Below are 144179 nucleotides of genomic sequence, written 5' to 3'. Positions count from 1 at the left end.
ACCGCGGCGGGTTTAGATGTTTTCGCATCCCAGAGTCTTCTCGGCATAGATTGAACAGTTCAAGTTAGTCCTCTGGCTCTTAGTCGTCAAAACACAGCCAACCTTCTTAAGCTAGCCACTCGCCAGTCACTCTACCTCGACGAGAGGGCCGTACTCGTACGACTAGGGCTTCACAGTCTATGTGATGAGTGCTAGCTCAACGACCGAACTAGGGTTATGTATGCCGGTGTAGAGCACTGGGTTTCGTGCGAATTACGAGGATAGAGTTGTAGGCAACTTTTACCTCTTCTTACTAGCAAATGCAAGCGAAAGTGCGTAGAGTCTCTTGTCCAAGGCGTAGGACATAAGAGATGGTTAGTTATTCCCTTTCAAACCTTCGATTTCGGACCCACTGGATGCCCTTGGAAAAGAGGCATTGAGTGTTGCGAGACGCTGATTAGTGGGGGAGACGGTGACCCTCGCCATGTAATTCAACATGGAGCGATAAGCCTTGCCCATATCGACTGTGAAGGCTGAGAGGGAAAAATGAATATAAATATTTTTAAGTGAGGATAAAAGGAGGAAGAGGTGACCTAGAAATTTCGTGGAACCGCTTAAAATCAAAGCAGTCATACGCCGTTGGAAAAAAAAATACCTGGGATTGTGCTATTGCAACTTGTGGAAATCTTGCAGTGAGTTCAAGCGCGCCTCGTGCTTGTTAACAGATTGAAGCAGTTCAGCCTTGCTGCTATTGGTCAAGGAGCTTCCGGTGATTACGGCTTCCATTAAACAATATTTATTTCCGGTTCACAATCGCTCAGACCGTGCGATGGTAGACTGGGGATGCGGATGATCACCTAAGACCAGAAGGTCCTTGCAGAAGGGTCGTAGATGGGTCGTCGATGAATATACCTGGGGGAAACCTAAGAACCACAACGAAAGTTGCCCCTGCACCGCATCACCACAGCCGGCTGTTACTCCGCGCGGCACCAAAAGTGCCTTACTGCAAGTATTTTGAACGAGACACGAGTCGTTTTCGCAATTTCTCGCACTTGATCAGCTTGTAAATTCCCGCTGCTACGACAAAAAGCTAGTAGTAGTAGAAAAATTTATTATAAAGTCAGATTATTTAGCTCTCAGAGGGTGGTCCCCTTAGTCCAGGTCCCCCTTTGCTGCTGCATCCGTCTTGCCCGGTCGATCAGTCCGCGCTGGTCGTCCAAGGCTGAGCTGGAAAGAGCGGCTTCCCATCCTTATTGGGAGGGCTGGGTATAGGCAATTGGGTCGGGGGTTTGGGGCATTCCCATGTGGAGTGGTACAGGTTCGGGTGTCCTCCGCAGGATGGGCTTCTGTCTGGGTACATGGTAGGGTAGAATGTGTGCCGGAGCGAGAGGCTAGGAAACGTGTTAGTTTGTAGCTGGCGCCATGCAGCGGCTTCCTCACGGGTGAGTTGCGCGTGTGGTGGAGGAAGTGTCCTACGGGAGAGTCTGTAGTGTTGGAGTATATGTGTGTATGTGAGTGGAATGCTTTCTGTCTTGTCTGGTTTGGGTTGGTCTTCCGTTGGCGCCCGGAGGGTGAGGCCTAGGGCTATCGCATGAATGCGCTCATTGCCAGGGAGACACGCATGCCCAGGTGTCCAGATTAGACGGACTGGTGGAATGTGTCGGTTTCGCTGCAGGATGTGATGGGCGGTCGGGGAGATACGTCCTTGAGCATAATTTCGGCATGCCTCTTGCGAGTCGGATATAATATTTATTGGGTTCCCTGAAGGGCGAGTGCTGACAGCGAGTGCTATTGCACACTCTTCCGCTTCCGTGCTGTTCCCGGAGCTTATGGTGGCTGATGTTATCGCTTCACCCCTCCAGCCGGCTACCGCTGCCACCTTGGCATTTATGGCTGGATAGTCGGCTGCATCCGTATAGAGGGTGTCGGGGTTACTGCCGTATATCCAGTGCAAGGCTTTAGCCCACGCCGCGCGCCTGCCGGCATGATGTTCTGGATCCATATTTCTGGGTATGGGTGATACGGTTATTCTCGCTCTAACTTCCGGAGGTATTGTTTTGAGCTCACGATGGGCGTGTTCTGACGTCGAGTACCGTAGTTGTCGGAGGACGTGTCTCGCTGTAGGGGTGCGTTTCAATCTTTCTAATTGACTGACTTTTTGTGCTTCGATTAATTACATTGTGGTATTATGTAGGCCAAATCGTAATAACATGTTCTTTGAGGCGTAGACAGGGATGCCTGTCGCCGCCTTTACGGCGGTGGGGATTAGGATGTCCAGCAGCTTCGTCTCTGCCTGGGTAAGTCGCTGGTAAGGTACATGATAGGTTATGCGGCTTATTATTAGAGCCTGCACGATGCGTAATACGTCCGCTTCTTTTAGGCCGTGGCGGCGGTTGGTTATCCTTTGAATAATGTGGATTATTTAATTAATTTATTTTTTTCAGTAGTCCCAAGGTGTACGTGGCCTTCGCGTTCGTTTGCACACGCAGCCCTAGCAACCGTAGCCTGCCTACTCTGTTAACTGGCTCGCCCTCGACAGTGACCGTAATGTCGGGCGGTGGGTCGGTTTTCCAGCGGCCTTTTTTGACTATGATCAGTTCTGATTTCTGTGGGGTGCAGGTTAGCCCCCTGTCCTTGCATACTGTTGGGTAGCGTTCGCTGCTTCCTGTAACGCGTCTTGTATTTCTCCATCAGAGCTGCTGGTGGCCCAGATGGTAATATCCGCGTACAGCGCGTGTCTGATTGGCCTGTAAGAAGAGCAGGTTTTTTTAGTCAAATGAACGTTTCAAGGTGAAAGTAAACATTTTCTCTGTCCGTCGAGTCTGACTGGAGCCGCTGTTTCAGCCACGGCGTCTCCGGATCGTGCGGCCTGCGTTCCTGCTGGAGGACCCTGGCACCACTTGCGTCTGTGGGGAGGGTCCTACGTGCCCGCTACCGACGTTCGGTGCGTCTCCGGAAGCCCGGCGACCCTCGGCCGCGCCCGTCCGATCTCGTGCACGTGCGGCCGTCGCCGGACTTCTGCCGTCCCGAGCCCGGCGTGCCCGGCAGCCAGGGGAGGCCCTGCGCCGAGCCCGCCGCATGCCGACGCCTCTGCTGCGGACGAGGATTCGAGACTCGCACGTTGAGACGCCTGCAGCGATGTCGCTGCCGATTTCACTGGTGCTGCTATGTCACGTGTGACACGTGCGAGACACGTGTGCAGTTGCACTCCTGCCGATGAATGGCGCGTGGCCACCGTCCTCTTACTCGTGCAGAAGAACTCGAGCCTTACCATTTTGCGTTCACCTTCGTTCCTTGTAGTGGCGTGGTTTTGAATGCGTGCACGAGGCGAAATTATGGGTTGTGTCCGTTTCAAAAATGTCCATTTCGCATCAGCTTAAATAGTGACGTAGTTGCACTCGCGAGAGCTCTGACCAATGACGTGCACAGAAAAGGACGCCCCGCCTTGCTCGTGCTGCGTCACATCCGGGTCATCTGCGTTCAGCCAATCCGGGCTCGCTCGAAGTGGACCCTTTGAAGCGGGCATTAAATTGACAAAATTGACCATTCCACCCCTGCACTGAGGATGCAAAAAACATTGACAGGAATGGCGTAAGGAGCTGGTAGTAGTTGACTCCGTCGACCTCTGTGGTTTTGTATGTGTTTAAAGGGGCCCTGCAGACAAAGCACAACTTTGGTTTATTTGAAAGACTGCCTCGTTAGAATCATACTGACACTACTTTTAACGTAAACTTCACTCAAATAAGCTATGTAATTAGGAAAAAAGGGAATTGACATGTGACTCACTGGCTCATTTCCACACTAGAACATATAATGGCATATGCACAGCCGTGCGATTGGCTGAGGCCGGGAAAAGCTAACGCAAATCAGGCAGCGCTTATAAGCTTGCAGAACGAGCTATTTTCACTTAAGTGTAATGCATATTCATTCTATAGCAGTAAGAATGGTGGGGCAAACAACAGAAGTTACGAAAATACCTGTAAACATGAAAGTACCTGTGCGTACTGCAGTTGGTACTGAGAGCACTATGCTTGTGATAGTTGCAAAGCAGTGCGGCGCTTCGGAGATTTCTCAGATGACACTGGCCGATTGGCGTAAGTGACATTGTCTTACGTGATCCTGTCGAAGATACCATAATGTTTCACAAAAGGATTACTACCTACCGTAACAACAGCAAGCCAGGTGCAAATGCGGTCAAAAACAAAGCAACGGCGGACAACGGTCCATGATGATGATGATGATTAGTGGCTTTCCCTTTGAATCGAGGCGTCGGTTGTCAGCAACCGACTTGCCTGTTTTATTACGTTTACTTGCCCTACTCCCAGCTAACCTATAGATTTGCTTCCTCCCTCCCATCTCTCCCTCTTTTCTGTTTTAAACTCATCGCCCCCACCCCCCTTTTTTCTCCCCTCGCTGTTCTAAATTCTCGTCCGCATGATTACTCCGCCTGCGTACCCATCCCTTCCCTACTTTTCCTCCACCACCACTCCAGTCGCCTCTTCGTCACCTCTACGGCCTTGAAGTTGAGGTTCCCCCTCGCCCCAAATCCCAAAGCCTCCGCCAGCGTCGTTTCCCCCTCACCCCGCGGTGGCCGTATCTCTGTGCAGCTCCTCACAATATGGTCTATAGTTTCCCGATCAATGCCGCAACATGCACACGTTTCATCCTGCTGCCTGTAGCTACCCGTATATGCCCGGGTTCTCAGGCACCCCGCCCGTGCTTCGAAGAGCAACGCACTGCCTCTCGTATTGCCATAGAATCCCTCCTTCTTAATTTCCCGTTTCTCTGCCCTATAAGTCTCCAGGGTTTTTTTCGCTTCCATTCTCTGTGCCCACGTCGTCGTCTCTGCTGCCTTTACCTGCTTTTGAACTGTTGTGTAAACCCCGCTTTCCCCTACCGACTTTCCGTACCGCTTGGTCAGCTGTCTGGTCCTCCGTCTCCACCGCGTGTCCACGCTCCTCAAATATAGGTACTTAAACATGGTATTTAAAATGGTCTAGTGTGGCAGCGCCATCTGGGAGGAGTGACGGTAAGCAACGCTGCAGAGCCACGGCCGGACTGGAGGAGCGGCAAAGTGCGCGCCCGCCGCTCCTCCAGCCCGGCCGTGGCAGAGCCTGACACACTGGAAGTTAGTTTCAATACCCGCCCGTGTGGCTTCATTGCAGACATCACGAAAACACGCGATTTGGTGGGATAATCAAAATTTTAACTTAAATTGCTTAATTTCTCAGTGAATGAAGCATCACTTGCCGCCGGAAAAGCACTGGGGGCGCTATAAAACACCAAATATTTCGAATAAAGCAAACTTCTATTTTGTCTGCATGGCCCCTTTTTAAGGATTAAGAATTGAATTCTGACAGTGTAGTGCGCAAACCAATGCAGCTCTGAAAACCCATGATTGACGTGGCGGTATTGTGCATTAAACGTGAATGCGAAAGCGCTACTAGTACAGGTGGCAAAGCGAGCACACAGCTGGCGTACGCAAAAGACGGCCACAAAACACCTGCCACAACAACCTCCGGTGCGCCCTCAATTCCCATTGGCTGCGTCTCGTTCTATCGGGCGTGCATCGGAGAAGGAGCAGCGCGCCCATCGCATGCGACGCATGTCATGGTGCGAGCATCGGAAATAAAACGCAGAGAACAATGTGGGTAGTGATTCTGCAACAGGTAGCTGTAGTCAATCAGATGTCCAGGCCGAAGGTATCGCCTCTACATCGTCAAAAGAGTCATCGACGAAACCTATAGCCAAAGGAAACGCTTACGCATTCTCATCTCATCAAAGTATTGTTAAGGATCCTTCGCAACACCTTTAAAGTGATGAAGTAAGCCATGCCACAGCTGCACAAGATACGCTAACTCGCCCCCCTCTAAAATATACAAAATAAAAAAAATGCCGGAAATGTGAAAAAAAAAAAGATCAACCCGCAGGGCTCGTTCTGTCGCTGCAAAAAGGCGTCAAATGAAATTTTGTTCATTCCTATCTTCCGACAAGCAACCGTAACGTGAAGACATGGCTTTCTCGTTCTAACTTCACGGCTTCGCTTCTGTCTTGAGTCGTAGAAGAGCCACGTGCACTTCGACTGTTAAGTACTAAAACGGTGTTCGGTGTTAGGACTGAAAGTTCGAACTGAAACGGTGCCATTGTGGTCAGCAGCTAACAGTGTCAGGACTTTCAATATTTTTCACAACGAACTCATCTCCATACCCCCCCCCCGCCCCCCGCCCCCCCCCCCCCTCTCTCTCTCTCTCTCTCTCTCTCTCTCTCTCTCTCTCTCTCTCTCTCTCTCTCTCTCTCTCTCTCTCTCTCTCTCTCTCTCTCTCTCTCTCTCTCTCTCTCTCTCTCTCTCTCTCTCTCTCTCTCGAGTGAATTCTTTATGCCACATTCCTGCTCCCATATGCACTAAATTGGCAAAATGCTTTTAAAGCATCTGGAGGCCAGTTCCGTCTGGGCGTTAGCCGGATCATAGGCCCAGTAGCACGAAAACTATATGCAGATCTATGTTCAAGCCCGTATACGTTGTTGTTTATTTCTTTATTGTCATAAATAATGCGAATGAGCGAAAGAAATTAACTAAGTAGACGAGCAAGCAGCCTGATGAGGCCGTTATGTCAGTCTTCGAAAGAGAGAAAATGGACTGTGATTGAGTATACAATATACATGTAAATGACCTATAGTTGGATGCATAATAGAAAAAAAAAAAAAAACAATGAACAGCGCAATTTCAACAGATGCAGCGAGACGCGGAGAAACGTGATGGGGAGTAATGGGGAAAAGCTCACTTGCATGGGCGTTTGGAGCTCTCCCGACGTTAAAAGAGCGTATTGCCCGTGATATCCCCGTTTCAAATATTAGTGCGCGAAACGGAAGACGGGAGAGGCAGATTTCTGAATGGCGCCGTAAGCTTGCTTGGAATGAGCTTGGAAGTGCGCTGTACTGGTGTATTGGCAGCGACGGGTTTTAGAAATACTCGAAAGCTTATAAAGCAATGAACCTAATTGAAAACATGCGTTTGGAAACTGGTTAATTTCCTCACAAGAATGTGAGCTTTCAGCGCAGTTTAATTTTCGCCAAATAAAATTTTTTTGTGAGGGAGCAAAGTTGTTCGCTGGACATGGCATGTGTTTGAAGACTATATTTTATTCACAAACCTCACACTCTGTTACCTTTAAACGCCTGTGAGAAATCGAGAAATCAGGAAGGGTGTCTTCCCTGAAGTGACGTTTGTTTGGCTTATCGTCGCAGAGCTGACAACTCGCATGCATAATAGATACGGCCAGCTTTTATTCTAAAGAGCACATGCATTAGTGATAAGATGTTTCGTTTATGCAGAGTGGTTGAGTCTTCGATGTTTATCACTACTCCTCTCGGGCGGAGATATTTAGATGCAAATCAGAACCCGTCCCATCGCTGCTGGAGCTTTGAGCTTTTGTCGTATAACGGTCTTCTTTTCTCATCAATGGGCTCGTGGCGTTCATTTAGGTTTGCTTTTTATGGAGGAAATGGAGGAGGGCTGAAGTGAGAGCCATTGCGAGGCTACAAAACTATAAGAAGCGAATGCATTACGGTGTTCCTTAGTCAGGGTATACCTTATATAATACCATCATTCATGCCGTAGTCGCTGTTACATGTGCTCAGTTCACTGCTTTAAAAGGTTTTATTCCGTCAAAGTAATAAAAAATAACTTTCACACTCTTCCGAGGTGCACGTATTTCCCCCGCAGTAGACCATTTATGTTGTCAATTGTACAAGGACATCATCTCGCCTCCCTGTGCCAGTGTAACGCTGTTGTGTTCCAGTGAGGTCACGTCATTGCACTGGAACAGCAGCCGTTTCATTCACTCTAAATGAGCGTAAATGCGCTATCTCAGAAAACAAGAGAGAAAAAAACGGGAAATATAGGAACTTCTGACATCTGCTTCGGGAAAGAGCAAACTAATTACGACGGGGACAACAGCAAAAGAACGACCGGACAAGGCGCTACTGTCCCCATCGTCCGAGGCGGCCACCTAAGACTCCGACATAAATTTTGAAAATAATGTTCTCTTTTTTTTTTCTCGTTCCCAACCGTAATTAACTTTGCGCTTTCCAGAAGCAGCATCCTACACTAGGTCGCTCAAACAACCATAATGCAGTTATCGCTGCCTTAAGGTGTTGATAAGCTGTGTTAGTTTTTAATTAGGTAACAAACAAAAAGGGCGCAGGACATTTCGCGCCAGAGATACAAAACGGGACACAAAAAATGACGCTATGGTTCCTTCGTTTTGTTGCATAACGCCCTGGGTATCTGGTGTAGCGCGACGCACTTTGCACTTTCACTGCAGTGACTCGGTCCAGCATAAAGTGCAACCAAGAACACCACCCATGTGTATAGATTTTATAATGAGGAGACAACCCATCTTTTTCATTTCCTTAAAAAACCTGCTGCCTGTTTTTGTTTTGTTTTTGGAACCATTCAGTGCGCGGTATGCTCATGAACGCGAAGTACACCCTCTGCCAAGCAGTTCGACACGTGTGTGTGCGTGTGGGTCTGTGTGTTTTCATATACGCAATTAAAATCAATAACAGACGAAAAACATTTAGCGGCTTGGTGGTGCGCCTTGCAGTGTCTGCAATACGTCTCATCGCACCTCGTTAAAATCATTATCACGTATTGTCCTGTGCTCGTTTATGCTCGCGAGATAGCCGAGCATGGCTTTTAATGACAAAAAAAAATTGCGCTGTTTATACGCGCCACGTTACGGTGCAAGAAAAGGTGAAGTTGTTCACAAATAAAATAAAATCTGGGCGCTATTCAAGACAGACCTACTCGGCATTGCACGCGCTGATCGTTTTCTTCCATCATTCATTTGTTTACCTCTGATTAACAGCGCACACTGAGCTTCAATATACCATCACATTCTCTACATTTTCATGCAGCGTGCAGCGGTGAAGGTTACAAACTAGTCTTTTTATCGCTACGTAGATTTGTTGTTGCTTGAAGGAAGGTTGCCATACGAGACAAGAAAACAGCGACAAATCGCAATCGCAGCGACAGGTATTAACGTATCGCCCCGTCACGCGGGCAATCGCCCGTCTAGAGTGACGCGATAACATCGCACTCACCCAAAGCCTACAACCTGCGCGAAGCAATAACACTCATCCTCTCAAGCAACGCCAAAGCGGCCGCGTCCTTACACTCCCCGCCAACAGTTATAGAGCGCAGAACATGAACAGTTTTAAAACACGAACACCTCACTTGTCTCCTGCCTCGCGTCGTCTTCAATCCTGCAAAAAGGCCCGCCCCCCCTGACAAGTTTTCCGCGTTGTTTTATTCCCTCGCGTACACGCTCCGGCAGCTTTGTTTCAAGCGTTCCCGGCGGCGACGCCACGCGCAGAACCACCTAAAAAAACAATAGAGGGAGGAACTGCGAGCAACACCTGAGAAACTAATTTTCAGGAGGTCCGTGTTTCGCCGCGTAGCCGCTGGGCGTAACAAAAAAGGCGCGAAGAGGGAGCGGTTATTATCCGCCGGGCCCATCCGTCTCAGTCGCCGAGAGCAGACGACGCCGCCTGCCGCCGCAAGCTGTCGTCTGCTGCTCCGCCGGCGACGCCCCGAAGCGCGTCCGTCCGCGCGATGTCGCAGCTGCCCGGCTTCTTCGGGCGTGCACGCAGCCATCCGAACACGCTCGGATGATCGTGGCCCCGGGCAGCGCTGAGCGCGCCGAACTAACTCCACGCTCGGGCACCCGCTTCAAGTCGGCCAAGTGTCAGGCCCAAACGCCGCCGAGTGAGAAATGCGCGCCCCCCCTCTCCCTCCTCCCTCCCCGAGTAGGAGACGAGGCGCTCCCGTTGGCGTAGGAATCTTGATTCCGTATGCGCTGTGTCATCCTGACACCGGCTGCTGTTGGCTTGTGGGGGAGTTTTGAGTTGCCGCGGAAGAGTTGGCGGATCTTGACGGATCGCGCTATCGGGAAGTCGATGAAGAGGAAGACGAGAGTTCCTAAACTTTGTCGTTTGGAACTTTGATGCAGTTCGGCCGTGGGACAAATATATGGACACACAACCAGTAGGGAGGAGAAACCTGACATAAAAGAGTGAAGGTTTCCTTTGCACCTACGGCTTGTCGATTTTACATGTAAAACAGAGATGTTTAAATGCAATAAAAGGGCCTCTGTTGGCAGTTTAAATTGACTCACCTGTTACCGTTACCTTCTCCTCGCGAATATGGGTGGACTTAATTACGTCGTCATCTTTCACGATGGGTAAAAAGAGCCCGATGTTCGAGTAAGCGTCGGAAAAACAAGCGTATTTGAAAAGCTTGAGGGTATTAGTGGTAATCCACGAGCTTCACAACGTGAAAACGGACCAGAGACAACAAGAAGATGAACTACAAATTTGTTCGTGTGCAACGCATTTTGTCATTTTGCTATTTAAAGTTATTTTTCGTGTTTGTGTTTATTGTTCGTATTTGATTGCTCGTATGCAACGTGCGATGTAAATAAAAATTCGAGATAAAAAAAAATTTCGCAGTCGAGCCAAGTTTAGTAGGCAACAATTTTTCCTTGGGGAACTCATGACAGCGTAAGCGGAAATTTATTATGTTCCTTCAATACCCCTTGTACCTAATGTCACTATATAAGTATTTAGTGACACTACTTGTACCCACTAAGTGTCTGAACTTTCATGCCCCTGTAAAGCTTGTACCCCTGCATAAAGCCTGTTTCAGAGGAGAAGCGCACTTCACAACCGACCCGCACCCGGAATAAAAATCGGAGGGGCTCGTCTGAATACGATTGGCACCGTCATTCGGGACTGGACAATTCTCTCTGAAGCTTTTTTGCTTTTTTTGCGTGGTTTTATTTTCAGGAGGATGTCGCTTCACATGTATGGTGTAACCACACGGGCAGTGCCGGTACCGTTGCCTTCACTAGGGACAGCGGTGTCCAGGCTTGTAAATTACGACCTGACGATGTTTAGTTGCGTAACGCCGCGCAACTAAACAAATGTTTTCGTCGCTGTTGACATGGATAAGATGAACCAAACCAAGGCTAACTTTCACCATAAATCCAACAAACACTCCCGCTTCAGTCACTAAACAGCAAGGATGAAACATATTGTCACATAGCCAAGGACGATGCGGTGTTCTTGAAGGAATAAAGTTGGTTGCTGCGAACTTGCGCTCCGCAGTCAACTTAAGTAATACCCAAACGTCGAAAAAGCAGTCGACAAGGTTACGTGCACAGACGATCGTCGGCGAATCGATTGCCGTGGCGTTTGCTTTCCGCGCATTCATCTTTTGTGCTATCTCTTCTAGAAATATATCGATTAGATCGAAAACACTGTCGGTTAGGCCAGAACAGTCTACGAAAGTGGCCGCGAAGCTTCACCCTTTTCGTACGAGGAAAGCTTGAGGCAAGGGAAAAAATCCCGGGCCATCTCCACTAACGTGAAACCTGGGGAGGGGCGAAGCATGCAGTCTATAGGTGTATTCTTGGCGCCTTCGCGTTTTTGCCCATGTAGATGAAACCATTGAGAAATAAAGGTATACAGCTTTTCCGTAAAAGTCTCATAACGAAGCTGTCTAGCGTGAGACGTAAACGAGTGTCCCGGTGAGTTTTTAGTACGTGTTGCGAAGCGCTCCAGCGCGAGGCGTAAACGAGGGTCCGGGTGTTTTTTTTTTTTTTTTTTTTTAGTACGCGTTACCTTATAGCCCGAGGCGTAAACGAGTGTGCCGGTATTTTCGTACTGTGACTACTTGAGACGACACTTACGACGATAACAGGAGACGCCAACAGCCCGAGCCCCTAAAAAAGAAGGAAATCTCGCTTCGCATGAAACACATGTAGATAAGATAGCCGACTGCGGTCACGTGCTAGTAGAACAAAAAGCAAAATAGAAGGCATGGTTCGCGACAACATTATCGCACACACACACACACACACACACACACACACACACACACACACACACACACACACACACACACGCACACACGCACGCACGCACGCACGCACACACACACACGCGCACGCACGCACACGCACACACACACACACACAAGGCAACACAATCCTCATAACTGTGGCTGGACTCACAACACTTTTTTTTCAGACTACTTGTGACTAGCTGCACCTTATCTTGCATCAATTTTGCGAGGCACGGAGGTGTGGTTTGATTCAAGACAGCGTGTCTACCAGTGGTAATAGGCGTGGGCGAATAAATAAGAAAGAAGCTATTGGATACGAATGTGCAAATGTAACGAACAAATGAAATGCGAACGCGGAAATATGAAAGGGGACACACAAATAGCGCAATTTCTTCCCATGCAAGCCCAAATGTCGCATCACTTCATAACAGCAGCAAAGTTTGTAAACGCTACTTTCGTAATATACCCCAACCGCGTCATTATCTGATATAGGAGAACCAAATTTTTCGATTTTAGGGGCCAAGCCTCTTCGGGGCTCGGGCTGTCGGCGTCTCGTGTAGTCAGGGTGCTAAAACACGGGGGCATTTGTTTACGCCTCGCGCTAGAACGGATCGCGTACTAAAGAACAGCGGGACACTCGTTTACGCCTCGCGATAGAATGCTTCGTAACGCGTGGTAAAAAAACACCGGAACGTTCGTTTAGGCCTCGCGGTAGAACACTTGGCGCTTCAATGACACGAGGCTTTTACAGCAACGCTATATACCTCTTACCTCTTTTACAGCAACGCTATTCGCCGCGAGCTCGACATGTAGGTGGCGACACCGTCGCGCTGCTAGTGTGGATGCTCCGCAGAGCGGCCCGTAGGAATGCACACTGTGGGCGCGCTTCGTGCTTTTTTCTCGCAGTATGAGCGCACGAAAGGTGCAAACAAGAGTGGTATGCTGTAGTTCGGTTCCTCAACGTTCAATGTATAGCATGGAAGCGGCAGTCAGTTTTTATTACTACGCCAAAAAAAGCGACGGCTCATCGGGAATCTCAGAATGGCCGTAATTGTGACAATGAACTTGTACGCTGTGGCTCGTAGCAAGCTCGATCTTTCCCGACTATGGCTTTGAGCCTTCAATAACAGCATAAATAGAAACAAATCAGGAAGCCTCGATCTTTGAAATTCAGTTTACAACGGCAATCTCAATCGCTTTCACTGGTAGCATGACGCATTCTTGCATTTGTGGGATGCCCTGAAATGGTAACACTACTTAACTGCCCCGAAATTCTTTCTAAGAGCTTACGATATTTTTTGTGTGTTCAAAAGGCAACATAAAATTACTGAATTTTGATCAGCGCAGATATATAAATGTAACCGCTCTAACGGGTCTTTTAAATGAAATTTTAGCGACTCTGAAGGAATGTTTGATGAATAACGGTTTCGGATCACTTATTTACGGCTTTCGTCGCAAGTGAACTTGCGAATTGAATTGTCAACGCACGCAGTACAATCAACATCTCATGTTTAGCTAGGTTTTCGCAAAGTGACAAGCACGTTTACAGTGTGCAAACCAAGCTTCTGGGGCCTCGCAGTGAGCACAAATTTTCTGTTACGGCGGCTCTGTTGACCATTTGCGTTCCTTTTAAAACCTAACAGGGGCCTGCAACCGCGAGATATGTTTGCATTCTTGCGTATAAGGTCGCTTACGAACCCTAAAGATGGCAATAAATGAAGTTGCGCTGTTGCAGATGTAGTAAAACATTTCCTTTTTATTTCTCGTTGCGAATCAGCGCAACGGGTTCCCGGTAACTACTTTGTTTTGTAAACTGAATATCGCCTTTGTCTTTTATTTCTTGAGGATTGGTTAAAAAATAAAATTCTGTGCATTTCCTTTTTTTTTTCTCTCGTGAAGAGGGGGGAGGTCCTGCCAACGGTGCAAGAGCAGAGAGAACAGAACGCACGTAACGCGAAAAGCCAAACTATGGTTATCAGTATTACTTACAATCGAAACTACACTAGGCGTTGTGTTCTGTAGCGGTGAAAAAGCAGTAATTTAACACGTATTTTCAAAATTAATTAACCCCCCTTTGATCCGAGATTGTCCAGGAATTGTGGCTCGCCTTTTTCAAAAATGTATTGAAAGCAAGCATTGTGGGAAAAAATTAAAAAAAAAATCAGCGAGTGAAGGCACACACCCCTCACACATGTGGGCAACAACGTGCATTATATTACGCGTTTTCTCCTCTTTCTTTAAACTTAGGCCCACCTTAAGAGGTTAAGACGTGACCATATTAGGCATTTGGTTATGCTGAGTGAGACACGTTTCTGGACAAGGTGATTCATGTCGGATTTGAAATATATGAAAATGACACACGAAATGCCACATGACAGACGCAAACTCACAACTGCTTAATTTTACCGAAAAATCCCCCCTAAATACTCTTGCGCATCCATAGAAACGTATTTTAAATAATACGTAAAATTAGCAACTCAACACAGCTGAATAAATGTTTATTCCTCCTCCTGAGTATAAACAACGACTGTCCAAAAATGGTATTTATTTTAGAAATATACGGGAAGGACACGATCACACAGGCGCTTGCTGGTGTAAAATACGTGTCCGGTAATGTATGGACGATAGCTCAGGGGTCGTGTGCAGTGTAAATGTTTTTGTTTGTTTCTTCTTTCTATAAGGACACAGCGCAGTTTTACAAGGGTGTGGAATTTGCACGGGTACGCAGGTCTTGTCGCGTCTTACCCGTTTCGCGCACTAAACTTTTATGCTTTAAATAATCACCACGCCACCTTCAAAAAGCACCCTTCGACGTTCCCGAAACGGCAGACGACTGCACTCAACAATAGGAAAAGTGCAATGTGTGGAAGCAATGTTCACACTCAAGCGGTGACCACGGCGAAGATGTTTCGTGGAATTAAACCAGCGCATTAACCCACAACGGCCGCTGATTATTGCGTTTCTAGAGGAAATGCGCAAGCAGAGGTAACTATGTCATTGCTTACTGCCAAACGAGCACACATATTGGTTGTTTTGTCGTGTGCAGCACGCGTCTTGCGCCGCACGCAACGTGAAAAAGCAGACGACGCGAGAGCGCCATCCACACTAGGAGCAGTTCGTCCCGCCGCCGCCAGGGGCCGACTCTGTTCGCGCTCGGGGCGAATATACCTTGGCGGAGTGATACACTACATGAGGTGGTGCCGTTCTTGAGTTGTAACCGAGTATAGTACCGTAACTACATGAGACGAACGACGATTGCGACGACGACGGCGGCGGCGGCGACGGCAGGAGACGCCAACAGCACCAACCCGTAATGGGGTTTCGCCCCTAAAACGCCACACGCAAGTTTATTTCAACCCAGGTGTACCACAATGAAAGCTTCATTTTACGTCGATTGTCACGTAGCTATGCATAGGATCCACAATGTTAATTTAGGCTGTTAAGTTGTTTTTCATTCTGTTATTATTTATTGTCCTTGCAGTACTTGTTATACATCTCCCCTTCACCACTTTCAAAGCAGATCGAAAGGCGGCAGTCGGGGGAGGGGGGGGGGGGGGGGGCAGATTTCTTTTCTGTGTTTCTCAGTGTACCTTCCACGCTATTCGACTGCGAGTTATTTCATTTTGGGGAACCACTGGACATTCGCAAACAATATTATCTTTTTCAGCGAGTTGAGGAAATATGCGCAAGGATTTATTCAAGAACTGCATTCGTAAATGTGAGTCCAGGTTAAAAAATATGACTAAACCCCAAGTAACAGTAAACAGTCCAGCAACGAGCCAGCCCTTCATGGTAGATAATAAATACAAAAACAGGTGCATATAACTACAAGAAGAAATTCTAAGTTCAGATCTCAAACGCATAAAATATCTGACGTCGAAATAGTAACGGCTGGAGGACGAGGAGTGACACTTTATTTTATGATAAGAATAAGAGAGAGTTAGGGCCTGTGGCCCTCCGCACAGGTGCAGTCCCTATTCCGGGACCCCGTTGGTCGAGACCGCCGTTCTCGCCCGTTGAGCTAGAGCCCTTTGAGACTCCAGCCCCGAGCAATTGAACAGGGCTGCCTCCCATGCCTCTCTGGCAGGTGAAGGGTTGGGGGATAACGCAGGGTTTCTCTGGCATGCCAATACCATGTGGCAGGTATCTGACACTTCCCCACAGTGCAGACGCATCCCATTTGTTTTAGGGTCGAAATGCTTTGCTACTGCAGGACACATAAATGTGTTCCTCTGCAGGCTAAGGGGAATTCGGAACGCCCTCTGAAGTTAAAACACTACTTGCATCAGTTAAAATAGTGTGTAATCAATGGGTGCTCCCGGGCCAGAAACTTGGGGACTTACTAAGCACCTCGAAAAAAACTTAAGTCGGTCGCTGTTCCATCACGCTACCACGACATCCGGCACCATTATCGCAACCTTCGCCTGACTTTGCTTCAACCTCACCCTCAACTAACCAAGGAGGAAGCAATCATCTGTCGTTGATTGCAAATAAACACTTATTACAGTAAAAGCGCGTTAATTCGAACTCGAAGGGGACCATAAAATTGTTCGTTTTAAGCGGAGTTGGAATTAGCAGGCGGGTGCTAGAATGAATGGACATCGCACCACACTGTGAACGTAGAACACGAAGACGTTACTTCTGGACTTGTTATCGCGAATTAGGCGCTACTACACGTTTGTGGCAGAGCAGCTTTTGTAAACAATGTTCATGGAGCTCGGACGAACGAAATTAATTGATGAGTCAGTTATACGCCAGAAAAAGGCACCGACATGCATTAATGCGAGCAGCGAGCCGTAATGTAGAAGTAATGACGCTTTTTATGCTCGAAAACATGTTTGTTTAAATGGCAGCGTAGATGAAATCAAAATAAAAGTAATCGGCAATATGTTTTTTTTTTTTTTTTGCCTTTCTTCTGTCGCCAGGGGATCCCAGTTCGAATTAACCGTTATGGATACCGACGTGTTCCAACTGTCCGGAGTTTTCCCCCATTGAAATATACAGGGCTGTGCCGGGACCAGGGCGTGAGATCGAATTTAACCCTAAGTTCGAATTAACCTAGTTCGAATTAAAGAGATTTTACTGTACAACGCACCCATCCTCCACGCTATTTCCCCTACTCAATACACCCTCACCTGTCAGTTCTGCCCCTCTCTTAATACTACCTACCACATGGTGTGGGCCTGTCAAAACACCCCATCGCTTACCCTCAATCTTAACCCTTCCCCAGAGCAGCGGGAGGGCCTGCTGACCAGCTCCCGTCATGCTGACCCGATCTTTCCCGTCATCCGTGCCAGGGCTGCAGCCAGGGCCCAAGGGCCTTCTCTGGGGCGAACCCACCCCGCCGAGTGACGGCTCAACCACCACTGTTTGCTCTATTAAACGTTTATTCTTTCTCTCTCTCTCGGTTCAACAAGCCTTAGAAGGAGGATGATAAGGACAGCGCTTGCTGTCCGCAAGCGCTGTTTCCAATATGAGCGAACATCACAAAGTAAAGAACAAACTAGTTTAGAAGACATGCAAGCTCAATGGGAGGTGTAAGTACAATTGGGCCGGGCATGTAGTGCAAGGCTGGACACAGGTGGACAACCGGACTAACACAATAGTTACCAAGACGCGGCACGAGAAATGTGGGCCGTAAGAAAACTCAAGGGAGCGATTAGATAGAATAATTTTGGACAAACATTGGAATCGAACAGTGCAGGATATGAGTGCGTAGGAAAGCGGAGCCGTGGACTCGGTGAGGCGATGTGGCTCGCCTACAATTATTGGGGTGCGCAAGGCCCGGCCGGAACTGGAGTGGGGGCGGCGATGGCAAGTGACCGCCCAGGCGCTCGGTCTCCTCTCGCGGCGCGTGGCACTGCTGACGCAGCCCGGCAAGCACCGCCGCTGATGATGATTATGGGATGCAGGGGTGATGATGATAGTGGCGCTGTTAGCGGGTGAAGCTGCCGCAACCAGAGTTACTGGATATAGACAGTTGCGAAACTCCCCATAGGCCCCATGTATCGAAAGCCGGTCTTCGGTTGCCCCCTGCGCCGGGGCAAGCACGGGGCAAGTTGACTAGCCTGTCGTCTGTCGGCAGGACGTTGAAGCAGTACTCATGTGCTTGCGGCTGCTGCCGGAAGTCATAAAAAGAAAAGCTGCAAAAACACAAGTAAATTTTACGTAAGTATTGTGTTTTAATTTAAAAAGCAATCTTTATTTTACAGAAGAATTTTGAATAATAATAGTTTAGCGAAGTTCCATTTTCATCTCCTAGGTGCCGCGCGCGTCGACTTGCCCCTCAGCTTCCACGGAGTGGGGGGGCTAGCGCCGCCCGGATTCTGAAGCGGAGTTTCGCAACTGTCTATATTGAGTAACTCTGGCCGCCACTACAAGTGTTTAGAAATGCGGCAGAGCACTCTTGTAGTGAACGTACATACTGATGATGATGATGATGACGATTAAGGCGATGACGATGGTGATAATCATGAGAACTTTGAAGCAGAGTTTTTTTTTAACAACAATAAAAAAGAGCCGCGTACTCATCGTGTCTTCGCTTTTCTTGTTCCTCATACAGAAACCTTTATTGCATTTACGAAGCTCTTCTCTTGCCCTTATTATATAGCATCGCCTTGATCCTTTTCGCTTTGCGTCGCTTTCTTCTGTTGTTTGGCTATGGCTGAAAGGCTCCGCCAATCACTCTTGCTAGCAATACATACACGCCATTACCGAGAACGTGCTCTTCGACTTCTGCAGTTATCATGCTCAAATTACTCCCGTACGAGAGAGGTGCCCCTAACACACGTATCTGAGTGTAAGGCCGCGAAGCATTCAAAGCCAACCTTCATGCAGTGGGCTAGAGCCAAGGATCGGTCGCGGTGTAGCAGATACATGCTCGACGAGCATTCCGTAAACCCTAGAATCGAATACCATTTTTTTAATTGTTTTCAATTTAAAATGCTCTGCCTTTATTGATTGCACCAACGGCCATTTCGTGCGCCATTTCTCGGTCATGCCAAATGACGACACCAGACAACTGACCAACAAAGTAAACTAGAGAGAGAGGCAATACGATTAACGGTAGAAGAGAGGTAAGCGGAGCCATATTGCTTAGCTTGCTACGCCATATGAGGAAACTAGAAACATGAGGGTCTATGAGCTAAATAAATAAGCAAAAGTGAAGTGACGCGCACGAATTTTCAAACACATACACAGACTCTGGCAGGGAAGTTAATCCCAAAACTTTGTCCAAGCCGATGCTCCGCAAGAACACTCGGCTCGGGCGATCTTATTATCTGTGCTCTCGCTTTAACATAGCAGGTAAAAAGATATCAGTACTGCCGGAGCGTACAAAGAACACCTGTGTGTGAATAGTGGGAGCATGTAGACCAAGAGCAGTAAAAATGACACAAGATAAATAAAGTACTTTTTAATTGAACTTGTTCTACCAGAAGAATATACTGGTTTACTTAAGGGTTGTCCGCACTCAAAGGAACACGGTAGCACATAGCCTGTATACGGAGAAACGCTTGCTTTCCGTGCTTCTAAGCTTGTGCGCTGGCAGAAAAAGCGAGCGTGGCCGCAGCACCCATGTGTCGCCGAATAGACACACTGGTTGACCGGCGTTCTAACATATTAACACCGGTGGTGGACGTCGTACAAAACACTTCATGAGCTCTCACACCACGTATACGAAATGAACGCCACGAGTTATATGAACGCCACGAGCTATATATTATATATTACATAAGAGAGCGCGTTCTGGCGTAACATGATCACTGTGTCGTCATAATCACCTTTCTGCGTTATTTTGGCTACAATCATACATACATATTGGTGCACCAAAAACACCTGTTCAAAGTAAGGCGCGGTGGGCACAACTTTCTTAGGGAAAAGTCGGCGCGACGCGTAGCATGTTCTCTCCACCAGACCCGATTGACCTCACTAGAGACGGAGGATGCTGCAGCGTGATCTGTCAGGACAGCCGAACGCGTCGACGAAGGACTGCACGTGTCTCAGCGGTAAGTTGACCATCGCCGAGGCCGGAAGCCGACTTCGCAGAAGCAACTCACGGCTCTTGTACTGGTCCGGCTCGTCGCCTCCCTTCTCGCAGTGGTCCAGGGCATAGTAAATGAAGAACAGCTGCGCCGAACTGACGTGCGCCAAGTTCGCGAACCGCTGCTCCATCGTCCAGACGCGCTCGGTAGCGGACAGCTGGCGAAAAGACTGGAAGGCGAGTTCAAGCGCGAGCACCTGGGACAGCATCCACCGACGCAACCAGTAGTCCCTTTCACCGTTCCTCGGCGCTACCCAGCGGCTCCAGTCCGGCGGTAGGTCGCCTGCCACGCAATCCATCAGCCCCTCCACTGTCCGTTCCGAGCGGCTGCCCAGAGGCACGTCCCGGTCGTAAGCGGAGTCCAGGTACAGAACCGGCGCAAGGGCAGCGTACAGCCGCACAGCCACTCTGGCCAGGTGGAAGGCGAAGAGAAGACTGGCGTTGGCCGGAACCGACGCGTTGATCAACGCCAGGGGAACGCGGACGAAACGGCCCGACGGGAGGTCCAGTGCAGGCCAGGTTCCAAGAGGCCGCGTCAGACGCCAGCGCGAACGGAACGCCGCTAGTGGCCGTCGGCGGAACACCTCGATCACTGCGTTGATTGGCTTGTGTCGGACTTGCACGTCTTCTGGAGCGCATGGCACGTTGTTAGCGTCTGAAGCCTCGGCAGAAAAACCGGTATCCAGGCGCAGTCGCTGTAACCTCTCAGCGACCGCGAAGTATGCGGCAGAGTCCAGCCAGGGAATGCGGCGAAGGGCGCGTAGCAGGATGTTTTCGAGGTCGGACAGCCAGCGGCGCTGCCAAACGGCGGCTCCCGATTTGGTCAAAGGCGCAGCGATAGCTCGGAGAAAGCATCGAGGCACGGCCCGTTCCACAGTTCGCAGACAGAGGCTCAGGTGTTCGGGTTGATCGGCGCGCCCCGTAGATTCCAGGTAGGACAGCTTGCGGAGGGAACTTAGCGTGTCGGGAAGAAACGCGGCCAGTCTGACGAGGGCGCGGAATAGTAGGTAATTTAGGAGGACCACAGTCGAAACGTTATTGAGAGACTTTGGAAGCTCCCTCACGAACTTCGGTTCCGTAAGAAGCACGGAACTGCCTAGAGAGGCTCCGAGCTGTTCCAGTGCCTTGGCTTGCATGACTCGGTTGATGAGCTTGTTAATGTCAGGGTCTAGAGCGGCTGTACTGACTGCTTCTGACTCGTCCGGGTAGGGAGACTGGTACAGCCTTTCGACGACCTCAAAGGCCCGTACCGATTCATTTGCAATTTGGTCTATCCTTGACACGTCAGTCACGTCAAAAGTCCGGAGTGCCTCTTTCAACGCTGCCGTTAGTAGAGCCGATCGGCTGCCGCCAGCTAGGGGAAATTGGAGAGGCTCGGGCTGTCCGATGGCGATGAGGGCGTGACGGCCGTCCTTCGGGTGTACAGCCACAAAAACCTCGGCGAGGGCTGCTAGGTCCAAGTCCCGCAGCAGGTCTCCGGCAAGAAGCCAGACGTCATCACGAGGCCGGGTTGGGTAAGGCATCACGGGCCACTCACCGACTTTCCAGTGCTGGAACAGCTCACGCAATTCAGAGACCGAGGAAGACGCTCGAGGCTTGTCGTTGCAAGCCTGCACCAGAGCCTGCGTAGGGCGAACACTTTCAGGATTGGTGGTAATGAACTTAACGACCGTGGCTTCCATTTCTGCCTCGAGAATGGCGTCACGTGACCAAAGATGATCAGCGCTCGTCGACGCGGGAAAGTGAGCCGGCGACCACCGTTTGCAGACGTGCTGGTAAAAGTCACTGCAAGGAGTTGCTCCATAGCCGATGAGCCCTTTTAAAAACTCGCCTTCACGGAGGCACGGTTCCGTATCGCATAAGTAGATCCCAGACGAGGTGGTAATTTTGGACACTGACACTGTGACTTTGGGCACTGACACTGTGACAGTCGCTTCTGGCGAAGCGTCTGTTGAAGTGCCTGTCAAATCGGTCGTCGTATGGGTCGTCGTCGTGTTGTCTTTGGTTGTTCCGTTCAAGCTGAACCATATTACAGTGGCGAGGACAAGAACAACCAAGAGTATAGCAAGGCAGGCTATCACGCAACAGACGCAACTCGCTCGGGAGATCTCTACGGGAGGTGATGCAGCCGACTCGTCGAATGCAGCGCCTCTCCCCCTCTCCTTTGATGAGGTAACAGGAGGCCTGGCTGGTCCCTCAAGCGCCTTAAATTCCGGCGGTTGTGGCTTTTTTTCCCCGTATTCGTCAATATCAAGCGCCTTGAATTCCGATGGTTGTGGCTCTTCCTCCCCGAGTTCGTATATATCTGGTGATATTAAGCCAGACAGGCTTCTAAACAGCGTATCAGAAAGGTCGTGTGGTTCTCCAAGAGCTTCACGCGGTTTAACATCGGCAGAGACATTAATTGTTTCCTCGGCAGACTGCACAGAATCCGTGAGGGCGGCCGTTTTCTTTTCGTGCGTAGACAGTGCGCTCGCACTTTCAATGCCTGCCTCACTCTTGATTGATCGAGTGCCTACATCTACTGGCGCGGTTTCAAATCGGGCCGTACTGAATGCATCCGAGCTTCCTGGCAATGGCAATTCCTTGCTGGCGTACTGAGCTTCCAAGGACGTGCCGATATCGCGGTGAATGCGCTCCCCCGTTTCTGGCACAACCTGGACATCATCCTCCCCGCTATAGGAGGACAGCAACGCCGTTGACTTCCGGCGTGCCTCATCAAACTTGACGGCCGGTTCGCTCCCACTGGAGGTGCGCGCCGTGCGGCGAAGGACATCCTCAGAAACTGGTAGAGTAGAGGAGCGTTTTCTTGCACTGAGAGAGGAAGATGATTGGACTTCCTTGCTGCTCTCTCCTCCTGGTGGTTCGGACGTCAAGGACGTGCGACCTTTCCGAACCACAGTTTCGTCTTCGTGGCTCTGCGAAGCATCGGGAGCCGGCACCGGCTGCTGAAGAGACGCAGAACACCACGAGAACTGGTTCGAAAAAGGACCAGGGACCGGATGATCGCTGATGCTGCTTCTTGACCGGCGCCTTTCGAAGCGGAAAATCTTGCTTTCAGATTGTCGTTCGACTGACGTTGAGCGGTCGCGGTAGCGGTGGTGGTCGACGGTGCGGTCGCGGGCTGCTTCCAGCGCGGGTTGGTCGACGTCGGCACAAGAGCACCGTTTGCGATCCCAAACCGCGCGTTGTACACCTGCATTTTGCAAGCTCGCAGGCGCTACGTCGTGCACAGATTCGTCGTCACCCGGGGCCCATTGGCCTGGCGTCAGGTCGTCAAAGAAAGCCCTTTCATCGCTAACTCGGCTTCCCACTATGGCCTGCGTTAAATACGCGTCACTCAGAGCCATTTGGCCTTCACTTCGGCTCATACGTCTCTCATCAGCCGATGTCGTGCTTAACCTGTAGTTTAACGCGTCCTCGTCGGGAGGACGACGGATGCTCAGTAGGCGCTCGTAGTCGCTCCCTATTTTATGTTGGTCAGAGAGGTAGTGCGAGTCGGTACTGCCGCGTCGCTGCCTCAGTTCTCCCAGCATAAATTCTGTTTCCAGCAACGCCGTTTCCTCCTGTTCCTTCATCAGCTTCGCACGGGCCAGTTCTTCTTGTCTACAGAGCTCGTTAAGTTTGAGCCGCTCTTCAAGGCGCTTGATCATCTCTTCGGCGCGAACGCGTTCCATCATTGCACGATGATCGGCCTGTCCCTTGCGGCGTCGAACGGCGTCGCACGCTCGACACGTAGTCGTCTGTTGAACTTGCTGGCCCTGCTCCGTACCGCCGGTCGCTTGATTCCACGCGCTCCACGCGTCCTGAGGGCGCGGCGTAGCGGGTCTTCCATACAGCCCACCCCTCTCCGGTACAAAGCGTGCGCCTTCTGGTTGGAACGCGAAGCGAGGGATCGAACTCCGGTGTATATAGCCGCAAGGCCCCACTCGCGGTAGCAATGGTGGCATGTAGCCACTCCTGAATGAAGCAGGCGTTAGGTGGCGACCGCGGAATCTAGGCGGCAACGGGCGTATTAATTGCGGCCGGACGCCGTACCGCATAAAACGGCGCGCTCCCCGCGACTTCAGTGGCCCCATGCTGTCAGTCGCTAGAGGGAACCCGCGTTTCGAACCTGGGTGGCCGAGCTGCTCGGCCTGCGTGCCGCTGAAGCCCTCCGCGTCGTCTTCCCCGCGCACGGAACAACGACGGCGACGTTCCCGCCGCCGCGTTTTGGGGGCCGCCTCAAGGGCTTCCTTTTTGCCCCTCTTCTTTATTTTACGTTCGGAAGTTGTGTCGCCGGCAGGCGGAAATAGGCTAGAAACTGGCGTTGGAGACGCTGGAGAGATGGTTTCTGGGGTTGCCGCTCCGCTGTCTGCTTGCTCGGGCGTGTCGGAGGCAGAAGTGACCTCACTGTCTAAACTTTCAGCGCTGGGGGAGAAGCAGGGCGATAATCTTTGAGCAATGGACACCAAACTTTTGCAGCGCCCACCACATGGTGGCCGTCGTACCGCTGCCCCGGTGGGACTGCCGGAAAAAAATGGGCAGCTCCACCTGCTCTTGGGTGTTTTTTCGAGGGGCGCGGTTTGCCTCGAAGCTCTTCTGTCGCTTCGGTGCCTCCCGCTTGCCCTTGGCGAAGATAGCGATCTCTCCGACGTAGCTTTGCCCACGAATTGCCCAGGCCCCATTGAAGGGCTTTCGAAAAAGGTTGTGGGAGAACCCGGAGAATCCGTGTCAGACACGGGCGACCTCCACGTAGAAATGGAAGAGATGGATGTCGTCGTCATTTTAGTGGGAGACATGGGCTCTTCTCTCGCCATTTGAGCCGAAGGAGAGGTCGCATGGAACATCGGTGGCTCAGAAGAAGCAGGCTGTGCAAGTTGGACGGCGGTGGGCGGTCCGCGAGACTTTGGCTCTTGCTTAGGAGACTTGTTCTGTACTGAAGACGTACCTTCAGAGTCAGCTGTTGGTGCAGGCGGCGCTTTTGTGGGGGGCCTCGCGAAAGGCCCTGGCGGTTATTCGGGCTGGGCGCGGCTTGGAAAGTACTGGCCACGTCTCGGTCTCATGACTGCCAGCTCGCGCGGGCTCATAGCGCCGGGGTAAGTGGTGCCTGGAACCGTCAGTACTCTTCTCGTGTCCTCCGGGTTTCCATAGGCATGCTCGTTTTTGTTTGTCGTCCGGGAGGCGCGCGCAGTCGAGAAGACAAATCGGGATCGATGCGAGATCAGGCGACTGTAGCTTCTAAGGGGATCATTCGTCTTCTTCAAAGCTCGTGAAATTAAGATGATAATGATGATGGTGATATGGGATTACAAACATCTGCCCTTTTACAGTAGAGCTATATCGTTTTCTTATCTCGCGTATAGCTGACTATACGCCTTTATGGACGTGGCTTTATGGCCTTTATGGACGTGGCTGAGGGATGCGTGTACACTGCAATTGCCCTACTCTGAGTGTGGTGAGATGAATTAAATTTCGTCTCTGAGGGTCTATTTGTAGATGAAAATCGTGACGCGGTAGTGCACTTGAGAGTAGATGTACTAAAAATAGAGTTGATGTCCTGTTTTCTCGAACACGCGCCTCACCCCACCACGTTTATCCTACACCGCCAGGAGGATGGTGCGGGTACCTGCACCACGCTCACGGGCATTTTTGTAGAGGGGGGGGGAGCAAATGAAAGAGAGAATGAAATGAAATGAAATGAAATGAATGAATGAATGAATGAATGAATGAATGAATGAATGAATGAATGAATGAATGACGACACTGCGGATAGAAGACGGTATCATTGTAAGGACAGAGTGTTTGTTTACACTGTCAGAAGTATTGTATTACATAGCAAATATAGAACGCAAAAAACTAAAGAGGGAAACGGCAACAAGAAAGCAGCAGGAAATACGGAACGCGTCAAAAACGTGCACTAACCATTATTTGAGCAAAAAAAAAAAAGTGCAAATTTCTAACACGACGTAACGAAGGCGCAGAGGCAATTCTTTCTGTCGAGCTGTTCCACTCATACGTGATCCTTAAAAAAAAAAGAGGCACATTTCAATACGTTGATCCTGGACCATATTCGCGAACATTTATGCCCAGTGCGGGCAGTTGATATAGGTTTCCGATAGGTGCGTTGTCATATGTTTTCCCTTGCCTATGGTTTTTCAGTTGGTAAAATGCTAGGTACGAACAGCATTCACAGGCATTTTTTTGCCGATCAGCCAGCAAAGGCCATTGCAGTCCTGAACGAATGTCGGCTGATCTTGCGGTGAAATCATAATTTCTTGTCACAAAGCATGCTAGCGGTGCCTGCATCATACGTTCTCAGCAGGGGCGCAGCCAGGGAGAGGAGGGGGGGGGGGGGGGGGGTCAGTGTCAAAATACCCCCCCCCCCCCGAAATTTATGCATGCAAAAAAATGAAATTACATTGCTTGGGAATTCGGCGCAGTTTCCTTTTCTTTTTTATATTTCCCGGGTGGCGTTTAAGAGCTCCCGAAATATATTTCTGGCTACGCCACTGGTTCTAGCGCTTCTATATTTTATTTTCCTGAGTGATCCCGCACAACATGCGACACACGTAAGACACATATAGCACGTTTCTTTCAGCTTAGTTGATGCCTGTCTAAAACTGCGCCTGTAAAAGTTTACAAGCCACTGTTAAGTAATGAATATGAGCATTCTGACACAGATTGCAGGGGAAGATGATTTATTCTGTTTATACAGTCGAGTCAACTTATAACGATACCGTTTATAACAATATATCGCGGATATAACGATGAACAGCTATGGTACCGTCAACTTTTATATTCTTTCTATGGTAAAATAAACCGCTTATTACAATGCTCCAGTGCAACGATATCAGATATAACGATTGAATCCGGTTATATTGTGCACCAAAAGTGCAACAGTAACGACTCTAATGACGCGGTTTCACAGCTTACTCAGGTAGTGTCTTCGTAGGAGGCCCAATGCGTGACACAGTCCCTCGGGGACTTTGTTTGCGCCAAGGACATTTATTTACCTCAGCTAGGTGAAGCACGTGTAGATGCTCTTGGAAAAGATTTGCGCTAGCTTCACACCCGGCAAACAAAGGTGACCGACTGTGGCTTCTTTTCCGCAAATTAGTAGTAGTACGACCTTGCTGGCATGCGAATATAAAATGTTTTGATCTCTTTCTGTCTTTTTATTTCGCAACCCGCTTACAACAATTATCGGTTGTAACGATGGCCTTTCCTTGGCACTTGGATATTGTTATAAGTGGACTAGACTTATTCTATCCCGACAGGCAAAAGGACGTTCCGCCCATAACGTAGCTTGGAATCCAAGGCTGTTTTTGTTCGTACATATTTAGAAAAGTGCAATTAACAGGCACGGAGTCATCCTCCACGAATCATGCTAAGACAGAGAGAGAGAGAGAGAGAGAGAGAGAGAGAGAGAGAGAGGGAGAGAGAGAGAGGGAGGGAGGGAGGGAGGGAGGGAGGGAGGGACTGAGAATAAACATTGATTGACCGTAAGTGCTGATGACAGGGCACTCGCCCGGTGGAGGGCATCGTTATTCCGGGATACCCAGGCAGCGACTTGCCGTCCAGGCCCTCTTGACCAGTTCTTGCTGGTGTCCAAGGTTCGGATCCACCAGACGAGCCATCCACTGCTCAAAAGATGGGAAGGGGATTGGGGGTAGGTTTGGAGTTTGTTGGCGCTCCCGTGGTACGGGGTGCCGGGCGTTGGACAGAAATTGCAAAAGGAGGGACGCTGAGTGGGGTAGATTGAATGGAGGAGGGTGCTGTGGGGATAGGAATACTTTGTCTGCAATCGCCGAAGAGTGGTGGCTTCTTCTCTAGTTAACCGAGAATGAGGCGGTGGGAATTTACTTCTGCCAAGCCTATAATGTTCCAGGACGTCTGAATACCGGAGACGGGGGTCAGTTTTGATGCAGCGGAGAACATTTCGTCTCGGGTAATAGCCCGGTGTATGTACGCGCGGGCAGCGGTGTGAGCCGCCTCATTACTGTCTCGTCGGCTGACGAGCGACAATAAAAGCGTACACACCGATCGGTTGCTGGAACTCAAGTGCCTTTATTAAGCGAAGAGAAATAGTGAAACCCTCCCGGTTCCGGTCCCCGATGGCGCGGCGGCGCATGCAGGCGTGGAACCCGATAAGTCACGCGTCATACATCCGGCGGCTGAGGTAACGCGAACGGCTCGAGCAAGCGTGGGAAAGGCACCTTCAGCGAGCCGTGAAGTGCGCGTCAACCGCAATTACCGTCAATGGATTCATGACCAGGAACACAGACGATTTCCGCCTCAGGTAGCTCTGCAATGGTTTTCAAAATAAGCAGAATGGGCAGGAGGGTTCGGGTATCCGACCCCTCCTGAGAGTACAAAAAAATTAAACCCAGTTCCACCTGCAGTGTGAAACCTGCAGAAAAGGCGGAGGTGTCGGTAGTCTTTACGAAGATTCCGTTTAGATTCGACTTCTTTCTTGTGCGTAATGTTGGAGTCGTCTCAGCGGCTAGTTGTCGTATAATTTGTTTCCGGATAGTTCCGGTAAAACAACAGTTGCAGCCGTTTTCTGTAGCCACACTCCCTCCGTGTACATGTGTGAGGAGGCGCTTTTTGAGGAGGAAAGAAATGAAGATGAAGCTGGTGCCTACGTCAGCGAAGTGCCGGTACAGAAGGAAGAAGAGGCGTGGAAGATCTTTTTGATACGCCTGGTGTATGGACCATCCCCTATTTGGGTATGGTCCATACATCATCATACAGAGGTGGCAGGTCACAGGCTGGAATCGGCGGTTCTCGGCGAGTCCTCTGCTGGACGCGACCGCCGACCGCTGAGGACAGTCACGCCAAACCGCATCGGATTCAAGGCTTTAGAGACTGGCAAGGTCGCAGGCAGGAGGAACAAGAGAGCGTGCTTCTGGGCTAGTTGGTCTGGAACAAGAGGATCGGCGAGTTTTGTAGCATAAGCTACACTGGCCGAGGTTGAGCAGTTTCGCGTGGACCCGGAAGGGCTTAGATGCATATTACCAGCGAAAAAACAGACAGGGACGAGGAAAGAAGCAGACGGGACACTCGCTCGTCCCTGTCTGTTTTTTCGCTGGTAATATGCATCTAAGTCAACACCAACTAGCCCAACTTTCAGCCTTAACCCGGAAGGGCCTTGCTGCGCAAGCGCGAGGAGCATTGGATTGGACTGGATTGGATCCGATTGGATTGGATTGGAAATCAAAAATTAATCCAATTGGAGTACGGGTGTGTAGAGAATTGGGTCTGCACATTCGCCGGTCTGCGCATTCCAGAGGAGTGACGCCATAGCCGCGGCCGATGCATTGGCGCCGGCGCGTGCTCAGCTGTGCACCTCCGTTGCGCAGTAGCCAAGTCTGACTTTGCGCCGGAGCCGCTTGATAGCCGTTTCGCGTGGCTCCTGGAGAGCCGTGCTGCGCATGCGCGAGGAGCAGTGACTGGACTGGACATGGACTGGATTGGATTGCTGAACTATAGCTCACGCTACGTATATCCTGGCATAGCCGAGCCAGAGTCCTTCAATGCTTTTGAAGGGCTCTGGCCGAGCTAAGCCACTGCTAATTTTTCTGCTGGACGCGAACGCCCGGGAGACTCGGAGCCGAGCAACATTTTCCTCCTAGCCCGCAAGACGCCCATAATCGTAGGAAGGCAACTTGGCAGCTTTATGAAGCTAACCGCATCAATTATTAGAAATCGAACTTTCTTGTCAGTACTCCTTTAACCCCCTCATCAACAAACTTAATTGCTCCACAACATGGTCATGTACTGACACCGAGCAGTAATTCTGTAACGCTTACAACTTCATTGTGAAATAATTAGGACAAGTAAATTAAAGTTGGCATAGTGGTAGAGTCATTTTAGCTGCTAATTCTCATATAATTTGTTTCGGGATACTTTCAATACCACAAGAGTAAACACCGCTCAATTGGCAGGTGGCCATGCTGCACTGCGCGATGTGGAAAAGGCAGCCCACGAAAAACAAGTTTACACCGATCCCCACCTCTTCACCTCTAAATACAAAGGCATTACTGGGAAGACATTTTTCTATGGTCAATTAAGAAATAACAGCAGAGACTATCAGGGCCATCCTTACAACAGCTCCACCGTTAAAACTAAGCGCGGCCAAACATTTGCTCAACCGGAGGCATGCCAACGCCGCGAAAAACGGCGGTGATGATGATGATGCAGTGGTGCCTTTCCCTTTGCAACGGGTGGCCGTTACAGTGACGGCCTGGCAAAAAAGAAACTAGAAACAAGGGGCTACCGTATTTTTACGATTCTAACGCGCACCCTCTTTTGCTAAAAGCAAGAAACGCAAATGCTTGCGGAGTTGTTAACTAACTAACTGACTGACTGACTGACTGACTGACTGACTGACTGCAACGGCTTACTTGCACGAATGCTTTGCTCTGTGGACAGCCAATGCACTCGCCATTTGTACAAGTGCGGCACGCACACACACAGCTGGCTGGCGCCACATCTTTTCAAAGTGCTACGAGTTGTGCCGCGCCTCCGCCAGATGGCGCCACGGGTCCCGCGACCGAGAGAAGACGCAGTGAAACATCCCCCTCGCGAGGGGCACGATCAAATGCAGAGCATTTCCGGGGGCGCACGACGTTAAAGGGAAGGTGAAGCGGTTTTAGAATTAAAAGAAAAGTTGACTAGCAGCAAGTACACATTGAATAGTTCATGTGTACGAAATATTTTCGCAATACATGCAATAGAAGCGGCGCAATGAGCAAACAAAAGTGGCCCGATGCCCCGCCCCCATCTCGCCGCGCGATGCCGGAAGACCGAAGAGCGCGGGCGAAAACCGGCTGAAAAACGTCATACCTGGACTTCCGGCCGGATCGGCCGCCTCGGCCATGCTCTTTTCGCCGTGTTTCCTTGTGAATGATACTTGTTGTTGGGGTTGATAGCACTCGTTTGTACAATTTTCGTGTTCAAAAAGTATGCACGACGCCAAACGAGGCATACGTTATCATGCCGTATTCCTAAGCAGAATAATGTCACGCCGGGATGCTTGATAACATACGGAAGCGACAGCCGAGGTGGCTGTGCTTGATGACAGAGAATATACTACACTACGTTAAATACTTTGTAAACCACTCCAATGCGGTTTTTTTTTTTTTTTTGATGCTACGGACGTGAATGTTCACATTAGATTCTAAATTTAGGAAGGATGGGGTATACTGCTGTACTTTGGCCGGGGATGTTTTGTTCCATTCCAGAAACCAAGTCACATTTGTTCAGGAAATACTTGTTTCGTTAAACGCGTCGGTTTTTTTTCCCTATGGGCTCAGGACAGTGTTAAAAAAAACAATTTTTTGGCGAAACTAAAACAAGGGGCCAATCCTGATAGAAGTTCTCTCCCGGCTAAAAGGTAAATAGTATTCCTACAAAGTAAAAGAACCAAGACAACCAGATTACTTATTTTGCAAGTATACATGTCACGATAAGGTGATGTTTGTCTGGAATTAAAAAAAAAAACACCACTCCGAATCACCACCGTGCCATAATTTGTGTTGACTGCGAGGGCCTAATTTTTTGCCCAAGATTCCGTGTGGCTGCATATTATAACCTGGCAAGCACTTGTTGCCGCTGAACCTCAAATGTGCGCCAATAATAGTCGATATATATTACGACGAGACTAAAAAAATTAGGAGTGACCAGTAAATATATACGGGCTTTGTCCGACTAGCGCGGTAAATGCTTAAATCTAGAAATGCTGAAACAGGCCAACGATTCATTATCCCAAACGTTTGGTGATTGTTACCTAAAGTAACGTAACTACAACGTAACTGCCTTGTCCGACTGGTCTGTTAATTATGATGAGGTGGCCGTAATATTGTAGCAGAATGCGCAACGCACAAGCGAAAATCAAGCCCTACTACAGCCAATAATGCTGAGCAGGCACTAGTATGCTGCAGTGTTTTCAGAATAAATACATGTGAAGGAGTAAGACGCCACTCATCGAAGTGCAGCTAGCAATCGCGGAGGCGCCGTAACGCCGCTGCCGAAATGGCGCGCGCGTGTGAGTCTGTGTACGGGGATGAGTAACGGGGCTGGGGTGGGCGACAACGAATAAAGGAAATGCGGAAGCAGAGTCTGCTTGTTGGTTTATGCGTGTACCGGCAAGATGTGTCTCGCATATACGTTTACAGCGCATGAACGCTATTTTTTCCCGCAGTGCACGTACGTGCTTTTCGCTGGTAGATTCTTTATAAAACGCCCATTAATCTTCGGCATACATGGTTTTCTGTATAATAAGAAACAGTTAAGGCAGTACCTAATATTAACATAAGGTATAAAATCCCCCTATGCTGGTTGCCTAATTCAAAAATATTTTGATGGAACCCACTAGTCGACGTCACAGTCACTGCTTTGGGGTTCTCTGTCGTGTAAAGCAAATTTAAGCTCCAAGATAATTGAACCAACAGCACGGGAAATATATAAAACAAACTTCCAGTCATGTGCGAAAATTAAACTGCAAGCTAAATTGCCGCAAAGGCAACCGTGCGATCGTTCGCAATGCTTCCGACAACCCGCGCGGCCGAAGGGTGTCCTCCTTTGACGTCATGACGGGCGCAACCAATCAGGGGTGTCAAAAGACGAAAAGCGCGCGTCTTTCAAACGGGGCCGCGCTTTTGGCAAGATAAATGCCACTTGGACTCATGTACGATAAATTTCAATGTGATATTCGGAATCAGCGCGCAAGAAACTACAGAACTGTTAATCTAACTCAATTTTTTTGGAAAGCGCTTCAGCTTCCCTTTAAGTAGTTTGCGTTACGTTAATGTTGTTGCACTTGTGGCAACTGCTGACGAGAGAGCGCTCGTCAGCAGTAATTTGAATGAGTCAACGATATAAGGCGCGTTCGTAGCGTCCCACTCTGTGTCGGCTTTGTGGCGCAGTGGGTAGAGAACCTTGTAATTGCGTTCCGGCCCAGGGTCGAGGGATCGAAACCGGGCGCCGGATAGGATTTTTTTTATATAGTAGGGACAACGACGGTGCGGACTACGGACGTCAACGCGGGTGACATCGTGAGTTACTGAAATGCTCTTCATTTAAAACAAAATTCACAACTACACAGAGGTCCAGGAAGAGTCCAGAAAGAGTGGCTGGCTCTGCGCCCTCAACGCCACCCCCACATTGTCACAGACACTTTTTCCCCGATCTCTCACTGTGCTTTGCAGTGCTGCATGCTGCCCTCCACTGTCCAAGGCGTCGCTTAGTTCGGGATACTGCCACAGTCAGTATCCCTTCGAGTCCTCGAGTCCTCGAAGGGATACTGACCCTCCGAGTCCTCGAAGCCCAGCGCTACTGCCAGAGCTGTCTGAGACACAGGCTCTCCAAGCGCGTCGCACTGAAGCACCAGATGTTCAATTGTTTCGTCGGAGTTCCCACAAGCGCGGCACAACACACACGTCACTGTGTCATCGTACACCTGTTGCCGCGTCAGAGTGCGTAGTGCCCCTGCTCTAGCCTCGTAAGAGCAGGGCACTCCCGACGCTGTTATCGTACAGGCGGACCGCTTTGATAGAGTTACATGTGCTGGCCGTAGAAGGACAGAGTCTCTTTATCGGTCAGTGCTAGCTGCCATGCTGCGTCTTCCACTTCTCGGACTCTTTGTTGTACTGCCTGGGCGTATGCTCCGACTGAATGCACCCGAATGGGGTCTTGTGTGAGACCGAACTTTTGCTCCAGGTGGTATATCCGCCGAGTCCACTGCGTGCGAAGACAGGTTGCCGACAAGTATTCAAAGACTCTCCTCGCCCATCTGTCCCGGTGCATATTGAGCAGGCGGTTGTAGAAAGCCAGCTTGCTTGAGGCCTCCCGAGCAGCAAAACTGGACCAACCTAGGTCACCTTGGATTGCTTCGTTGGCCACCCTACCGTGACATCCGACGGCTATTCGGCCGACTTCTCGCTGTCGCCTCTCAAGTACGTCACGGCCTCTCGCCGACAGGCACAGCACCGCGTTTGCAAATGTCAGAGCAGGCACATGAACCAGTTTCCACAAGTCCCTGATCATTACAAAGCGGTTACACCCCCATAGGCACCTGCGTCGCAATATGCATTGGGCTCTAAGGGCAGTTTTCCCACTTTTCCCTACTCTATCTTCGTGAAGGCCGAAGTCCACTCCGCTGCACAAGCTAACTCCGAGGTACTTGACTGATTATGCAGTTTGCAGGACCTCCTCCCCCAGCCGTAGTACCGTGCCTTCTGCCATCTTCCCGGCCAACTGAACTACTGTGGTTTTCTGGGCATTGAATCGAAGGCCCAGCCCCTTCATCTCAGCTGCACATATGTCCAGTAGGCTCTGCAGGTCATGAGGAGTTTCTGCCATCAACAGCAGGTCGTCTGCGTATGCCAGGCCTGGGATACGGCGGTTATCATCGATACCGCTTGTCGTGTATCTCAGACCAAAGCCCACGCCAGATTGCAGGAACGCCCGACACGTACAGTAGGCACAGTAGGTACAGAAGCGGTGACAGGGGGCAACCTTGACGCAGTCCTCTATTCACCCTAGCGGTGCTCCTGCCGGCAGCGCCGCCACACGGCAAACATGTTGGTGCTGCGGTCACACTTGTTCTTCACTGCACTTTCATTCAACTCTAGTACCGCGCTGCGTTCAGTGCGCTGTCTACGCAGAAACCGATAACTGAGCGGTGCAAGTTTATACTGTGTGTGCGTGTGTGTGTGATTCCGTGGTTCCTCCGGCAGAACAGTGCTCTTAGAAAGATATTTTCATTCATCTGTCTTTCCGCATGATGCCGCGAAATTGCTGTGTGCCGCTTTGCACGACAAATCTGAAGGGAAACCCTGGCATCCCGTATCACGAATTTCCACGCGACTGGGAACGTCGGAGCGCATGGATCAAAAGCATTTATCGCTTAGCGCCGAAAGCCAAGGAGCACAAGTGGAAGCCCAAGGAGAATGCCGTGGTGTGTGCCCTTCATTTCACCGAAGCTGATTACAAACAACACACAAGAGCGGCGCGCCTGCTTCCAATGGCGGTTCCCACGGTGTTCTACAAACGCGCGGAAGAGTACGGTCGTGCTGGTTGGGGACGGGGACAGAGTAAAAATACCGAATACAACTGTAGCGGAGAAGGTGCCGCGAGCCAGACTGTCGTTAAGCGCGAATGCGAGGAATGGACTCAAGCCGAAGCACCCCAACTGCCCACTGTCGACGAACAAGCAAATGGGCTTGTCTTTGGCGCCATTTTCAAAACGTGTGGCCTAGCTACTCCTCTAGTCTACAGCGAGTGTCAGTACAACGGTACTGGCCATGGTACCGTGAGCCAGTCTGTCGTTAAATGCGAACGCGAGGAATGGACAAATGTAGAAATACCTCAACTTCCACCTCCAAGTGAACTGGAAGGAGTTACTACTTGTGCCGCCCCCATGGAAACGTGCCACCGAGATACTTCGCTGACCGATGCCGAGTGCCAAACTACACTTGACGTTGCGCAGTTGATGAGTGAGGCGAGAAAAACGGAGCTCCAGCTCAAACTGAAACTTGCTCGTGAAAAGAACGCTCTTAGGAAACTTAGTGCCGAGCTCAGTGGGCATAAGGAGGTGCTGCGGAGCTATGATAGCAACGGGGACATTCAAGCCTTCCTGAAAGTGTTGGAGGCAGCCGAGGATGGAGATGAAGATGCCTTGTTGATAAAAAATCAGGTCGAGGCCTATGCGAGGAAGCGAGCTAAGTTGGAGTGATGATGTTTTTGGAGGATGCACTAAGTGAGAATGGACTAAGTTGGAGTGATTATATTCTAGGAAGATGCACTAAGTGAAAGGTGCATTCGGGCAAAGGCAATGAACATGCTGTATTGAGAGAGAGAGATTGGGAAAGTGCATTGGCCAGTCAATTGTGAGGTTGTCTTGACTGTTGAATTTAAATCAACTGGCAATAAATTAACGGTGTTTGACAGGAATGTGGGCAAAGTGTTTGGGAAGGCCACACAAGCACCCAACAACCGTTTTCAAAGCTTCAAAAGTACCTTGCTTTTGTGCAATGGTCGACCAGTGGGCTGCTTGTAGGTGTTTGAAACAGCGCAAACTTCTTCCTTTGACTGTGGCAGTGATGAAATTGCGCGAGGCAAAACTTGTGACAGACGACTGCCGTTTAGATTTCATCGTTCTTGAAAGCTTGCGAGAAGATGGATAAAACACCTTGTGTGGTCACGCTTATTGTTAGAGGTTGTTGCCTTTTCTCAAGTTCTCATCCTAAGTCAAAAACCTATGGAACAACTTTTCAAAATGTGAGGTCTGATGGAGGCTGGCTTGTTTGAGGGGACCTTGTGAGCTGGAAAAAGTATAAGTATGCCCACCAAACTTATTTTTGCTATTATGTTTCTCTCTTGGAAGAACTTGTGCTTGCATTGGTGCAAGCAAGGTGGAAAAAGATGAAAACTCGCACAGGTAGACAAGCATTCTTTTCGCAAGTAGTTTGTACCTATCAAACTTATAGAATGCCAGATGTCATTGTGTTGCACATTCCTTAAAACACTGCAGCACCTCCACAATCAAGTGTCAGTGTGCGCTCCAATCTGACGTCTCTAACTGGAAATGACTGTTCTGTGAACAGTTTTCAATGACAAAATACCTATACTTACTGATTTTTTGTGTCGGCTTCATTAATGCTGCTTCAAATTTTTCCGAAAAACTAATTTGGTAAACTAAACGCATGATTCATGGCGACTGACCTACCAAATTTTGCCTAGCTACCAAATTTGACACGATTTACCTCTAGGAGCTAAAATACTGAATGCGTTCTGTAAACGTAGCTTCTGCCAATGCAGATGCGCTGTCTCCTGTTTGTATCACAAACAGGAAGTTGTGCATTGGGGACTAACTCGACAATGTGCAGTTGCATCAGGGAAAGGGTTTTTCATCTTTCGAAAACTTGTACCAGGACATGTGCTTAAGCAGCTTGCTCACAGTCGGTTTATAAAAGCCACCTTGCTGAATGCACAAATGTGGATGAGGATTACCTCATTTTCTTACCTGCTCCAACGTTCATGAACACGCAAGATGTTGCAAGTGATAGCGAATGGATGCCGCAATGTATTGCAAAAGTGCCCGACATTTGAAAGGTCGCAGTGTGCTGGTAATATGCCAAGCAATCCACACACTTCGTAGCCGCATCACTGCTGGCATCAAGATTCACTGCGGTTCAAGCTCGAATCTGAAATCCACGCGAAATTACACTCGACTACTGAACTCGCCACATCCCCGTCTGTTGTGACGTCCCAACAGCTGCCTCCTACACCTCACCAGAGTGGAGAGAGAGAGTTGTGCTACGTAGGTGTCGAGCAGGGGCAATCCTATCAAACCACGATGGATCAACCAGCAAAGGCCTTCTTCTCACCCATTTGCCCCCTAGTGTGGTTCTGCAGTCAGTGAAGTCACAATATCCACCACCAAGTTGATATGAACATTCCTTGACGCAGAATTGGTACTCTTAACATGAAGAGAAAAGACAACTTCGTGTAATTTGAAAGAACTAGGATTCAGTACCTCACTCAGCTCCATTACAGCCACAAAAGATGTTTATTTAACGAAAAAAAAGCAAGAAGTATTTAAAAACTTTCAAATTTTGCGCCACAGTGACGTGTTATGAGCAAGAATGATGTCATACAAGCCAACAATAAAACATAATTTTCAGTCCGTTAACTGCACGTTAGCATTCAAGTGATGCGGTCAAATGGAACTAGAGGCCCCATTACAGACGTCCAGTCATGTGTCGTCGCGACAGGTCAGTTAGGCGGCCGCCAATCGCACAAACAAGGTTCCGTGACGTCATAGAAAAGTTGCGGGAAATTGGCTAGGGGGTCACGACTGCTTCAGACGTTTTCTTCAATATCTCCGTTACTTGTTCGAAGGTTGCGATGATATTGGTATCATTGTTATCGGGACTAAGCCGTCTTTTTAATAATCCCAACTTGTATTTTGTCTTCATGGCTCCGTTAAGGAGAATTCACCCGCTAACATTGCTAAGGGACTAACTACATGACATTCCTAACATTCCACTAACATTCCTAACTACTAACTACCCATCATGCACAAATACAAAACTAACTACCCATCATGCACAAATACAAAAAGCTTCACAAATACATACAAATGTTCACAACGGCTTAGTTTGCTTTTTTTTTAATATGTGACATCTGTACTGAAATAACTTAATGCACAAAACTCTCACTTGCTAGCCAGCTAGCGCCATCCAGTTAAAACTACAGGAACCAAATTGTTTTTCTTGCTTATTTTTTATTTTATTTACAGAAGTTGAGTATTTCTAAAAGAGGCAAACGCGGTCATTAAGAACGGCTTAATGGGTTTGTAAACCTTTTCGTGTTGGTAAAAAATTATTTTTAAGCCTGTGGGTCATGAACTAGTGAGTCCCACAAGAATGTGATCAGGAAAGTACCCCTTTAAAGCAAAAGGAATTCCTCTCCATCATTAGCTACTGGTTGCGCTATAAATTGAAATCGCAACCATCTGTTTGATTTCATCCAAAATGACAGTTCGGCAGCTTTGATCTAGGTTTTTGAAGCGGAAGCTTTCTCAGTAGCTCTGATGGCGTCCTGTTGGAAATACTAATAGACCTCCCTGTAGACGGGGTGGTCGACCGAAAAGCTTCGATAAGATCTTCGAACACGCGGCGTGTGCGTGGAACAGGGCTTCCATTATGTCAAAGGTGTTACTTAAAAATCGCGAAAAAGGAACGTTTTTAGGTAAGAGGATACACACATCAGTCATCAAGGAGGAGTACAACAGTATGCCTTTATTTCAGAAACCACGTATCTGTGCATACTTTTATATCGTTCATCGATGTGTTTGCTTAGTGCGTGAAAACTTGTCACGTGGGTTTCGTTCTTCGTTTTCAATTTGGGTTTTTGATGGTTTGATGATTGAGTGGACGCACTTTCAGCGAAGGTTTGGATGCACTTCTACATTTCGTGATTCTCTCAACTTTCTTTAGGAATGGATGGGAAATCGCTGTTTTCCTTTTGGGTCCAAATTCAGTTTTATTGAGAATTGTTTCCAAGGGTGCTATCCATGAATGGGGCAGAGCTTTCGCGGAATGCCTGACAAGGCCTCTGCCCCCCAACAGTTCAGCATAGAAGGCAATGCAGAAAACGTATTCTCAAGCACGCAACAAAAGACACGCGATACACAGTGCTTAGAATAGAACATTCAAACATTTAACATTAGGTTGAATAGAACTCAAACGATGCTTAAAAAAAAAAGAAAAACTCGGAACGATTTCATGTCATGCACAAACAAAGAGTACGTTCCAAGTACGTAACAAAAGGCACGCGTTATATAGCATTTAAAATAAAATAAAACAACCTGGTGGATACATTTAAAATTTACAAAACATGCAAATTTGTTTTGAATACACAAGCCACATTGCAAGCAAATTAATTTTCACAGTTCTATGCCGGGGAATACACAACACCATTTTCAATCGTAAACCTTCTGCATGCACATTCGAAACTTTGAAAAGACCGATTAAAATCAACGCGTATATCACCCCTGTTCAACATGCTAAGGGTCTGAAAGTGTAACGTCTGCCTGCCGTAATTTATTCATGTTGCAAGCAGCCTGTGCTTAGGACATCTTACATTGTACGCCCTAGAGCCGTCCGGTGGTTTGTTATAAATTCCAGATTTTTAGATCCACTGCAAACGTTTAAAGTAGTATATTTGGTCCGCCTTCCGCACATTATATTTATTGAAAAGACGCTGTGTTCGAAGTTCGCGTTTATCCCCCCCGATAGTTCTCGCACATGCGTAAAACTTTTTTCTGCAAAATGATTAGTCGATCATAGTTAGAAGCTGTTGTAGTACCCCTTACTAAAATTCCATAGCTCAGCATGGAGTAAAACAGTGAATAACACAGGCTTTGCTTTAACCAGGTCGGCAAAACACTGTATATTTTATACATGCAACCAATGGCTTTAGATAAATCGGTGTGCCTAATAGGAAAAGTTTTGGTCTTCTTTATTGGCTTCAGTCGTAGTAGTAGTAAATGTTTTATTTTGCCGGGGAAATGGCAGTGGTTCCGTATTCCAGGAAGTCATCTGATGAGTGTTGAGTGAGAATTTTCGCTACTTAAATGACCGTTTTGTTCAGTCTCAGTTGAGGCCTTCCTGCGCTGGCCCTGGGACGGGACGCCACAGAAACAGCAACTGCTTCAGGTTTGGGTGACTGGTGATGGCATTCCTGACAGAGTGGGTGATTATACAATAATACATTATTTGAAAAAGGTAAAAAAAACAACAACAAATTTTGAAACCTGTTGCACTCTTTCTTCTGGCTGGCGCTCTCTTGGTCGTGAACGCTGCTGTGCAGTCGTGGTCGTGACATCTGAGTAAGGACTACGGTGGAACGGCAAAGGGTCTAAAGAGTCAACACTTGATTTCTACTAGAATGCGACAGTGGTACTGGTCTTGCGAGAAGACACGCTCCCCTTTCCGCTTTCAGGTGAATCTGATCACCAAGAAATCTGGACGCAGAAGATAAAAAGAGAAGATGGAGCTCTAAACTGAGGTAGTGTCGTCTGTGAACATTATTTTTGAGCCTTGCAAGTGGAGCTGTTCCAACCATATCCTCGGACACACCACAGCTTGTTTCGAAGACTGCCTGAGAAGTGGAAGCAAACAAACATCTGGGACCAAGTGAATATTGCAGCACGGCGAAGCCTAGAGGGCAATCAGAAGCCCAAATGGGTACTTCGACGCATCAAGTGGAGATGATCACGCCATTCAAAGCAAAACTACACCGTATGGAAGCCTGGTCCCTCCACCTATATCACTTTGCAGAAGTGGGTCAAAATTAACATGTCAGCGTCGAGCCCGAATGGATCGCACGTCTACCTGAAAAAGTTGCACAGTTGAACCGCATTATAATGAACACTGATATAGCGAATTATCGGCTATAGCGAAATAAACACAAACTTTGTTTGGTGATGCGCTTTATATCAGTTACACCCATTCTTTTTATAACGAAACTGAAACCGCCAGAGCCTGCGTGATATCGGCTGTAACGAAGAAATATTTGGTGCGCAGCAAGCTGGAAACTTGAAAGCTACCTTAAAAAAGCAAGACAGAAAATTAGAAGATAACAGCTTGCGAAACTAGAAAAGCAGAAAAGGCGCTTTCGCGCGTTGGCACTGTGGAAAACTTCATCTTGCAGTGCCAAAAAGCTGCCAGGGGAAAATCACACCCTCCTTCAAATAAATAAGAACGGAGGCCTGTTTCGTCAAACTAACTGTGTTCTGTTGTAATTTCTCTTTGCCATGTCCTGGTTCATTTCGTTTGGAATTCCACAAGGAGACAGGTAATTATCACATCTTTTATAGCGGGTTCGAAGCCTAGAATAATGCGTTTTTGTATGTAGGATCTCTGTGCGAGGCATATTGCAGGTGATTCTCACCTCTACTGTTATATCGGATATAACGAACTAGTTTACCGCCCCGATATTACTTTGCCATAATGAGGTTCAGTTGTAGCAGCAAGAGCTTTCAGGACCAACAGATGCAGAGGCGACGATGAAAGATGTTAGCAAACACACTCAAATTGTGCCTGGGTACAAATGTATAGCCGGCGACCGGTGACTGCCCCTCATTTATCGTATTTGCGCAGCTCTAATGCGCCCCCCATTGTAATGCCGGGTGAATTCGCTCACGAAAATTAAAAATAAAAATCGACACTGACTGTACGGCACAGATGAAAAAGACACGACACCACAAACCTGGAAGAAGGAGATTTTATTTGGCATGTGCAGCTGTGGAAGCCAAAAATGATTGTGCTTCACAAGGTTGCTTATCCAGCTGCTGCTGGAAATAAAGTTAAAGCGGGGAACACTGAAGCTGCTTGCGATTTCAAGTGCCTTGATCTTCATAATTCTAGGCGTGATGAGCTATTCGAAGCAGCACAAAAAAAAAAAAAAAATGTGCAACAGCTGACCAAGGTATGCGGCATGCCACTGAGGAATTAGTACATCGAAATTCATGCACGTGGTGTTGACGGATCGCTTTTATTGGATTGAGTTGGATTTTGGGGGAACTTCGTGTCCTTTCCGTACGGCAATGCTGCTGGCCACTTTAAAACCTATTCCGGCTTTAAGCCCAATTGTAACGCACACACAAATATTAAGGCTACCTTTTAGCAAAAAATTGGTGTGCGTTAGAATCTCCACAAAGTGCACTCTTGACAAAGACACCGCGCCGATGGGACACGCATACATTGCAAGTACCAGCACAAGTTGATTTTGAATCGACTGTGACAACGAAGGTGTCGGAAAGCGGCAAGTAGAAAAATGAAGCTTCACAAAGCACAAATGAGCCTCGATCAAATGAAAGCAAGAAACGAGCTCCTGTCAGAAGAAATTCCCGTTGATAAATTCAAATGCCTCCCACCTGACCAAGAAGCTGCTGTCTGAACACATTTTGAAGCAGCCCAGACGAACTTAAAAGGCACAAGACAACACAATGAATGGCTTCTTGGATGCATTCAATGCGAATGTGCAGTCATAAATTGTTGGAGCACGAAATGAAGGTCTTGCCTGGTATATCTACATGACGCTTCGGCAATGGCTGTGGTTTCAACGCGTACATTTTCACAACACTGAGTCAAAACAAGGATAATAGATGAGTTCAGCTGCCATTTGATCATTGCCTTCGATGAAATGAAGTTGTCAGCGCACAGCAGTGGGAAGTCATCAGGTAAGGTTTTGCATGGTGAGGTAACACTTGTTGACCGATTAGTCAAAGCTAGCACAAGCAGTAATCGTTCATTATTGTGGCATCTTTGCTTTTGTAGGATTCATCAACCTCGGACGGTCCAAGGGACAAAGGGGTGGCTGACTAAGGTCTGGTGATCATGTTTCACAACTTCCCTGGTACAGTACCCAGGATTGAGGCCATGCTTTGCTTCCCTAGCTACCTATTGGCTCTATATATTTACTACAATGCTTGTTTCTTTTCTTAGCAGGCTCTTTAAGTTAAGTTAACTTAAGTTAACTTCAGGTTAAGGTAACGTAACCTGAAATGTTTCAGACAAGTATCACAGCACTCTAATTCTGTTTATTTCAGGAAACTGACTGTAGATTCTCAAGACCTTTGCCTCAAGAGGCACTGTCATGGCCACAGTCTTGTCGAAGAACATCCACTGGCATCAAGTGGCCTAGATGACATCCGTGCTCTTATAACTTCTTTTCTGACATTCCACACCTTGTCACAAACGTTCGAAATGAATTTTGAAGCGCTGGGTTCATTTGCAAGATGGTCGTGTCTATGGTGGATATACTAGTGAAGAAACATGGGAAGCTGATTGCGGCATTGTGACACTGACAGCAATGCCTTGTACAAGTAGGATTCACCTCTTTCCGAATAACTTTGAACAAATTAATTAGAAATAGACCAGTGGTACTGCATTTTAGCGAAGAGTTGCTAGAGGAGCTGTTTGTGCACCTAAAGCAGATTGAATTCATGTACGGTTGTGCAGACAAAACTGGCAAATTATTTGGCGGATGTCAAAACGTGTTCCAATCTGGACATCGCGCATCTCAAAAAAGGCATCGAGGCAAAACTTCTGCCGACACTGCATTTTTACTAGAACACCTTCAATTTCTAAATCAGTGGCCACGGCCAGTTCGAAACCCCGAAATAGATTTCTAAGGTTCAACCAGGACAAATTAGACAACTTGTTCAGCGTAACACGGCAGCTGAACGAAAATGACGACCGGTCCACCTGTAAATTCAGCAGTAGTAAATGTGCTTGCATTCTATAACCCAGTGAAGCCACTTAAGGGGGCACATGGGTCGTTGGGAACAAAAAATTGCCCAAAAAAGCATTTTTTAGGTATCCCTTTTTCCTTAATTTTTACAGTATTTCCTCTGAAAAAGTTGGACACTATCAGGTTCTCATGAAAGCTGTACAGGCCCAATGTAGATGGAAAAAATTACAATTTTTCTTAAATTTCCCCCTTTTTCACCACGAGTGATATTGCAGCGATAGGAAATGCTCGAGAGGTAGATCCCAGCATATAGAGCGGCTAGAAAGACAATTTCTTTTGCAGCGCAAAGCTGAACGTTGAAACCATCCAATAAGGGAAGCAGATTTTACATTTTATGTTTCAGTACGTGTTCAATTAGCATTATTTTTAATTTGTAAGCAGGAGTTCAAACCTAGAAGTTAGAATTGATGTAAACTCGTATGTGATGGCAAAACAAAAAACTGCTGCTTCCATCATTTCATTCTCCACAACTTCTGGTATCTATTCGTGCCTTGTTAACTTTTTGTTTAGTTATTGTTTTCATTGTTCTCAAGAACAATTAAGAAGGACTTTTAATTATCTCGGAAACTCAATGCCTTACATTAAAACTAAATGGATATTTGAAATAAGCTAAAAAACTGGCCTGAAATGCCTGAAAATGCCTCTGGTTAAAATAAATGAAATGGAATGAAATGAAAAGCCCGTAAAGTTTCATCAAGATTGGCTGGAAAGCAAAAAAAGTCCCCAAGACCATGAATTGATTGATTGATTGTGGGGGTTTAACGCGCCGACGCAATGCAGGCGATGAGGCGCGCCGTAGAAGAGGTCTCCGGATTAATTTTGACCACTTGGGGATCTTTAACATGCGCCGAAATTTCGTACACACGGGAATTTTTGCTTTTCGCCTCCATTAGACGCAAGACCACGCAGTGTGGCCCCTTAACGCTGGAAACTGCTATTCTGAAGTGGTCGGTTCATTGGTTGACCATAGCAAGATGACAAAATAATCGATGCTCTAGATAAGCTCATGGACAACGGAAGCCTGGATGATGTGGAAGCCGGTTTGGATTTTCTTTTACAGGAAACAATGTTGGCGAGAGCAGCTCAAGCCACCTTGTGCACTGTCGCAGAGTTTGTTGCCTCCAAAATGCTGCAAAGGACGGGCTGTGGCCTTTGCACTCAATGCTTAATGGCAAGAAAGGCACCTGCAGGCCTGAATCAACACAACGATTTCATTTGTCAGTTTGATTGTGGTGGCCAGATTTACCCTTCAGGTGACCTTGCGGGGCTGATAAGCACTTTGGAGAACCCTTTCACTGTCTCTTTTAGTAAAAAAAATATTAATTCTGAGGAAATGTCAGACTTCGCTGCGTTTTTACGCAGTCGGCTGCACTGTTCAGGGGAAAAGCTTTCCCTGCGAATTGTATCAAGTCTACGTCCTGCTTAGGTTGCACTTGTTATGTGAAACCCTTGATCAAGGACAGAAGTTCTCAGCGGAATCGACAGAAGCTCCTCAAACTGAGAAGGTGTGAGTAAATGTTACACGGGCAGTACGGACTATAAAGGTCAGACACATTTTGATTGAACTGCCATTTCGCACTCAATGCAGTTGCATAGCAACAGCACGCGTGGTGTGCTTATAGTGTTTAATAAATATGCCCTGTTGTGATCCTGCAGCTTTCCTTGTTTCGTTTGTCTTCTATACAAACAATAGTTTAGAGTGAAAAGGCTGTGTCGACATTTTGGCGTTTGTTAAGACCGCCAAGTAATCGAAATTAATCCGGAGCCCTCCCTTAGGGTGCGCCTCACAGCCCAGTTGTGGCGTCATGGCCATTATAATATACACAGGATATTGTTGCCTCTCTTAATTTTAAACAAATAAAATGTACAGCCAGTGTGATGCATGAAAGCAGCTCACTGGGTAATCATGTCCTCAATAAAAATATCTCTAATGTAGCACATGAATTGGTCAAATTCGGCTTATTGGCCGCTGTGAAAAAAAAAAAAAAGAAATGCAGGTAGGGGAAGCTCGTATAGTTGATTCCAAGGATTAACACCCAATGTGAGTGGTGGCACGAGATATTCTTGGCGCTGCATTTGCACAAATTGCAGCATTCAAAGTTTTTGTACAAAGGGAAGTGTTGGTGCATTTGGTAGAACAGTTAAACTAGATTGGTTATTTGTAATTTGTTAGTCCCCAGGGACTAATTTCGTTGTATTTCAGTATTGTCTGCTGTGATTACTCGTGGCACTATATATTCTTTCTACAACACTTTTAAGCAACTGTCTCATTGGAAGGCTGCCCATTTCGGCAGTGCTCCCTCCCACGACGCCACCACACTGCCCGTAGTTTTGAGGGCACTGTAGCTTTAATGCTATCTTCGTGCACCCTTCACCAAAGTCCCCTTCCAACCCCAGCAAAGCTGGCAATAAGACGAAAAAGCAGGCTACTTCCTTTCCTGACCCACCTCCCCGCATACGACTTTGAAATGGACTGGTTTTTTTATTTAAATGCTAGCACTGATTTACTGCTCCAGTATTTATTATAATGCATTTGCATTTCACAAACGTCTGGCTTGTGTTTTCAACAACAGCTGCTCAACGTTTGCGCCTCCTGCAGTGGCTGCTGTGCTCTTTCAATTCCAGTTGCTTTAGGCATCCGATCCACCTTTTTCCAGTACTAGTCAGGAGGAACGAGAGCTCCGTGTGCTGCAGACGAATACCTTTTCCCATCCCACTAAATGCCATATGTTGCACACCACCGTATATTCCCCGCCATGCGCTTCTGCGAAGCCCCTGGGGTGCTCTTTCATATGGTAGGAGGCAGTGCCCATGCCCCACTACATTTGAGAAATCCCTCCCTCTCTTCTGATAAGGTTTGGGAGAGAGCTGAAGGGGTCTTGAACTGAGGACTCCTCTCCACTGCTTTTCACAATAAGCACGTTTACTCTATCCAGTACTAGTCCACCTAGCGGCCGTTTATCTGAACTAGCGCGTTAGGGCAACGCCTAGCCCATGATCATCGCTGCCACAGACAGCTGGGTGTTCAGAGCATGCGTTGTGTGTCGGGGTGCCATGTTTGGTTCTGCACATTTTCATTTCACGTGCGCGAAGTATGGCCTGCGCAAGTAGTCTGCCCACTGCAACGTGAATCGAAACAAGCCTGCACTGCTTCCTTTCAAATGGCAGCTTTGCATTCAACGGCAGCACACTTATCCAGCATATGAAAGCGGCTGCACTGGCACCTTGCTCTGATATGCCGCTTCACTAGACACACAAAGTGCAGCGATGCAAAAAAAAAAAAAAAAAAAAAAGAAACAAGACTGCATGCACGGAGTGGTAGTCACTGGTTTATTTGCCCCCCCCCCCGAGAGAATGGCGGCTTGTGCAGTGGTCAAGGGTGAAGCATGCAGATTGCTCCTAAAAAAAGGTGGCTTGACTGCTTCCCAAGCCATACTTTACCTACCTGCACCCCAGGGGCCTCACTTGTAGGCCTGATCACATGTCCATACAAGGCGAACACATCCCTTCGGTGATTTTGCTTCACATCCTTGTTCTACCAGAATGGCATGGCACCACACATCTCCCACAACTCCATACCTGCATACTCGCCTACTTCCCCACAGCCAACATCATGGCATCAGAAATCTGTCAGCCAGACCAAACTCCCATTACCAGCAAAATCATCTACGCCACACCAACCCTAAATCTTCAAACGCATGAAACTGCACAAAGAGAAGCTCCAATTTGTAAAGCCTCCCCATCTACACCTCAATGGACGAACCAAAACTAGGACTAGACATCCTCAGAGAGGTCGTGAAAGCTCGGAGACGCTTCACATTCAAGTCAACTGGCCAAGCCATTTTCCACATGCTTTGCTACCTTATGCACCACATCCTCGTTTTCACGATACCGTACTATATGCATCCCACCGTCAACCAAGGCTGTCGGGAAGCAAGGCACACTTTTTCCTGACGCAGCTACGAAATGGCCCTCAGGTCCACTACATTAACATCGCCCGTGACTCCTGCACGCGACACAGAACTTTGGTCACCCTAATCTCCAACGAAATACAAACAAAAAGTTCTGGCGATCGCCCTCTCAGCCACCACCCACACCAATCCTCCCCCACATCATCTTCCAACTCTTCCATCCCTCTCCTCCGAAGTGTACTTGACGAAGCCACCACCCCATCATCTGGACTCCCGGCCACTGCAACCTCCATTTGGGGAATGAAGCCCGAGCTCTGCCCTCCCGGGCATTCCCCACCTACGGCCAAAAGTGATATCCTACCACATGCACGGACGCCCACAGCCTCCAAACACGTACGATGCCCTTGTATCTCACAATACTGAAACCAAATTCACGTAAAGTACGAACTACCTCCTTTTTGTACGGATTGTGGGATTGCAAAGCGGAGCAGGAAAAATCCGGTGCTCCCTTCCCGACCAAAGCAGTGACACAAGGGAGACCAGCGGTCGGGTGTGTGATGGAACGTGTGTGTGTGCGTTTATTGGCGGCCTAAGAGCGGGGGCGCTCCTTCTTCTCCTTGTACAGGGCCAGCAGGGACACGTTGGCCACCTTGACGACCTTGAAGCGGACACCGGGGATGTCGCCCACGGCGTGGCCCTTTCGGCCAAAGCCTGCCACCAGGACCTCGTCGTTCTCCTGCAAATAGGCATAGGTAGGGAGGTCACGCACTTGGGACGTTTTCTCAGGAGACACTCACTCCCCTGAAATTTGCCTAGTCTGCCATTCAGGCCAGTTTTGCATTACAACTGTCACCGTGATGAAGGACAGCACACTCACCGCATTCACCATTGAGGCATTTTGAGGAATTAAATCGCCATTCTAATAACTTTATCATAAAATTATTTATTTGCTTGTCTTTTTTTTTGCTGGATCATTTTTTTCTAGGAATTAAAAGCGATAAATTAGCACCGTCTGCTTGCACGCCACTTCTAGCTGTGGTTGTCCGCACTCGGCGGTGAGCAGAACATCAGAGGCGTGCGCAGTAGTGTTTTGTGTTAATATTCCCAAACTAGCTTACTCAGAGACGAAGAAGAACGCAAAGATAAATTAATGTCACGAAAAGCTGTCAAAACCACAATTTACCATTTAGAAAAATGTCTCAGTAGCAAAAAGGCCCGTACACTAAGAGCGCAGCATTCGACCAGTGCACTGTCCGCCCAAGGATTTCATCACAAAAATGAACCTGCTGAAGGCCTCAAGACTAGTCGTACTTCATTTATAGTACCACTACGCCCGACAACATCGCAACTCTGAGCGTTCCAACCAGGTTGGTTGCATCACACTTCTCAGCACACACTGCTCAATTTGTGGAATCCCCCCTTACCGGTGCTAGAGCTTTATCCAGACTTTTTTCTGGTTGCCACACAACTTGACTTCACACTGCCGCACAACTATTCTAGTGTTGCCTGCTTAAAAGATCGGGTTTACGCAGAAATGCAGTTACTGTCCATTTCCTGCGACGAACCTCACTTAATGCAGAAACCAGACCACAGTGAACGTGGTACTGGGCAACAAATTCAGATCTGTGCAGCGGTCCGCAATCTATCCTCGGTATTCAATGGACCTTTTTCCAGTACCGGTCCCTCTAGCGGCCGCCACGGCGAACTAAAAATGGCAGTAAGGCACTCCCCCAAGAAAGTTTGGCTTTCGGAGAACTCGTGCACAAAATATCCTGGTCCTGCTGCCCCTCCCGCACTGACCCGTCACCCCCATCTTTCACATGAATGTCACGGTAGCAGGCGAACGTTCTCGTGACTAATCTGCCGTGTTCGAAGCACCCCCCCCCCCTTTTTTTTTCATTTTCGTAACCCCATCACTGGCACCCATGTGCTGGAAGCGTGGTCAGTCTCAAGCGACTTCGCCCCTTTTCTTAGAAAGCCATTATTGTATGCACGTACGATCCCACCACGAGGAGTTCAAAGAGAAAAAAAAAAAAAAGAAAACGTGCAGATTATAGCCGCTCCCTTTGCAGAAAACCGAGGGGCGCGCTTGTTTATTTTGCCCGAGTCGCGTGCCAAGAATGGCGGACCGGCAGCCCGCGCATGCGCAGATCGCTACTGGAAAAAGGTCCATTGCGCGGAATGCATGCAGGCAACCAAGTGTGCGCCGCTATATCTGTGGCTAAGCGTCTGTTGCTAGGCGACGTGCGCACGGCCCGCAGATCAGGCACCCCTCTTCTCCACCATGCAACCGTGTGAGTGCGCTGTCACTCGTTACGTCGCGCTCCGCAGGATGGTGGCACTTGTCCGTGCTAAGCACGACTGTGAAACACATGACTTTGTTTCACGTTAGCCGAACACAAAGTATTCCGCCGAGTTCACTGTGAGTGCGATTAATAACATCTCTGTTGGCGTCACAGTTGAGAATCGGAACGGAGCAGATGACGCACACCGGTGTCTTTTAGATGCGATGGCATCTCATTCACTCGCCTTGTTCCTCCATACGGCGTTGTTGTCCGTCCACACCCCTGTCCCATTCTCCTCGCCGCGCGAGCTGCGCTCTTTGCCTCTCACCCCCTCTCCTATCCGATAGCAAACACTCTCTCGCGAGGGGCATTGGATTGGATTCAATTGACTTGGCTTGGATTAAAGTGGATTGTGTTGCGTCATAGCCGCGCCAGGGGGTTCACGGGACGTTTCACGCGATGGGAGAATCAACCTAACGGAAACAACAACGAAACCCCCTATGCGTCGCATCTACACGGGTTCCCGCGAGGGGAGGTGGGAGTAATTTTTTTTTTCTTCGGCGTGCGGCCCCAGTGGCCGTTTCCAGTGTTGCCGAGCGAAGAAATTGACCGCTAAACTTTTCAACGAATACCGCCTATTAAAGGAGTACTGAAACCGAAATTTTAAGTTCTTTTTATTGACTCCAGAAATGCTTCACGGCTTGGTGAATGCAAAACAGCACTTTAAATACTTGAGCGCACGACAATTGCATTGAACAGCCTGAAAATCGTCCGTTTTAGTTTCCCATGCTTCCAGCCCGGAGGACACGTGACAGAACCATGGAATGACCTCACCGTTTTGTGCAGATGTCAAAACGCTGCAAAGGCCGGAGGAGGCGTTGCTTTAACTGCCCCGCCGCCAGAGCTGAGCTGCCTAAAGGCATTAGGCCTAGCATTGCGGCGGAAATTGTATGGCCTCCTTCAATAAAACACCTGATGGCGGCTTCTGTTGCAATTCTGGGCTTTGTTATCGGCTCCTTTCCCACGTGTGGAACTTTTATTTTTGGCAAGAGTGCCTTTGTGAGCGGCAGTTATGCCTGTAGCTGTGGCTACATGTATTACATCGTGGACGCGCACCGCTCGCTGGGCGTTAAGGAGTTTTTGACGAGCCTCAGAGGCACACGGCTACATCGCCTTTTTCCCCCTACCACGGAGTGATGTCACACTGTTGCCCAATTACTGCACCCTGCTCTGCAAGCTGTTCCGTCGGAGCAATAAATCAAATTAAATTTAAGTATATTCCACGCGTTACAGGCCACCCATATTTGAGCCAGGGTATTCTGCTTAGTAAAGGAAGCAGACTGTGTAATAATAAAACGAAAAATTGGAGTCAGTACCTATTTAAGCCCATTCTACATTGTGCGGATTTGCTGCTGGGGTGCTGATTGTGTGGCAAAACCCAGTTTTGCCACTGAAGCAAAATGTTCGATGTTTGTAACAGCCAAACTTTTCCTCGAAACGCTGAACGGCATTTGGCAATTTGCTGCAGCTGTGTATTCGCAAGTAAATTTGCTCCATGTAGAACAGGCATTACTCCCCCAGCCCCCATAATAATCCTTGAGTCAGCTGTCAGGCCTAAAGCTGAACTGCTACTCAAAGCCTATACATTACCAAACAACCATATACCTCATTAACTGCCACTCATTTTAAGAGTTGGTCATAATCACCCTGGTCTCAGCCTTAAAATGTTATATTACAGTTCCTTGACAAATGCAGAAGAATCTCACAGATGAAAATTACAGGAAAATACTAAACAACTTATCATCAAAAGACTAACCAAACTAAGAAGAATTGAGACCAAGCTTTCATGAAGTTAAAAGCCAGGAAAAATGAAGATGGGAACATTTCAGAAGGGTTTTACTGCATTCACACAACGTTCAGCAAAGACTAAAGATGCTGCAGTAGCTGAACAGCATACGGTTTGCCAACCCACTTTCTGCCCTGTACTTTCTGCTGGCAAGGCACCAAATGACCCGTAACAACATTAAGGTCTCCTGAAGACTGTGCAATGCTGTTTTCACAAATTAGTCTAGTCTGCCCTAAACCCCCCAGCGCATTAAAAATCACCAGAAAAACACCCACCAGTCCCCACAGTAACGTTTATTTTCTACAGAGCTTCGAAGTGAAGCCATAAAGTGAAGCCATCTTCCCCTCACATTCAAAGAACTGTACTGAAGAACCAATACTATGCAGATCATTAACAGTAGGCTCCTAAAACTCAACTAGGCACAGTAGACTCCCCTGGAAAAAGCAATAGGCTTCCCTAAATAATCTGTGGACTCAAACTTTTCTTTTTTCACCACCATGAGCCTGTTATACATAGCACGAATTCGCAGCTGCGGCATCACTCGTGCGGCAAAACAACTTCTGGCCGCTGTGGCAACCTGCCAATAGAGTGGTACAGTCGAACTTCTGTGAATGATAACTTGCCTCACAAAACATTATGACGGCGTGTTGTGCAGCCCATTAAAAAAAGAAAAAGAAAAAAGGAAAGCGCAAAAACAAGGTAACCAAAACAACCTACTTCCACATGCTGCACTCACTAGAAACGAGCCGCGTCGAGCAATTAACAACTGCACAGCCTACTTAAAGTGAAAAGGCTCAAAGGAGTCTATCGAAAGCAAGCGCACCTCGATGTAGTTGAGGCAACCGTCCCGGGGCACGAAGGCGGTGATCTTCTTGCCGTTCTTGATCAGCTGCACTCGGACGCACTTGCGGATGGCAGAGTTGGGCTGCTTGGCCTCAACACCCCTGCGTTGCGAGAGAAGGCGGTTCAGACCGGCCAAAGCCAGGGGATGCAGCGGCACTTGCAAAGAACCAGAGAAGTGTAATGGGGCCCAGTGCATCACATGCCACGCAGGCGAGGACTGCGGCTCTTTCAGACGACCCAAGACACTTCAAAGTGCGCCAAAATCTCTCACGAAGTTCTGTGCACTGGCCTCATCATCGCACTACAGGAATCAAAGCTGCAACCCGGTATGTTGCAGCAGTGCGATAATGCCTTGGCCGCTGCGCAAACTATGTGTGGCACACTTCCTTTGCGGGGAGGCACATCTTTGGCCATTTAAACCCTTCTCAAGCTCAGTGTCACTTCCCTCGCAAACAAGTCAACCCAACTCCAATTTGTCTGGCATGGCCTACAAAAGCAAACGGCCTGTTTCGCAAATTCACAAGTTGCTTATCAGTTTATAAGGTGGTTCGGCCAGACATCGTAATTGCGGGCATTACAGAACAGCAACAAATTGCGTTATGCCCATTGCAACCTCACCTAAGATTTTAGCAACTCGGGACTAGTGCAGATGTATGTTGTAGAATGTACCACTAGCAAGAAGGCGGCGGCATCATTGCAAATCTTTCAGCTGCTATCGCTCACGTAAGTCCTCCTGCCATGTCAACTGCGGGGTTGAAGCAGATGTTAACGTTCCACAGTGCGTCTCTGACAGTTGCCATATACGTTTTAGTTCTAATCTAGGAATGGTACGTAAACAAGCTTCGCCAATCTGTTTTCGCCTGTCCCTAGATTTATACCTCTGCTACACTAGCATCCAAATGTCATTTGACTCAAATGCCAAGTTGTGCTGCTACACGGGGTTTTCAAATGCCGTTCAACTTCAATGACATTCGAGCCAAATGAGGCCCGAGAGAGACATTTGGGATTTCAAATGCCATTCTTAGCACTCTTGCACACAGTGTCTTTGATCAGCAATAAAAAAATGTAATACTTCCGCACGTAAAACAAACAAAATATTTTCGTTTGTGGAACGTTGTTCACTGTTCATTTTCTTAAAATATGAAATCAACATATTTAATTTTCATAGTCTCGAAACCAGTGGGTAAGTTGCACAAAAAAAAAAAACTACGCAAACAGCCACCACATTAGAGTCAAAACTAGTGTCTCTTCTAATTTCATATCATTTTACTACCTTAGACTGCTCCTAAATTTGACTGTATTGTACGAAAACGGAACGGGGCGACAACAGCGTCTCTACAGCACGGCGACCAATTGTGAAAGCTTTCAAATACCATCGAAATTGTAGTGTAGCACGGCGCATTCTGAATGGCATTCGAAGCACTCCATTAGAGTCAAATGACATTCGGACCCTAGTGTAGCCGGGGTATCATTGCCAGATGGCGACGTGACTCGACAAGCGACACGACCGTTGTCTGTATGAATGGCGCCCATACGGCCGACTTTCCACGGCCTTTGCAACGAAGGGCTACTCACACTTTTTCCAACACGATCCCCTTAGCGTGCGAGGCGCCTCCGAAGGGGTTAGCCTTCCAGCGCGTGCCCAAGTGAGCCTTCTTGTAGTCCTTGTCGTGCCACCGCTGGTCGCGGCGGTGGCTTCGGTGCTTGCGCGCAGTCCGCAATCCACGAGGCTTGCCTGCAACAACCGCCAGGGCATTAAATAACCGAAAATGCATGCAACGATTTCCTACCATCGTTTACGGGACTGAAACCGACATTTCGTGCTCTTCCATGAAACAAGAAACACCCCGCGACAAGCCCCTGCGCATCCCGGCACCGATCACGGCGTAGCCAAACAATCACAGCAGCACCTAAGCGCTTTCAACGTTTTTTCAACTTAATTTTGCTAGAATTATGCCTAATGAATATGAACTCTTGACAAAAAGTAACAAGCGTCGCATCGCTACGGCGCCTGATGTTGCACGTGTAACGACCCGCCATGCCGGAGCCCCTCGTTTCCAATGGGCCCATGGCGACAGCCAGTTTGTGAACAATAAAAGCACTCGATTATGCCGATCTTACACGAAATGCATAAGGCGGACGTTGATTTTGTCTTCTAACTACAGTTTCACCCGTAAAAAATCCTTCGAAGTTTAAAAATTAGAAAATGTAGCGAGCCCTTACCCATGTCTGTGTCAACCCTAGCCGACAAAAAACGAGAAAGGAATGCCGCAGTGAATGCTACCGCTAACAATGCCACAACTAATTTAAACATTAAAAATATATAAACGATTTTAATAGTTTTTTTTTATTTTAAAAATATTTACGAAAACGTTTTATATGTTTTGGATGGCATTTACATATATTTTTGTCTTTAGCTGCGAGGCTTTAATGGATGCCGCCTGCGCAAGAAAACGAGCATGGCAGACGCAACACGACTGATTCCGTCCTTGAAACATGTTGTCACACACAGACATCGCAACCTTAGAAACGTTAAAGGGCCTGTTGGTCGTGTTGAAAAAATCAAGGCCACGCTGACGGCTCTTTTTAAACATGAACGAATTGAGCTCAACTATCCTCGAGCGGACGAAGTGAGGGGTTATGCCGAACGGGTAAGCTGTTTCGGACATTCGACTTCATACTGGTTAATGTCCTGCACCGCCGGTAGTGGCTGTCGCTGTTGTTGTTTTAAGTTAATTTAAAAACGGTAGAATTATCCCAATCAATCTGGGTCGTGCTACTGTTGTTGTGCGAGTTGGTGATTGTTTCTCTGCCAAGCTGAGTCCGAGTGAAACCAAGCGTGTTTGCGTGCTGGTGCGATACAACTCCGAGTAAAAACTGCGATAATGAATGATCCCACATTCCTTAATTAGGCGTTTGTATTTATAATCTCACGAGTAATGGCCTACGAACTGTAGCTTCATCGGCAGTGATGGCTCGGCAATCGTTCTTGGGCGCGCTGACCGGTTGCCTCAAGAATGTAGCCATTTCGCTCGCTTGGCCGGTAACTACGCCAGCGCAGGTCTTGTCCACCTGTCACAACTGGCTGCAATCGCGAATAACAAATCAACTCGTAGGAGTGAAAATACAGTGCTCCGACCCCGGGCACACAAACTTTTGCGATACGTTTTGATTCGGAATGCAATCTAGAACTCTATTTAACATCCTATCATTGTGTTACCCATACGGATCACCGTGCCAAAAGTGTTCGTTGCAAAGTTATCATGTTAGTGTAAAATGTTTTATATTGCTCACTTTGAATCGAACCATGGACCCTTGAGTTGTGGAAAATGGGCGTTTTACTGAGAAGTCGGCAGAGGTTTAATAATCAGTGCTTGGCAGTGATACTGGGGCCACCAAGAACCATTAAAGCGCCGCCCTCTCGGCACAAAAGCAAGTTCCCTGCAATATACAAGGAAATTGTGCAGCTATAATAGTGCAGCTCGTCATAATTTCTGTTAAGCGTGCCCCGTGAGAACGTCGGTTCATCCTTACCTATCTCCCCTACGGAATGTGTGCTACGTTTGAAGGTTTCACGAGAAAATGAAAACAAACAAAAACGTGTTTTATGTTCGGTCCAAGCAGTTGTTGAATTCATGAAGTCTTACTATGACACTAGTTGCAGCTGAGTAAATCCACATTGTCACCTGTCTGCTTTAATATTGAGCAAGGAGTGGAGTGGAATAAACTTTATTATGGAACTTTTTTTATAATGCGCCTGCAAAACTCGCGTGCACGCACGACAGTCGACCGGGCCTAGGTCACCGTTGGGGGGACGTCTTGGCCAAGTTTCTTCTCCCCCACATGCGGGGTGTCTAGGAAGCCTGCCTTGTTGTCGCCTGTGGGGCTTGCTGGACGGCCCAGAGTTGTTCTCCTTGGTCGTCGGATGTCAGCGCCGCTGCTAGTCGCGGCGGAAGGGTTCCTGACTTTGCTTCTTCGGGGTGTTCGTTGCAATTCCACAGCATGTGCGTTGGAGTAGCCGTCTCCCTTCGGCAGACCCTGCACTTGCTTTCCGGGTAGGCATCGGGGTATAGTCTGTGTAGAAGTAGCGGCGTTAGGAGGGTTCCGGTCTGCAGTTGTCTGAAGATTACGGCCTGGGCTCTGTCCAGCTTGTTGCTGGGTGGAGGGAGAGTCCTGCGAGCCAGGCGATACGCTTTGGTGATCTCGTGGTAGTTGACGAGTCTGAAATATAGTTTCCATGCCCCCACGAGCTTGCAAAAGCTTGTGTGTGTTAGAGGTATGTTTGTGTTTATATCTTGAACTACAATTACAATAGGGTCATGACCATAAATTTTTTACCAAGGACCACTATTCGGTCCTCTAGCTTTAACCAAATAAGACGGTGACCTAGAGTTGGGCAAAACTTGTTGGGCAGCTCATCCTGTCCTTTCTGTAGTGAATTTTTAATTTTCGCATCTCAACAGGAGCTTTCAGTGCTTTTGTTGAGATCGTTGCCAGGATAAGTTAGTTTGCATGCTTTTAAATTTTGGTGAAGTGGGGCCAAAAACAGATGCTGCAGCTTGCAGGCGATTTAGCTTTCACGGGTTGCGTGGCAGCAAGCGTTTTTAGCTGTTGCGATCAGTGACAATATATTTGTCTCGAGTCCCGTGAAAATTGTGTCAGGTGTTACTTCATTGGCACAGTTGCGAGTGATTTGGCTGTCACTTTTTTTTTTATATACTAGACGAACAGTGCACTGAATAGGCTAGACTTACATGCTAGCCATCCTCATTAGCTTAGTCCTTTCCTTTGTCTAGCCTCTTTTGATGCAGTTAAAGATTACAAAGAAAAAAAATGCCCATTCCCCGACTCTGAATGGAATGTAGCTCCAATAGCAGTGAAGAGCAATTTTTTTTTTTTTTTGTAGGGTGACGGTTAGAGTCAAGTTTCTTTGGACTGTAACATCATGTGTAATGCTTCAGCATGGTGGTCTCTGCCTCATCAGTGAGCGGCGAACTACTGTGCACTAATTTATGTTCTAAATGCCTTTGTTTTGGGCTCCCATATTATAGAATCATATCATCACCAAACATTCACGAGGAAAAAGACACTATAACATCCTCAAGGCAAAGTGGAAGGGCGAGTTCAAATTACTTCAGGCTGACATCCATAGGCGGCGACTACCAAATGCATCGCTGCACAGAGCACCCACGTGACGTGTTATGTCACTGTGTGCACTATTCTTTTGCACACCTGCTAAAACAAGCCCACCTTTCAGGCTCTGTGGCTTCGATGTAGAGCACTGAGTACTGGCACTGACGGCTTAGATTCGAGCCCCAGCAGGTCTATCTCTTAGTTCTTTTTCTATTGCTTACCTTTTTTTTCTAAACACAAATCTATGCGTTGTTTTTGTTAATAATAGTGATTTGGTATGTTTTAGGTTGCTCTGGGTTTGGGGCGCAGCCAATGACAACATTTAATTACCGTTCTGCATTGCGCGAACTGACGTGTCACGTGGGTGCTCTGTGCAGCGAAGCACTTGGAAATACGCGGTGGGGCTTGGGGGCCCGAGCCCCTTCCGGTGTTTCCCAGGAGAGGCAGAGCCGAAAGCCGATTCTTACCCCACCCCTACTCAGCAAAGTTCCATTACCAGTGGCGTTACCAGTTGAGCTTTCTTTTCAGTTGCCTCTACCTTTTCGCTTAGAATCCTGTTGTGGCTAAAAGCTTACTGCATCATTGTTGGCGCAGACGTGCACGGCTTACTTTCATATTTTCCATTTATTCTTTCAAATCCTTACCGCAGAAGGGCAAGCGCCCTAGAAGCAGCAGCGGTAGTTGTGTCGTCCAGATTATTTCACTTTTTCAAACTTTTGTATGTGTATGCCATGCACACATAAAATGCATTTATATGTACTCACAGGAATAAATTAAATCGAAAAGAGAAAAAGGACAGAGCCTACTAGTCATCATTTTCTAATGCTAGGGATAGCCTATGCTCAGGGAACAAACACGTTGCTGTATGTTCCCCTCACTTTTAATTGCTTTGCGTGCTTTTTTGGGCCTCAATTTTAAAAGGCTGCAGTCTTCGGTGAGTCCTTTGGCGGAGTTGTTTATTAGTGGCTTGTGAAATGCACGTGAGTGTTCTGTGTCTCAGTTTTGCTATTTTCAACAGGCAATCGTGGCAACTCATCAAAAAGAAGCTTATTTAATAATTTACATTACTTAGGGGTGAAGACATCACTTGCAGCAGAGGTCATAAATATATATACAGTTGAGTCCACTTATAACAATACCAGTTTTAACAATATATCGGATATAACAATGGACAGCCGCGGCACCGTCAGCTTTTCATTGTATTCTATGGCAAAATAAACCGCTTATAACAATGCTGTCATGATGCAATATCGGTTATAACAATTAAATGTGGGCACTGGAACCAACCCTGAACGAAACAAAAATGCAAAAACGCTGCGACAATGCCACCCCAACCTCACCTATTACGCAAAAGGGCATGAGAGCATACGCGCGGCGGCCAGGCGATAGCGCACTTGGCCTCGCACGCGGCGAGTGCGCGTCGAAGAGGCTCGCATGCCACCGCTGCTTTCGCCTGCCGCGGCGACGCGGAGGAGGGGGAGGAGGACCGGATGGGCGCCTCTACGGGCAGTGGGGCAGTCCATTCTGAGGGTGCGCCGCCTGTAGAAAAAGCACCGGGGCACCTAAGCCGCCGCAGCAGCAGCGCTGTGTGCACTGTGCTGACCTCCCCTATTCTTCGCTAATTTGGCCACGTCTCCAGCTCCGCCGTTTGCACGTGTTCCGAGTCTGGTGCTTACCAGCGTCGTTTTCCTTGCCTGTTGTCACTGTTCCTGTTCTGTGGTCACTGTCGCCTCGATCCTCCTGTCCCCGCACGCGCGGACATTGTTGCGCATTAAATGCTCTTGTTTGTCACGTTTTCTTTGTTATTTTCGGCATAACCCGCTTATAACAATAATCGGTTATAACAATGATATTTTCATGGCACCTCAATATTGTTATAAGTGGACTCGACTGTAATTCACCAAGGCCAAGCTGCATTCACCCAAAATCAGTTTTAGATTGTGGGGTTTAACGCACCATATTTCACACCCGGGCTTGAGGCGTGCCTTAAGTGGAGGCTCCAGATTAATTTTGACCTCATGTGGATCATTAGATTGCACCGAAGTTTCGACATACCACAAATATACATGATTGTGGGATGACAAATATACATGATCATCATCTTGCCATCTCATGGGCTGCAATTGAAATGAGTGAAGTTATGTATATACAGTCGAGTCCATTTGTAACGATACCGTTTATAACAATGTATCAGATATAACGATGAACAGCAATGGCACCGTCAACTTTTGTATTCTTTCTATGGTAAAATAAACCGTTTATTACAATGCTCCAGAGCCACGATATCGGATATAACGATTGAATCCGGTGATATTGTGCACCAAAAGTGCAACAGTGACGACTAATGACGCGGTTGCGCAGCCTACTCGGGTAGTGTCTTCGTAAGAGGCCCAACGCGTGACACAGTCCCTTGGGGACTTTGTTTCTGCCAAGGACATTTACCTCAGCTAGGTGAAGCACCTGTAGATGCACTTGGAAAATATTTGCGCTAGCTTCACACGCGGCGAACAATATGACCGACTGTGGCTTCTTTTCTGCAAATTAGTAGTAGTACCATCTTGCTGGCATGCGAATAAAATGTTACGAGCTCTGTTCTGTCTTTTTATTTTGCAACCTGCTTATAACAATTATCGGTTATAACGATGGGATTTCTTTGGCACTTGGATATTGTAATAAGTGGACTAGACTATATATATATATATATATATATATATATATATATATATATATATATATATATATATATATATATATATATATATATATATATATATATATATATATATATATATATATACAACCCTTATTTTCTGTCTTATTTCACGGAGCCCCTCATTTCCCAATTTCTGATTCGCTATATATATATATATATATATATATATATATATATGTATATATTGGTGAAACCCCCCCGGGAAAATGAAAACTTTCCGCTTATGCTGACATCTACCACTAATATCACCAGGGGGGATGTTGATCACCCGCTTGTCGTTAGCCCATTTCATTACAACAGAGATTTAAGTGGTGCTAGTTAGCCAAAGTCAAGAATAACAAAACACCGGTGCAAAAATAGGGGCCTGGAAATGCCAGTTTTTGCTATTTTAATCAGTTTTTCACGTACAAAACGTGTAAGGCAGTCAATAAACTAAGGCAGGCACGGGCTACACTTCAATCTGAAAAGAGGGAAAAATTGCACACTTCGGTGTCCTTTGAACTCTTGAATCGGCAGTTACATTGGACAGTAAACTGTTGTAAAAACAATAGCAGAGGGCTTGCCCGCCTTTCTAATGTCCATATTTCTCTGTCCAGCTCATTTCGGACGCCATTCGCTATGGCGACTGTCACACCCGGACCATGGAACTCGCCGACTTCTGGATTCACGTATGTAGCAGACTTTGTCTATGTTTGGGCCAGAAAGAGCATACAGTGCCTGGTAATTGTGTGCGCGGCCTCATTGCCTGTGTAGTGTTGTTGTGTTAAACCAGTCAATTATGCATGTGGCCGGAGTAGTAAAGCTAGTGCTTTGGCGTGCACAAAACGAAAGGGCAAGTTGCATCCTGCATACCACAAGCTTTGAAGATACTTTATCCTTCCTGTTTTTGTGGAGGGAGAGAGAGAGAGAGAGAGAGTTGTCGGAGGGTTGACCTCAGAAGTAAAAAAAAAGATGTTGCTTTAAGAAATTAAAAATCGGTTAAAAGTAAAGACTGTATGCATACTGCATTATCCTTTTCAGCTAAGTATGGCTATCCTTAGACAATAGAAACAGATTACATCGCTATATATTCTAATGCGGTAGGCATGGAAATGTGCAGTTGTCAGCAATGATAATCAGCGTAAACAAGGCAAAAAAAGGAACTTGGAAAAGTGAAAAATGCAGTGCAACTTGGAGGGACCGCAGTTTTGTCCTAGTGTACAGGCATGGGGCTGTCTGTTTCGGAGCGACCTCGTGATGCATTTGGAATGGTTTAGGAATGGTGGCTTCGTGTTATTTGTCTTAAAACTGCGATTGAGAGTTTTCCACAAACCGCGAAGAGGTAAAGATCAACACAGTTATGTAGTCATCTCAGCACTGAAATGGGAAATAGTGTTTTCTGCAATAGTTTAAAGAAAGCAAGAGTCACAGCCATTTTCTGTAACCATGCTCCTCCTGGAAAAGGCTCCGTTGTGATTACAGGTGAGAATTCTGCGACGTTTACAACTCCATGGTGAACTAAGTGATGATGATGAGCAAATGAGACTCAGCATAATGATAGAATCATCTGAGTGGCCAATTGCACTCTGATTTTTGTTCCCAAGATGCCTACACTGGATTGAGAGCTACAGAGCATTGTTTAGAAATTTGGCCTTGCCACAAAAGTTTTTTGCCAATAACTGTTCGTAGATGGGTGAACACAAAGCAATCCCTTAAAAGAGCCATGAAGACAAAACACAAGTTGGTGTTATTCGAAAGATTTCGTGTTCTATAGTGCCCCCAGCGCTTGTTCGAATGCAAACGATGCTTTATACACTGAAAAATTATTTAGTTTAGGTTAAAATTTTGATTTTCCTGCTAAATTGTGCGTTTTTGTGGTCTGCAATAACATCACAGGGCCTTGTTTAACGTTAGTCAACCTAGACGGTGCCACCACACCGCAGCAAGCCGTTTTCTGCCTTTGTTTGTGAAAGTATTTGTACCTGGCTTGTTTCGCTCATGGAGACAACCGTTTCGTGAAACATGGTGCTCGCTCGACAAATATGGTCATGTAAGACATCGTTGCTTGCGTCAATTGGCCAGTGTCGTCTAAAACAACCCCAAAGCCCCGCAGTCCTGTGCAGCTAAACCAAGCATAGTGCGCGCAGTACCAACAGCAGTATACACATCAGTACTTCTATGTTTACATGTGCTTCCGTAGCTTCCACTGTTTTTCCCGCCATACTTAGGGCTTTCAAAAGAATGTGCCCTAAATTTAAGCGCAAATAGCTCGTTAGGCAAGCTTATAAGCTCTGCCTAATTTTGCGTTTGCTTTTGCCGCCCTCCGCCAATTGCAGAGCTGTCTGGTATGACATCATAGGTTCTGTTACGGGAAATGAGCTCGTGGGTTGCATGGCCATTCCCTTTTTCCCTAACTATGTAGCCTATTTGAGCGAAGTTTACGTTAAAAGTGGTGGCAGTACGATTCTAACAAGGCAATTTTTTGAATGAACCAAACATGTGTTTTCTCTTCATGGCTCCTTTAAGTTGTATGCAGCTTCGTTGCAAAACTGACTACTATGTGGATTTTGCCCCTAAAGGAAAACGCCTTAGTGGAGCAAGGCTGGAAAAACAGTGGAGCTAGGGGTTGACCTAGCTTCTTCCGGTTTTGTTAAGCCTTGCTAGGTTTCTGTAGGCTTCGGCGTGGTACTTGGGGTGGGATCGTAGCCGTCAATTTTAAGTTGTTGAGCAGCGACACGACAGCGTTCGTGCTTCTTCTCCTTCCTCAGGAGTTGCATACTTCTTTAGCCAACCCATACTTTGCAGGAGTGTAAATGATGGGCTAGGCGCGGCGTCACAAGGTGCTGTGTGTGTGATTGCTTGTTCTTGTCAAGCGGGGGTGTGCAGAGAGGGTCATAGGAGAAAGAGTAAGGGAACGTGCAACCCGAAAGTGATACAAGGAGCCACTGACTGCAGCCAAGCTCATTGCACGTTCGAGCCTACGCCGGCGACTGCGCCGAGCAGCATCTATGCGCATGTCGCCGTGTCGGCTCAGTAACGTCATAGCTAGGTGAGGTTGGCTCGTGAGTGGCAGCTGCGTGAAAGTTGTGCCAGGCGCCTTGTGCCAGAGTTTTCTTGTGCTTTTTCTTTATTTTTAAGTGCGGAGTACTTTAGGGGCTCGTCTTGTCCTTGTAGCTCGCTTGCTGGACCCAAGTAGAGCCCCACGGCGCTCTGTCATCGCGTCGAAAGCCAAGCGGTTTATATAGTGATAAGCGTTTGAAACTCGGGAACCACTGGTGCTTGTCATACTTCTCCTCGTTAGTTAGTGCAAAGAAAACTGTAGGTACATTTGAGGCAAAATATGCGTAACTAACCGGCAGTGCCTGCGTTCATTTAGTTAGGAACGCTTGTTGGTGTTGGTTTTTATGATATTAAGCGAAAAGGGGTGGCAGTGCAATGCCGGCACATGCGGGAGGAAAAGCAAGCACAAAAAAGACAGAACTCCTGTGGGTGCAGTTTAAGGCAGGGGGCGCGCGAGCACGGTGAAGGCGGGAAATTTGAATTGCATTGGGTGGTAGCAGGGAGCGGGTAATGGCGCTCCAGCCCATCATGGCGAATCACTGCTCTGTACTTCCGACAGCTTTCACTATGACCGGAACGGCTTTAATTTATTTCTCTTTTCTTCTTTATTTTGCCAATGTCATCATACCAAGCTGAAGGTTAACCCTTTCACTGCAAAGTTTTTTTTATGTCTGGTCCTCACCCCCTGCCGGGTATTTTTTTCATGTTCGTCCGGCGCAAGTTTATGTTGGTTTTGCGCAAACATGCGTTCCACCTGTTGTCTAAAATTCATCCAACATGATCTGCGCATTGATGTGATTTTCCGGTAGATGGCACGACATGCCCACAATGATTTTTTTCACACGAGTTGACTCGGGAGTGGCAGGGGGTGGACGCGTGTGGTTGCCCGAGTTATCTCGGGAGGGGCGGTGAAAGGGTTAAACAGCGCTGCTGTTACAAAAACCCTGATACTGAGAGGGCGGGTGTCCCTTGCCCCCAGGAGAAGCAGCTGGTGCACAAGCTGTTCAAGGTGCTGGCGCCGCGCTTTGCCACCTACCAGGGCTCATACACCCGTGTCCATGTGCTGCCCACGCCCTTCAATGACGACTTCAACGGGTTCGGCCCGGGCCCCTACTACCGGTTCAACTGGGTCGCCCTCGAGCTCAAGGGTGGGTGCCTGCTCGACACGGGCAGTTGTTCACTGTGTGGCAGCGGCCTTTCTTAACAGGGTTCGCACAGGTCCTTGAAAACCTTGAAAGCCTTTGAATTTAGACGTGTAAATTTCAAGGCCTGGAAAGTCCTTAAATTTTTAAAGGGTCCTTGAAAACCCTTGATTTTTCTGGAGAGAACCAATGGCCCTATCTTTTCACAAGAATTTAAAATGTTTGTCGTAAATTTTAGGTGTTAAAAATGTAAAGAAACATTGTAACAATCAAGTTTCAGTGTATTGCATGAAATTACGAGTTGTGGATTCTCATTGTTACAAGGCAACAGTGGGAGCAGCACTCCTCAATAGAATTCATGTCACGATACAATCCCGTGAAAACCCGCTTCTGTTCTCTATCTTGCATGTTCCATCTAGTCTGTGGATGGCCTTTCATTGCATGTTTGCTGTGCCTCATACGCTCCATCTGCGTTTGCTTTTACGTGCAAATGGTGGACGTGTACATAGTTCATCGTGCCTTGCAGCACCACTTGCTGAGTTAATTTCAGCTGATACTCTTGCTGACAAAGCAGGAGATGCAGGCAACATTAACTAAGTTTTGAAATCAAACAGCCTCAGCAAAACACCAAGAAAAAAGAAAAACCTCTAAATACAAACTATGAAATAAAAAATAAAGCTGGGACAGCGTTCATGAACCCATAGCGCCTATCTGAATGTGCAGTAATGTTCTTAGGTATTGGGCAATAACAGAATTTTGCATTGTGTTGAAAAAGTTATCAATAATCCCAGATAAAACATAAAATGGGGACCTTTAAAATGTGTTTTCTGCTCCTTGAAAGTCCTTGAAAACCCTTGAATTTTTGCTTTTGAAGCCCGTACGAACCCTGCTTAAACGCTCCCGACTCTACCTGCCTAGCCGTTGTTTTTCAAGTAAATGCCTTGAGCCCAAATCCTCTTATCTCGTTCCTCCTAGAAGTGCTCCTCTGCCTGCCTAAGCTTTTAAGTGCAGAACACATTAGGGGCCTGACTTGTTGTCGTAGCTCTTCCGCTGTCACGCTGTCTAGCCACAGCAGGAACGCGGCGTCACGCACCCAAACGGAGGCTTCGAAAAGGGGCTCGCTTGTCATCGAGTTCAGCCTCCGGTCAAAAGTTAAGAGGATACTTGAACAAGAGGTTTATATAGGCAGAACCGTTCGAAACCCCTTGAACCGCTTGCACTGATCATACATATCCCCGTTAGCGCAAAGAAAACTGCGGGTACATTTGAGGTGAAATATCCCTGCATTCATTTATTTAGGGACACTTATTGGGTTGGGTTTTATGATAGCGAAAAATAAGTGGTCGCTGAAGAAAAAAAAAAGGCTGCGTTAGACGTGGCACTGAAAGGTAGTCAGTGTAAGATGAAAACAAGCGCAAAAAGAACAGAACTTCCGCTCGTGCTGTTTTAGTCAGAACAAGAAACAAAAGATAAAAAATACTTATGTGAGCTATCCCAGGAAATGGAACACACAAACTACGAAGGTGGCAAAATTGAATTCTGTTGAACAACCTGATTCATCAAGGGAAGAGTGAGACAGGGTGGGGCAGAGCATGAGGGGGGGTAGTGAAGAGTGTTTAAACGGTGCCACAGCCTTTATGGCGAATCACTGCTCTGCACGTCTGACAAACTTTTTGTGGTATTGGTTGGTAGCCGTGCTACAGTCAGCCTTGTGTCATTTTCACTGCCCTTTCACTACTGCGCCTGTTCAGGTGGACCTTTCTAAGTTGAGGATTTGCTAATTACCAGTTACCAATTAGGTAACTGGTTAACCAGTTACCAACTTTTTTTCCTATACAGAGTTTAGCTGAGAAAATTCCTCTCCAAAATCAGTTTGCTTTTCATTTGCAGAGAAAGACATTTCTAGTGCAAATTTTATCTTATGAAGTATTGAAATGAAATGTGGTTGTCAGATTTTTTTTTTTTTAATCCTCGAAATATTGGAGCCAGTAGTGAACTACTAGTGGCATCTGATGCAAAAGCAGAAATATAGCTCAGGCAACCCACCATCACAGCCCTCACAAAATGTTGGCATTAAGGTTCTGACTTCCACAACACTTTCGCTGCTTCTACTCTTAAGGGGACACTGAAGTGAATTTGGCAAGCTCCTGTTTTTGCTTGCACTGTATAGACTGGCTCAAATAAACACACTTTTCATCGTTCATCTGGTTGATAGGGCAATATTTATTTTTTAAAGCCCGATAAAAGAAAAACTACCATGTGCGGTCTGCGGCGGCCACACCAACTAAAGCAGTGACGTCAATACAAGGTGACACTTGATTGGATGATGTCCAAGATTAGAATGCAAGCCAGGTTCGGTTTTGGTTCTGTGAAATAACATGCTTGGCATCCGACCTTATCGTTAGATGGGCTTTTTCGATATCTCAGTAATCGGCATAGCATGGTTCTGCCATGTTGTCGGCTGTAAAATACATCAGATAAGCCTACCAGGACAGCTTGGAATCGCAACAATCACTAGCCGAGGCGTATGGAGTGGATGAACGCCCCCCGCGTCACTGCAGACTCTCAAATGCAATGCGCTTTTTCCCCACCTTTGGAGCTTGCCTGGCTCGTGCCTGTACCCTAAGAGGCGTATTTGCACAAGGCCAAGGGTTGGCTGATTCGGGACTGTGCCCACAAGCAGTTGGTCCTTGTGGCAACAGCACACCAACGACAACTTGCCTGCGCATCCGTGCCAGTCTGCACGCGTCCTGCGAATTCACTCGTGGAGCAATGAACGTTACAGCGCAAAAATGGTAAACTCGGAAAAGAAAACATTGCCCAAAAACAGATAAGTCAACTTCATGATGATGATGAATAAACTTTAAAGGGGCACTGACACAAAAATTTTGCATCTTGTTTTTTTTGTTGCGATAAGTAGCTAGTGACCTACTTATAACCTGTAGAAACCTCATTTGCTTCAGCGTGCGACGGTTGTTTAATTAGAGGCATTTTCAATGCGGCCAGTCGCAGTTTCGGTTTCAGCGAGTGCCGCGAAACGATGGATTTTGTGGATTTTGTGTGAACAAAGCTGACCACGTGACCGTCGGAGGGATATCACAGAGTAGAGCCGCCGTAGCAGTGTCGAATCCGCATCGACGGCAGTTTCTGCGAATGCCCCCACATACTGATCTCGTGAGGCGCTTAATTAAAAAGCGACCGTGGATGTGACGCAGGCGCTGCGAGTTCAAATGCTACCGCGGCTAAAGAACGACGCGCGACGCTCGAGACGGTGGGTGGCAAGACGCGCGCTGGGAGCAGCCGGCCGGTCTGCCTACAGGTCCGCCTACAGATGTGTTCGGCTTAGCACTGCGGCGGATATTCGAGTGCCGCTCTCGTAAGCGGTGCAGATGACAATTTTTAATGCAACCCGCCATGGCATCATTAACTCCTTTCTCATGTAAGCCGCCATGGTCGGGACTTGGGTACAATTTCGTGCAGCGGTAACAAGCTATCGCTCGAGCTACCTGCGCCAGCCTGGGCCACTTCGCGGCCGTGGCCGCCGCCTGCACAGCGACCGTGCGGCTCGCTCAGTGGCGTTTTCGTGCCTCCGGCGCGTTTTAGCATCCAATGGTAATAAACAGTAATAGAAACAGAGTGCCTGGAATCGCTGTAAAACTTTGGTCGCGGCCAGCTGCCCGATGAGCTGACGAAATCACGGCGCCTCCGCCGCCAACGATCAGGTCGTTCGTTCTCGAGAGCAGAAGCTCCGCCCTCCGGCCCTCCGATTGGAGCGGCGAGCCGGGAGAGCCGGCGAAAAGCGCCGGCAGTGCGGAAGCGGCAAACACAAACTCGTGACATGTATGGATGTTGTTTATTTACACAATATGTCGATTGCGCGTGGTCCTCTGCTGGCTGCTCGGTTGCGTTTCGCACACTTTAAAATTGATTTTAAATATGTTCTAGGCTGTATTTGCCGCTGATATTTTGCAGATGATGTAAATGTGTTCCCACCAATCTATCTCCGAAGTTATCTCGCCTTCAAAATTTTGTGTCAGTGCCCCTTTAAGTCCAGGTGCTGATGTTAGGGCACCCACCCAGTGCCATAATCAACTTAAAAAAGAAAAAAAAGCGCTATCGGGGATTTGAACTTTTAATTGCAAAACAATCAACGTTGTGCTCTAGACTAAGGTGCTGCAGACCACTCGGCAAGAAGCCGAAGATAGCAGGGGCGAAATATTAAGTATATAATGTATAGCCACTTTACATATTTATTTAGTTTTAGCATTTTAAGCAGCTTACATCACTATTTCTTGAAAAGCACTCGTGCACTAAGCATCTCCCAAATTTCCACAAATATCTCACCTCTAGCGACTGCATTCCTTAGGCGTAAAAGCATTCGTAGATGTGTGGTTGTGCTGCTGACGGCTGTGCTAGTTCACCGAGCACTAGAAGTGCTATCTGCACCCTGGTTCTACGCTGTACGGTAAAAGTTTTGGTTGATTTTAATTTCTTACTACCTGTATTAACTTGCTCACTCTTCTCCTGTCTTCAGGCCTTAGATTTTTTTACTAGCGTACCAGTCAGCGAAGCGTATTGTGTGCTTGTGTGGAGCAAGTTGAACTTAGAGCTTGATGCAGTCTACAAACTAACAAACTAAATGCACATTCTTTTAGGCACAAACGTGCAGTGGCATAGTTTCGACTGAGCGAACGAATTGCGATCACCCATTGGCCGACTAAACGTTGGGCCGACTGATTCTGTCAGAGGGTCGGCGAGCTGTGCATTGCGCAGTCAAGCCGAGCCGTCTTGTTTTGACGTCATACAAAACGTCATAGGAGATCGGCAAGGAGGATGCGGAGAGGAGGAAAGCATTTTTTAATTGATTTCTGTACCGAATAAAGTCGCATAAACGCAGCGAGAGGGCTCGAAACATGGCCTAGAGACTCGACGACAATTTGCGCTAGTAATCTCACAATGTTTACAAATCACTTCAGTGTCCCTTCAAAGGTTAACTGCACTCAAATATTTCTTTGCCCAAATTTGATCCAAATCAGTTTTTTATGCTGCATAAATAACTTTGGCGAAGTTCTAAGCCCGATACGTACAAGCACAATAACTGCAAGCGTTCTAAGTAGCTGTAGCAGATGATGTTAGCACCTGGCAGAGAGTCGCCGAAACATGTTCTGAGTGGCCTGTGATGGAGAAGAGGAACTTGTCTCTGTGGCGCGGCACGCTGCCTTGCGTGGGGATGCGTTCACTGGGGATTTCTGCGTTACACTGCTGCACTATCCCCCTGTCAGCACCATATATTTTAAAACTAACCACACAGGTAGCAGTTACTGCAATTTTGCAATGCAGTAAATGAGATGGGCAGCTAAAAAACCATACGTATGTTTGAGATGCTTCAGAAGCCAGCAAAACTTCTTTATTTGAAAGTAGTATTCTTAGGCGAAAAGCAAAAACGCCCGTGTGTGCGAGATTTCGGCGCACGTTAGATCCCCAGGTGGTCAAAATTAATCCGGAGCCCTCCACTACGGTGCGCCTCATCGCCTGCGTTGCGTCGGCGCGTTAAACCCTACGATCAATCGAAAGTAGTATTCTTACTCGTAAAAATGGCGCGAAAGGCCCACTTGCTTGTCTGTTTACCATTGCTATTACATTTGTCACAAAAAGAAATATTTTATAAATCCATGACTGCTTGCGCTTCTGCAAGCAGTATTTGCTGTATCTGGGCTGTCTCTACACCAAATCTATCCCCCTAGACACCTCCAAAAGTTGGATGCCCTAACTTGAGTTGTTTGAATCGCCGGTATAAACATTTAGTGCTATTTTTTCCTCCCTAGCTCAGGGGATTAAAACCAGCCTTGATTGTGTGTATGTTAACGAATACGTCCACACAAAGATCGGTCGTTGTCTTCGCGAAGTGCCAGAGCTAACGAAACTGCTCCTCCACTAAAGGATAAATTACGTTATTTTTTCGATCGAGCAAGAAAGTAGCCACTTTTGTAGAGTGTTAGATTTAGTTTATCTAAAGTAAAGATGTTATCATCTGCACGGTTCCCTGGAGAAAGTACCAAATTGTGGTACATAGGTAACTTTTTCGCGTTTCGGGGCCTTTACAACGTATTGTTACGAGCTAGTTGGTAATCCATTGTTACTTCATTAACTCTTTCGGGACCGCCCGAAAAAGTGATGAAAAAGTGAGGTCTCGCTACAAATTTTTTATTCCATAAAGCAAAGGCACCATCCTACCTTAGCATATACCAAAATGCAACTAATTATATGTTCTTTGACATAAAATACCAAGTTTTACTTCAACACTGACGATAGAACCATGAAAAAATCTTAAAGTAAGAACTTTGTAAAAAAACTACAGAAAAAGATAGAAAAGAGCGTAAATATAAAAATATTAAAAAAGAATAAAATTATTTCAGGATATACAAAATCTAACACAATGCTTTGTTTCTTCATCGCGAAAGTTTGATGCAGCTAGGTGTAATTGGTTTTTTTGTTTTGTGCATGATCTCTTTGGCACTAGGGCCATGGCTACGTCGTCGCCCAGGTACACGCCGGGCTTTCGTCTCGGCGAAAACTTGATCCCTTTCTGAGATGGTGGCAGGAGATCACCACCATAGGTAGTTAACACCCTAGCGAACAAATATAAACCAGCCAGAACATATTTCAAGCGCACATACCTACTCCAAAGACAATTGAAACCGAAACCAACACCCACCTTTGAGCGCGATTTGATGTTCCATGCTGATCGACACCTGAATCCTCACTCGAGCTGAAATCCGATCTCTAAAGCCGCATTCCGACTCTTCACTGCCACTCTCATCATTAAAATCCACAGTAGAAGGCGAAGATATGCGAGACGAGATGAGGCGGATTTCTTATCGCACTCGTGCGAGTATGACGCCATGTTTGTTTACATTCGAAACCACTGCCCGTCAGAATAAAATATCTGATGCGTTGCCGCCTGGTGATAAAAAAAGAAACTTCACAAAAAAGAAAACTATAGTTTTCAAGCTATCTCCTAGATGTCGCTAGGTGTTCCATTGAGCGAAAATTTGTATTATGCAGGCTCGTGAAACCATCGATCATATGTGATCGATGGCCTATGGAGCGGTCCCGAAAGAGTTAAGCACAGTAAAGAAAGCACGGGACGAGGAAGGCAAGGACCAGCACTACTTACAACTGAATTTAGTGACAATTACGGGACATATAAATAGAAAAGAAGAACACGCTCAAATGACTGTGAAGTTTTTCACGTCACTGCACAGCCCCCCACGCACCAGTCATGCACGCATGTGTGATAAATGCTTATCCAAAAAGGCCAGCTCTTTCGGGCTCAAAGATATGGACGTCGTACTGACACAGTCACCTATCCGCTGCATTTCCGCGACCTCAACAATCTCTCACATGCGCTGTTCAGCGTCTCGAAATATGACAGAGCACGCATCGTACATAGGCTCGCACTCTTCGCAATCTTCGCAATGAATACCCAAATTGCTAACTTTGCCTTTCCGTAATTTGTTACAATGTTCCCGTAAACAAGTGTTGAGGCACCGCCCCGTCTGGCCTACATGTGCTTTTTTACAAGTGAGGGGCAACATATCAACCACCCCTTCTGCACAACGCACGTACTGGTTTTGATAAGTAACGAGGCGTTTGTTTTTTCCTCTCCTGACAGGGCACGTCTGGCTGCAGAGTCTAGACAGCTTATCAGGGGCCGACATGACAACTTTCACGCCGGCCCTGCCACCAATCCTTTAGGGGGTACATGGGTCTTAAAACTATTTCTTTTAATTTTTTAGTAAACTCTGTGAAACTTCTCAGTCTTGCTGCTTTTCCCCACTGATTTCAAATATGGCATTATTTTTTTAGTAAATCAATTAGTTCCAAAGATAATTAGAGGCAATTAGTCATTTTTGGAGGAACAATAGACAGAACAGTGTTGGTCGTAAAACTGTAATCTTTACATTTTCTAATACTATGAACGCTGGTGAATGCAATTAGAGAAGCAGTGTCTTAATGCACCACTTGGATCTAATTTTACAGCTCATTAAACTTTGGTGTTTGAAATGGGCACTCAAAATGGTTCCTTGCCACTGGTGCCGCCAAAGTTTAATGAGCTGTAAAATTATTTCCAAGCAGTGCATCAAAAAACTGATTCTCTTATTGCATTCACCAGTGCTCATAGTGTTAGAAAATGCAAAGATTACAGTGCTATGACTGACTAACACTGTTTTGTCTATTGTTCCTAAAAAATGACTAATTATCCCGAGTCATCTCAGAAACTAATTGACCAACTAAAAAATAATGCCGTATTTGAAATCAGTGGGGAAAAAGCAGCAAGGCTGAGTTTCACAGAGTTTGCTTGAAAATTAAAGAAGTTTTTTTGAGAGTAGTGTCCCCCCCCTTAAAGGGGCCCTGAAAGGCGTTTTGAGCACACTAAATTGACTAGCGCGATCGTTAGATTGGGTCGTCAACATCATCTGTGCCAAGTATTACTCTTTTACGCGCAGCGGAAAGCTCACACTTTTGTTGCAAAGTTTGTCGCTTTTTTCTCACCCTTTCCTTCGTGTTTTTGGACGCCGCCATCTTCACATGTCTACATCATCGATTCCCAGATGTTCGTCATGAGCTAGACATCCTGCTATTGGGCGGCTTTTTCACGCACTTCCGGCAAAGAGATGAGTCGTCTGCTCAGCGTCGACTCGCCGGCTGATCTGCCAGCGTAGTGCCGGAGTGCTTGGACATTTTACGACAAACGAAACAAGTGTAAACAAACGCTTAACCGTTCGTATTGAATGCAACACGGCCATAACACGACATGGATATTCTCTTACCGGAGTACGTCCCATAAAGAAAGCGTTGAAGCCCCGTGGCACTTCTTTCGTGCAATCGCAGAGAACGCCCTGCCAGGTTTGACGGATACATTTTTTTCCACTTCAAAACAATCCAGAGATGCGTTTCGAACGAACACAACGTCACAACATGCGTTGCAAGTCCGAACCGCGATTGACAGACGATGGGTTGCCTCCTCCTGCCCCTCGTAAATTCGGCACTCACCTCGCGCGCGGTTTGCGGGGACGAACAGCAAGTCACTTAACTCTGGCGCACAAGCCGAGATGGCTTTTAGCCACGCGCACTGCACATACCCCATGCGAGGTTGAGTCGTACGCCGCTTGAGAAAGATAATCCAGACCATGGGAAGCACTATCCACCCGCAGAAGCACAACGTCGCATTTCATCGCGAAACAAAGGCGTCCACAACACACACACCATCGCCTCCTGTAATGCCAAACGCATCTCGCACTTCCAAATGGGAGTGAGTAGTATGCCTGCAGTGCCCATATGCCGCGAGGTGGGGCCCCAAGCTGAACCGGGATCACGCAACCGTAACTGACTTCTAGAGCGGTTTGTGCCTTGTTGCCAGGACAACCGATGTTTCGATATTGTCAAAGAAATTGTGCTCGCTCCAGCGCGAGGAAGCTCAGAGCCGTGGCGGAGCATGTTTTGCCAACGTTGCCGCCCTCCACCACGCGCCGCCCCAAGCTGAACTGGCGTTTTGTGCACGGGTTCTGTATCGGTTTAAAATGTCTTTTTCACATATATGCCGCCGGCAGGAATTACCACCGCCACAAAATAAGACCCGGCACCAGCGGGGCCACATCTGATACGGCGCTTTTTGGATAAACAGTGCGCTGTGCATCCAAGAGAGCGAGCGCAGGATCCTCCCCGTGCGGCTGCGAGTTCGCCGCCGATAAAAAGTCACGCGCCGCCGATATGAACTTAAGTAACGTACACCGCGAAGGGGCAAGGCCAGGCCGCCGCACACATGGGGCCAGATTTTTCGTTCGCTTTTCCAGCCTTGAGCGGTGTGCGGGATTCATGGTGTCAACAAAGCTTGCCCGTAGCAGACGGCTGTGTGAGCAGCGCAATAGCGGAAGTACGTCACCGCCGAGGAGCGCAGCATCGTGGGAGGGAGGGCTCGCTCGCCGTCAACAGCGGAGAGTAAGTTGAAAGGAGGAGGAAACGCGGCGCGACGATAATGCGCGGTTTTTGATTTACGATTTCTCAGCTAATACTCATCGCTTCAACAAAATTCTTGCGGGAGGAGATTGCTAATACATTGCTTTATTTGGTTACATGTACATCCACGCATCGGCGGAAGGTATTTCAGGACCCCTTTAAGGTTGTGCGATATGCGATGCATATTTATTTTATTAATTAATTAATTAATTTATTTATTTATTTATGTATTTATACCTCGAAGGCCCCGCTAAGGGCGTTACATGAGGGGATAAACAAGTCACTGAAAAATGATTTGTGCGATGGCTTCTTTGAAATGAGTGATGCAGGAGTGGTGCACGGTGTCAGAAGGCAGTTCATTCCAGTCCCTAGATGTTTGAAGAATGGTGGGCGGCAGTATGTGCACGAGTGGGATAAACAGCTTTGGAATGGCTCAGTCGACACGAAAGGTTATGAGCAGTAATGAAAGCCTGGTTTAGGTGTATGGAATGATAAAAACGATGAAAAGGGCACAGTCTGTGAATTTTGAGCCGCGACGCTAGGTCAACAAGATTAGCTCGAGATTTGAGTTCAATTACGCTGGTTAGATAGCAGTAATCTGAGTGAATAAATCTTGCTGCACGGTTCTGGATCGATTCAAGTGTGTTAGTTGGAGTGATTTGATGGGGATCCCAAATGGCACATGTGTATTCCAGCTTTTGGTGGACAAGTGTTAGATAAGTAAGATAAGAAGTTAGATAAGAAGTTTAACAGAAGGGGGAGCAAGGCACAAGTTTCTTCAAAGATAGCCAAGTATACTGTTAGCATCATTCATGACATGGGATGACCAGATGAGGTCTGAAGTTATGGTAATGCCAAGGTATCTACATGAATTAATTGGTGTAATTTCAGAATTGAAAATAAAGTACTTAGCGGGTGAGTAAGCTGCGTGACGGTGAATGGACAGGACATATGTTTTCTGAATATTAAGAGACATTAGCCATTTTTCGCACCATGACTGAACCAGAGAAAGATCAGATTGTAAGGTGGCGGAGTCCTTAGTACTGCAGATAGGACGGTAGATTACATAGTCGTCGGCGAAATGGCGGATGTTAGAAGATATGTTATTAGGAAGGTCAATGTAGATTAGGAAAAGTGGAGGGCCAAGAACAGTACCTTGAGGTACACCTGAAGATACAGCGGAAAGAGAGGAACAGTGGTTATTAGCATAAACGAACTGTTGGCAGCTAGTTAAGAACTCATATATCCAATTAAATACCAGGGTATTAAGGTTAAGGCGAGAGAGCTTGAGAAATAGCCTTTGATGGGAAAACTTTATCAAAAGCCTTCTCAAAGTCAAGGAAAATGGCATCTATGGGTATGTTAACGTCGATGCTGGAACTAAGATCGTTAATGAAGAGAACGAGTTAAGTGTCACAGGATAAACCTTTTTGAAATCCATGTTGGTTCGGGTGACAGAAATTAACCAAATTTAGAAATTTTACGACATGTGAATATATGATATGGTCCATTATTTTAGAGCATACACTAGTGATGGAAATAAGGTGGTGATTACTCGGAGAAGATGCTGGACCTTTCTTTGCCGGCGTCCAGTCTTCCAGCACCACACTGCATGAAAGTGGTTGCTGAAATGTGTGTGAAAGAATAACGCTGTTTAATAACTTAGTGTTTTTTAGGATTTAGAATTGATACCATCGGATGACGACTATATTTTTGTCTTTTTGGGTCACGTCTTGTGAATCTTCCTGCATCTTCTTTGCCTCCATACGAATCGAGTACATGGCATCGCTGTGGCAGAGCCTTGATATTCAGGCAGGGCTGGGAAAACTGCCAAAAAAATTAAAATTTGCCAGAAGTGTTTTCTGTGTGTATAGCTTGTATTCACTAGCAAGGCACGCATGCAGGCAACCATGTGAGCACGCCGTCACTGGTTACGTCAGGCTCTGTGGAATGGGCGATACTTGTCTATGCTAAGCACATGGTTTGTGTCGGACGTTCCAAACTCTACCCCATGGAATGCAAAGTAATGTCCTGAGTCCAATGTGAGTGCGATTAATAACGTGTCTGTTGATACCACCATTGAGAATCGGGTTGAAATGAAGCAGACGACGCACGCGGGTGTTTTTTTTTTCTTCTGCGTGCGGGCGCAGTGGCACAAGCCATGCCATGTCCGTGGTTGTTTCCAGTGCTGCCAAGTGAAGAAATTGACAGCTAAACTTTTCAATGGATAGCACCTTTACTGACACACTTCCTCGCTCCCCGTCACTGCAGGCAATCCGTACCCTCCTGTGCCCGGCGTGGTGGCTCCCAATCCGCGCTTCCTGCCCAACATGCTGCTCTCGGAGGCGCGCAAGGAAGTCCATCGGATGCAGTTTCCTGACAAGGTCGCACCCCCCGCCCCTCCGGAAGCAGGCACAGCAGTGGTGACCAAGAGGTCAGCCAAGACGGTGGCCGCTCCTCCGTCGGCGAAGTAAACAGCAAGGCAGTGTAGGTAGTGTAAATAAATTGAAGCGTTGTCAGACAAGTCCAGCACGTGTTATTCATGAAGTTGTTCGCACTTATGTCGGCATTAACAGAGACGGCTATGAATTGACACCGCTCACAACAAGGGGATTTTCGTTTAGGTATACTCTGTATAAGTATGCACAGGTAAGATTAACATTTTTTCAGATTTCGGGTATTTTACATGCCGAAACTACATCTTGGCTATAAGGCACGCCATAGTGACAGGAGGACTCTGGATTAATTTTGACCACCTGGGGATCTTTAAAAGTGTGCCATAATCTCAACATACAGGCATTCTCACTTTTCACTTCCATCAGAAAAGTGGCCGCTGTGTTTGGGAATTGAACCAGCATTCTTGGGCTCAGCAGCTCAACCCCTTAGCCATTGAGCCAACGTGGGGGGTTGCACAGATAAAGGAAAAAAACAAAAGGTTGCACTTTTTCATTCGGTGAACCGAGATTAGTGTGAGGGCAGGTTGCTGCTTGTTGGTAATGCTTGGTTTAGCATGGTTATTGTAGTGCTGAAAGTGGCTATTCATGTACAAGTTGCCAACAACATTGACACAGCACATGGTTTGTTTCAGGAATAAGATTGCTGTTGACCGGGCTGATGTGGTAACTGTCCGCCGTCCCCTACCTGAGTGTTTCTTGTGCACTGCTGCTTCGCTATGAGATGTAGCAACACTGTGCATTGCACTTTGCTTCATCTTCCTCAAAAACAAGTGAATGCAGCGCTGTCTCACCGTTCACTGTGCCTGGGCACTTCCCAGCTACACAGACGCCGTTCCTTGCGTCTTGCTGGTTCGCCATTTTTAGTGACGATAGTCTTTCTTGGGCTCCTGAAACGCAGAAATTTTGGTCTGTCTGTGACTCGATTCAGCCACCCGCCCAAAGGGAAACAGAAACTGCGCGATAGTTTTATATACCCACGGCCAAATCTAAATGTCTGAGTCCGGTGTTAATATTCATACTTGTCAACATTGTTGAACAAGAACAAGACATTTAACAAATATAAGGCAGCAAATCAATACTTAAGTTATATTTGCAGTGTTGCTTTATTTAAAAATTCACTATGCTTTGTTTTCGCGATAGCATAAATACTACACCAACTGCAGAAAACCGTCGCCTGCTGTTGCCCGTGCTACCTGGTGGTATTTAAAAAGTAAAACGGCAACAGCAACGAAAGGTTCCTCTAGGTAGGTTCCATGTTCCGCTGGGAACGCACGTGGAGTAGAGCGATGTGGTTCTATAAACGTTGTAGTAGGGTGCCTCAATTCTTCTTCGTCTCTGCCATACGGCAGCGCTGTCATCGAGGCACCCGGCCTGTAGCAGTGGAAAGCTGCAAGTTTAAATTGAGTTGAGCAAACCTGTAGCATGTTATCTTGGGAGGAACGAGACAGGAGAGGAACAGCATAAGAAGTCAGCCAGAAAGAGAAGAAGGCATTTACTTGGCAGGGGCGCCAGTCGACTATCGTCTTTTGTCGACATTTGCAATGAAAAGAGCAGATACACGGCCATTTCTTTCTTAGGCATTCTTTTGCTCAGGTAGTTATGCAGACAGGACCCACTCCCCGCTCATAGTGCATCTGGCACCCTTGCGCTGAAAAGTAACAATGAAACAATAACCAAAACTGTTTAGTTGTAATAACAACAGCGTTCTGGGCACACTGGTTGTCCATACCCTGACCATGATTGTGCAGTAAAATCAGGGAGGAAAGAGAAGATATTGATGCACACAGCACAAACTTTCGATTAAATTTATTGTGCCACTATGTTGGTTTTTACTGTGAAACAGTTATCGACTCTGCATGTGTGCGCATTAGAAAACATTTACAAGCTGCAAGATGCCACAGCCAACAAAGTTCTTTGTCGGCGAGAGCCAGGGAAGAGGGATAAAGGGGGGTGAATGAAGAGTGCACTTGTCACCCAGTCTAGCGATCACCTTAGCCTCCACAATTTCGTCACCGGATACATCATCATCATCATCATCACCAGCCTATCTACGCCCACTGGAAGGCAAAGGCCTCTCCCATTAATCTCCTATTATCCCAGTCCTGTGCTAACTGCGACCAATTTATCCCCGCAAACTTCTCGATCTCATCTGCCCATCTAACTTTCTGCCGCCCCCTGCCACGCTTGCCTTCTCTAGGGATCCACTCTGTTACCCTTAAGGGGGGACACAGGTCTTAGCGGCTGAAAATTCGACAAGTCGATTTTTTGGAAACAACATTTTCGGATTCTGCAACTATTAATCTACTTGTGTTAGAAATTTCGTGCCTCGTGAACCAGTATTTACAACGTGATATTGATTTTAACGCGCGTGGGAGCCGAATTTTCATTGCAGCCGGTGCGAAAACGCCGAGTTTTTCACCTGGTGTGGCAGTCGACCAGCATGGCGGATCGCGGCAACATCGGTACCGTTTGAAAGAGCGCCTTTTCTTCTTTATTTTCTTGCACAAATGCCTCCGTGCAGCCATTGGTTGAATAAAAAAACGGCGCCAAAAGAACCCCACAACTGGCAATCCTATTCACTGAACGAAGGCACGTGACCAAATGCAGCTTCCTGATTGGTAGAGCCTGGTACGTGCGTCGTCTGCTGTGGTAGCGAGCGCGTCCGAGGCGGCTCCATCTTGCTTATCTGTGTTCGCACAACAAGCCAGGAGCGATGCCAAACCCCGAGTGAAAGTTTGCTATGAGGCACAAGTTCAGAAAAAAAATTAGGAAGCGGTCAGTGTACAACTTCCAAAAGTGCCCTGCAGTTGCAGAGGAAAGCATCGGGCCTGATGCGTTGCCTGCGCCGAGCTGCGCAAAAGCCATCGCCGACGAGGTAGGCCTAATGGCTCCACCAGCCAGCGGAAATGCGTCGGAAAGCCGTATTTTACGCGGAACAGTGATGCTGCAAACCGAAGATGTGCTGCAGAGAGAGGTGTTTGCCCGAGAACAGTTGAAAGCGCTCTCTTCAACTCCTGCAACTGAACGGAAATCAAACTTGGTCACTAGCGCCGACGACGCTCCTCCTGGCCCACCTGATGAGAGCAGCTTCGTGATTTCAAGTTTGGACTGCGTCAACGTGTTGCTGTCGGCTGTGAAGTGCAGAGTTTGCAGTGACAGCGTGACGTTTAGAACAGGGGAGCAGGCGTACGGCCTTTCCATAAAAAAAGCGGTGATATTGAGTGGAGCTCTCCTCGCGTGAGGAGTGATAAGAAGGTGAATCTGTTTGTCGTGAACGTTCTCGCCGTGCGAGCGACGCAGACGACAGGAAATCGCCAAACCGCGCTGAACGATGTGTTCACTACAATGAACATTTCTCACCGCGGGCTGCACACCAAAACGTGGCAAGGCTATGTGAAGAAGCTTGCGCCCGCTGCGACTCGTGCTGCCGACAACGTGATGGCCGCAAGTGCGCGGTCAGTGAGAAAGCTGTACGATGACCTGCAACTGGGGAACCCCGGTAACATTTCTGCTACGTATGACGGGTCCTGGATGAGGCGAGGCCACCCGTCTTGCATCGGCGTCGGCGTGGTCATCGAACTCTTTACGGGATTAGACCGCCATCGACAATCTGCACGCATGCAGCGAGCTTTCAAGAAGCACTACTCCGGTGCCTCCAGTCAAGCAGATTATGCGCCTGGCGGCTACTGACCTGATACCAGTGTAAATACACTGCAATTTTGTTGTTCTCACTGAAAACAAGTCTGCTGCTTCTTTCCTCATTTTCTCAAAACACTAATTCTGGCCTTTTTGCAAAGTTGCGGAAGAGCTACCTCAGCTCTCAGGGCACACACAACAATAATTTTTGCTGTATTATGGAGCAGAATGTGCAAAGCTCACAATGGTAGGAACAGAATTTTTATTATATGTGTCAAAAAAATTATTTTGCTCCGAACCGTATCTAATGGAAGCGAAGTTTTGAATGGCAAATTTTAAACTGCCATAAAATTACTACTTGTGGCCTGACCAAAAAAGTACTCCTACCATTGTGTTCCTTGAGCTTTCTAGTCCGTTTTAAGGTGCAGAATGCAACATTCACTTAGTTGGGCTTTTTTCTACTGATTACGCAAGGAATCCCTAATTAATGTTAATTATTCTGGAAAAAAATTGGCACAGAAACAAAATAAGTGCATATTTGAGATCAGCACAGCAAACTACACCAGGGCGCCAAGTTTCATTGCAGTTGGTGAAAAACCAAAGAAAATAGGTTTAAGACCGGTGTCCCCCCTTAATAATGACCGACGGTTATCTTGCCTTCGCATTACATGCCCTGCCCACGCCCATTTATTCTTAATTTCTACTAATTTGTCCTTAACACACGTTTGTTCCCTGACCCACTCTGCTCTCTTGTCCCTTAATGTTACACCTATCATCTTCCGTTCCATTGCTCACTGAGCCGTCCTCAATTTAAGTTGAACCCTTTTGGTGAGCCTCCAAGTTTCTGCCCCGTAGGTAAGTACGTACCGGTAAGATGCAGCTGTCATACACTTTCTTCTTGAGGCACAATGGTAGGCTGCCCTTCATTATCTAAGGAAGCCTGCCGAATGCACTCCACCCCATTCTTATCCTTCGAAGTATCTCTGCCTCATGACTGGGATGCGGGGTCACAACTTGGCCTAAATAGATGTATTCGCTTACCACTTCCACTGCCTCGCCACCTATCTCAAACCGCTGTGCTCTCCCGAGTTTATTGAGCATTACTTGATTGATTGTAGGGTTTATCACGCCGATGCAACGCAGGCAATGAGGCGCGCCGTAGTGGAGGGCTCCGGATTAATTTTGACCACCTGAGGATCTTTAATGTGCGCCGAAATCTCGTACACACGGGCGTTTTTGCTTTTCGCCTCCATCAGAAAAGCGGCCGCCGCGGCCGGGAATCAAACCCGCGACCTCGGGCTCAGCAGCGCAACGCCTTAGCCACCGAGCCACCGCGGCGGGTTATTGAGCATTACTTTAGTTTCATTTGGCAGAAAACGGCTGGGCTAACATGTTCAAACATTACCTGAAGGAGGTCACTTTGAGGCATAAGGCATACTTTCGTTGCAGTTACTATTTCCAGAAATGTTGCACATGGTGTGCAGGGCACAACATGTCCAGGGTGCAAAATGAGATCGCATTGCTTACTGTGCCTGAGAAGGAGTGGAAAGATCAATTCTCTCCTCACTGTTTGCAAAAAACTGGATTTACCATTTTCTACGATGTGTAGTGCTTCTCATTAGTGTTCATGGGTATCTTGCATAGTACGTATCTTCTCAAACATGCCAGTGCAACTTCATTTTCAGTGCCAGCAAGCTTCAGGGCTTGCAGGCTTTGCTTATACCCCTCCCCATGACTTGCAAGCATGCCAGTTGTCTGCAAGAGCCATGGAGAGAGTGATGAGTGACTGCGTCCACTCTGGTCCACTCGGCCACGGCCCACGGCCGGTTAGGATGTGCTCGAGCTCGCGCCGGAGTCGCAAGCGACACCCGCGCCACCGCTGCGCGCCGATGTATTGCGGGAAAGCCTGCCGCATGCCTAAGGAGGGCGAAAAATCCGGCGCGGTAGAGTTCGATATATCCATTGTGAGTAAATCGCGTTCGATATAAAAAGGTTAAAATGCATGTAATTTTTATCCGAATTATACAAGGGTTCGGTATAGGCAATATATCGATATAACCGTGTTCGATATAAGTGGGCTTCACTGTATGAGGAGATTTTTTTCACCAGGCTTGATCCCAGAACTACAACGAAGACACTTGTTCAGCTGAATGGGGCCGTCGGTTCGCTCCGGAACACCCCCATGCCTTCTTACACTATGTAGACCGTGAGCTTTGACTGCCAGAGCAACGTCCACGTCAACAAGAGCTGGGCGTTCTGTGGTCTGCCGTACGTCATAAATAAAACATAGCGGGACCACCAGTGAAATTTTAGGGAACTGTGGAGCACCGCAATAAACTTTGGGCTAATTGGGTACACAGCGCTCGTGTCTGTTTGCCCTCTGGATCCGTCCGAGTTTTTTCGCGCTGTTTTTCAAGGTGTCATGTGGAGCCCCGGCTGATAGATTGCCCAACCTTGCCTAACCTATGTGCAAACAAGCATGCTGCCATATCTAATAAACGAATTGATGCAGCTTGCACTAGTGGTGCAAGGCTGGAGAATCAGCAGAAGTGGCGGCCCCAAGCTTTCCCTCCTTCAAAGACATGGCTGTTGCACCCTGCATGGATTACTGCACTTGCCGCTGAAAGTTTTCCATGGCTGGCAGGCCGGCATTGTCTTGTCCGCAGCCTTTCACTTCTAACCCGCGGCAACCGGCTTCGTGAACTTGGCGCTTGTGCTCCCGACTTCAGGCGAGAACGCACAAAAACTGGTGAGTAGAAGAGCACGCAAGAGATCTTGCCACGAACGCTGGGCAGAGTGCTCTTGAAGGTCGAGCTGACCGACGCCGGGCACTCCTTAGTAGGGGCGTCTCTGCCGCACAGCAGCGCTGGCATCGAGATACCCGACTTGGACCAGTAGAACGCGATAGAAGATTTAAATTGACTTGAGCAAAGCTCTAGCGTGTTATCCCGGGAGGAACGAGACGGGAAAGGAACAGCATGAGAGGTGAGCGGGAAAAAGAAGGGATGCCTTTACTTGGCAGGGGCGCCATTCGACTATCGTCTTTCGTCGACATTTTCAACGAAAGGAGCAGATACGCGGACATTTTTTTGTAACCTCCTCACGTGGCATAAGCCTGGCCGACGCCGGGAGCTCCTCACGAGGCGCACGCTCGCGTGCGCTCGGTCTTTTTTTTTGTATATTTTCTGGTAACGCTATACGGCGGAACTAGTTCTGCTGTTAAAAGAATGGAGCACCATTGAAGTGAAAACTTACCCAAAATCAGCCGTCTGATGCAGAGAATAAAGTGCCTCAGCCCAGGACCAGTAACCTTAAAATCTTTAAAAAATTTTTATGTTCAGTTCACTCTGCCAATTGATGAATGTGCATTTCAAATAAATTTTAGGAGTTTCAAAAATCTGACCACTGACACACGACGCCGGCTTGGCTCATATATGCGATCTCTGCGGCTGGTTCTCGCCTGATCACGTGACCCGCCCCGCGCATGCGAACTTGGCCATGGATGAGAGCGAAGCCTAGCCGTCTTCTGTGAGCCTTTCGCGGGAGCTCCAGAGGCTTTGAGACGTCGCCGGCAAGCGCTATCTGACCAACACCGCAAATATGGCCCGGCGAGCCGTTTAGCTCGGAAAACGCCGGAAACAGGACCACAACCGTACACAAAGGCAGCTCTGGACGAATAGAATAATAATTACAGATTAATCAAAGGTTAACCGACCGAAACCAAGACTTAACCATGCTAAGCCAAGCTTTCGCTTTGTATATCCGGGGTTAGCTGAGCTAACTTGCAACCATTTTTCGTTTCATCCTCAAAACTGAGAAGCTGCTGCCATCCAGATTGGCTCTTGACTAATGATGAGCTCATTCATGTATTGTTTGGTTGGAATACTCGCCCTTGTTTCCCGTGGCTGTCCGAGGAAACATCTTGTAAGCCCCGCTGCTAGATTCTGAGGGTTGCTCCGGTTGCTTACGAATAATTGGAATAACCGAATGGGGAGACTTTTTTATGCCAGTTATTCTCTTTTGTCGCCTCAAATCTGGGTTAATATCAAGTTCGACATCTCAAAATCCATTCACGTTCATCTTTCTCTTTTGTACCGCTTCAATAGCTTAAGATTCCGAATTTGTTGGATAATTCGAGTTGTCATTGCGCTGCATCTCTTTTATTTCACTCTTTTGCGTTTTTTCTGCCAACAAACAGGATTTTACCTATAGCGCCAACAAAAAAGAGTATCTTCGACGGTCCGCGCGTGGAAGTGACCTTCCTGGCGGCTTCACCCGCCGTGAGGAGGTCACGTTCCGAAGAATTCGTCTGGGCGTTGCACTGACGCCTGCTGTTCGTGCAACATGGACTTCTAGCCGTGCGGTGACTCATCCAACCTGCCCCTACTGCCCAGTTTCCGCTGGGGAAGCGAGATTGGACAACCTTTGGGGGCATGTTCAGGACTCCAGTCAGCCCGAACCCGGCACATGGTAGACACAGGACATCAACCAGGCCGTCCTCCCGATTTTCACCGGTGAACGCACGGTCCTCTCTACAAGCAGCTATTGGACTTCCTTGCTGCGGCTTACCTATACAGTATTAGGTAGTGCATCTAGCCGCTTGCATCCCGTCGCTTTCCATTTTTTATCCTTCCATTCTCTTGATGTCCGGTGGAAATGGCGCAATAAAAAGGGCACAGTCTGCATTCTGGACCTGGTGATATCCCCGCTTGTGGGTGTGTGCCCAGCTGATCGAGACCATCATCATCATTAATCTTAAGAAAAAAATAGCAGTGGCTTAGCTCGGCTATGCCAGGATATACGTAGCGTGAGCTATGGTTCAGCTGGTTATTCTTGGGTTTCCTGGTTGTCTAGGATTAGCTGATTATCATGCTTACTGCTGCTAAAACGATTTCCAATCCAATTAAATCCAGTCCAGTCCAGTCACTGCTCCTCGAACATGCGCAGCACAGCTCTCCAGGAGCCACGCGAAACGGCTATCAAGCGGCTACGGCGCAGGGTAAGACTTTGCTACTGCGCAACGGAGGCGCAGCGCTAGGCACGCGCCGGCGCCAGTGCGTCTTCCGCGGCTATGACGTCACTCCTCTGGAATGCACAGACTGGCGAATGTGCAGACACAATTCTTACACACCCGTACTCATTGGATTTCAATGCAACACAATCCAATTTTATACAATCCAATCCAATCCAAATCGAATCAAATCCAAGCCAATCCAAGCCAATCCGATCCGATCCAAACCAATCCAATGCTCCTCGCGCTTGCCCAGAACGGCTCTTCACAGCACACGCGAAACCGCTCAAACTCGGCCAGTGTAGCTTACACTACAAAACAATCATCCATGCCTCCTAGTATTAGTAGCAGTAGCAGCAGTAGTAAAAATGTTTTAATTGAGACGCTGAAGTCGGAGTGGCTCCGTATTTCAGGAATACAAGTGAACAGCGGGCGGCCTTAGCTCTGGAGACGAAAATTATCTGGACTTCACCGGGTTCTCATTGAGCCGTAACAACGGGGAAAAAGACGAGGAAGATGTAAAGCCGTCGTCTCGTGAAAGCTGACTGGGTCGTTCGGCGTTCACGATGCAGCGTTGTATTTGCAAACCCAGGGCGCATCCGGCGAGATGCACTACCTTTGGCAATACGCCGACACCTCCGCGATGGCCGAGGTGCACTACCGTTGATGGAGTCGACGAGCGGGCGCTCTCAGCGGGCAGCCTGACGTACAGTGTCAGGTCCAGCCAACCTCCCCGGCCGGAGAAGGCGCAGACTTTCCAAACCGACAGACTACCGCCCTCGGTGGGAAAGCATACTCGCGCCTTCAAGTCAGAGGGACAGGTGCAGGCGCACCCACATCCGCCGCTTCCGCCTCAGCCAGCACAGTCCTCCAGGAAGGTGCAGCCGTTGCCAATTAACCTCATACGTCAATGGGAGGAGCGCTGCAGAAACGCACAAGAGCGGCACCAGCATCAGCACCTTGTAGAACGCCACGGCTGTATCCATCATGGAAGTTGCGGCGGTGCTCAGGTGCGCATTTCCTGCACGTTCATGTCTCGCGTTGCCATTCTGGCGGTCAACTCTTGTTGTTGCCTTTGCTCATTAGAAATGGCCCCCACATTAAGTCATATTTACTCTACCAGTGCAAAGCTATCTGTTACACCTCCTTCATTGGTTGCACTGAAGGAACATGCTGCGAAGGCGTGGTCTCCCAGTACCACTACACGATATTGGCTGTAACGAAGAGCCGTCAGCGTCGCAGTTAAGTTACGAGCGGACGCTTCTCAGTTATAAAAGCCGAGGACCGGGTCTTTTTTATGTGATGCCCCGCGGATGTGTAGATGTTGATGGTGTATGGTGAAATACATTGCGAATGACTTACATCTACCTTAATATGCGTCTTGTTAAGCAGTTCCCTTAACAACGTTACATTTTAAAACGAGTGAAATACGACGCTATAGTGTAGACTAACTGACACGTACGCACGTATCGCGATAAAGCGAAGAGCTGCTTATAAGACGATTGCAGTCAGGGTTTCCCAACCACGCATTGCAGCAGCCGGCCGAGACCATGGGAGTGTTGACCACACAGCCGTTGCAAGACTACGTGCCCTCGGCGCCGGCCTACCAGATTCACTGCTGCAAGCACTCGGTTCCTTACAGTACGGAGAGCGAGTCGAGCAGCACCAGCACCTCTACGACCACTAGCACTGACGACACCACCACCTTAAGCAGCCTGCCGTCTATTGTGTACGTCTATCTGGTGCTAATCGGTGAAACAAAAAAGGACTTGCTTGTCTGTAGAGACCACAGTATAGTCGAAACTGAAGTCAAATTATTTTGAGAGCCTTGTAGCACTGGGAGAACTACATGGGCGTGAGTCTAAAAAATTTCGAATTTTGGGTGTTTAGCCCTGAAGACAACATGCAACTTTGTTTAACTTGAAAGAGCTAGTCTTCTATCCCTCGCTCAGCTCCATTCAACCTATGAAAGGCGCTTCTAAGTAAATGACAAAAACTAGAGAAATAGTAAAAACTTTCAGAGTTTGCGCCTCACTGAGGTGTGATTGGCATTAGTGACGTCATATGAGCCAGCACAAAAACAGGATTTTCAGTTTGTTAACTGCACGCTACCATTCAAGATGCGGTGAATTGACATGCCCCACAACAATCGTGCAGTCATGTGTTTCAGCGATTGGTTGGTTTGGAACACGCAAATCGCGCAAACAAGAACCTGTGTCGTCATAGAAATGTTGTCTGAAACTGGTCATCGCCTCTTATTCCCGTGTTTAGTTAATATCTCGGTCATTTGTTCGAAGTTTGCGATAAAACTGGTACCGCTGTTATCAGGACAAAAGAGTCTTTCTAATGAACCAAACATGTATTTTGTCATGGCCCCTTAAAGGGGCACTGACACAAAATTTTGAAGGCGAGATAACTTCGGAGATAGATGGTGGGAACACATATACATCATCTGCAAAATATCAGCGGTGAATACAGCCTAGAACATATTTAAAATCAATTTTGAAGTGTGCGAAACGCAACCGAGCGGCCAGCAGAGGACCACGCGCAAGTGTAAATAAACAACACCCAACACGTCACGAGTTTGTGTTTGCCGCTTCCGCACTGCCGGCTCGCCGCTCCAATCGGAGGGCCGGAGGGCGGAGCTTCTGCTCTCGAGAACGAACGACCCGATCGTTGGCGGCGGAGGCGCCGTGATTTCGTCAGCTCATCGGGCAGCTGGCCGCGACCAAAGTTCTACAGCGATTCCAGGCACTCTGTTTCTATTACTGTTTATTACCATTGGATGCGGAAACGCGCCGGAGGCACGAAAAGCCCACTGAGCAAGCCGCACGGTCGTTGTGCAAGCGGCGGCCACGGCCGCGATAGTGGCCGGCCCACGCCGGCGCAGGTAGCTCGAGTGATAGCTTGTTACCGCTGCACGAAATTGTCCCCAAGTCCCGACCATGGTGGCTTAAGAAAGGAGTTAATGATGCCATGGCGGGTTGCATTAAAAATTGTCATCTGCACCGCTTACGAGAGCGGCACTCGAATATCCGCCGCAGTGCTAAGCCGAACACATCTGTAGGCGGACCTGTAGGCAGACCGGCCGGCTGCTCCCACCGCGCGTCTTGCCACCCACCGTCTCGATCGTCGCGCGTCGTTCGTTAGCCGCGAGCGGTAGCATTTGCACTCGCAGCGCCTGCATCACATCCACGGTCGCTCTTTAATTAGGCGCCTCACGAGATCAGTACGGGGGGGGGGGGGGGGGGGGCATTCGCAGAAACTGCCGTCGATGCGGATTCGACAGTGCTACGGCGGCTCTGCTCTGTAACTGTGATATCCCTCCGACGGTCACGTGGTCAGCTTTGTTCACACAAAATCCACAAAATCCATCGTTTCGCGGCACTCGCTGAAACCGAAACTGCGACTGGCCGCATTGAAAATGCCTCTAATTAAACAACCGTCGCACGCTGAAGCAAATGAGGTTTCTACAGGTTATAAGTAGGTCACTAGCTACTTATCGCAACAAAAAAAACAAGATGCAAAATTTTTGTGTCAGTGCCCCTTTAACGCACCGACGCTGCACAGGCGATGAGGCGGGCCGTGGTGGAGGGCTGCAGATTAATGTTGACCCCCTGCGGATATTTAACGTGCGTCAAAATCTCTACACACGAGAAGTGTTTTCGCTTTTCGCCTCCATCAGAAAAGTGGCCGTCGCGGCCGGGATCGCACCAGAATTTTCAGGCTCAGCAGCACAACGCCATAGCCAATGAGCCAACGCGGCGAGTTGGGCGTAAATCTCACGGTTTGCTTTATGCGTCTCCGTGTTAGATAAGGAGAGGGCTAACTAACTATTATACTTTACTCCTCGTTTCATTTAAAAGTCATTCAAAATGGTAACTTAAAGTCTCATTCTCTAATGGGGTCGCCACCGACACAGGAAAGTTGATTGCAGGGCGTATGAAAGGAGCAGTGCGAGACTTTTGGATGCACCGGTCACATTCACGGCAGGAGCACCTGCTACTTGTCTCGTTTAGCTCTTTCCGCGGACACTTAAAACTGCCAGGTCGGCCTTCTGTGCCAAAGCAGTTGTTATTAGTGCTCCCTGCATTACACTTGACCTTTAATGCGCTGGTTTTGTAGCTGTGTCTACGTTTAAAACGCAATCATATATACATAGTTCAATTCTGATTGGGCTATTGTACTTCGCTTTACTTTACTCTTCTGTACTTTAAATGCACTTTATTGTACCTTACCCTTATTGTTCAAATAGTCTAGTGCTCAATACGCTGCTTATATTTTTATTTACTGAAACATTAGATTTTCCAGCTTGTCAATTTCGCTTATTCATTGTACTGTACCAAAGGGGGCTGGGGCCTCTGAGGCTTTTGTAGCTTTTAGTTCCAGCCTGCCTCCTCGTACTTTTGAGGAAAATCTTTGACACCGGAACGCATAGCTAATAACCCAGAGACAAGCCGCAAACAACGTTATTCGTAATGAAAGCTCTGCATAGATGTTTTTTGCGAAAAGAAACTCGACATCCACCTCAAATGCAGCAGTGCGGCTACAAAGGAAAGCTATACAGCTTTCGTAGAAACTTCGCAGATGAAGAGAAATTCGTCCTCGTCCTGGTTCAGTATTCGAACTATAGGACCACTGCCTATCTATATCTACCAACTGAGCAAACCAGGAGGCTAGCCAGTTGTAGCACGAGAGTGAATTGATCTACAACTCGAAGTGCAAGCAGGTGTCAATCGGCCAGATAAAGGGAAAATACCACATGGTGGAGTCGAATGTCAGGTGGATATAAGACTTAACTTCGGAGAAGCTTACTACAGCTTGGGAATACCGTTTATATCTGGTCGAATAACATAGCTGCTTTGCTGATTATCCTGCTTGTGGTCGAACCACGTGTAATGCAATGTTTGTCGATACTGGGAAAATGAAATGTCATTGAAAAAAAAATTAAAACCAGTTCCACCCAGTGTGAAATCTACTGAAACAGCGTAGCTGTGAATCTCTTGTGTCGGCTACAACGTGAACAGGCACTTGCCCGGCAACGTCAGTGCTGTAGCGTCGCCAATTCTACGCTTCGCGCAAAGACATCGGCATCTAAACATCAGTGGCAGGAGGCTCCCATCCCTAGTGGGAGGGCGAAGAACCCGCCCCTGCGAGACCACTCCGCCCTCTATCGGTGGGTGGGGGAACCTTCTCCTACACCTGCGTGACGCTCGGTCCTAGAGCAGATGGACGAAAAGGCTCCACCTGCGACAGCTCCGCTGTTACATTGGCCAGACAAAGCAGCTACACCGCAGATCCGTTTGACGCATGCGCAGGCCGCCTCCTCCACCTCCAAGACCCGTGCGCGACGCTGCCACGGGCATGGACGCGACTCCGCCGGAGGGAAGCAAATGGGACAAGCGCCTGGCGCTGGTGCCCGCTGTTGCTGTGCTGGCGGCGCTGCTGATTGGTTTCGAGTTGGGCACCGTGTCCCCGATGAACAGTGTGGCCTCAAATCCCGTCAAGAGGACTCCCGATTCGCAAGCCGGTGAGAACACGTAACCCTGACGGTCGCGTCTTACATGGACGGCGGTGAGAACCCGGATTCGCGTGTTCCTATCACATTATGTGTCGCATTGAGAACAGACGCTACCGAGAAGGTTCGGCCCCCGCTCAGCCCTCACACAAAATATGTTGACTTGTCATCCAATCTACTAAAACTCAGGAGAACTTCATGTCTTCCTCGTTCAGAGATCCTCTTCGTTTGCCTTCCTTTGCCGTTGCATCAGGCTGTCATGCTAGGCTGTACTACTCCGCCTTTTTAACTGACGTGTGTTTTTTTTGTGTGTGTGTGTGTGTGTGTGTGTGTGTGTGTGTGTGTGTGTGTGTGTGTATGTGTGCGTGTGTGTGCGTATGTGTGTGTGTGTGCGCGCGCGTGTGTGTGTGTGTGTGTGTGTGTGTGTGTGTGTGTGTGTGTGTGTGCGTGCGTGTGCGTGCGTGCGTGTTCATTTCGCTATTGCTGGAGACTGCAAAGTGCGGATAGTTCAAATGGGATGCTCAAAAGGCCCTGAATTCAGCCAATAAGGAATGGACAATTATTACTATATTCTGCATAGGCGCCTGTAGTAAGACACTCACTCGTGCTGTTTCTTTAAATTTAATAAGGGAAATCATTTTAGATGAGATATATCCTCTCCGCGGGCTGGGGGGGACATTTTAAATTGCTCCGTAATGCTGAACTGGCAAAACGTGTTCACTGAATGCATTAATTAGTAAACGTTGAAACGTGTAATAATGCGTTGTTTACTGAAGAATGACGCCTGAACTATGTTGGTTAAATTTTTTTTTGTCACCAACCCCTGTATTAGCACGGAAAGGCTAATAGCTTTAGAAATGAATAAATTATACCCTTTGTGCAAGCTCGGTTTTATCGACACGTAAGAAAACCTGCGCAGAATATATGCTCCGCATGCCAGTAACTTTTGACTTTGCTACATCAATCATCATTAAAACCAAGCATGATAACACCATCTGGGACACAGAATGCTAAAGTAGTCGAACTAAGTCTAAGACTAACGAGATAATATCTCAATCGTGGGCATTTCAGCACTGCTAAAATAAATATTTCGAACACGGTCTCTGCTGCCAAACTCACTGTAATGTAATCGGAACTTCTGAATTGTGAGCATAGAACATTCTAGTGAAGATGAACCGAATGAAGCATGAAAATTCTTCCAAAAAGATTTATTTGTAGCGCATCGAATGTTAAATTCCGAATTACCCGTACCGTAAGCGTTTATATAAAGTGGGAAGTCTGTAGTGGCATTCTCTGTACTCTGAAGCGTATATAACAACCACAATGCATTCGCTGATAAACTTTACCCGGGTTTGTCAAAAGCCAGCTGCGCACTGCATAGCTATAGTCGATCGTAATATAGGCCATCGCGCAAAGGCAGAATCAACTAGGACAAATCCCGATGTTGTGTGGCCGTTCAAAGAGTTTGCGGTTTTGTCTTCAGGGCGGGCGCTGACCAAACCTTTCGACCCCGAAACTCTGCCGCCTGAACCTACAATGCTGTCAGACGCTCCACTGATGCCCGACGAGGAGGTCACTTTAGGGACCAACATGGATAGCGAAGAAACGGCGGTGGTTCCGGACGTGGACTTAATTCCCACGAACCGTGAACGCGGTAACACCAGCGGCTTCTCAACGGGTCCCAATGTCATGGAGCTTCCGTTCAGGAGACCGGTGAGCGATAATTGCAAGTATTCTAGTTATCAAGATCACTGGGTGCCTGTGTCTGTGAGCGTGTCTGAGAGCGTCTGCTCTGCAGGAGGCAGAAGGCGGTGCCTCCAAATTGTCGCCGTCAGAATGGCCGGAGGCACACAATGAACAGGCTCGAGTGCTTAATTGTGCCTTTTACGAGCGTAGGAAATAAATCTTCATGTTACCTCTAACAGTGGACCGCACTGTACTCAGCGTGTGGCAACAAAGTGGACCCAAGCTTTTCAGAAATTCATTTTGTTTACTACCAATGGTAAAATATGGTATGTAACCTAAGTTATTATACAGAATACTTTAAAATATATAACCACATTTCTTGGTATTAAAGTTTGATTTTTTAGATTATTATAAATAATGTTGTAATATTTGTCCGCATAGGGGTGGTCGCGCAGGTTGGGAGATCCGAGGCACTTGAAATATATTTTAATGAAGACACACGCATTTGCGTGCCTTCGGACGTGTTGTCAAAAAAAGAAATAGGTCATCTGAACCTTGCTATGTACGGGCAGTGGGCTAGATGATAAGTGTGTTTGGGTGTGGCCTTGTAAGCCTTTCCATTGGCTCTAATCACACATATACGCGAATGAAATATCGGTGAATAAAGTCATTCTTCATTGAATGAAGTATCAGGGGTAGTTCACCGCTTTGTTCTGTTTTTTTTTCTTTGTGCCCTAGTTTTAGTGCGCTGTACCACCCTCTTCACTCGTGCGGCTCCTCCCCTACACCACAGCCACCCCTTAACGCCATTTTCGCATGAACTGTTCTTCAAACAGTAGCTCGCTGCGCTTTGCTGCGAGAGAGACTCTCGCTCTCTCCGGCGCGCCGTTAATTCCCACTTGCCTTTGTCGGTAGATGCGAGAGTGTAGCTACGACATCTATAAACCCAGCCAATCTCCTCCCCCTTCCAACTCCTTTCCAACCGGCCTCTGACGCGTATGCGTGTGGGGCTGCGACTGAGGAATGGTCCACGTACACGGGACCGCCGTATTTTCCTTTCGCATAGCCATAAAAATCATCGCTTTAAAAAACTAAATTCAATTCCACCCGGCGCGAAATTTACTGAAGCAGCGGAGCTGTGTTTCTCTTGTGATGGCTCGAACGTCAACGGGCGCGCACCCTAGAACGGCAGGCCCGTCGCGGCTGAAATTCTTCGGTTGGCGCAAAGTAGTGGCAGCGAAACGTCAGCGGCGGGAGGAAGAGAAAGCCTCCCATCGAGACCAACGCGACCTCTATCGGCGGCTCCGGGAACCAGTGCCACCGCTGCGTGACGCAGGACCTTCAGCAGACGGACAAAAATGCTTGATCTACAACAGCTCGTCTGTTCAAACACCGCTCTATCGTTTCAGCCTAGGCTATTCATTACTGTACAGTACCGCGTTCCCGCCCTGGTTGCAGGCGAAGCCCGAGTGCGGCGCGGCCTTCTACACGTACTGCAGCGAAGCCCGTCGGGAGTTCCACTACAAGGCTTCCGTGAACGCTTGCGTGTCGTCCGAACCCGGCACTGCGCTGCAGCTGTGCAGTCGGGGCTCCAACCGGTTCGCGTCTGAGCGCGACTGCGATGGCAGCTGCGTCCTCGCTGAGACACCGCTGGAGGCCTGCCTCGAGAAGGCGCTGTTCACCGCGTGCAGGAGGTGAGGGAAGTACACACAACGTACAAAGAGTGATCAATAACGTTAAACTCCCCGGAACCTTAGTACGTAGATAAGGGCGCGACGCCGACCTTGGGTCGCTTGTAGTGGATAAGGAGTTGCAAAAAAGCTTTGATACGAATACCCCAAGCAGCTTTTCGGGCGATACACGGTGAAGGAAGAAGGAAGAACTACTGGCCTCCTTGACGTGCAGGATATCGACGGGCAGAGCGTAAGGTGGCGCTGAAGTGTACATGCTGGGACATGTTTTCTGGCACTGTCGGTCGTTCCTTGGTCCATGCGAATACCCAGCGCGTGAAACAAACACACGCGGTGGCGCCTATTACGTGCTGAATCAAGTTGAATAAAATAAGATAAAAATGGATACGAAGAGAGAGAGAAAGGGTGGTAAACTTCTTTTGCGAATGTCAAATAAATGTTAATTCGGTGTACGGCAGGGGCATTTCTTTTTTCTGGGATGTCTGCTAGTCAAGATATGTAGCACATGGAACGAAATAACGTGGCACAAGCGTAGACCTTGGGCTGGGGTAAAACTGTTGGGAGCCACGCTACCCTGTGGGTTGCAATTAGTGAGTTGCCTGGAACACGCATACGAGTCATGGTGAACGTAAGCGGCATAGATTTGAATTATCCGAAGGCAGTGGATAGCGGGCTGACGGTAGCAGGTAGTCGCGAATCGATAATTGTATCTATACATCAAGCCCACACACCTCGGATTGTGGGGGGCGGAAAAAATGCTGAATATTCGATGTGGCGCTTCTCGGCAGAAGTGGTAATGCTTGAAACAGGCGAACAGAAGGGAGGCTTCGTGAAAACGTGGGGAGCGTCGTTGGGAAACGCAGCGATGTCCGATTGTCCATCACGCAAAGAGCTGGTGCCTGAGAAGCACATCGAATAATTTTAAATTTCGCGGCATAACGCGAGGTATGTCAACGTCTTGTATCGGGGCATTCGCCGGGTTTTCTGATAGGGAAGGCGTACGTTTCGAAACTGGGATGTTCTGAAAGGATTGCCGGATCTGTGGCAGAAAGGGCGTGGGAGTAGTGGAACTGATGGATTTATTGTGGGATTTAGCGCGCCTAAACTATACACCTGGACTAGGGATTAATTCAAATCCCCAGTGGAGGGATTTGAATTAATTTCGACCGCCAGGGGAGCTTCACGGGGGTCGAAATCCCGACGGACGTTTTCGCTTTTCGCCTCCATCTGAAAAGCGGCCACCGCGGCCGCCGGGATCGATCCCACGTCCTTGGGCTAAGCGGGACGATGCCTTAGGCATGGAGCCATCGTGCTCCTGGGATTTGTGGAATTGCCGCTGCTGGTTAACATTTCGAGGCTTTGAAGCGTTGGAGCTGGTCGTTTTTGGCCACCCAGCTCAGTTTCCGTAGACTAAGAACATCCACACTCGGTCGGCAACTGATGCAGGCAGGACGTGCTCTCCGGCTGGTGGTGGTTCGACGGCAAAGCGTGCCTGGCCTGGGACTTTCCCGAGGGCGGCTGTCCGGCCAACGGGAGCGCTGTGTTCGCCACGGCCGAGCGGTGCACGAGCCGCTGCACCAATACGCGCTACCCGCCCTGCACGGCGCCGAGGGCTGTCCCTTGTCCCAGCGGACAGCTCAAGTTCCCGTTCTTCGCGGTGGACACCCCACTGGTCGGAAAACAGGGACAGGGGTTCGGGCGCCGCTGCGTTCGGCTGTCGACCAGCGTTCTGAGCACACGACGCTGCCTCACGGGCGCCAATCGGTTTTCGTCTCGGACGGCCTGCGAGGAAGCCTGCAAGAAAACACCCAAGGTCCACTAACTCCGGATGGGCCGCTGGTCCACCATACGCTGCGGACGTTTAGATGCCAGTGGTGTTTATAAGGGGTTTCACTAAAGGGAAAACAGGAAAAAGGATACGGGTAAAAAGCCTGTTCAGAACGTATTTAGGAATAGAACAGCAGCATGTAATTGTTTTGTGCTACAATTGCAAGCTTTATGACAGGCCTTAAACGAATTCATGGTGCAGCGACTACCTAGCAGTTCATCTTCTCATTTCGTGTTCCACAGCACGTGTGGTAGCTATAAAGCGTTTTATATCGATAGAAGGAGAGTGTAAAGTCAGACCTAATACATCGCAAAACAGCGGAGGGTATCTGATGCCCAGCAATTTTATTGGTACTATATAAGCTGCTGGGAACATGATAGTTCGGCCGAATAAGCTGAACTCTACCTTTTCAAATTTACGCCCTCACTATACGGGGTGCCATAGCATTATGGAAAGAGTATGCTTTTGTTTGTAGCTCACTGCTATTGATGTGCCAGTAGCAGCGGAGATATTTTCCAATTAATCCTGGTGGGTTTTTTACGCGATACGGTTATGCTCTTCATTAGAGCTTTTACTAATCAAGAGTCCTGTATAATTTCCGTTCCATGACATCTCATTCTGTATATCACTTATTTGTACTTGATGCATCACTTATTTGTACTTGATGTGATGTTCATTAAAATATTTACTTTGGAAAACTGCTTGACATTTACCTGGAATTTACCTGGCATGGCTGCGCAAATTACAGGCCATTAAAGGCATGCCCTGGCAGCGTTTGAGACAAAACTAGGCATACGTACGGAAGATGGTTCAGTAGCGGGTTACGTGCTAAAAAATGACAGCGTTAGGTTGTTGTAGCCTGATTGTAGACACAAAGAACGCTTTTCCGCCGACTGTTCACTTGAGTGGACTTTTAATTTGCACTCAGACCGCTATTTATGGCGCCGAAGAATGGCAATAACACTTAACTGAATATTTCTAAATCCAAAAGGCCCACCCCTTCTTAGACTGGGCATCTTCCTCTCCATGGACTTCAGAACCAGCTCATGCAGGGTTAGAAGAACCATGTGGCAAAAGATGTCCTGGTATAGAAAAGGAAGATTTTTTTCGATCGCGGAATAACCAGCCATGTGCTTTCCCCAGTTTTGGATTGATTGATTGATTGATTGATTGATTGATTGATTGATTGATTGATTGATTGATTGCTTGATTGTAGGGTTCAACACGCCGAAGCAACGCACGCGATGAGGCGCGCCGTAGTGGAGGGCTCCGGATTCATTTTCACCACCTGGGGATCTCTAACGTGCGCCGAAATCTCGTACAGACGGGCGTTTTCGCTTTACGCCTCCATAAAAAAAAAAAAAAAAAACTTTGATGGCCGCCGCTGCGAATATTTTGCATTTAGGTTAAGGGAACCGACCACGCACGCAGCGCCCAGCGCTGAATTCCTCGAGAAGTAAACAAATTGTGGCAGTCTTCGAATTAAAGTTCTTGCCATACGAACGCATATTTCAATTTGAATGTGTGGCACACCATATATCGTATAAATAAATTTAAGCTCACCATGAATACAAACTATACCTTTGTTCTTTTCGAAATATTATGAAAGTTCATACCTCGCAACAATGTTCCCCTGGAAACTATGCTTCATATAAGAACAATTTTCATTTATTTATTTATAATCGAACCCGCGACCTCGTGCTCAGCAGCGCAACGCCTTAGCCACTGAGCCACCGCGGCGGGTTCCCCAGTTATGGAGCGGAACGAAAGGTGCCATAAAATGCGATTCTGTTGCAGTGCGAAATCCAAAGGGAAACTGGCGAGTGTTTCGTAGAATTTTTCATCTGAAAATAATACCGCTAGAGCTGTTATGCATAGTATAAAAGAAATGAACAATGAGTACCGAACCCGTGAATATGTCATCCTTAAAATGCACTGAGGCAATCTTCGGGTGCCCGCTCCGCACGTTCTGAGGGCATACAGAGGTCGGACAATAGGATCACCTGAGTATGTGTTCAGGACCATAAGTTTTGGAGCTCAGGACAACACACTGTACTAGGCAGGAAATGCGTAAAACGTCCTCAGGATGACTTTGCGAGGTTCGGCATCAGATCATGGTGGTAGCCATTTGTACTGTCTGCAAATTAGTCCGAATGTAAGAGGGAGGATCATTGCTTCCGTAATAGTAAACGCTTCCTAGGAGTTTCTAGACACCCTCGGTGCACGTGGTATGAGGGCCAGGCGGCGCAGTGCGCTGTTGTCCCAGCGAAGATTATATTTTCCACTCTAATCGCTTCCTCTGCCTTTGATTCACCAAATAGCACATTTGGTCGTGCTGATTGGTTGTTCTGGAGCGTTAACAAACATGCAGAAAACCTCCCCTGTAACTTATGGATAGTAAAATGGTGACACTACCTTAAAGAAGTTTTCAGTGCAGGTCCAAATCACCACAAAAAAAATACAGCGTAGCGATGATTAGGGCTGGGGAGCATTCGGTAAACACTTTACTAGTCAAGAGTAAGCTACCTATACAAAGAATTCATGCTGCTGGTGGCGACTTGCAGACCCAAACTTGATGCCTTATTAAACACCTTGGAAAAAGTTTATTCATCCCAACGAGCTAAGGACGATAGATGATTGGGGAACACATAGGGTCAAAAATATAGCGTCTTGGATTGAGGACTGAATTCTGGCGGAAAAGATCACAGTTCCAACTGGTACAAGAAAGTGGACAGTTTTGCCAGGTGTGAATTGTTGAGAAATGTCGACAGGTGGGCTTTCTGGATAACCAAAACGGGACTGGACGTAGCGCAAGACGATAATTATTGGATGAAATAAATTCTGTGGTCAAAAATGAGGTCGCACGTAGCGGGATAGGAGGGGTTGGAAGTCTACGGAAAAGGACGTCGTCGTGCAGTGGCAAATGACGATTTTGTTGAGCATTTGGTTAAACCGCAAATCAAGACCAAATACGTGGAGTGCATGGATTGACCGAAAACGAGTGCAGCAACCCAGTAAGGCAATGGCTGCAGTAGCGACAGAAGAAAAGAGAGCTCCGTGGAGAGATGGAATGAAACGTTGCGAAGAAAGGGGTTCAGATGGCGGAAACCGAGAATCTACATAAGAGGTATTCATCTCGCAGAGGACGCGAGCATGTCGATGATGATGGACGGCAGAAACAGCATTCTGGGTGCTCCGAAAATATTCAGGAACAACGGAGAACCAAAAAGGTATCACACAGTGCCCTTCTGCCTCTTTGGAACAGTGCGAAAGTGAGCTGACCAGCTGCCTGCCAAAGCAAGAGCGGCTGCCTGAGATCGCGACTTTCCGGACTAGGAAGGCCACCTGTAACACCATTTTCCGCTCCCATAAAAGGTTGATTGTTGAGCAGCGGAGGTGGTGTACAAGCCGTAAGCAGGCCGTTTCAGTAAGAAATATCAAGAAAATGCGGAGCGCTCGTGAACGCGTGCCTCGCGGCGACTGCCGAGAGTTCCCGGCACTAGCAGTGACTTTATCTAAATTTGTGGTTGATCCCTCTGTCGTAGGAATCGGTAAAACACAAGTGAAAGGTGTCTTCACAGGAACAGTTGAATGTTAAAGGAACCTTCTTCATGTGCGAAGGGTTGCGATCCTGACCCCGCCAGACGAAGTGACCCCGACACGCAAGAAACAAAAAAACCGGTTTATTCCGGGACGACAAAAGCAAAAATGATATGCACAGAAACAGCAGCTTGAAACACAACAACGGTCATGGGAACAACGCCACAGCGGTGCTGGCTTTTGGTGCGGTGCAATAATCACAGAGCAATTCTTTGCAATAAAGTCAAAGAAGCTCACTTAATATGGGCTCGCCGATTCTCTGCTGAGCACATCGTAGGATTGCTTACCTATCATAGCAGCAGTCTTTGTTTTTTGCAGGTGCAGCCCACCAACGCAGCGGATGTAGGGGTCCTGTAGGTGAGCTGGCTCATGAACCAAAACTTCAAGGCCGTGCTGCTATTGCTTGCAGTTCTCTGCACACTCGCCCTCCTCCTATCTTTGTGATCATCCCTCTGGATCAGCGATCATCGCTACAACACTCTTCGCACCAACACCCAGGGCTCAACCACAGATCACGCCAGCCTACTATTTTTGCTGGCAGTGTCGAAAGGCCTGTACTACATGTGTGCATTCGAGTCTACGCTCAACCGTCCTCGGGACCCCTGCGAAGACTTCTATCGGTTTGTTTGTGATGGTTGGCTAGGTCACGACGGCTCACTGTCCTTTGTGGATGCCGCCGAAGATCTAATGTACAGCCGCTCCCTTAACGTCATCCGTTGGCCTCGCTCAGACGGAAGCAGCAAGGATTTTCACACGTCGGCGGCATCGAGCGTCGAGCAGAAAGAAGCCGGTGTTGCCAGGTTATGCATGTTCTTTTCCTAGAGCAGCCTGGGAGACCTCAATATGCTCATGGCCGAGCGATATCTGCCCTTGCCCAAGGCATCGCTCTGGGACCTCCTCGAAATACTCCTCGACTTCCTTCCGTGGCGGTACCGGGGAACCCGTACACAGGGTGACCCAAAGCACCGCTTTCGGCACCTGGATTGCTTGCATGCGTTCCTTTGCTGGCCAGCCTGTGACATCGACGCCTGCTCTCCGGTACTGTCGTCGTTATGTTAAGGATATGTTGAGGTTTTTCGACGTTCCTGAGTCAAATAATGAGGAAGAAGCCACCAAGATCGATGAAACGGACCGGCTTACACTAGAGGTGCTGGGCCTGCGATGGCGGAGCACTATACGAGTACTCTGCGGGCACCAACTAGCACCCTCACAGTCAAGACACCCGGCATCACTGCAGGCCAGCTGCTGCTCATTTTGAACGAGTACTTCGTATGGGCTCGACGCTTCTCAGTTGGGGACGTCGTAGAAGTGGTGAGCCTGGGGCTACTGTGATCCGTCGTCTATTTGCGTAGCCTCATGTCCGAGACGAGGGAGGCGCTCACGCTCAGCGTACGTGTCCGCGTCATCCATGAGCTGGGCTGGATGGCCAACCCTGGAATTGCGGACGTCACGAGACATATTGGGTCTGCCTCCGTCGGCGCACTACCGTCGCTGCCTTACCCTTGTCGAAAGCGCAGTGGGAGTCGGGTGGCTCAGGCTTTTTCCGAAGCAGCCAGGCGTCGATGCACTCGTTCTGGACGTTCGCGACATCCTGAGTGACACTATCAAACGCCGGGGTAAGGCTCCGCTTGCACTCCAGGCACCCCCGACAGTTGATAAGTGGGACTATGAGAGCTCACTCGCAAACGCTCTGCCCGAGCCAACACCCGGAGCAGGCTTCTTCGTTAACTGGATGAACTTGATGAACTCGCGTGCGCTGCTTCAGAAGCGGCACCTATCAAACGTTCTCAAGCCTGGCTCTAGGCTGAGTCATCAGTGGACATTCCACGGCACCCTGACGGTGTCTGAAGAATACTTTGTCTTCCAACTTCATCACCGTGGTTTACCCACGGCTGTCAACTATGGAGGGGCCGGCCGTCTCATTGCGGATAAACTCCTGCGGGGTCTATTTTACAGGACTCCTTTCAACCCTCTAGGCGTCCAAAATAACATACATCATCCTAGCGGGAGGGCCGCTGAGGTATTAACACAGGACTTACAACCTTACACTGTGGACAAAAAGGCTCTTCTGGCCGCTATGGATGCCTACAGACAGCGTTGTGCGCGACACTGTAGGCTCGAGGGCCTCCAATCATGCTCACGACAGGCTGTTCTTCGTGGCTTCGTGCTATGCGCTGTGCTTGAGTTCGCGCACAGTCGACGCGCCGTACGGGGACACAAGAAGCCGATGCAACGAGCCCGTCAAGGGGCTACCGGAGTTTTCGGAAGCCTTCAACTGCGGAATCTTGCGTGCTCATAACTAGATGACCCATCTCCACTCTTTATTTTGATGTCCTTGTCGGACGTTATACAGTTTGTGGCTTAGTAAGTCCTTGCCGAATGCAGTTGCAAGCACTTGCGCTAAGGTCACAACCGAAGGCAGTGCAATGTGCACATTTGGGAAGAGTTTTGATAGTTACGGAGCATCTAATTAGCGTCTAGTATGATGGCAGAATGCGTATTCTTATGAGGTCTTAAATTCTCAATTCGTGAAAACACGTGTCAGGGGCGGAACCAAGTGCCTACTTAGGGTAGGGGGGGTGCCAGTTCAGTAATTCTTAAGGGGGGAAGAGAAAAAACATGGTGGTGGGGAGGAAGCGATTAGCACGCCTCTACTGAGGGAGCGGTTGCATTAGTCAGTAGAACGCCTAAGAAAAAGTTAAGCGTGACCGAGCAAGAGTTCGGGGTGCTTTGGTCGCCGTGGACAGCGATGGTCCCCGCCGAAGCCTAAAAGATTACACGTGCCGATAATGAGTGTCGAGCGGTGTGGCAGGGCCTAAAAGATTACTACTTTGACTCAGTTAATACCTGTTGGTTAGTGACTTGGGGGGAAATTGCCCAACCACCGCTCCTCCCTCTTGTATGCGCCACTGGCACGTGTGGGTAGATATATTGGCGTCGCTACCATTAAAATTGGCGAATAAACCAGTATTGTCAACAACTGCTGTCATCATCACTAACAAGTCCCTCCGCCTTCCCCCTTCAGCGAGTGCGTGAGAATTTCTCGTATCTTGACGTCACAACCGAATGCGAATTCGGAAATTGGTCACGTGCTCAGCCCGAGAAACGGCCTGATCCCCTGAGGGGCTTCGCCCCTAAAAGTTTGGTACATCAGGTTGACCGTAGTTTCAATAGCTTTGTATGGCCGGCAAAGCACAGTGAAATGGTCAGCACTCTACAGGCTTGAAACGATACATCCCGCTGAGGCACCTGAAGCAGTTTTCTCGTTCCGAGTGGTTAAGTTTCATAACACTTTTCTACAGCCCTCACTGCTAGCTTAATTCTCAGGAGCTCACTTGTTCCGAGCGATAGACCACTCAAGGGCAATAAGTTTTAAGTGCGAATGCACTTTATAAGCGACCCTGAATTCCGGCGACCGCCGTCCGTCCACATAGCAACAGCTGCGGGTGCGCGCGCTCCTCGTCTTCCTTGGCAACGGGGGGAGATGGGCGCGCGCTGCCTGGCCGCTGACATGGCACATACCCACGTGGGGGATTGGCCAGGAATCGGGCGTGAGAAGGGCTAATGCACCCGCTTAAAGGAGTACTGACACGAAATTTCAAAGCTGAGATCCGCTCTAGCAATCAAGTACAACGACAACACAAATAGGTGTCTGTGCATGGCACATACCCACGTGGGGGATTGGCCAGGAATCGGGCGTGAGAAGGGCTAATGCACCCGCTTAAAGGAGTACTGACACGAAATTTCAAAGCTGAGATCCGCTCTAGCAATCAAGTACAACGACAACACAAATAGGTGCCTGTGAATAAATGCGTCTTTCTTTCTTTGTAGTTGTGTGTGTGTGTGATCTCTCTTTCGCGAACATTACCGAACCGCGCAAATTCAACTCGTGCATTCGCAGTTTCACATTCTTCCCCTCGGGGAAATGCGGGGAAATTTTTTATGCCGGCTACACAGGAAAATACTCTCCGGTGGATGGCTGTTTGCAGGAAATCTCTAACGACTATAAAGAATAACAGCTATAGAGATTTTACAGATAGAAAAGCTTTTTTGTGGGCTGATCTGTTCAACTAAATACCTATTTCTTTATCCTGTTTTTTAGGTTTAATGTCTACGTGCGTGCAGTTTTCGCACCATAGAATATTCTATACCTTTGTGAACGGAATTCAGATCTCTAGACAATTTCCTAGGCCAGCTACATGTTAACATTCGTCCAGCTGGTTATTCACTGCATTTTGCCTTTCATGCTTGCATAACCAGCCGTGGGGTATGATAGCCCAGAATTAATTTTGCGTTGCCGCCCACAGAATACTTCTCTGTGTGTGTTCGCATGCTTTAGTTTTCACTGGTTGAGTAGAGTTCCCAGGAAGGGAACAATGTCTACAGTACAGGTGTTTGGCCAGAATAATCTTTTGGGTTTGACGCGTTTCAGACTGAACGCCGCATCGTGCTGTGCACATGACATAAAAAACGCAGCTATGTTCTCGCCGAGGAAGATGGATTATTATTAAGCTGTGAAAAACCAATTATCAAACAGGTCTCTGTTTTTTTGTTCAGCTTAACTTTTTGACAGCAATGGTAATACCTCTGTGAAGTTTCTTTTAAAAGCTTTTGGCAAGCTTCTTCTTCCCTGCCCCAGTTGTTCATTTACAGTAGAGAACGTCCGCATGTAGACAGCACCACAAAGTTATTAACCCCACTTTCTAAGCCAAAACCCATACATACGCTAGACATGTACACAATATAGACAAAGTATATAATACATTTCCAGATGAAATAGAATCAATACAGGGGGGCCGCGTGCTAAGTGTGACTGGCCATCACATTGTGAGTTGTCAGTTTTCAGGTTCTGAACAATTTTGGTTTTCAGCCACAAATGTTCATGCACAAAACGTTTACAGCAATATTAACTTTTACAGCAAACTTACAGCAATATTATGTAGAACGAAGAATAACATAACTGTTTTATCCAAGCGACTCCATACGGCTTAAATACATCCCCAGTATGAAGTCCCCGGTCGGCAGCAGGCACAAACGAACATTCTTTTCAGAGTTTTTTTGATACGCTGCGATGTCTATTTTTCTCGCAGTCGTTATAGTCGCACTCTTCCAAACAACCGTGATTTTTTGCAAGTTGGGAGCACCAGGCGGACCCCTCAAGCTCCAACGGGAATATGTGGACACCTTTAAGGTATGGGGTGAAAGCTTAATTAAACTGCTGCCTGAGATGCTGTTTTGTCCGGTAATATTATTGTTGACGCAAGTACCCTACCGCATTCGCAATGTGATACCGTGATAGAGGCAAGGAAAACGAAATCTGGTTTCAAAAGCACAGAGAAACAACTGCTATTCTTCGCAGTGGTATAGGAGCGCATCAAAGAATGCACAGAGCACAGGGTGTTCCCTCTTTTAAAAACCTGCCATTTTTTCCATGTTATGGTTCATTGCACAAAATTACTACCAGCATTACCTTGTCCACACGGTTCTCACAAACAAAGGGTAAAGTAATAAACATGGGGAAATTATAATTTACACTGTGTATTTGTAATTGTATAGCCATCGCCCTCGCTATGCATACTGTGCCCTTAGAAATACTTCTATGCACTTTCAACGGCATTACAATTAGAAAAAAAATACTACAGTGGTCGTAGGTGATGAACGTCTTCCTGAAATCTTTGCATTGTAGCTGCAAAAGCCATGAAATGCTTTCGCCCAACACTAGTCTTAATATCTTGGCCTAAACTTTCAGCAGGTGATGCGGTTGCTTTTTCTCTTAGATTTGGCTTCGTTATCACAGAATTTAAGTGCAATTGGCTACCACATTTTCTCGCGCTATAAATATTGTGAATAAGGGGCTCTAGAAACCGCCCGCGTTCGCCGAGAGCGAGGCCAAGTCACACAGGAACTCTTGCTGAAGAGTTCCCGCGGTCTGAACACCACCCCAACCAGGTTGGGCTGACTATCATCCGAGTGTTGATGTCCGCCATGCCTTTTCCACTTCCCTGCTTCGCGTGCCACACTCCACATCCCCTTCCTGGCCCAGGAGCGCAGTAATAGCACCAGCCACCCAATCTGCTTCACCCCACCAGTTTCCTGTTCCAACACTTCTAATGTTCTATGAAAAAAAAAAAGAAACTGAGGAAATGCCGATACTTTTTTATTAATGCGTAAGATTCTTATGCCCCATGTCTAGAGTGTGAGTCCTTTACAGGCAATCCTACCTAGAAGTAGCAGAGGTCGTTGGATTATTTTATCCTGCTAAATTTTTGTTTCTGTTTGCCGATGATGTATATTTATAGCACTATGTCGGTGAAGTAACTTCACTTCGCTAAATATATTTTTTTTTCGAAAATTCCAGGCCTACTGCAGGGTTGTTCTGTTAAGGCAATGTATGCGTTTCGCCAACGTTCTTCTGCCCGACATCTTTTGTTTATTTTTTTGTCTTTTTGTGGCGAGTAAAATATGGCAATTTTGGCTTTGTTGGTTCATTTTCGCGAAATTTTTTCCCCTATTTTTTCTATTTTTGTATTTTCAAAATTGCGTTCCACCATTCATATCCATGTATTCTGCAGTTACTACTAAAGGCGTTGCTTCTGCCAAATCTGCATTTTTGTGGAAATACACGGCGCTGCGCGGTTCGCCATTTTCGGCATTTATTAGTATTCCCGCAGTTATTTAGCAAAGTTTCTTTTGTTTAATCGTCGGTTTATGGATGAGACATATAAGATGCATATTCTTGATTATGTGAGGCCATTGTGCGAAAATTTTGTTGTCTTCTTTTCTTATTTTTGGTTTTTCACAATTATGTGACCGATTTTCTCCAGTTATGGTATTATAAAAATTAAAGATGTTATTTCCGCCAAACCAGCATTTTTGTGGAAATGCGAGGCGTTTTACGGTCTTGGCGGTGGTGTGCTGGGCGTACAATGCTACGCATTAAAAGGTCCTCGAATTTGTGGTAGCTGCAACCAGGATGAGCTCTCGGCGTACCAAGATAGTGTCGAAAATCAGGAAATACCTACCTTGGTGCAGCGTGATAAAAGGTAGGAATTGAACCAGCGTGATGAAACTGTTGTAAAAGAAGTAAATCTGCCTCTCTCGTGCCCCATAATCATCATCATGAGTTCATAGGATTAAAGGAATCATCAGGAGGATTAAAGGAATCATCAGGAGGGGTCATCTCTTTTGGCACCACCACCACCATCAGGAGGGGTCTCGGCGGCTCGTCCCTTTGTCCACATATTTTTGGTGCCGTGAAACCCGGGACAAGTGACCTCGAGAGGTGAGCCAGACTCAGCGGATTTTGCTTCTCTTCGGCCGCCCTCTCACCTCTCGGGAGCCAGAATGAAGCCGCAGTTGGAAGACGCCGATTCTAGGAACATCGGAGCAGCCTAAGAAAAAAAAGATGGAACAAGCCGAGCCTTAGGAGATATCTGCACGATGCAAGACATGATGATCCTATGCGGGGCCGATACTGATGCGGAGACGATGCCGACTAGTGCCCTCTGATCCCGGTCGCCAGCCCTTATGGAATTTGCGACGCTGGACCGGACTATGGAGGCCCTACTTGAAAGGTGGCGCATCGTCCGTCAAGGTATCATGTCCATCATCGGCAAGATTGAAGACCTCCTCCCAATCGAAAGACCACCAATAAGTGAGTTAAAGGAACTTCTTCGTAATTTGATTGAGTATCGTGACGCACTGAAAGCGATCAACACAGATGTTCAAGACACCGTGGACATTGATGAATTAGAGGCCGAGGTTGAAGATGCGCTTAAGTTTGAAGAAGTAGTTTGTATGGCAAAGGCAAAGGCTGAATTTAAAGTGGTCCAAGCGCAGAGAACCCGAGAAAACCTAATTGCGTCTTACAGAGGTCGAATATACGCAGAGGTGCAGGAACTCCGACATGACATGAAAGAATACTGGGAGAGTACCGATACTTCATACGCAAACCAACGTAATCCAGCAGTGAATGACAAAAGCCAACTTACGACAAAACCGAATGTGAATTCGTGCGGTGTAATGCTGCTGGAAACCAGCCATCTCGTGTCTAACCTCGAAGAGACTGAGTACAACCAGGTTACCACTCAAAATAAAGTATCAGATCAAGGGGCAATGATCCCTAGCACGGTTTTACTAGCGAAAGCAAAGGCCATCAGCAACGACTCGACCACAAACAACCTGACATCACATGCAACAATCAAGGAACCGTGTATTTTCAGTGCACCTCGAGCGAATAACGAAGGAAATTGCAAGAGTACACAGCCCAAGATGCTTTCGAATGATGTGCTGGTCGAAGACGGAAACAAATGTTTGTTATGGCGCGACCTTCTTTGTCCTTTAGAGTTAATACGTATGGTTCCGAAGAAAAAGGTGCGCATGACTAGCAAAGCAAAAACTGTCAAAAGGAAACGTGCGAAGATGGAGGAGCAGGAAGCTGCTTTAAATCTCAACTCAACCCCACTGCGGAAGTATGGGCGCCGCAAGCTAAAGGTTGCGGATGGGAAGAATAACCGTGGGCACCGGAAGTTTTCAGCGAAAAAGCGTAGAGTGCGCCGCATGTCAAGGCACAGAGCTGAATTAGCCCCCAGGACATCAACTCGCAAAATCTCCTGGACAGGGAAGCCTTCTTCGAATATTTCCCACATGTACCCGGGTGCCACTAGAAAAAATCGTATGAGGCGGAAACAGCAAGTAATACTTGCTGCCAAGAAGGACAAAAGTTCAGCTAGTCTCCACACAAGACTGCCTCTAGTGGCCGCAGGTGCTCGGTTCGTGGGTCCACCAACGCCAATACATCGGTACCACCGGTGGAGATGGAAGGCGCGATGTGTCGGACTCTTCTGGCTTACACGGACTTAAAGGAGCCATGAAGACAAAATACAAGTTGGGTTTATCAGGAAGAGTGCTTAGTCCCGATAACAATGATACCAATATCATCGCAATCTTCGAACAAATAACGGAGACATTGAAGAAAACGTGTGAAGCAGTCGCGACCCCCTAGTCAATTTCCCGCAACTTTTCTATGACGTCACGGAACCTTGTTTGTGCGATTGGCGGCCGCCTAACTGACCTGTCGCGACGACGCATGACTGGACGTCTGTAACGGGGCCTCTAGTTCCATTTGATCGCATCACTTGAATGCTAACGTGCAGTTAACGCACTGAAAATTACGTTTTATTGTTGGCCCGTATGACGTCATTCTTGCTCATAACACGTCACTGTGGCGCAAAATTTGAAAGTTTTTAAATACTTCTTGCTTTTTTTTCGTTAAAAAAACATCTTTTGTGGCTGTAATGAAGCTGAGTGAGATACTGAATCCTAGTTCTTTCAAATTAAACGAAGTTGTATTTTCTCTTCATGGCTCCTTTAAAAGGAACTCTCCATGGACTAAACAAGTTTTGGCTGCGGACTCTGCTCATTCAATGTCGCGCGGGGGGAGGATGTTGTAAAAGAAGTAGATCTGCCTCTCTCGTGCCCCATAATCATCATCATGAGTTCATAGGATTAAAGGAATTATCAGGAGGGGTCTCGGCGGCTCGTCCCTTTGTCCACAGAAACCGCCGACATGGCCATTTCCACCAGTGTAAACGGGCTTGAGGGAGATGTGGACAGTAGCACTTGCGGCAGAGACTGGGAACAGACAGGGCGGACATGGGGGTAAACTCAGTTTGAATCGTTTACCTGGTTGGAACAAATCCCAGGGACTGCTTTGTAAATTCAGGTTTTCTCTGTGACTTGGTAGTCTTCCAAGCACCGCAGCCTGGAGAGAAATGTCATGGACAATGTCCAATATTTTCTGAAAAGAACTCCACAAGTCTTTGAGACCAAGCGGCATAAGCACGAACTTGAAAAGACCTCGGTAGCATCTGAAGGTTGTTTCAGCCTAGTCAAGCCGCTGCTTCTCAATGGGAAGGAAGCCGGATTGTTCTAGTGTGGTAAACTCACGCGAATGCTCGAGTGAGCAAATAATAAATTCCAAGGCGACAGGATAGGCGTTCGCGGAGTTATTGATGGGGCTCTAATTTACAGAAAGACGCAGAGATCTGCCGTAGTTTTTCTACCTCTTCCTTTTCCCAAGACCTCTCACACCGGACACACAATGAAGTTGTTCTCTCTCTCTCTGGACGCCAAAGCAACCAGATATGCGTGAGTGCTTTGCCATTGCCGAATGATCATCGCGTTTGGCGTTTGGTAGGGAGCGACGACCAGGTTCACTCTTTTTATTAAAAAAAGTGAACCTGGTCAAAAAAAATTAGCGCCAATCCACCCTGTGAATGTGGTTGGAAAGCAAAGCTGTAAACGGCACCCACAAGGATTATCCATGCTACGCCACTTAAATTCACTCACGTCGCTCTACAAATAGTGAAACCAGAGAGAAGTGCAATGCACTTAACCACACCCTTTATTACTTCAAAAAGATATTATTGGTAAGGCAACTGCTATCGACCCTGCCATAACAAGCCTGGTATCGACCTTGCCATAACAAGCATGCTAAACACGGCAATTGAGACGCTCGCAACAGCCATCGAAATCTTCAAGCAGCATGTGCGTACTACCTAAAAGACCAGCGCCCCCAAAGCCCCCAAACCGACCACGCATTCTACAATGGAATGTAAACGGACTCCGCAGTCGCTACGCCGACCTAGTCTGTCACCTCCAACGAGAACGCTTCGACGTAATAGCCCTCCAGGAATCAAGCATAAAAGGAGGTGACATGCCACTACAAGGATATGTATGCTACACTGGTGCCCCCAACTGCGAGACTCCCAACTGCAGACTCACCCATGCCCCCACAACTCACACTCCCCTGGAAAATCTCGAGTATGCACCTATGTTCGACAAGACCTCCCACAAGCTGCAATCCAAATCCATGACCTAGCAAACGAATACATGGACAGCTGCGTCATGAGCGTCCGCATGAGGGGTACGGATACTACAGTTGCAAACGTCTATGGCCGACCGAACGTATCAAGGGATGCCGGTATGATGAAAACCCTCTCCACTCGCCTTGGTCAAGATGCATTAATCATAGGGGACTTCAACGCTCACCAAACCGACTGGGGAAGAAAAACATGCACCCCTAGAGGCAGAGCCTTGCTGGACGCACTCTCCTCCTACCATATCCTAAACTCCAGGGCACCCACCTTTGTTCGTCGCAACGGAGTTAAAACTGCTATTGACATCTTCTTCGTTAACTTCAGTGGCACATACAATTGGTCTACTACCCCGACACTTGGGGATCAGACCATTATCCAATCATCTTAACCCCAACTGGGCGAAAAAACGACATTCTAGAACAAACTTACCATGTCACCAAATGGCCCCACTTTAGACATCTCACCCAAGCCATCCCTGAAGATGCGGATTTTGTCTCAGAAATCAGCAACTGCTTGGGAAAGTACTTCTCAGCAGTGAGCACGTAATACAGTGATTGCCACAAAAACTTTAAAGCTTTATTTTAAGCTCGGAAAAACAGAGTTTTCTTTCAAAATGCCCTAGAACGCCTCCAAAGGACGCAGGAGGACGAGGGAGTCTGTACTATTTAAACTCATCATTTTTCTTCTTTGTGGTTCCCGGTATGGTTCAAAGTACTTCTTAACATGATTGCTCTTAGCACGATGAGTATTTAAGAAAAGGTGCTTGTGAAGATAGTTTATATTGCGTAGTTTAGTATCACCACCACCACATTCACTGCGAGTATGAGGCCCAAGTGAAGTATGGAGTGGCGTTATTGCAAATCCATGTTTACTTGTTCAGCCCAGGTATTCGAGCACTTGATTTTCTTTGTGGCCATCTTAGACTCAGACACACATTTTTTGAGTGTGTGAAAGCAAGCACAGTTCGCCAGTTATGCCTGCGTAATTGTGAATGTCGATACTTCAACAAGATGAGGGCAAAAGTATACGGAAAACATATACTATGTGATCCAAATGTACAGAAAAGAAATTTATGGGCGCTTTTCAAGGATATTTGAGATGTCGAGACTGTGACAACTTCTTAAAGCAGGAAACTCCGAGAAGGCATGTGAGTTTTGCGAATGAAGCTCGAATACTCGCGAATCTTACTATAATCCAACCTTAGTTGTCTAACCTTGTGTAAACCACGAAGGAATGTTACTTTTTTACCTGGTTGATATAACAAAACATATTTTTGATCGTTAATTTTGCAGCCTGATGCCTGGTGTTAATTCTTACCGAGCATTTTAGACTGTCAAAATGGGTGAAAATAGGGAAAATAAGGGTACTTTATGAGAACTCTAAAGCGAAAGTTTTACGGAGTTGGCATTGTTGACGGAAAGGTTTGCAGCCTTGTCTCAAAAAAAAAGAACTACTTTTCTTGTGCCAGAAGGCAACCATCGTTTGCATAGGTACGTCTGGTGTTGTTTAAAAGAGCCCACTAAAATTATAGCGGGCACTCCCCCCGTCCCCTTTTACCATGTGCTGAACAGAGCAATGCTTAGTTAGAAGACATTGGTCAGGTTAACACAGTAAACCTAGTTGCTGGGAGCGAAAGATCTGCATGGTTTGTTTAGCCAAGATTATGCACAACATGTTTCATAAGGGTTCGGCTGCTGGATGATTAAACTCAGCCTGTGACTTGGTTTGAAGCACACGCACAGACATCGAAGCAGGCGCGCCTTTTATTTCGAGGCTGAGTGTCTAAGTGTCGGCCAAGCAGCACTTACGATTCCAGAAAACTGAAGTTTTGTGCGAAGAGCGCCATTTTTGTATATTTTTTAAAAAGCAGACGTCCAAGCAAGACGTTTTGTTTTTTTAGTACATCATAGAAACTACAAAAATCAGGTTTTTATTTCATTTCTTTTTTCTAGTGTGCTATTTCGATGGCACTAAGATATAAGGACGACGCGCCAAAAGAGTGTATTGAACACTTTGATGACGCTTGTTGCGGTATTGTCGTCCCTCACCGCCGAGACCGCCGATGGTGAGGGTGACTACTAGTCTATAGATTACACGAAGGTGTCAGCTGCGAAGCCTTAGCAAAAACACGGTCGTTAGAGAACAAATTTTTTATTGTGGGAATTCTGAAATTACCTTTCTATATCTTGTAAACATTGCCATTTATAAATAAGTTTGTAACCGTGACCGAGACGGTTTGCATCAGATCGAATACACTTGTTATAACTGCCGATCAGAAATAAAAGCCTTCACGGTGAAAGCTTGAAGCTTCTAACAGAAATCGCCACTTTAAATCTTCCTGGCGGATGGTCTAGACATTTTAATGTCTTTGGTGCGCAGTTTAGGCATTACGAAAATTTCAGAAATCTCCGCGCGGCCACGTAGCAGCCGGCCTGGTGGGAAGCTGACACCTTGTGTGTCCTCCTTTCCCCTATATAAACATGCACGATGCCAACTCCGTACAAAGCCTCCTATACTCCAAAAAAGCACAAACGCTTTTTTGGAGTATGGGCTCCGGGGACTAAAGGAATGGAGCGTCTTCCACAACCCGAGGAAGACAAATTTCGGTTCGCTGTCGATAAATACCGGAAGATTGCTGCACAGGAAAGAATAACGTTATCTCAAAGGCGACAGGGAGAGAGTACCGGTAAACTGCTGATTTTATAGAGTGGTTTCTCGGTCGAAAGACCTAGAAAACGTCCGACCAGACATATCGGCGTTGTGGGTGCATTCATATCTGCCGCAGAAGCTGTGGGCGGCTGGATTGCCTAGGGAGAGCCACAGACAGCATTGCCATCGCAAAAGAGGCCTGTCTCAACCAAAACCCCGTACAGGACAAGTTGCGAAATGGACATCTACGTAGAAGATGACGTGATTTACAACAAAAAGCAGGAGCGTGATGTGAATATTGACGCGGAAGGTTGCAAAACAGTTTAACCTGCAATGAAAAAAAGTCCTACTAGAATTGCTCAGTTTTTGTGTCTGCTGCCTGTTGACGCAAGGGGATTAATGAGGAAAGTGCGCCTAAGGGACGGTTTTATGGTCCGCTCATGCTGACTGCATCAATGTATGAGTTGCTTATGTTGTTGCCCAACATGGTGTGTAAGTCCGTTTTACCACAAACAGAAGTTGGCTTATATAATAACGCCAAAAGGCTATCTATGGAAAGATGGCATGCATTGGAGTGGGTTTTCTTCTAATTGCATTGGCTATTGTTTAGGTTCCTTCTGAAATCATATCCTTGGAATCGAAAACTTACGATTCAACTGGTCCACCACAGCCATCCCCAGAGCTCTGATAGCGGTGTACCAGGTGTTGAATATGGGCGATAGGAAGCGACCTGTAACAGCCCGAGGTTAAACAATTATTCTTAAACGCGTTTATGTACAAGCATGAGTTTTTCTCTAAAAGGTGTGCTTGGTGGTGTATAGGTGACGCGCGGAGAGGTAAAGGGAAAGTTTGCATCTTCTCACGTCATCAAATAAGCATTTGCGCAATAGGTAAAAGATGATCAGTACAAGTCCCCTTCCCGTACCTTTTGATTTTAGGGCTTCATTCCGAAGATACGTACACAATCCTCTTTTCAGTCTTGTGCATAGCCTGTAAAGTGTAACGTCGAATGACATATGTTGCGCTTAAAGCAAGACTCTATTCGCCTTCCTCCCCGGCGTTTCGGCTGCAGTTGCTGGGCGGCCTGACAGGACGCGCTTGTTGGTCTAGTACAACACAAGAGGCCAAGCGTCGGCCGGCGGCGCGTCACCGTGGGCAGTTCACTGCCAGCCACCAGAGAAGCCGAACTCAAGCTGCCTCGCAGTGTAGATACGGTTGCGTTGTGCGAAGCATGTGTGGCGACGTGGACATCGATTTGGCCATTCTTCACGTTGGTCTAGCAGCAATGAACGTAAAGGAGCTGATTTCTCCTGATGAGTAAAGCGACGGCCAGACGACAGCGTTGGTTTTCATCGAAGACTTCAACGTTAACCTTAATTAGCCGTTACCTCGCTTCATGGATTGCATTCACGGCGTGCGCCTTCTTAGCTGCCACCCTTCAAACTGAAGAATGCCCACGTCCAGATCCGGTGGTGCAATGGGAACATCGTAGCCAATGCGATGGCAACGGACGACGTTTTTTGATGCGATTCGCCCAACTCAACGCACTCGAAAATGGTTCTCCTTTACTCAATTTCCCACAGTGCCATGGATCTTTAAGTTTGGCAAGAACGGCGGGCTTTGTTTTGTACCTGCACAATAATTCTGTCCAATCGTGCTCAAACAAAACGGCATAAACTGCACAAGTGGAACATAACCGGTTATCTGGTTGCATTAATTTCGCTTTCACTTTTGCATGTCTCAGAAACCTTGGCTCTGTGAGTTACTCCGCCGCTCTGAATGAAGGTTGAACTGTTTTTCCTGAGTCGGTGACTAGTACAGTTTAAAGTATATAGACCTAATGGCATGCACATATTCGTGCGGAATTAAGAGCAATAATGCAAAATCCTTGACAGTGCTGTCATTTCGGGAAGCTTAAATGCCACTCTAAATCTATAAGCGACAGGAGAAAATAATTAAATCAGAGGATCTGTATGTTTGTATTAACGTCCCCGACAAGGGAGTGGTCCTACGGCTGTGCGGCTTTTAAAGTTGTCTGACAGTTGTGGAAAAAAGTGCCTATCGTAGAAGAAATGAGAACATAGTAAAAATTAACGTGGAGTTCAAACAAGTTCTCCAACTTTTTTACATTTATTTATTACAAATACCTACTGCTCCAGATGGCATTTTTGTAGGGGAGTTAGTAATCGCAAAAGCAACAAGTCAGTCTACAAATCAAGCTAGAGAATTGGAATACAGGGTTGTCCTTAAACAGTCCAGAACATAGCAACAAAAAATTGAAACTTTAGCACACAATACGAGTCAAAATATTTGGTGAGCGCCCAATGTGATTCTGGAGCATGTTCCAATCAATAATTGTATAGAGAAAGAAGGAATACTTAAATACATTGATGCGGTACTCGTACGGTCTAATTTTTTCTAAGTTGTCTCTTCGTGGCGACATGTAATTTGCCGTTTTTTAGGAAAGCATTTTTTGCGAATTCCAATTTATACTTTCTTAATGTTATAGAGAAGCTGGGGACTAAATATTTCTTTGCCAGCGTAATGTTTGCAAGCCTAATTTATCTCGGATGACAGAGGTTCTTATAGCAATGTTGAAGTTACCTGTAACAAATTTTGCTACACGCTTCTATGCCCTTTCCAATTGTTCATTAAACAATTCCGTATACGGGTCCCATGCTGCGCACGCGTTTTTAAAAATATGCCTAATGTTGGTGACATAAAGCGTTTCTTTTAGTGATTTAGGGGAAGCTTTGAAATACCTCTGAAAAAAGTACGAGCCGATAATATTTCGCAGTTGTTGCATAAATATGGTCTGTTCAGTCTAATTCAGAGTGGGATGTTATACAAAGATATTTCAGTTCTTGTACACTTGGTAATACACCACTGTTTAAAAAATAGCTACATTGCAGTGTTTTTTCTTTCTAGTAAGTGTTACATAGCAGCATTTAGCAATGTTTAAATTTATCTGCCATTGCGCACACAAATCAGAGACTGAATAAATCTGCTTGTAACACACGTGCATCACCAACACTCTTGACAGGATAGTACAACACAGTCATCACCGTACAATCTAACTTTTGACCGGGCACCATTGGGTAAATCATTGACAAAAACCAAAAACAGCAGTAGTCAAAGGACGGATCCTTGGGCCACGCCAGGCAGAAAGTAAGCGGGCGATGATGACGTGGCATTTGTTTACCACCCGTTGTTCACATGCAATAAGATACAGTTGCTAGATAAGATAAGGTGCTATACCTGAGAAAACGGCGCTACAACTGTCTGTTTTCAACGTCTCCTCTCCCCTTTCCGGTCTCGGCTCCACATTCCAAAAAAAAAAGCAAGCTACACATTTTCATTTCACACAAAAAAAACGAAGTATGCATCTTTAAGAGTGCATCAAAGGGCACTACATTTTAAATTACCTCCGGAGGGGGCAAGACACTCTTGACTTTCATCAATATATCTTGGAAATCAGGATAAGTTACTTATTACCTCACAACAGATATCATCTGTAAAAATACCCCAAATTGGCAACGACTCCTACTAACCTCAGAATTACAAATCAATTTCACGAACTTCTATCATTCATGACGAAGAAGCGACCAACAAATTACAGGCTACAAGAGCCTAACAAACAGATACGGCGCCCTTCAGACGACACAAAATATGCGCTGTTCTATGTTGCCCGTTATTATTTGCTGACATGCCGCCGATTTAAAGATAAGGCCTCGTTACGAAATGGTGCAGCAAGCTATATTCTTTGCATAATGAGACTTCACTCACAATGGTATCGTGATACGTGCGGCCTGCACCGCTTTTCGCAAATACAGAGCAGGTGGAGGCATATTTGAGGGAAATACTTCCGGGCGTGTTTTCGCAAGCCACTGACCGTGTTTTTCTCTACTGAGGGGGTACCCTACCTAACACCACATTTTGGACGGCGCTGGCAGAAGAATTAATACCAAATTAGGAGCCTCAGTCGAAAACGGACTGCCGAAGCCGCAGCCTGCTTTCTTGCTCCACTGCAGCTCTGCCCCTACAACTAGAAATTTCCGCCAAGAAGGCTATGGCATAGGCTTTGAACGTCATCCTTAAATGGTAACTCCCAGGTCCCTACTACGTCCCACCTACGTAGTAGAGACCTGGTAGTAGGGACCTACGTCCCACCTACGTCCAGTAGGGAAGAAGGTGACTTTAATCAGGCAGTAACAGTACAGAAAACGTACCTGAGCTTATCTCGGCATGCCAGCCTTGTCAACTGACTGCAAAAAGCTCGTTATAACCCAAATTCCTCTAACAATTTCTGCAGAAGACGTCCTAATTTTGATGGGCAACCGTGAACTATTGCTGAAAATGCTAGATTTCGGGAACAAAAATTGCCTCTACGAGGTACTACGATGGCGTATCAGCACATTGTTACCTGTTCAGAAGAGCGTTGCCTGTTCATATACTTCGCGGTCACTGGGGTGTATTCACTATCACTACAGTGTATTCAGCAGCTCTTACCGAGTGTGCCGTACGCCTATAGGTAAAACGAGCCCTAAAGTGCACACATGAACAGTCTAGGTGTAACTGACAAAATTTAACTAACCAATTGGTTGAAAAAGGTAACCGATTGGTTGACCCTTGCTACTCCATGCACAAATAGGGTTTTTTCGCCTCCTAAATCGTACAAAGTGACCCCATACTGTCCCATCACGTTGTAGTAGAACCTGCTTCATTTTCATTAAGATACATTTTTTTAAGTACACCCACGTACCTTCTATAAACCATATAAATATATATATATATATATATATATATATATATATATATATATATATACATACTTTCTATATACCCAATGTACCATGAAATGGCTGTATTGATGGTTAATGTTTGTTAAAAACCTACTCGGATTCCGTATTAAGTGTTAGATGGGCACTACCCTGCAGTGGGTTTCATTTCTCGAGTCGTGGCCCGAGGAACACTTTTGGTTAGCTGGATAAAAATTACCGAACAGGAAGTAGTCGGAGCCAACACCCTGCTAGAGCTGGTTGCTCTTTAAGTGATGAGCACTTCAGGCACCCGGCTTTTCATCGTAGCTCCACCCACCGCGGCGTCAGGCACCCAAATAGAGACTCCGAAAAGGCATACGCCTGTCGCTTGATTCAGTCGTTCGGCCAAAAGTTAACAGGATATTCGAACAAGAAGTTTATATAGGCTGAACCGTTAAAAACTCCCGAAGCTGCTACCGCTGCTCGTACATGTCCCCATAATATACCGCCAAGAAAACTGCCGTACGTTTGAGGCTAAATATATTTACATAACTGGCAGTCCCTTTTGGTTACGAATGCTTGATGGGTTGGTTTGTGCGATAGTAAGCGAAATAAATAGGGCACGAAAAAAAAGATGCATTCAAAACGGCAGAAAAAGCTCCCGCTCGTGCTGCTCTAGGCTGAGCAAGAAACAAACGACAAAGAAAAGGATCCGAGCTGTCCCAGGAGAGAGCGCGGGAAAATTACGAGGGCGCGCAAATGGAACTGCATTGAACAAACCTCCGTTAAATTCATCAAGAGAGACTGAGACAGGAAGGGGAAGGGTTTGAGGGGTGGTAGCGAAGAGCGGAGAAGGAGTTACATGCCACAACCGGCGGAGGACTATCGTCTTTCGACAATATGTGCAGTCAAGCAAGCGAACACTGCCAAGCGATGCTCTTAATAGATAACCGCTTCCCCGCGTCGTGAACGAACCTGGGCCCCTCGCGTTACAGAGCCGATGTTAATCCTATGGCGCCATAGAGGCACACGTGTCTTATAAGCAAATCGTTGTAGGTGATGTTCGCGTTGCGTCGCTGAAACTGGGCTGCCGCTACTAGGCCGCAAAATAAGTGCCCAATAATGCAAAATGAGGACAAAATCAGTAATAATGCATACATTACATCATATTGTTGAAAAATTAAGCCAGCGTGCCTTTATTGGCGTTCTGAAGGGCTTCGGTGTCCTCCCTTGACTACTTTCGGTATCAACTCCAGACTGCTACGGCAATTTTCAAGAGAGGGCACCAACGCCCCTCTGCCCAGTCATTTCTCCGCATTTGAGAGCTTTCTCATTGAGTGGAACTGCTGTAACTTTTTTCGAAATGCGGGTAGGGAAAACTAAATTTTCTTACGGGCGGAAGTGGTCGGACTTGCTTTGAGAAGGGGCCTTGAATCTGTCACTGGTTTTAGTGATACAAGTTTAGGTCAGCAGCCTCAAAGTATCCTACGTGAGGCAAGCCTCACTTTTAATAGCTTTGTATGGCCGGCAAAGTGCAGTGACTTGGTCAGCACTCAGTGAGTTTGAAACTAAACATCCGTCTGTAGCCACCCAAAGAAGTTTTCTCGTTCCGAGTGTCCAGATTCTTAATCTCGAAATTACTAAAGCGTGCCACTAGTAGGTTCATAGTTCCCAGCCATACTCCAGTCTCTAGCGAAGAGATTTTATGCCAGCACGTCTATAGCTCTCTACAGACACTCTGTAACGACTCTAAATAATCACAGCTATACATGTTTTACCCCTACAAAATATCTATGTGGGCTGATTTCTGCAACTAAATACCCGTTTCTTTATCCTGAATTGTACCTGCAATACATGAGCGCATGCAATTGTAACACCATATATTTTACTATATCCTGCTTACGGAATCCAGCGCCCTAGACAATTTTCTACGCCAGCTTGATGTAAAAATTGTTCTAGCTGGTTATGCCATTTTTGCCGTTTTATGCTTGCATAAGCAGTCATTAGCTGTGATAGCTCACCCTAAACTGTGCATTGTTGCCCACGCACCACCTTGTGTGGGAGGTCGCACGCTTCAGATGTCACTGGCTGAGTAGACTCCTCAGAAAGGGCACAATTTCTACTGTACACTTGCTGTTTGCGGCCATCGATAGAAAATTCGGGAACAACCTTTCGGGTTTGACATGTTTCAAAACGAACGCCATATCTTTCAGTCTACATAACATCAGAAACGCAGCTATCCTTTCTAAGATGAAGGTTCATTCACATTTAGCTGTCAAAAACCATTCATCCCACATGGCCAAGTTTTTCTTGCAGAGATGAATGTTTTGACAGCGGTCGCAATATCTCTGTGAAGCTACTTTTATACGCTTTTGTCAAGTTTTTTCTGCTCTGTCCCAGCTGTTTAACAGCAGAGGAGGTCCGCATGTAGACACAGTGACAAAGTCTTCTACCGCTGTTTCTAAATTAAAACCCATACATACGGTCATGTGTTTAATACGACTAAGTATTTACTCCCATTCTAAACAAAACAGCATAATACAAGGGACACGTATTCGAAGTGCGACTGGATATCTCATTGTGAGTTGGCACTTTTGATGTCCTGAACAATGTTGGTTGTCAGTCAAACTTGTCCAGCGACAGAAATGTCTTATGAATAGAGACATCACATCTGACATGATTTCCAGTAAAACAAAGATGAACATAATTGTTTTTGGTCAAGCGACTCCCTGCGGCCTGAATAGATCGCCACTATTAGAACTCCGGTCGGCAGCAGGCAAAAAGGAACAGTTTTGCAGAGCATTTTTAAAACCCTGAGATGTGGAGGTTTGTCGCAGTCGTTATATTTACCCTATCCCTAACAACCGAGACTTTTTCCAAGTTAGGGGCGCCTGGTGGACCCCTCCAGCTCGAACGGCAAGATGTGGACACCTTTAAGGTATGGCTTTAGAGCGCTTCGATGAACTGCTACCGCAGAGGCTGTTTTGTATGGTGATGTGATTGTTTATACACGTATACTACAGCAGTCGCAAAGCAATACCTTGATAGCGGCACAAAATAAAATATGCGTTCTAAAACGCCGACAAACAAGCATTACTTTTTGCAGTGTCCTAAAAACGTATCAAAGAATGCATGGAAAGCAAGGTGTTTGCACCGTCAAAAAAACCTACCGTTTTTCCGACTTTTTGACGGTTCATAGAGCAATCGTCTTCCCACCATTGCCGTGTTCACACTGGTCCCACGTGCACATGCTAAGGGTAGGTAATAAAAATGGGAAAAAATGTTATTGCACATCTGTATTTAAAGTTCTATAGCCACCCCCCCCCCTTTGCTATTGTGCAGTTCTTTTATAAACACCTCTTATATGTTATAAAAGATGGTGTAGATACTAAAGAGGCCATAGTCGATGAATCTATTCTTGAAATACCTACATTGTCTACAAAAGGCATGCAATGTTTATCGTATAGCACCGGTTCTAATCAGCTGATCTAAGTTTTCAGCATCTAATGCTGTTACATTTTGTAGCGTAAGCTACACTGGCCGAGCTTAAGCAGTTTCGCGTGGCTCCTGGATAGCTGTGCTGCGCATGCGCGAGGAGCAGTGACGTCTCACGGCGCACCGCTGGTGCACCGGAGGCGCCGCCGCGTTGGATTGGATTGGTTTGGATTGGGAATCATTTTAGCAGCACTAAGCATGATAATCAACTAATCCTAGACAACCAGGAAACCTAAGAATAACCAGCTGAACCTTAGCTCACTTTACGTATATAGTTGCATAGCCGAGCTAAGCCACTGCTAATTTTTCTCTTACATGTGGCTTCTGGATCAAATATTATATGCACGCCTGGCTGTAGCATCCCCTTTTGGCATAAATATGGTGCTAATGAGCTCTATAAACCTTCCGCGATCTCACAGGAGCGATACCAAGTCATACAGAAACCACTCTTGCTGAACAGTCCCTGTGGTTTGATCCCAACAAGATTAGGCTGACAACTGTCGCCTCCCCATGTCCGCAACTCCTGTTCCCCGTACTTGCTTCGCAGGCTAATGTCCACTATTTCTTCCTGGTCCGGGTACGCAGTTGTGCTAATAGCCAACACGTCTGTTTAACCTCGCCAGTTCATGGTTCCGAGGCTCTCCCTTCTTCGATGAAAGGTGCTCTAGCTGCTCATAGTGGCAGCCAGGCTCATTGCTGGAGCGCCAAGGTTGCGCCGGAAATCAGGAAATAGCTGCATGGTTGCAGCTTGATAGCGGGTAAGAACTGTGAACCAGCGTGGTGAAAGAGACTGGCACCGGCTTGAGGAAGATGTTGGTAGGAGCACACGCGGCCTAGTCGGGAAGCTTTGGCGGGCAGTGGGTAATCGGACAGTTGTAGCCTCTACCTGGTTCGGAAGAAATCCCGGGCTGGAAACGTGTGCTTGCTCTACAACTGGGTGTCGTTCGAAAGTACCGCGGCAACTCGTTTAAAAGGCAAGCAGCGTCAAAGACAATGCCGAATGTTTCCTCAAAAGAATTGCAGAAATCTTTAGACCACCTGGCATACGTACGAACTAAAAAGACCTGAGCACCATCTGAAGGTTCTTTTGCAAAAGTCCGCCGAGTGCTTCGCAATTTATAACAAACCACGTTAGCATTGCAGTACCGTAAACGCGTGCGCATCGCCAAGCGAGCAATTAAAAAAAAATTCCGGAAATCACAGCATTGGCGCATCGCGTAGTTACAGCGTTGATGCGGCTATGAACTACACAGATACATAGCTGCCATACATTTGCGGCGCCAAAACGACCCGAATTTGTGAGTTCTTTGCCACAGCCGAACGACCCCTGTGTTCTAGATCATGCTGTAGATCATGCCGCCTTGTATATCATGCTGCAGCGTATGAAGCCCGTCAGCCTGAGCACCGCAAGACATGGGTACACCGATGGCATGCACTCGGGACGGGCGAACTCCAGCCTGAGGCCAGCTAGCTGGTTTGTTTGATTTCCACCAAGGTGCGCCATTTTGTGGAGAGTGCGAGAAGTCCGCAGGTGTTCGTATCTCTTCATGGATCATGCGAATTGATCTTGAGGAACCCACAGGCAGTGGCTACACGGGAAAACCATTTCACTGCGATTTATAAATCTTGCGTGCAAATAAACGAGAGAGACAAAGTCAGAACAGGAAATAATTCACAGAGATCCATTATGGCGCAGCTAGAGAACCGGAATCGCGATGGAGGTGTGAAGGGCAATGAAGAAAATCTTAGAAAAACTAACTTCAAACGAGGCCTGCAAAAAGCCTAATAGAGACTGCTGCACTATGCCACCGAAAAGCCAACACAAAGCTCCACGAATTGACCAATAATGCGGTAAAAAGGTTTCAGCCACTAGGCCCACTATGCACTAACAGCACCAAGCCACACAGAGACTATAATTTTACTAACGAGTCCGCGCGATGTGATCACAATCATGATCGGCCACCAAATGTCCGAATCCACAAGGTCCGCAATGCCCTTTCCATGTCCCTGCCAAGCATATGCCATATCCACATTACGGGCAATGCTACGCAGTGATGTGAATAACCTCCGTGTCAATTTCACAGCGCTGGTTCCCGCATTCGATAGCACGTGCTCAAGCGTTTAGCTCTCTTCGACATTAACCCCTTTTGCTAACGAGTTCGGTGGGGTGAACCGCCGCAGGGGTTTTGAAAAAGCATTGAACCCTGTACAATTGTAGCATTGTGCAGCATTGCCGCACTGTATTCTCATGTTCTGGTCTCCGTTTTTGTTTCGGCTGCGAAAGGAGAATTTGTGTTTGTGTGCGGCTTTAACTGTAATATAAAAAATTTCCCACATTTTTAGTTTTTCAAACACAGGTACTTTATCACTTGTTCGTTCTTTAGGTATTTACAAACTTTCAGTTCCCTGTGGTCATTTCGGACGCAAACAACGACAAAATATTTGAATGTGTGAAGGCAAATCGAACCGAAATCGACCCAGAAGCACGGACCGCCACTTATGTATGGATGTTTGCGGAGACAGAGAAAGGCCCAAAGTGAGTTGAAAAATCAATGTAAACCCCGTTCAGTGGGAAAATCCACAGCATGCGAATGGCTGCAGGCTTTCTTGTGAACATTTCCCTGGTAAAAAGAGCCAATAAAAAACTCCCAGCAGGAATCAATGAGTGTCTATGTAAACAGTTAGATCTGAGTTTCCTGCCGTCAAGCATTGTTGTATTTCACTGGTGTAAGGATTAGAAAAACGCTATTGAAAAACGAAGACGAAGCAAAACACATGACGAAGCGCTTAGCAATGACGCAGATTCTTTCTATTTGTATACATATACCCGTTTCCAAAATTAAACTCAGTTGCAAGAGCACTTCGGCTTGCGGTTCTTGCTTCGTCTTTGTTTTTTCATAGCGGGGTTCCAATCAAAAACGTATACAAACCCGCCCAACCGGCAGTTTTTCTAAGTGTATTTACTAGTGTAAACTGATCTTTGTTGATATGCCTCGTATAAGCGATACGAAATGATGCGGCTTCAGATCCTTTTTGAATAAAACAACGAAATTATGGCCGTATTGTCTTTCGCCTAAAACCCGCTGTCATTGATGAGTCTGCGTCCCAGAGAAAATCAACATAGCACATTTATGGAAGTACTGATTAGGTTAGTCTGTATTCTGGACAGGAGTCTATCGCGACTGAAGAAAAAAATATTCTGAGGCATTTACGCACTTCTTATGAAGTCTGTAGCTTCTGAATGACACCTAATGCCGCCTGGTGTTAGCCCCTAGTAGAAGTATGTTCAACGTATTTAAAGAGACACTGAAGGGAATTTGTCACGCTACTGTTTTTACTTGCACTGCGTGGACAGGATCAAATAAAGACGCTTTTCATAGTAGATCCGGGTGATAAGGCGGTATTTATTTTATAAAGCCTGAAAGAAAAGGAACTACCATGTGCGACTGGCGGCGGCCGCACCAACAGCAGTAACGAAAGCATGAGGTGCTACGTGATTGGGCGATATCCAACAATAAAATTCAAACCAGTTTAGGTTTCGGTTATGTGACACAACATGCTTGACATCTGGAGTTATTCTTGGATTGGCATTCTCGATATCTCAGTAATCGGCATACCGCGCTTCTGCCACTTCTGCCATGTTGTCGGCTGTAACATGCGTCAGATAAGTTAACCAACACGGCTTGGAATCGAAACAATTCTTTCCTGAGGCTAACGCAAATTTTGAAGGCCCTTCGCGTCACCGTGGACACTCAAATGCGATGCGCTTTTCTGCCAACTTTACAGCTTGCCTAGCTCGTGCCTGTATCATAAGAGGCGTGTTCCCTCCATGCCAAGGGTTGGCCGATTCGGGACTGTGCTCACAACCAGTCGGTGCTTATGGCAACACTACGCCAACGAGAACTTTCCAGCGCATCAGTGTCAGCCTGCACGCATTCTGCGAGCTCGCTTGTGAAGAAATGAACGTTGCAGTTCAAAAATTGTGAATTCAGTATAGAAAACATTGCCCGAAAACCAATAAATCAACATAAAAAATGAAGTATCGGGGAATTGAACTTGTGACTTGCAAATCAGGACACCTAACGCTCGAAACCGCTCGGCCACAGTCCAGCGATGCTAGAGACAGAAATGAAAAGTATATAACGTATAGCCAGTTAGCATTTTTATTTAGGGTTCGCATTACAAGAAGCTTAGATGAATATTTCTTGTATAGCGCTTGTACAGTAAGGGCCCCCCAAATTCCCACAATATCTCATGTACCGACTGAATGCCTTAGACGTAAAAGCGTTCGCAGATGTGTGGTCGTGCTGCCCACCGCTGTGATGGCTCACCCAGCCCCCCCAAAAGTGCTTACCGAACTTTGCTTTTACGCTGTACGATAAAAGTTGCGGTTGATTTTAATTCTTTAGCCCCCATAATAACTTCGCTGACTCTTCTCCCCCCTTTAATTGGCCATGGATTTTCCAACAACGTACCAGTGAGTGAAGCGTCGCTCGTGTGGAGCGACCTGGACTTTGAGCTTGATACAGTGTAGAAATTAACAAACTAAAGGCACACGCTTGCATTCACAAACGTGCCGTGGTTTAGTTTCAACTGAGCGAACGAATGATAACGACCCGTCAGGCGGGCGGCGGACTTATCGCAGGGACTACTGACTCTATCAGGAAGTGGGCGAGCCGTGCTGTAACTCAATCAAGCCAAGCCACCTTTTTGTGACGTTATACGAAGCGCCATACAAAATGGACAAGGATGCACAGGGGAGGACAGCATATTCGAATTGTCTTTTCTAGTGAATAAAGTCGCGTGAGCGCACTCGGAGTGGTTGAAACATGGTCTGTGGACTCCGGACTACAATTTGCGTTCGTAATCCCATAATTTGCACAAATTACTTCAGTGTCTCTTCAAATATTCCCGTTAAAAAGTTGGGCGTCAGAAGCCGGCATACCAATACGTTGCTTTGCCGGGTTTTGTTAAATTTGTCTAGGGGCTATGGTGTTTTGAGGGATTTGATATAAAGGAAAAAAAACTTACTTTGCGGCATGCATCCTGGTTAAATAGCTGAATAAAGCAGTAAGGAACTAGAGTTTTGTTGTGGATGATAAACACATTGGGCTCTTTGTTGCACTCCCGTAGAAGCCCATGTGTTGAGAAAATGCAGGAATTTCACAGTACTTACAGCATTGAAAAGTAGACAAAACTAGACGTAATACTAGAGCCGTCTTATCTGCTTGTTGCCATTTAAATTGTTTTGGGATCGTTTTGACGAAACAATGGTAACATAGTTTTCTGTTACTATACTCTTTCCGCCAGCGGCCAGGTAGCGAAACCCGACGGGAATTCTGTAACGTTTACAACTTCCTACTGTGAACTAACCGTCTAGGCAAGTGAACGACCCATCCGTGCATGATACAATCGTTTTAGCGGCCTGATTCGATAGGATTTGTTTTGAAAATATGTGCACTAGATTGAGGGCTACGGAGGATTTTCGAGAAACTGGACACAAAATTTTTTTTTGTGTCGACGCGATGCGTAGACAGGTGGACGCTGACCACCGCCGAAGATAAGTATATACAGCTTCCATGTGAGACCGGGCAGAGCTGGTTAAATTAGAAATATACAGGTGTGCGAATGGAGAAACGTTGTTTAATGTATTTTTGTGAAATTGTAACTGTGCAACCTCACCACAAGAACCTAATCCTAACGTTCGGTTTTTTCTAACTCAAATTAGTGCTTTGTTGAGTATCCCTTTTTTTCTCGCAACAAAACGAGCCGCTGAAGCAAGAATGGGATTCTGTGCAGAATGATAGTCAGACATTGGAGTAGGTAGTCTGAACAGGGCGGCAGAATAGGCTGCCAGTTAGAACTTCCGTAGTATCTGCTATAACTTACTGTGCTCAGAAGGCCATTTCTTCATTTTGTGTTACCTGTAGTATTCTTTTTGCGAACATTCTAAATTACAGACACAGGGGAAGGCCTCTCCCGGGCCCACTTGCCCAAACCCGGAGTTTTGGACAGAATATGATTTAAATGTAAAAGACATAGGTGCAAAGTAAAAGGGTATATGCACACCTGCACAAATGAGCAAAAATGTTTAACTCCTGAGTCAAAAAGTGCTATGCACAAAGTTCTGTGTACAACATACCAGTTTAATATTAATACGTCTATCGAAGGCCACTTTTTAATACCTTAGACACTGGTTGCAGATACCTAATACTGCCCTCAATTCAGCGTGCCGCCTAAATGAACTAAGGAGATCATATGAAGTGGCTTCGAAGATAACAGCGGGGTGGTCCGAAGTTTTCTCCAATGGTGGCCTACAACGTAACCACATTTGGGATTTGCATAGACGGAATCCCGATAACTAACATCATGGTTTCGTGGATCCCCATTAGGTAAAGTTGGAAGTGGGGTCTTACATTATTATATGGGAGTAAAAGCAGGTCAGAATGCTAGTTTTTGAGAAGTGAAAATAGCGTATTCTTGGAATTTTCGCGACCTAAGTATTCCTAATCCTGGTTTCAATAACAAGCACCTCTATTACGAGCATACAAGCGCACATTTCTTGCGAACTTCAAGTTAAAAATACGCGTGACAGTGCTCCAATACTAAACCCAAATAAATAGGCTTTCCAATTGCAAGATGTGAGACAGCCAGTGTTAAGTGAAATTATGGGGATCGAACGCGTTTTTCAGTGGGAATTTTGCCATTTACCTGAAATGTACCCGAACGACATAAGAGTAAAACTAAGCCACTTTCTCAGAAACGTGCTTGACAAGATAAGCTTGCTCGGGATTGGACCACAAAACCATTGTCGCGCAATCACTTTGCCAGAATTGACAAACAATTGCGCTGATAACTAGAGGAACCCTTTAAATTGCCCGTTTTAATTCGACAACTTAAAGTACAGACGAGCTTTCGCCGACCAGTTTCAATCGAAACCGGCAGGACGGAACAAGAATCGGGGTTTTCTGAGGAATTGGCCCAGCCTTCATTCATTCTTAGCTGTTGGGATGGATTTAAGGCGGGGGTGAAGTTGGTTTCAGTGTGGCCGAGTACGTACTTGGGGAAATCTGTATTGCAGAGATTAAAAATAACAATAAACTAGAAGGCTAGCAGCAACAATTGGTTGAATACTGTCATTATGCACGTAAATTACGTTAAGGGCAATACGTTCGTCAACGTGAGCATGTCCTTGGGTACAAAAAGTAAACTATTACTGTAAAGATAGCACTATACTACCATTAAAGTGAACATTTACGTAAAAGAAGCTGGAACAGTGGCCGGAATTAGTCCCTGCATACCTGGAATAGCAGAGTGTATATACGCATCAGAATTTATTATTTTGTATTTCAATAAACATTTGCTATGATACTATCACATAACAATAGCCCTAACAAGTACCAAATGGAGTGTACGGAAAATTGAAGGGGTGAAATTTAACTCTATGCAATTAACCTCGGTATATTTCTCACTTTTCAGACATGATATTCCTTTTCGCGTAAAGGTAGCAGACGCCCCAAACACACAGACGTTCACCCTGGGCGACGGTAAGCACCCGATGTGGAAGCACTGCACGAATATTTCTATTACTGTGGACTCTCGGTACTTCGAATTCACCTAGTACTTGGAATTGTCGGTTAATGGGAAGTGATGTTCTAGTCCGAAAATTTCGCAAGGAATAAATATAAAGAATTCTCGATAATTTGAAGCTAAAACAGAATATATCGGTTATTTTTATGTTATTTCTAATAAAAATATCGAGGTGAGCATCGTTTCTCGAGAAAAATCAAATGGTAAGCGCCTTTGCTTTGAGCTTTGCTCATACTTGTTCAATGGACCAACAATACTGTATGCAATTGTTTTTGTGAACTTTATTCAAACCATTTATTGTGTTGAAGGGCGGGGGTTTCTTTGTGTGAAGTGTTGCGGGCTCTTTCTTTGTGCAGTGAAATAAAACAGCTGAATTAAAAAATCCCGAAATATTAACTTTACCACTTGCTACCTTCACCAAGCTGTGCATCTAGCAGATGTGCTTTTGCGCTTCAAGAACTAAAACTGAAATTTGATAACATCTATTACCTAAGAGCTTAACCGGTATTAATATAACCTAGCTTATATACCTGTGGTTACTTGTTTTCGGCCTTGTTTTGGATGTGTTTGACTTACCTTCTTAGGAGAGAATAAACTATACCCGGAAAAGAAGCTGCTGATGGAGCCCTGGCCGCTGATAGCAGTTCAAACGAGAACTGAGAATTTAATTTTTACGAACGTGCACGGAAACATTTCAGATCCTACACACAAGGAGGGAATCATCTATTACACCGACTACGAGACGTGCGTCGTTCTAGACATGGAGTACCAGGGACACCGTAAGGCACCTTTTATTTTTATTTTATTTTGTTTGTACATACTGCAGCACCATGGGGGCTATGGCAGGAGTGAGCATTGAAGAGGACAAATGTAATAGCAATAAAACAGAGCAACATAGCAATACAAAAAACACAGTCACAACAAATCACAAATGGCAGGGAGGAATATTTCCAGTTGAACGAAATAAACGAAAAGAAAGAAAAGAAAAACAAGGCTGGTATTGATACATAATTAAAGAAAACATCCGGACAAGTTATTATCCTTAACTTTTAGTGTCGTTCCCTTTTCTAGAAAGGAAGGTGGTTTTTGTATCGAAACGCAAGGATTTTGGGTGTCTGCACTTCAGGTGTGTTTCCCAAATACTTCAACAGGATCATAGTTGGATGCGATAAAACAAGGCAAAAATATTGCTGCATTTAAAAGTACGAACAAATGCTGCTTCCTGGTACCAAGGCGGCTTTATTATTAAAATATTCTCACAGGCAAACCTGACGATGCTAAAACGGGTGCTTCAGTGATGACGTACCTGTCTTGAGGTTTGCCCGTAGGATGGTATTTTTATCCCCAAGTGCACTGAATAGCCATTAGTTTGTACACAACCGCAAACCATATTGAAGAACAGCTCGTACTGTTACCTCGATAAGTTGCATGAAGTTCTGGTTAAAAGAACCCAAACCGTCGGTGGTACGAGGTAACCTCTTACAGCATACTCCCAAGCGACTAATCATGGCTGTTACAGGTTTTATGAACGGGCATATTTATTTTTTATCGCTTTCAACTTTTGTCATGGGCTCAACAGTAATGCAAGTCGCAGTAACATTGGTATTCTGGCGAAGTTTAGGGTTTACAGAAATTCTCAAGTTCTGTGCAGGGAGCGAAGTGTCATGCGAGGGTTGTTACTGTACTGTTACAACTTTCTTAGCTGAGACTTCCATCAGGTATGTCGGTAGCTTTCTTGCAGCCACATAAACATCCCCCAGCTTTGAAAGCACCGGGTCTGAAAAGCACCGGGTCTCTTTTAGCTTCAACTTCTAGGACGCGTATTAAAGCTCACTGTTTCAGTGTAATGCACCCTCAATAAAGTTAAAGTAAACATTAGCTTGCAGTTGTATGCTTGCTGATGTCGATGCTTAATGATGCTCGTAATTTAATTATAAATACTTATCATTAAATTATGGGTAAGATATTTTGAAAAGTTAGCCCCAATGAGCCACTACGCCATAATAAGAATACGCTGTCAAAATTTCAACTCAGTTGGTCGAGAAATTTGGCTGCGTTTGCCTCTTACACTTTTTTGTTCCGTCAAAAGTTTAACTGAAAAGTTCCGCTTTCCGTTTTTAAGGCTTGTTAGGGCCTAGCCCTTAAACTTGCTTTTATGCAGTTGCTTGGGTAACATTCGTCAGAAAGAAACAATTATGTATACCAACGCACCGCGTATCCGTTGAGGTATCCGTACAGACACCCATAGTTCTCGAAAACACCGATTGCCGATTGGTCCTTTCGTGAGTTGATGTATATATATATATATATATATATATATATATATATATATATATATATATATATATATATATATATATATATATATATATATATATATATATATATATACAAAAGTCGTTCTCGACCAAGGTGAAAAAAGACCGTGTTTAATAACGTTTCGGCCGAAGGACCGGCCTTCGTCAGATCCCTTAGAAGACCGGTCCCTCGGCCGAAACGTTATGAAACCCGTTCTTTTTCAACCGTGGCCGTAAACGACTTTTGTGTATTTTTCAACCGGCGTCCAGGAAAACTTTATATAGATATATATATATATATATATATATATATATATATATATAGAAAATAAGGGTTGGCAGTCAAGAAAACCTCGGAAAGCAAAGGGGAGGTTGTGGTGGGTCATAGAAAGAGATGAAGAATTTTTTGAGTCGAAAAAAAAGTGGTGAAAAATTGGTGAAAAAATTTTTTCACCACTTTCTTTTCGACTCAAAAAATTCTTCATCTCTTTCTATGACCCCCCACAACCTCCCCTTTGCTTTCCGAGGTTTTCATGACCGCCAATCCTTATTTTCTGTCTTATTTCACGGAGCCCCTCATTTCCAATTTTCTGATTCGCTACATGCTTAGCGAGGGCCTCTGTTCTGGCAGTCTTGGTGCCAAAGGGAGCTTAAGAGGGTTCAACGCTGGTCGACCACTCTCGAAATGTCGTAGACACTCGAGTCACGGCCCGGGGGTTAAAAAGGAGGTCCTCTTCACCCCGAGTAGTCCGAGTGGCGCTGGCTACCACCCCCAAGTGCAGGAAACAAAACATACCTTAACATAAATACCCGAGAAAGTGCTGGGGAAACAGCCCCGCCGGTAGCGTAGTGGTTATCGCACCAGACCGGTATTCTGGAGGTGGTGGGTTCGGATCCCACCCGGCGGGAATTTTTTCACCACTTTCTTTTCGATTAAAAAAATTCTTCATTTCTTTCTATGACCCACCACAACCTCCCCTTTGCTTTCCGAGGTTTTCTTGACGGCCAAACCTTATTTTCTGTCTTATTTCACGGAGCCCCTCATTTCCCATATATATATATATATATATATATATATATATATATATATATATATATATATATATATATATATATATATATATATAACGCGCAGTGAAATATGTTTTCTAGAGCCGACTTGCCCCCTTCCTGATACGATATTGATATTGAAAAACGGCAATTTGATATGTTGCTTCTTTTTTCAGACTGTGCTCTCTGGGTGACACTAGCATATAAAGATGACGCACCAAAAGAATGCATTGAGCACTTCGAGGACACATGCGGTGTTGCCGTGGAGCCCCACCGGCGAGACTTATGTGAGGACGGCGAGGGCGACTACTAGTCGGGCAACTCCAGCTCTGATGCCTACCGTGAAGTCAGAAGGAATACGCGCTTGCTGAGTAATAAATTTCTACTTCCTCAATCATTTTAAATGTTTTTACACATGTCACTTTATCAAAATGTTTAGCAATGACTGTGTAGGGAACAGACTCGGTTGGTGTTGCGGATGCGGCTTCCTTCATTTATTGGAAGAGCGTAGGCCTGGCCAGAAGTGGAAGTGGCGAAGACGAGCTACCGGCGCGGCAACTGCTGACGCTGGCTAGGCACCGCTGGTGATGATTCTGGCGCTGATGATTACGATGACGATGGTGTCGCCACAAGGCTCCCCCCCTCGTCTCAACCGGGAAATCGAAGAATATGCTACCCGCCTCACGCAACAAAACTGGCACAGTACCTGTGATCGTATGGATGGCCAAATGGGGGTATCGAGGACCTGTAACACCCTTAGAAGTCTTCTTGACCCCGAAAACAGCAGGCTCATCCAACGTAACAACCTACGAGCACTGTTGCATTCTTTCGAGGGCACTGACAGCGATTTATTGCATGATATACAGGCACGCTATATTAGCCCCAGCCCGCCCGATCCCCTCCCTGAGTATACGGGTAATCCCAATCCTGAATTAGATAGGGCCATCACGATAGCAGAGGTTCGCGCTGCCATTCAAGGTCTTCGCACTAAATCGGCGCCTGGGCCTGACGGCATTACTAACAAGGTCCTCCGCAACCTTGACGATAGCTCGGTAGAGGCCCTAACGAATTACATGAATAAATGTTGGGAGCAGGGCGCTATTCCCGCCGCATGGAAAACAGCCAAAATCACAATGATTCCTAAACAAGGAAAAAATCTTCAGCTCGGCAACCTCAGGCCAATCTCGCTAGCATCATGTGTAGGAAAATTATTTGAACACGTTGTGCTCGCTCGCCTTAATCACTTTATAGAAAACAAGATCCTCTATCCACACACCATGGTTGGCTTTCGTGCCGGACTCTCCACGCAAGACGTCATGTTGCGCCTCAAACACGAGATAATCGATGGCTACGGCTGCTCTCCGCTGGACACCAGGGCCGTTCTTACTCTAGATTTAACTAAGGCCTTTGACAACGTACGCCACGACGCTATCCTGGCCAACCTTTCTGATCTCGACGTGGGTCAACGAGCTTATAATTACGTCAAAGACTTTCTTTCCGAACGCACCGCCCGGCTCGTCGTTGGCGGACTGGAATCAGACATTATTAGGATGGGCAGTAGGGGGACTCCACAGGGCTCCGTTTTGTCCCCTTTCTTGTTTAACGTGGCCATGATTAAACTTCCTCAGCTACTCAATTCCTTGCCAGGTCTTCAACATAGTTTATATGCCGATGATATCACGTTATGGATGTCTGGAGGCAGGGATGGCGATATTCAAGAGACGCTCCAACAAGCTGTTGACATCGTTCGTGATTACGTAACCCCTCGAGGACTTGCGTGTTCTCCGCAAAAGTCCGAGCTCCTTCTCTACCAACCTTCAATTCGCGGGCGCAGATGCCCTCAAGCTACCCCAGATATTCACCTGCAAGTAGAAGGGCACACTATTCCTCGAGTCCCGTGCATCAGGATACTAGGCCTCAGAATACAAGCTGATGGCTCCAACTCAGAAACCATTCGAGCGCTTCACTCGAGCGCGACACAAATAAGTCACCTCATCTCTCGGATCGCAAATAGGCATCATGGGCTCAAAGAAGTAAACCTCGTACGGCTTGTACAGGCATTTATTATCAGCCGAATTACTTATGTCGCGCCATTTCTGACTCTCAAAAAAGCTGAACAAGATAAACTTAACTGCATTATTAGGAAAGCCTACAAACAGGTGGTCGGAATTCCCATAACCGCATCTACTGAACATTTTGAAGCAATAGGTATCCATAACAGCCTTGAAGAGCTTCTTGAGGCGCAGAGAATAGCACAACTTCAACGGCTCTCTAGTTGCGAAACGGGGCGCACCATCCTTCAACAGCTCCACATTACTTACGCCTCCCAGCATGGGGAAAAGGTGATGCTTACTGACTCACAGCGGGCGCATATCCGTACATCTCCACTTCCTCGAAATATGCACCCGGTATACAACGTTGATCGACGCCTAGCCAGGGCGGCTGCTCTCCACCGCCGCCTTCGAGAGGAGAAACAAGTGTTCTACGTCGACTCCGCAGAATACCCAGACAGAGCGGCCATGAGCATAGTGGCCGTGGATCAGCAGGGTAATTCAACTGCCTCTGGTTCAGTCCGTACAATTCACCCAGAGACCGGGGAGGAAGCAGCCATTGCACTTGCCATATCCTCCACACCCGCAAAAAATAATTGTGACTGATTCGAAAACAGCCATTAGAAACTTTGAGAAGGGTAGAATTTCACCCCAAGCGCAGCGCCTTCTTCAACCCTTTACTGGGTCTAAACTCCGCGAGGTCCTTCTTATATGGACGCCAGCACATTCGTCCTTGCCAGGTAATGAGCACGCTCACGAAGCGGCCCGAGGTTTCAGCTACCGGGACCGCCTCGATCTTGATGAGCAATCACTACATACGGGGGGCAGGGACAGGCTTGTGACATATAGGGACACCCCGCACGGGGCACCTTGAGCAATCTTGGTGACGGTACTGGCGATACCACGGACCCCGAGCCCCCAAACATAAGCTGGATCCAACCGTGGCGATGTGTTTATAGGTGGAGGGTTAGAAACCACGAACGGTGGCCGTCGGAGCCCAGGTCAAGCTCCGGCGGATGGGCTCCCTGTCTGTCTACCAGGCAGGGAGCTCCGGGACCTCTTTGGCTACCAGGGTAAGGTCAAAGAAGAAAGTACCCCAGTCTTCCTGCTTTTATACTATCCTATATGGCATTTTCAAAACCCCCCCCCAAACGTGATCGGCCCCCGAAAAGGGGCCGCACCGAAGTTTCTTTTCCACCACTTCCTAACTTGAGTCCTCCGAAACCGAACAACTATCCTCGCTTCATCGTGATGGAATCTGTAGACCAATCAAAACCTCTTGCTTCACAGTCTGTATTTCTCATTTCAAAGTTTCTTGACGGTATTGTTGGAGGGTCGTATAAGGCCAAAAAACAACGAACCGGTGAAATTCTTGTCGAGGTCAGTAGCCAGGATCAGGCCAATAAAATTCTTGCTCAAACCAGCATCGCCGATCTGCCAATCCGAGTCACGCCCCACCGCAGCTTAAACAGCTCCCAGGGCGTGATTTCCGAGTATGACCTGCTAAATGAATCTGAAGCTGACCTGCTGGAGGGCCTTCGTAGTCAGGGCGTAACAGCGGTCAGGCGGATAACCATCCGCAGAGACGATAAACAAATACCGACAAAGCACCTCATCCTAACCTTTGACAAGTCCATCCTTCCAGAATTCATCAACGCAGGTTACATCCGATGTTCAGTCCGGCCGTACATCCCGAACCCGCGGCGCTGTTTCAAGTGCCAACGGTTCGGGCACGGCACAAACTCCTGTCGCGGCCGACTTACCTGCGCAAAATGCGCCCAGCACGACCACCCGTCTGACAACTGTAACGTTCAACAACTTCTTTGCGTAAACTGCCAGGGTCCACATGCGGCCTACTCGAGAAAATGTGAAAAGTTCCAATTAGAAAAGAAAATCATTAACATCAAGGTCACTGAAAACATCACCTTCCCAGAGGCGCGGAAGAGGTTCGCCTCTTTCCCTCTGGGGAGGTACGCCGACGCAGCTCGCCGGGGGGCGGAGCGGCGTGTGGTTTCTGCGGGGACCCAGTACCGCGAGTCGGACTTGGTCCCGCCCCCGCCCCCCCCCCCCCTGGGTTGCCTCGGGCAGCCCAACCCGCCTCCACACCGCTCGCTGAGCCAGCAGCGGCTGTGGGGGCAACCACGTCTGGTGGAAGCGATGCTGCATCCTCCACTTCCACTCCAGCGTCCCAAGCCACAGGCGAGGGCGCAGAGGAGATGGACTTGGGGGAGCCAGCGGCAGCTCCCACCCCCACCGCACCGCCTGTGCCATCGGAGGCGTTCCTGAACCCCTCGGTGGTTGCGGGCAAGGAAAAGCGCGCCCCAAAGGGTTCGCGGTCCAAGGAGCCTGATCCCTCAGGCGCTCCGAGGACATCCGAGGATGAAATGGACGTCGGTCCGTTCTTGTCTGTGGTGCACCGCAAGGAACGCGTCCCGACGCCAAAGCCTCCCGACAAGCCAAAAAAGACGAGAGTCACAGCCCCGAAAGACGACACATAAACAACACAGTCCAGTAGCTCCGAACACTTCATAATGGGAAGAGAGAACATAGTACAATGGAACTGCAGAGGCCTTCTGAATAATCTTGACGGCGTGTATGAGATTCTGCATACCAATCAGCCAAGTGTAATGTGTGTTAAGGAAACACATTTGAATTCTAAACACACAAATTTCTTGAATAGTTACCTGGTATACAGGAAAGACAGGGATGGCTGCACACACTCTTCTGGCGGTGTGGCCATAATCGTCCGGAAATCCTTAGCATGCCACCCTGTCACCTTGAACACTATCCTTGAGGCTGTAGCAATACGCTTAATAATATTTAATAGGTTGATAACGGTATGCTCCATATACATTCCTCCTGATGTTTCACTTACGAGCTCCGACTTCGAGGCGCTGGTTGACCAGCTGCCCGAACCATACATCCTTACAGGCGACCTTAATGCTCACAACTCTCTTTGGGGCTCTTCCAGAACGGATGCCCGAGGTCGCCTGATAGAAAAATTCCTTACATCTTCTGGAGCATGCCTTTTCAACAATAAACAGCCTACATACCATAACATAGGTCACAACACATACTCATGTCTTGACTTGGCTATTGGCTCCGCAGTTCTCTTTCCTCTTGTCGAGTGGGGAGTGGGAACTGACCCATATGGCAGTGACCACTTCCCCACCTCACTCACATACATAGGCAAAGGCCCAAGCAGTCCATCTTCCCATAATAGGTTCAATGAAGCACGAGCTAACTGGAATACATTTACAGAGACATCCAAACTACACCACACATCCATAGGACACCTACACGTTGAAGAAGCTACCCAACTCCTCACGGCGCACATCCTCGACGCCGCCGAAAAGTCCATTCCCCACGCCTCTGGAGCCCCGCGCAACCAGCGGAGGCCGTGGTGGAATGAGGACTGTAGGCGGGCGCGAGAGGCCCAGAACAAGGCGTGGGGTATCCTTCGTCGGTACCCCACGTCGGGTAACCTCATTTTGTTCAAACGGGCCAAGGCGTTCGGCAAACGTGTGCGCCGTGAGGCAAAACGAGAGAGTTGGCGCACCTTCCTTACATCCATTAACTCATACACAGATGCACACAAGGTATGGACAAGAATACGGAAACTTAAAGGACAACATACACATAGCCTGCCCCTGGTCAGTACAACAGGGGACACACTCGAAGACCAGGCTAACACTCTTGCACAACACTTTCAACACGTTTCCAGCTCTGCACACTACACAAACACTTTCCTGAAACATAAAAATACTTGTGAAAAGAAGTCCCTACGTGACAATAACAGGTCAAAATCTGGTTACAATTCTGAATTTACACTCTATGAGTTGAGGGCTGCACTGAGCACGTGTAAACCTTCAGCTCCCGGCGCAGATAAGATTACATACACCATGATACAACACCTACACCCGGACACTCTTGAAACACTCCTACACCTATACAACAACATATGGCTTTCGGGGCACATCCCAAAATCTTGGAGGGAGGCTATTGTAGTGGCGTTCTTGAAGGAGGGTAAGGACCCTTCTTCTCCCGCCAGTTATCGACCCATCGCCCTCACAAGCTGCCTGGGCAAGCTTCTCGAGAAGATGATCAACAGGAGACTTGTGTACTTCTTAGAGTTCAATGGTCTTCTCGAGAGCTGCCAGGCCGGCTTCAGGGTGGGGCGATCCACAAACGACCAACTCGTCGCCCTTGAGTCGTATATCAAGGATGCGTTTGTCCATAAGCAGTTTTGTGCTACGGTGTTTTTTGATCTCGAGAAAGCCTACGATACCGCTTGGCGATACGGGATACTTTGCGACCTAAAAGCCTTCGGTGTCTCGGGAAATATGTTTAATACACTTCGTAGCTACCTGGCGGAGCGAACCTTTCGTGTGAGAGTTGGCACTGCCCTTTCAAATGTTTTCCTGCAGGAAAACGGCGTGCCTCAAGGCGGCGTTTTGAGCTGCACATTGTTCATTGTCAAGATGAACTCACTTCGAAAGGCGTTGCCACGAACCATTTCCTGTACAATATATGTAGATGATGTGCAAATATCTTTTAAATCATGCAATATGTCAATCTGCGAACGCCAAGTCCAGCTTGGTGTCAACAAACTAGCAGGCTGGGCAGATCAGAACGGTTTTAAGCTGAACCCAGTCAAGAGCACTTGTGTTGTGTTTTCCAAAAGGCGTGGGATCAGGCCAGATCCAGACATCAAACTGAATGGTGTCTCGATTCCGGTCAAAAAAGAACACAAGTTCCTCGGTATAATTCTTGATGAAAAACTTTCCTTTATTTCTCATATGAAACAACTAAAACAAAAATGTCTTAAAACAATGAATATCCTGAAGGTTCTCTCCCATCATTCGTATGGTTCTGACAAAGAACTCCTACTACGGCTCTATACTGCTTTGGTTGGGTCTCGTTTGGACTATGGCAGTGTGGTATATGGGTCGGCGAGTAAAACAGCATTGCGAATGCTTGACCCAGTACTACACTTGGGGCTACGGCTTGCGTCGGGTGCTTTTCGCACTAGCCCTGTCGAGAGTCTATATGTTGAATGTAATAAGTGGAGCCTTGAGAACCAGCGAACGTACATGGACTTGCTTTATGCTTTTAAAATTTCATCTCAGAATAACCACCCTTTTTATCCTGTCCTTAACGATACATCCACATCTGTGCTGTTTGTAAATCGCCCGTCCATTACTCCGCCTTTTTCACTTCGAGCGAGAGAGCGAGCCTCGGATCTGAGTGCTTCGTTTTTAGACGTGTACAGGTCATCCTCTTTAAACGTTTTACCGCCTTGGCAAGTTCGCCCTGTGTCCTGTGACCTTTCTTTTATAAAGCTTGACAAAAATCGGGTACCGCGAGCTGCAATACTTCAGCACTTTCTTTCTTTGCAGTTCAAATACCCACGTGCTGAATTCTACAGTGACGCTTCTAAAACCTCCACTATGGTGTCGTGCGCTGCTCATGGTCCAAATTTCAATGCAGCCAGAACCATGAGCGTGCACACAACAATTTTTTCAGCAGAGGCGTACGGAATTTTACTGATTGTACGACATATCCTTGAAAATCAAATTCCCAATTCTATCATCTACACAGATTCTTTGAGTGTTGTTCGCGCATTATCATCGCATAAACCCCCCAAAAACCACATAATTAATCTTGTATTCAACACTATCATGTCGGTGTATGCGGAGAAGCATCGGCTGCTCCTCTGCTGGGTCCCAGGACACGCTGGGATCGCTGGGAACGAGTTGGCGGACGAGAGGGCCGGTGCTGCTGCACTCAGGAACACTGTCGACATAACAAGCGTACCATATACAGACCTCAAGCCTCACATAAAACAGCACCTGCGCAGAACATGGCAAACACACTGGGACGAACAGACAGACAACAAACTACACGTAATAGAGCCACACTTGGGATGGTACACAACTGACTCACACAACAGACACACAGAAGTCGCCTTGGCAAGGCTACGGATAGGGCACACCCATGCGACGCACTCGTATCTGCTGACGGGATCTCCTAGACCCCAGTGCGGCAGGTGCGGAGAGGCCCTATCCGTAGTGCACATACTAATCACATGCAAGGCACTTCACACAACACGACACAAACACTTCAGAGAACTCTACAGACAACATATCCCCCTACATCCATCGTTTTTCCTAGGTGATGATGCCATTGTTTCCGTGAAACGTGTGTTTGAGTATTTGTCCGACGTCAAGTTTTTAAACCTCATTTCTTATCACGCATCATGAAATCTGGCCCTATACACCAGCCATGCTCATTGTCGTGTTGTGATTTTACTTTTGTTTTTGCTGATTTTACTTAGTGTTTAAGGTTTCACCCCTATCATCGACTATTGTTTTGGCGCTCTTTGCCCCAGTTGGCCTTGCGCCATAAACATCGAACGATCATCATCATCGACATATAGGGACATCACCGCTCACTATCGCTTAGGCCGCCTGAAGTACCCGCCGGCGCATCCCTCCCTCAGTCGGTGGCAGTCTGTGGCCTGGCGACTCTTGCAGTCCAACACCTTTCCGAACCCCGTAGCCTACAGCCGCCTATACCCAGACCTTTACAAAGAGCAATGTAGATGGTGCTCCGAACGAGCCAACCTGCAGCACATGGTATGGGCCTGTCCCGAGAAACCACAACACACATCATCACAGACAATAGTGATCAGGACTCTGGAGCAATGGGAGGCCGTGTTGCTCAGCCCCGACCAAGAGACTCAACGCAGCCTTGTCCAACTGGCCGAAGATGCCGCTAGGGCTCACGGGCTCCTGGCCGCCATCTGACGGGGAAGGACCGTCGAACGCTCCCTTTCGTCCCCTTCCCGCCCCCAGTTTGGGCAAAATAAAGTTTTCTCATCATCATCATCAAGGCTCCCCCCCCCTAGCGCGTAGCGCGTTCAGATGAAAAAGCGATGACATGTGTTGTGTGAAACGAAAAATAAACTATGTACAGGCATGTGCAGCACGTGTGTTTAGCATGTTTAGGTGGTCGTGATCAGTTCCGTGGGAGCGTCCGGGGAGTAGATGCCTTCAGGCGGTCTTGGCTGGTAGTGGCGCAGTGGTCGCAGGCGGAAACTAGCGTCGTGCCGGAGGGAAGCTGCTAGCAGCGTCTAGAGATGAGAGTGATGTCCCACAAAGTTCGAGTGCACTGTCGGAGCCACAAAACCTGCCAAGGAACCGGGAGGACACGGTGTACGAGTGTAGGGCGGCTCCGCCACGTAGACCGCTTCGCCATTGCGCGGCGCACGACCACGTGTGCGGCGTAAGTGGCGCAGTCGCCACCGTGTTCATCTAAGGATGCGCCATTGACCGTCGTGGCGACTTGAAGTGACGCTGCTTATATTGGCAACTAAGGCGGTAAGTTGGGCGAGTTGGTTTATATCTAGGGAAATCATCGTACTAGCGAACAATAAACAGAGAAAAAGGTAAAAGAGGCGACGAAACACACGCGAGAACTTCAACTCAGTTTATGCAACAATATTTGGTCAAGGTAGGCGAGTCACGTAGAAGAGTGGTGAATGCCCTCCGAACTCGAACGAATCGTTGTAGATGGGGACGGATGAAAAGTCGCCTCCACAGAGCGTGTGACGTCCGCACTGTCGTGGAAGGGTTGGGTTGATGTGGAGAGATGAGTCGTGCGCAAGCTGCACGAAGGTTGTGCGTTCGCGTGTAGCTGCCCTGACTCGGACCGGAAGACACGGCATCGTTTGGCGAAGGACCAGGTGGAAGTGCATGAGTTGGATAGGGAGGAGAAGGAGGATGACGAATGGCATCTTCCAGGTTCTGAAGTACCGTTCCGTTAAAAATAATCCAGCACTTAGTAACGGAATGCCGAAGAATCCGTCAAGCACTAACTACGGGGAAATTTCGCCCGGCGGGAACACTGGAATTAGGGTTGTACGAAAACACCAATTAAGAAGCCTTAATTGGGTCTGCCGTAGAGATTAGCGAAAGCCTTCGATAACAGTCTTGTGGACAAAAGCAGGGAAGGACATGTCGCATGGTGTCACAAGCATCGTTGAAGAGCATAATAAAAATCAAATAAAAGTTTAGTTCCAAAAGATAAGCAGATATCGGTGGATTATTTATGCAGGCGGGAGGGCATTGGCCATCACCCAAATTCCAAAGGAATTTTTTAGACGTTGTCATTATCACCCCAATCGCTCATCGTACGTGGTAGTGCAGCGGTTCCTAATTATTTTATTGATGAAGATATATGAAAAAGGACAATAATAAATAATCTGAAAAATCCTATAAAACGGCAAGTATTCGGTTTTTTTACCTTCCCGTTAGGCGATACCCATACATTTTTGCGTTTGGTAGTCGCCTTCGCCATCATCACAAAGGTCTCTGCGGTTCGGGGCAACGACCACACCACAAGTGTCCACAAAATGTTCAATGCACTCTTCTGGTGCGTCGTCCTTATATTTCAGTGGCATCCAAAGAACGCACTCTGGAAAAAAGCAATAAAATTTTTTGCCCTTAATACATTGTATCAGGATGTGAAGAGAGGTCTGTCGAAGTTATGCTGGAGAGCGCACTTTTATATGGTTAGAAAAGGAAACTGCCACTGCGCTCTTCACACGTCGCTCACACTTTCTTTCTTGCTTACTCTACACACACCCACAAATGAAGGCAGGCAGACAGACAGACAGACAGACAGACAGACAGACAGACAGACAGACAGACAGACAGACAGACAGGCAGGCAGGCAGGCAGGCAGGCAGGCAGGCAGAAAGGCAGGCAGGCAGGCAGGCAGGCTGGCAGGCAGGCAGGCAGGCAGGCAAGCTGGCAGGCATACGGGCGTATGGATTGACAGATGCATGTATCGATGAATAGATGGATGGATGGAGGAATGGGTGGATGAATGGAGGTATGAATGGAGAGATGGATTAATTTTTGAAAACGACGTTATTCAATCGTAGAGCAGCCCTTGGCCGCACGTGTGCTTCTTGAAAAAAAGGACGGAACTGTCGTTTTGATTGGATTACCGGCGTTGCGAGAGACTGACCGTCAAAGACAAGTATCTCCTGCCATGAATGGCTGAGCTTCATTTTATCTGCTTGAACAACATTTGAAGGACTTAAATATAAGTTGTTTTAATTTTTTGCTTGCAGATAGTACCAGACGCTTTTAAAATGCCAGTTTTAAGGCACATATCAAGAGGCCATGCGACACAGTTCATCGGCAGCGCAAACTAGTAGTGCGTAATGGTAATAAAATTTGAGAGATAATGTTCGTATCGGTATATCATTTTGCAAGGCTGAAAAACATTTTTTAAATAT

General features: G+C 47.2%; 5 protein-coding genes across 5 annotated transcripts in view; 4 read left to right on the top strand and 1 right to left on the bottom strand.

Moving 5' to 3' along the window:
• The window catches only part of LOC144153256 (protein Wnt-16-like), a 13386-nt gene extending 8906 nt beyond the window's left edge, over nt 1–4480 (top strand). The window contains exon 5 of the mRNA XM_077684909.1: nt 2824–4480. Within this exon, the coding sequence (XP_077541035.1) occupies nt 2824–3199 (376 nt within the window). The 3' untranslated portion in view covers nt 3200–4480. The remainder of the gene's footprint in view (nt 1–2823) is intronic.
• A 43716-nt stretch (nt 4481–48196) lies between these two features.
• Nucleotides 48197–54957, bottom strand: Rps23 (ribosomal protein S23). The gene is made up of 4 exons (XM_077684743.1): nt 54848–54957; nt 54200–54359; nt 52605–52725; nt 48197–48386 (listed from the first exon to the last, which is right to left on the bottom strand). The coding sequence occupies exons 1-4, from the start codon at nt 54936–54938 to the stop codon at nt 48240–48242; spliced, it is 519 nt and encodes a 172-aa protein (XP_077540869.1). The 5' UTR covers nt 54939–54957; the 3' UTR covers nt 48197–48239.
• Nucleotides 54958–55042: 85 nt separating this feature from the next.
• Nucleotides 55043–77195, top strand: Mrpl17 (mitochondrial ribosomal protein L17). The gene is made up of 4 exons (XM_077684742.1): nt 55043–55275; nt 61067–61138; nt 64489–64657; nt 76943–77195. Exons 1-4 carry the CDS (start codon nt 55084–55086, stop codon nt 77143–77145), a joined length of 636 nt encoding a protein of 211 aa, XP_077540868.1. The 5' UTR covers nt 55043–55083; the 3' UTR covers nt 77146–77195.
• Nucleotides 77196–87323: 10128 nt separating this feature from the next.
• Nucleotides 87324–97137, top strand: LOC144152595 (uncharacterized). The gene is made up of 5 exons (XM_077683913.1): nt 87324–87503; nt 91093–91304; nt 92776–93005; nt 94437–94672; nt 96116–97137. The coding sequence occupies exons 1-5, from the start codon at nt 87325–87327 to the stop codon at nt 96489–96491; spliced, it is 1233 nt and encodes a 410-aa protein (XP_077540039.1). The 5' UTR covers nt 87324; the 3' UTR covers nt 96492–97137.
• Nucleotides 97138–121154: 24017 nt separating this feature from the next.
• LOC144151730 (uncharacterized) lies at nt 121155–133222 on the top strand. The gene is made up of 5 exons (XM_077682850.1): nt 121155–121324; nt 124266–124417; nt 129361–129428; nt 130170–130250; nt 132995–133222. The coding sequence occupies exons 1-5, from the start codon at nt 121205–121207 to the stop codon at nt 133129–133131; spliced, it is 558 nt and encodes a 185-aa protein (XP_077538976.1). The 5' UTR covers nt 121155–121204; the 3' UTR covers nt 133132–133222.
• The last annotated feature ends 10957 nt before the right edge of the window (nt 133223–144179 follow it).

Source organism: Haemaphysalis longicornis, unplaced genomic scaffold (assembly GCF_048455015.1).
Source record: "Haemaphysalis longicornis isolate Haplotype H1 unplaced genomic scaffold, Haemaphysalis longicornis Haplotype H1 scaffold_9, whole genome shotgun sequence".
NCBI classification, from domain to species: domain Eukaryota; kingdom Metazoa; phylum Arthropoda; class Arachnida; order Ixodida; family Ixodidae; genus Haemaphysalis; species Haemaphysalis longicornis.
Note: the sequence above shows the minus strand (reverse complement) of the source record. Positions and strands in the feature narration are given on the sequence as shown.

What these genes read in the sequence shown, in the direction of transcription:
- LOC144152595 (XM_077683913.1), top strand. Translation starts at nt 87,325, where the DNA reads ATGGGAGTGTTGACCACACAGCCGTTGCAAGACTACGTGCCCTCGGCG. An exon ending in AGCAGCCTGCCGTCTATTGT is followed by an intron (nt 87,504 to 91,092) that starts GTACGTCTATCT and finishes ACGCATGCGCAG; the next exon opens with GCCGCCTCCTCCACCTCCAA. An exon ending in CTGTTCACCGCGTGCAGGAG is followed by an intron (nt 94,673 to 96,115) that starts GTGAGGGAAGTA and finishes CAACTGATGCAG; the next exon opens with GCAGGACGTGCTCTCCGGCT.
- LOC144151730 (XM_077682850.1), top strand. Translation starts at nt 121,205, where the DNA reads ATGTGGAGGTTTGTCGCAGTCGTTATATTTACCCTATCCCTAACAACC. An exon ending in GACGTTCACCCTGGGCGACG is followed by an intron (nt 129,429 to 130,169) that starts GTAAGCACCCGA and finishes GAAACATTTCAG; the next exon opens with ATCCTACACACAAGGAGGGA. An exon ending in CATGGAGTACCAGGGACACC is followed by an intron (nt 130,251 to 132,994) that starts GTAAGGCACCTT and finishes TTCTTTTTTCAG; the next exon opens with ACTGTGCTCTCTGGGTGACA.
- Rps23 (XM_077684743.1), bottom strand. Translation starts at nt 54,938, where the DNA reads ATGTTTAAATTAGTTGTGGCATTGTTAGCGGTAGCATTCACTGCGGCA. An exon ending in TAGGGTTGACACAGACATGG is followed by an intron (nt 54,360 to 54,847) that starts GTAAGGGCTCGC and finishes CGGTTGTTGCAG; the next exon opens with GCAAGCCTCGTGGATTGCGG. An exon ending in GTTGCCTCAACTACATCGAG is followed by an intron (nt 48,387 to 52,604) that starts GTGCGCTTGCTT and finishes GCCTATTTGCAG; the next exon opens with GAGAACGACGAGGTCCTGGT.
- Mrpl17 (XM_077684742.1), top strand. Translation starts at nt 55,084, where the DNA reads ATGGCAGACGCAACACGACTGATTCCGTCCTTGAAACATGTTGTCACA. An exon ending in TCGCCGACTTCTGGATTCAC is followed by an intron (nt 61,139 to 64,488) that starts GTATGTAGCAGA and finishes CCTTGCCCCCAG; the next exon opens with GAGAAGCAGCTGGTGCACAA. An exon ending in GGTCGCCCTCGAGCTCAAGG is followed by an intron (nt 64,658 to 76,942) that starts GTGGGTGCCTGC and finishes CCGTCACTGCAG; the next exon opens with GCAATCCGTACCCTCCTGTG.